The 143,699-nt window shown below is 48.0% G+C and overlaps 1 protein-coding gene and 1 long non-coding RNA gene across 16 annotated transcripts; one reads left to right on the plus strand and one right to left on the minus strand.

Moving 5' to 3' along the window:
* Nucleotides 1–42,114: 42,114 nt before the first annotated feature.
* Nucleotides 42,115–48,671, minus strand: POU3F3 (POU class 3 homeobox 3). The gene has a single exon (XM_060309543.1). The coding sequence runs from the start codon at nt 48,603–48,605 to the stop codon at nt 47,085–47,087; it is 1,521 nt and encodes a 506-aa protein (XP_060165526.1). The 5' UTR covers nt 48,606–48,671; the 3' UTR covers nt 42,115–47,084.
* Nucleotides 48,672–52,393: 3,722 nt separating this feature from the next.
* LOC132598216 (uncharacterized) lies at nt 52,394–118,737 on the plus strand. Of its 15 annotated transcripts, none has more exons than XR_009566114.1 (14): nt 52,395–52,625; nt 80,203–80,302; nt 80,636–80,846; nt 82,453–84,213; nt 85,118–85,252; nt 93,072–93,251; nt 95,776–95,977; nt 96,351–96,461; nt 97,555–97,695; nt 97,994–98,031; nt 98,185–98,356; nt 105,279–105,418; nt 106,012–106,120; nt 107,141–109,049. It is a non-coding gene; the product is annotated as an uncharacterized lncRNA (long non-coding RNA). The 15 variants fall into 15 exon arrangements; XR_009566122.1 differs by lacking the exon at nt 93,072–93,251 and adding an exon at nt 114,244–114,497 and having other exon boundaries at nt 52,396–52,625; nt 107,141–107,202; XR_009566117.1 differs by lacking the exon at nt 93,072–93,251 and having other exon boundaries at nt 52,396–52,625; nt 82,453–83,891; nt 84,019–84,213.
* The last annotated feature ends 24,962 nt before the right edge of the window (nt 118,738–143,699 follow it).

Genomic DNA, 143,699 nt, shown 5'->3' on the forward strand with positions numbered 1-143,699 from the left:
GAAAGAAACCAGATAATTGGCCAGAGGTGAACAGAGACCCGGAAGAACTGCCCTGTATGAATGACGTCCCCGCCCCTTTACTGCGCTCCTCATCGTTGGGGGGACGCCCACACCCTTGCTCTCCCGTGTGCATCTCTGCCCTGCTTCTGTCCTAACTAAACAGACTGCTTGTCTGTGTGCTCTCCCACTTGTTGTTGTGCCGTGTCTCTAATAATAAACTTTGTACTTGTTTTTACAGTTTTGCCTCTGTGAGGAATGCATTTTTCACGGGGGGCAAGAGCCAGGGGGTGTGGTGCTGGGATTCCTGGTTTTCATCCGGGCTCCCCAGGTTCAATTCCTGGACAGGGAATCAAGATCTCGCTTCACGCCACCACTCACTGCTGCCTCCGCAAGATCATCACTATTCTAATGTTTTAGACTTCCCTTTTCACAAATTATTGGTTATCAACTGGGTTCATTCCACTGTATTGCTATTTGCCTTATATGCTCATTAATTCTTTTCTTTTCTTTTCTTTTCTTTTTCGGTAAATTTTTTGTATATAAATACAAAGTCATGTTCCAGGACCTTTTGTTTTATCCATTTCAATTCTGTTTGATGTGCACCTTACATTGGGCCTGTCAGTGGCATCAGATAGGCTATACTCTAGTGAGCTCAGATAATCATTCAACCTACAGTAATTAAAATAAGCCCCAAGTAACTGGCCCTGTAACAGCCCCTCAACAGCAGCTGGTACCAGGCATTCCTGTAATGTGCCCCTTTAAGCTCCCTAAAGGTGGAGAATCCCAATTGCTGACAATCACTCTTCTTCTGATAGAAACACGAGTTTTGCACAGCTTTGTAAATGAGTTCCTGCAGTTTCCCACCCACCCTGTTTCATACTCCAGGCCCTCTGGAATCTTCCCCATCCCAGAACGCTGTGGCATTCATGATGCGTAATTTTAAGGGTCAATTTGACTGGGCTAAGGGATGCCCAGATTGCTGGTAAAACGTCATTTCTGGATGTGTCCATAAGGTGTTCTTGGATGAGATGAACATTTGAATTGGTGGCCTGAATGAAGTAGCTGGCCCTCCCTGACGTGGGTGGACCTCGTCCGATCCACTGGGGGCATGAGGAGAACCCAAAGGGGGAGGAAGGGAGAATTGACGCTGTCTCTCTGCCTGACGACTTGAGCTGGGACATCAGTCTTCTCCGGCCCTCAGACTGGGACTCATACCGCTGAAGCCCCTGGTTCTCAGGCCTTGGGGCTTGGACAGGAGCTACCCCGCTGGTTCTCCTGGGTCTCCAGTCTGCAGATGGCCGATCAGGGGACTTCTCTGCCTCCATAATTACATGACTACATAATTACAGTCCCTTCCTTATAATAAATGTGTGTGTGTGTGTGTGTGTGTGTGTGTGTGTGTGTGTGTGTCCCACTGGTTCTGTTTCTCTGGAGAACCCTGAGTAACACACCATAGACACGAGACCGAATTCTCCCTAAGATTTCCAACCATTCCACCCCCTGCAGCCTTTCTACAAATCCTTGAGGAAGAGGGACCCAGAAGTATTCTGCCACCCACTGGGCTGACTGGAGAATCAGAGTAAGATCAGAACCACCAGACCAGCTTCATGCAGCTGACACAAGGCAAAGCATGGGAAGTCCCCCTGCCCCCAGAACCTCAGAGCCCCCCACAGACAGCGGGTCTTCCAGGAGAGAGGTTACAGAAAGGAGAGACAGAATTTATTAGCCGTCTCCTTGGCCTGCCGTTCCTGACTTCCTTTGGGCTCACCAGACGTCGCTAGGCGCCAGACACATATGCACGCTGCCATTTGCGTGTCTGTGTTAAAGTTGACTTAATTAGGAGAGTTTACCTAAAATAAATGCTTAAATGAATTCTCTTAGTGGTGCAACATTTTTGTCTACTGTCTATAGCTGTGCCTTGTGGCTGGAAAAGGACAGGACACATGAAGTGTGCAGCCGCTCTGAAATCATGTTTACACGCATTGGTGTGCAGTCAGCAAAGAGAATGGGACTGGGGTCGAGTGAACTCCTGTAGGATAAATAGAGATAAATAATTCAGATTCTCATTAGAATAGAGGCACAGGGCTGCGGTGCACGGAGCGCCCTGCCTTTGTGTGAATTGGTATGCAGTCAGGATCCAAAGCATGTAATCGAGCATTAATATTAACATAAATCAGAGGCAGGAATTAGCAATATTTCTCAAGTCTTATAGGGTAACTGAGTTCGCACTATATTGTTTCGTCCTCCTGGGCATTTTAGTAATCGTGTAATAGAAATGTTGAGGTAGTTGAGATATTCTTTCTATGACTCTGTGAAAGGATTTTTAACACAATGTCTTGGGTAGACAGTTTTGATAGAATGTGTGGAACAAAAAGAAATATGCCTATTTTGGTAATGTGGGTATGTTTCATTAGATCAGCCTGCAGCGATATGACATTACATTCTAAAAGGAATACAATTAATAACAATGAGAGATTTTTAGCTCTCAGAGCGTAGCTGGAGGAACGAAGCCCGATGTCAGGGCAATTAAGCGAAGACACTGCACTACCTTTGTCTGTATACCCTGGAACATCACCCGGTCTCAATGTGTTGAATTGTCATTTCTTTAGCGTAGAATTTGTCATTTATTTTGATGTTTCCTGTAATTCAGACCACCATCAGAAAAAAAATGATTTTTCCTCTCTTTTTTACGCAGGTAAGAAAAAAACCTTTTAAAATAACTAGCTCGTAGAAATAAACATTTCTTTGGACGGGCATCGCTTCCATTTCTCTAGAAGGGAATGAATGACCGCAGGTGACATGCACCCAGTAACTGTTGGGGACGAAACCGAATGGAACCATCCCATTGGTGCAGCAGAAACGTATTTTAAAAACCTCGGAAGCATGTCTAGTCCCTGCTGTATAGAACAGCAACCCAGCAAAAGAAGTTGCACTTGGAGACCATTAAAATAATCAGCCAGGATATTATTTTATTCAGCGTTAACCTTTATGTTTTATGTTAAATGACAGTGAAGGTTCTGGAACACGATGAATCCCCAGAGTCCCGGTAGCCGAGATTTCTTTTATCTCTAAAGAGGTTTCATTTCAGTCTGCAACGTGGAAACCGCTTCTGGCTCCCTTCACTGGTCCTTTTTAATAGGCATAGCAAAAGATAAAATGGTTTGAAACATGAAAACTCTGGTTTTAAAACAGAAGGTATGAAGAGGCTGGTTGAAAGCCCCATTTGGGTGTGTCCTGTCTGCGTCCAGCTTCCTGATCCTGGATCTGTCTGGGCAAAGGGGGAGGTCACAGGGGTGGAGAAGGTGGGGAGAGAGCGAGAGGGCGTGCCAGAGACCCGCAGCCACTGGTCCCGCTGCCCCAACGATCCTGATGGACTTTTCCTGGCCACCATCCACAGCCCGTCGGCAGGCGTCTGGCTGCAGAGCCTCAGCCTGGGAGGGATTAATGCCTGACTCCATTTCCACTCATGAGTAATGTATTAAAATTTTGTAGCTAATAAATTCTTCATCTGAGAGGCTCCAGGTTACTTCTGACTTACACGGCGACCTGGTTAATGTCACACCAGCCTGCGCTGGGTTCCCAAGGCTTCTGCACACAGCCAGCCGGACTGCCAACTCCCTCTTCCTGTGACCACCGGTTAGTTCCTGCATAAATGCAGAAGCACACACCTCTTCAGACAATTAAATCACACCAAACTGCCCGGGGACTTAGACCTGCGAGGGTTATGTGAGCGGTCCCCCTCCCCGGCTAAGTATTATTGACAAACCCATCAAGGGCAGTGATGCATTGGTTTCCACCCTACCTAGAAGGACACTGGGGCAGCGGTGACATGCTGTCACCGTGGTAACTGCGGCTGAAGTGAACAGCCTGTTAGGACGGGTGACCTCTGTTGGCAGTGAGCCTAGAGATGTTGCACTTGCCTGGCTGCCATGTCACGGGGACTCCGGTGCAGCCCGGTGCCCTCCGATGGATTCATTAGGCCCTAAACGTATCGATCGCTCCAATTTGCAGGAATTTATTATATTGATATTGGACTGATTAACATTTTGTGCCAGACTGGTTCGGTATGCGCTTGTAACAGCTTTTAATGATTAATTGACTTTTATGATTCCATCTCAGGGCTGTCAGTGAGCTGTGAACTGTGGACAGGCTCGCTGCTGGGCTGTCTCTCGAGTGGCACGGGGCAGTGATTGAATACCTAGGAAATTAGTGTCCTTGCTGGCTCATTTTATGAAAGATAAATGCTATGACATTTCACGCAGACCTTAATTTAGAACAGAACTAAGCAGATCGTTTTGCAATTTGATCCTAAACAGGTAAATAGCACAACTTGTTTAGCATTTTACAAGTTAAGCACGCAGAAAACAGAGGCAGTCCATGGGAAGCCCGCAGAAGGTAAAATGAAATAATACGGGCCGGACCGCGCAGCATTTTAATAATCACGTAATATGTGAGAGCCAACATCAGAGCCCATTTTTCAGCCCACAATATACAGCTCTCATTCACTCGGTGCCGAGCCCAGGCTGCACCATTTGGCAGAAGCTGAAAAGTTAGCATTCACCTTCCCGGCTGCAGGCAGCCCTGCAATATCGCCTGGTGAGTCGAGGAAAACACATCGGCTGATTTGCCACGAAAGTAAATAGCGGAGGAAGGGACGGGCTCTCGTTTAATATGTGCCCCGACATGGAATAAAGGGAATATCACACTCAGCGCGGTTTATGTGGTGCCTAAAACAACTGTAAACATTATGAAAAGACAGCGGGAGAAGACGAGAATTTATTGTGTTCTCGAAAGACGGCGAGAGAGGGGCACGCGGGCTGGGGCTGCCAGCCCGCACCTTCCCGCATTCATATTTAAAGCATATTTCCTTTCTTTCATTTTAATTAAAAGACTTAAGTTAGGGAGAAACTGTCTAAACATCATGTCAAATTATTCATGTTTGTACATATAAGGAATAAAATGAAATGGTTCTCCCGTGCACGGCTCTTTCTTCTTTACCCGTTCCGGATTTCTCTATCACGTGACGTACAGAGTAAGGACACCTTTTTTTGATGTGCAGTTGTCAGTTGCTAAGGTGGAACCCAACGTATGCATATACATATTTTATTGCTCTAGTCTGAGATACACGCAAACCATAGCATCTTCATTTTCTCCAGCTCCCCGCTGGTGCCAAGCACGGGGGTCACGGAGTCAGGTGCCCCAAAGACACCAGAAACGCCATCTTGTTGCCTCGCTCCTTTCTGACAAAGACTTCTTCCTCGGCTTGTAGAGAAACTACCCTAATATCTTTTCCACTTGTGGATAGAACTACGGCTCTGTTTTTGTGATTCCTTTATCCGGTGGAAAGCAGAGCTCGCTCGGCATCTTGATCTCTGTGTATTTACATATGCAGATACACAGGCAGTCTCTGAATGTATGTAGGTCACCTGCGTGGTCCGCAGCGCCTTCACCTGACTCTCCCTAATTCTAAGGCTCGCTCGGCATTGGTTGCCGTCGGCAGCACCTCTGTCGCCCCTCTCAGCGCACAAAGTACAGAGGAGGTGAGAGCCCCGGAAACCCTCAACGTGCCTCTCTCCTGTTTGGAAATTGAGAAAGCGGAAACATAATTGCTTCTGTTGGATCACAATCCTGAACAGCAAAAGACGTTTGAAACATCTGCCCCTCCTTTGATTGGCTTTACATCTTCTCTCTTTTTGGCTACTGTTCATTATTCTGCATTTTACTCATTACCGAGGAATACTTTGCAAGCCAATATTTTCATATGCTGAAGGCTGACTTGGATTCAGCGTATTTAATCTGATCCAGCCCCACACAAACCCGTAATAGACTATGACACACCACACATAGATAAACTCTATAGAGACAACCGGGTTTCATGCCCAAGGACCTGATTCTCTCCATTGTGCCAGAAATACCAGATCCCCAGGCACGGAGGAGGGAAACGGGTCTCTCTCCAGTTTCTTCCTTTTATTGGAAAGGGGAAAGGCAAGAACCCGGCCCCATCCGGAAGTCTGTCCTGGGTTCATGCTGCAAGGCTGCAGCGGAGTTTCCTCTGTGTTTGGAAATACACATGCACCCAGGCACACACACCGATACCTCAGACCCATCAACTGCATGTCAATTCTCTGCCATCGGGGGTGAGGGGAGTCCATGCTTTTGGTGTCTCATCAGCACCATATGCTCTCAAATTAGAATTCAGATTTCTTAACTTGCTCAGAACCATTGGTTTCCTCTCACCTGCATTTGTTCAGCAAGGAGAATTTTCAGGAGTCACTGAATACTCTCTCGCCTCTTTCCTTCCAATCACTAATCGAATAGCTTTCTGTATCTATTTTATCTTCTGGTTCTGCTGTCAGATACCTGTCACACTATTAGCAGGAATTCCATGAAAAATTTAACAGGAAAAAAAAATGTTGATTCCCCCGAGTGGACGACTGGAATACATTCTCTCCTTATCCCATGGTTATTACCCTTCAAAATGCTTGCCTTTTAGTGAGCATTTTAACTCAGGCAGAGAAAGGTACAGAAAGTGTGGGAAATGATCTTATTCTAACACCTTAGGAAAATGTTCAAAAGTTCAAGTAGAAAAAAATCAATATTTTGGAGGACTTCCCTGGTGGTCCAGTGGTTAAGACTCTGTGTTTCCAATGCAGGGGGTGTGGGTTAGACCCCTACTTGGGGAATTAAGATCCCACATGCCGAGCGGCGTGGCCAAAAAAAAAATTTTTTTATCTGTATGTTTTATTAGTAAGATCTACCTAAAGAACCACTGTGGCATACTTTATTTTATAGTCATAAATATGACAACAATCTGTATTAGATTACTTATATATAATAGAAATGCTAGTATCAACTATTTTATTTATATATATATATTTGTGTGTGTGTGTGTGTGTGTGTGGTATGAGGGCCTCTCACTGTTGGGGCCTCTCCCGTTGTGGAGCACAGGCTCCGGATGCGCAGGCTCAGCGGCCATGGCTCACGGGCCCAGCCGCCCCGCGGCACGTGGGATCTTCTCGGACCGGGGCACGAACCCGTGTACCCTGCATCGGCAGGCGGACTCTCAACCACTGCGCCACCAGGGGAGCCCTATTTTATATTTTTGATACTAGACTTTCTACTATAGATTGAATTTTTTTTTTTTTTTTGGCTGCGTTGTGTCTTTGTTGCTGCACACGGGCTTCCTCTAGTTGTGGCGAGCGGGGGCTACCCTTCATTGCTGTGCGCAGGCTTCTCATTGCAGTGGCTTCTCTTGCTGCAGAGTGCGGGCTCTAGAGGCAAGGGCTTCAGTAGTTGTGGCACGTGGGCTCAGAAGCTGTGGCTCGTGGGCTCTAGAGCGCAGGCTCAGTAGTTGTGGCGCACAGGCTTAGTTGCTCCGCGGCATGTGGGATCTTCCCAGACCAGGGATGGAGCCCGTGTCCCCTGCGTTGTCAGGCAGATTCCTAAGCACTGTGCCACCAGGGAAGTCCCCATAGATTGAAGTTTTACTTAACAATGACTGCCTTTAAAATTGAAGGTGCAATCCATCACAATGCTATGATTTTTATTTTATAAGCATATTTGTATGTCTCTGATCTAAACAACATCTCCAGTAACAGGCACATGTATCAATGTATTTTCATTCAGTGTCTTAGTCTGGCTGCTCTAACAGAATGTCATAAACTGGGGAGGGGAGGCAATGCTAATAAATGACAGAAATTCATTTCTCACAGGAGGCTGGAGGTTGGCAATCAAGGTGACAGCATGGTTGGGGTCCGGCGAGGACCCTCTACTGGGTTGCAGCCGGCAAACCTCCTGCTGTGCTCATACTTGATGGAAAGAATGAAGGCTAACTCTCTGTCCTCTTCCTAGGAGGGCAGTAATCCCCTTTGTGAGGGCTCCACCCTCACCACCTAATCACCTCCCAAAGGCTGCACCTCCAAATACCATCACATTGGGGAATAAATTTTCAACGTATGAATAGGAGGGTTGGGATACAACCATTCCATCCATAACGTAGGAGAACACACATCTTCTCGGATATTTCAGTAGCCACATGACTCACAGTTTTAAACCTCATCACTTTTAGCTCTTCACCTATCTTCTTAAGGCCTCAGAAAGGAAGCTTTTATTGGCCTCCATGTTTGGTCTTTGAAGGGACACAAATGTCAGTTAACATTTAGTGCTTCCAAATATCTAAGCATTGGCTGAAACGCACTCAAAACATCTGGTCTGAGATGGTGCCTCACTTTTATCTCAATGTTTCGGCAGAGCACAGACGAAAGGACCGACTTCCGAGTCACTGCTGCCTGATCCTCTATTTTTTTCTAGAGCCTAAGACCACGGGGCACATGGGTTCCCTCTGTGGTTGGCAGGGCCAGGCTGGCTGGGCTCTGGGTGGCTTCTGGCCTTTCGGGGGGCGTGGAGGGTCTCTCTCCACTGCGTGGATTGTGAACTGACTGGCTCGCTGGCTCTATGGGGGTGGCTCCCCTGTCCTTCTCCCTGTTCCGGGGTAGAAATAGGTGAGCAAAGGGGGAATGGAGAAGCCCCTCTTTCTTGTCTCCCAGGGGCTTTCTACCAAAATGAATCATTCCTGGGCACCTGCCAGGTCTGGGAGCAGAGGCCCAGGTCCCCAGTGCTGGGTGGAGGGGCCCCAGCAGCTTCTGTGGGAGCAGAGGCTCAGAGTGGCAGAGGGTCTGGCCTTTCACCCTGACTTTTATCAGCAGTGGGGTCCTAGGTGGGCCCTGTTCCCTCGCTGGTATCCTTCCCTTCAGCCCTAAGTGATGTCCTTTCCACAACGCTCTGCAGCCCTGCTGTCCCACTGCTGCTCTGGTGGTTAGCTCTCACCTCTATCTCCGCCTCAGCATCACCTGAAGTTTCTGACCCACATACTCTGCGATTTTAATGGCGAGCTTGTAAGGAGGAAGGAGGAAATAGGGATGTTTAGGGCGGGGACTCAGAAGCCCACTCTAGATGTAAGGCTGGCCCTAAAGAAGGGTGACCCACGGAGGCCAAGACACCTGACACCCAGTTGCACTCTGGGCTCACACCCGCCAAGGGTCTAGCCCAGGGCTGGTCCAGGTGCTGGATTCCACGGGCAGTGCCTATAGCGTGACTCCATCATAATTCCGCCCAGGTCCACCTTAGTGGAAACAGGCCTCCTTCCAGGAGATTCCGGGCACAGAGCAGTGTACAGGCCTCACCCAGATCTAAGGAAGGGTGAGATGGAGAGCAGAGTCCCAGCGGAGGGGCCGGGCAGGAAGCTGGCACTGACTAGGTCTCCACTGTAAACCAGGCTCTGGGCCAGGAGATGCATAAACAATCTCGGCGTTTCCCAGGCTGCGCTGCTTGTGTCACTGATGGCTGAGGTTGTGAGGTGATCTCAAAGAATTAAGCACAGTAGATTCAATACAAAGTGTGGGGGGAACGATCCTCCGTTGACTGGCCTTGGAGAGACTCGACACTGTCTCATGTCATCTTCATCACAAGCTGCTGGGGTCTCAGGGTCTTTGACATAGGAGCATACAGGGCCCTTAGTCCAGCTGGAATCGGACCTGGTCTGGCCCCAAACCTTTGGACCATGCTGTGCTGCCCGGGCCGTGCCCCAGCCTGGGAGGAACGTGTGGGTGTGGAGGGTGTGCAGGTGACAGGGAGCAGCAGGCCAGCCAGAGGCAGGGCTGAGGCAGCAGGTGAATTCAGGGCCCCCCTCCCCAGCCAGGTTGGGGTCTAACCTGCGTGGGACACAGGAAGCCTGGGAGACATACAGCCTGAGGTCACTGATGTTCAGCTAACCCCCCGCAAGCACCTCATACTCATTCCCGCCTTACTCTTGGACACTGGCCTCTGCTTCCGAGTCCCCTGCTGCCCAGGCCTCTGATGATGACTGTCCATTTACCAAGCCCCTCTCCCTGAATATCCGCCCCAGCTATTACCTGCCGGAATACACTCAGCTGCCCACCTGAGGGTCAGAGCCTGAGGGTCTATTCCTAGAGAGGCATCCATACCCCCCAGGACCACCTGGTCTTCAGCCCAGTGTCCTGGACCAGAGGCTTTACTGCTCCATGATGCCCGTCTCATTCAGTAAACCTGATGTGGTTACAAAAATGCTCAAAACCCCCAGATGGACAAACTTTCTCTCCAATGTGCTTATCCACTGGAACGACCTTTACCTCTGAGGTTAAAAGCAGCACTGGGCATAGGAAGTGGCAGGTAGCATAAACAGAGGTGGGAGCAGAGCGGCAGACTTCCTCATTCGTGGTTGTTTGTCTCCTGTGGCTCTGCTGTTTCACCCTGTGTTTGGATAACCGGGCGTGGATTCTTCAAATTGCATGTTAATCACCTCACTTGTGACTCCTGTAGTCTCAGACATTTTCAGGAAACATTACAGTTATAATTTCCAGATTAATAAAACTGGAGACAAAGTTGACCCAGCAGACATAATTTACTGTACTTTTCAGAAAGCTTCTGATAAGGCCGTTCATGAAAGGAAAACAAACAACCATACGGTAGAGAGTAAAATCCTACAAATTACAGCGTCTGAAGGAGCCGAACCTGGTGAAGAGATGCACGGGGACCTGGCTGTGTCATGTTGTTTATCCAAAATACCTGGGCAAATGGAAGTGAAGAAATTTAAAAAAATGATAACCCTTGAGTTTCCATCAAGTCTGATTAGCTCTGAAACGGTCAGACTGTAGAGAAACAGACAGAACAGGGCCTCTGAGGTGCAGCTGCTGGTGAAAGAAAGAAGATGCTTTAGGGCTGGGCCAGGAGGAGTAGCCACAGTCTGGGCCGCTAGGTCTCATTGACTGGGATTCTTTGGTCAAGCTCTAGATAAAACCCCTCAGGCAATCAGCACTTTTAGGGAGAAAGGTGAGCACATACCCGGAAAAAAGAAAACCCCAAGCCCACCAATGGACCCAGAGGCCCCGGGGGAGGCCTGGGAGCCCCCGTGTCCTTCACACACCTGTTGGGGGGTAGGGCTGGGGGTGTGAGGCCGAGCCTCCAGGACCACATGGGGTGAGGCCGGCTCCCCCCAACCTGCCAAGGGGGTCCTTTTGTCTCTGTAGATGTTACAGACACTCTGTTTTTCACTGAAATGGCCAGATGCTCTCCTGAAAAGAACCCTCATTGTCTATCTGTTTGTTAATTCTGTCCCAAAGAGCACAGCCCAGTTCCCCAGCAGGCTCCTTGGGGTCCCCACGTCAGGAGGTTCTGGATTGCCCGAGGTGGACGAACGCGCTGCCCTTGCCCCGGGTGGATGCAGACCGAGCGGGGGGGTGGGGACAACGCAGGACGCAGGCAAGGAGGAGGGGACCTGCCACCCATCGTGGGCTGTGTGGCCAGGGAACTCACCGGAACTCACAGGCCTGAGTTTTCACCTGTAAGTGGGAATTCTTGGACCATGTATCTCACAAGAAAAAAATAAATGAGCCCTTCCATAGAAGTGTACAAAAAAAGTTTGAAAAGTTAAATCATTAGATGAAAGCCATGTGACAGTATGACAAATGCAGAGGAGGATGATCCCTGTAGAATGATTAATTTACTAATAACGCTGAACATTTATCGAGCGCTTGCTGTGGGCTAGGTATCGCTCACCAGCTGTACACACCCGATCTCCTGTAATCCTTCCTCGTGAAAACTTCTACAAAACCACATTGGGCTCACAGGATAATGAGGCTGAGAGAGGCTGAGAGATGGGCTCCAGGCCGTGGAGCTAATGGCCAGGAAGGGAATTTCCACTTGGACAGTCAGATGCTGGAGCCACCGCGTGACCCACCATCTTCCGCAACAAACGTTTAGCATAATCATTACGCTAATACCTATAGCCCTATCATTTCACATAATATCCTTTACGTTGTATATATAACTATGCCACAAGAGCTAACGTTATCTGAGCATTGGTAATTTAATTCCTGGTGCAAATTCCTTCCCAGGCACTACATCTTTTTTTTTTTTTTTTTTTCCCCCGGTACGCGGGTCTCTCACTGTTGTGGCCTCTCCCGTTGCGGAGCACAAACTCCGGACGCGCAGGCCCAGCGGCCATGGCTCACGGGCCCAGCCGCTCCGCGGCATGTGGGATCTTCCCGGACCGGGGCACGAACCCGCGTCCCCTGCATCGGCAGGCGGACTCTCAACCACTGCGCCACCAGGGAAGCCCGGCACTACCTCTTTTAATCTTCATTCAATCTGTGAATTGTCATCCTCACTGAAAGCTGTGCAGACCGCCTGTAGGGACAATTTTGTTCCAAGATATTTCTTTCCTTAAGCAGGAGGTCAGCCACCGCCCTCTGTGGGTTACCCAGAGACCGCTCCACCCCCTGCATGGTCTCAGCCCAGCGGCTCTGTTCTGGGCTTGCTCCATTTTCCCTACGGTCCAAAGACCAACCCAATCCAAAAAAAGGGCAGAAGACCTAAATAGACATTTCTCCAAGGAAGACATACAGATGGCCAAGAGGCACATGAAAAGATGCTCAACATCACTAATTATTAGAGAAATGCAAATCAAAACTACAGTGAGGTATCAGCTACCTCACACCAGTCAGAATGGCCATCGTCAAAAGATCCACAAACAACAAATACTGGAGAGGGTGTGGAGAAAGGGAACCTTCCTACACTGTTGGTGGGAATGTAAATTGGTACAGTCACTATGGAGAGCAGTATGCAGGTTCCTTAAAAAACTAAAAATAGAGTTACCATATGATCCAGCAATCCCACTTCTGGGCATATATCCAAAGAAGAACATGGTTCGAAAGGATACATGTACCCCAATGTTGATTGCAGCACTGTTTACAATAGACAAGACATGGAAGCAAGCTAAATGTCCATTGACAGAGGAACGGATAAAGAAGATGTGGTACATATATACAATGGAATCTTACTCAGCCATAAAAAAGAAGAAAATAATGCCATTTGCAGCAACATGGATGGACCTAGAGATTATCATACTAAGTGAGGTAAACCAGACAGAGAAAGACAAATATCATATGATATCACTCATATATGGAATCTAAAAAAAAAATGATACAAATGAACTTATTTCCAAAACAGAAACAGACTCACAGACTTCGAAAACAAACTTATGGTTACCAGAGGGGGAAGGGATGGAGAAAGGATAAATTAGGAATTTGGCATCAACATATACACACTACTATATATAAAATAGATAACCAACAAGGACCTACGGTATAGCACAGGGAACTCTGCTCAATACTCTGTAACAACCTAAATGGGAAAAGAATTTTAAAGAGAATAGATACATGTATATGTATAACTGAACCAATTTGCGGTACATCTGAAACTAACACAATGTTGTTAATCAACTATAGTCCAATATAAAATAAATATTAAACAAACATACAAACAAACAAAAAACAAAGATCTGATCTGAACAGCTCTGTCCTCAGGGTGTTGGCCTATTTTTCAGGGTAAAATGAGACCCAGAGTGAGTGCAAGGCCACCCCACCGATGACAGACCTACCCCCGGGGATCATAACCTTTTTACGGGTGTTCTAATTCCTCTTTGCCCACCTGTGTTTATTTCAGTTCCAGAAAGCAAGGGTGAGCCTGGGATCGCTGAGTGACTGCAAGGGTCCTGACATTCAGACTTCATGCTAAGCACGTATAAGTAGTGTACACATTGTCCATTGACTATAAAACCTAATTCTTTGGAGCCAACCGCTCCTTATGCGTTTGGAGTTGTCTGTGACTAAGCGAATCATTCTAATTGAATGAAATAGCATTAGTGTTGATGACCTGAATCTGATCGTGGCATGAAGGTTACACGTGCAGGTAAACCTCTCAGAGAAGCCTGTCCTCTGGGCTTCCCTGGTGGCGCAGTGGTTGAGAGTCCGCCTGCCGATGCAGGGGACGCGGGTTCGTGCCCCGGTCCGGGAGGAACCAACATGCTGCGGAGCGGCTGGGCCCGTGAGCCATGGCCGCTGAGCCTGCGCGTCCGGAGCCTGTGCTCCGCAACGGGAGAGGCCACAACGGTGAGAGGCCCGTGTACCGCAAAAAAAAAAAAAAAAAAAGAAGCCTGTCCTCTTTGACCTCCCTCACCCACCTGCCCCCATATCAGTCTAGAGCTTGACTCTCTGGGTTGGCTGAATCTTCACCACCTAGATTATTAAGTGCTCAGGTGACTTGAAATGCTCACAGGCTGCAGCTCCTCTAATTCTGCCCCCAGCCAGAGGAAGGGCCTGCGGAGGCATTTGGGGTGTCAAGTGGGTGTCCTCAGTGCCCGGGGAGGTGAGCAGATGTTTCTAATTCTTGCCTCTCTCAGGGGGGCTGTCTTCACCATCAAACTTGACAGTGACAAAAGGATGGAGTCAGAATATTGAACGTATGGCTCACTGCCCGGGTCCTGCCATCCTGTAGGTGCAGAGTCCGTGGCCCAGACCCCAGGGATCCCGGGAAAAGCTCAGGTGTCCTCCTCAGCCCCCTGGCCCAGGCTCGCGACCTCAGTGGGTTTGCTTTGAGCTCAAGTGTACACTCGAGTTGCCTGATAGGAACATTTTGCTGGTGACGTTTTTCTCTTCATTCCTCAGGAAGGCTGTGCTCTTCGTGAACCATGTGCGTGATGTGCTGCAGGCTGTCCAAATGACGTATTTCTCCAGCCCCAGAGTGAAACATTTAGGTGGTTGGTACCATCTTTTGGTATATTTAGAAACAGCTGGTTGACGGATTGAATGTTTAATTTTTCACAGGAATGTTGGATGTTGGGGAGACTGGGCCCTTTAAGTCCTCTGAGGACAGAAAAGATTTGTATCAAGTTTCTTTTTCCATAAATATTTTCTATTTCGATGAATGACTCTGAACAGAAACTCCATGATGGCTGAGACAACCTTGTCCCACACGCCAGCTGAAGGCTCGTTTCTGTCACTACGGAGAACAGTGCGGAGGTTCCTTAAAAAACTAAAAATAGAACTACCATATGACCCAGCAATCCCACTACTGGGCATATAACCTGAGAAAACCATACTTCAAAAAGATACAGGCACCCCAGTGTTCACTGCAGCACTATTTACAATAGCCAGGACATGGAAGCAACCTAAATGCCCAACAACAGACGAATGGATAAAGAAGATGTGGTACATATATACAATGGAATATTACTCAGCCATAAAAAGGAACGAAATTGGGTCATTTGTAGAGATGTGGGTGGACCTAGAGACTGTCATACAGAGTGAAGTAAGTCAGAAAGAGAAAAACAAATATCATATATTAACGCATATATGTGGAATCCGAAAAAAATGGTACGGATGAACCGGTTTGCAGGGCAGAAATGGAGACACAGACGTAGAGAACAGACACATGGACACCAAAGGGGAGGGAGGGTTGGGATGAATTGGGAGATTGGGATTGACATATATATATACTAACTAATATGTATAAAATAGATAACTAATGAGAACATGCTGTACTGCACAGGGAACTCCACCTCACTGTACAGTAGAAACTAACACAACATTGTAAAACTATACCCCAATTAAAAAAAAAAAAGCTTCATTTCCCAAAGTCATGGTGCCCACCCCTACGTTGGGAGTCTACCCCTAAGTCCTTCAGAATTCAATTGTCATCAACCCTTCTATCCCACTTTGGAACTGGTTTTCAAACTCATCTGTGATCATTCACTGCCATAATTTTTTTTAAGATTTTTTTTCAACGTGGACCATTTTTAAAGTCTTTATTGAATTTGTTACAATATTGCTTCTGTTTTCTGTTTTGGTTTTTTGGCCCCGAGGCATGTGGGATCTTAGCTCCCCGACCAGGGATAGAACCTGCAACCCTCTGCATTGGAAGGTGAAATCTTAACTACTGGACCACCAGGGAAGTCCCTGCTGCCATAATTTTAAATAAGCAAGCCTGAATATTCTGTCAAAATGCTTCAGTCCCCTGAGCTGAAAAAAGTAGGCCATTACTGATGTTCATGCCTTGCACATAACAGACATCCAATATTTATTCATTAGGTACATATTCGATCAATATAACATACTTATTAATTTTTAATATACTAAAATATTAACATATACTGTGTTATATAGTAAAATAATATTCATGTAAATTAATATATATTTAATAATATAAAATGTAATATATTAAATTGAATTGAATGTATCCCTCAGGGCTAGTAGCTACGGAGAAGTAAAATGATTCTAATATCTACAAGACCCTGGATGGGCAGGAACTAATATTTACTGAATATGGAGTAGGTACCAAATGCTTCGCAAATGATCTCAATCTGATGTTCACAAAAACCTAGAGGGTACAGCCTACTTTCTCTAGCTTCCAAGTAGGGACACAGAAGTTTCAGAGAGGTGGAGGAACTCCCTCAAGGCTGCACAGCTCATAGCTGCAGGAACCTGAACGCTCCCAGCCAGTCCGGCTCCAGAGCCCACACCTGCATCCCCTTCATGCTCCCTTGAAACTGCTCTCTTAGTCCCCCCGTGTAGTCATTTCTGCCCAGCTCTGGAAATTCCACAGGCGGCTTGGCTGGATGGGGGATCAGAGGCAGGGCCTGGCCCCCTCAGCCCATGATGGGTGGGATTCCTGGACCTGGGGCAGCTTGGGCACCTGGGCGTGGAGGGGCACATCAGATGGGCTGGCTGCCCCGCACACTTGTCGAGGCCCAGGAGGTTTGAAATGACGGGATCGGAACGTCTCAGAGTCATTGAAAAGCTCTGACCCGGGGCAGGAGACCCAGCACAGCCAGAGAGAGAAGAGAGAAGAACCCAGGCATCTTCCACTAGACGCCTGTGAGCTTAGAAATAGTCGGGGCTGGTAGCACCGCTCCCTTCCCCCGGTGCTTGGTGTCACACCCCCTCTCTCATCAGACTCAGGCCGTTCCCGACACAGAGTTGGGCTGATGAGGTCCCTCTGATATCTGACTGTGGCCACGAGAGGAAAGGGCAGAAAGGAGGGTGATCCTTGGGGTGTGAGAGCACACGAGAGTCAGCCACCAGCAAAACATGTGGAAGGGGTGCCCCTTGAAAGACAGGGGCATACCTGACCTAGGTGAGGAGGAAACGTACCAACATGAACCAGCTCCCGACCACACCTGGGCAGGCCCCCCAGTCCAGTCGGTGACCTTCCTCGTGTATTCTGATAAGTCAGTGAGTAAAAAGAGAAACGATGATTCCATAATACATTTGCTATACATTAGGAGTATCTATTGATTAGACACGTCAAGCTTCTTCCTCCCACTAAAGACTTAGGAGTTTTGCAAAAATGGAAAACGAATTCAATTTTGCAAGCATTACCCAGGCATTTGCTATATGTCCTGCATGGTGCCAGGTAGAAATACCAAGGCGAGAAGTAGAAATACCAAGGTGACAGTTACCTGCTGGGTGGTTGAACCACAATGGTGGCCCTTTCGGTGTGGGTCTCGGGCTCAGAATCCTGGCTCATCTGAGAGCCTTATGGGAGGGCAGGTGCCCACATGAGGAAAGGGTTCGGGCGTCAAAGGCACAGGCCCCAGGGACTAGCTATGAGGCCTCCACCAAGTCACCTAACTCCTCTGACCTTCACTCTTCTTATTTAGAAAATATATAAATACTCTTTTTTTGCATGCACATTTTAGGATCCAACAAGATCATGGGTGGAAAACATTCAGTAGCACAGTCTCTGGCTCTTAGCAGGTGCTATTGTTATTTTTTAAAATATTTATTTGTTTATTTCTTTTGGCTGCGCCAGGTCTCATCTGCAGCACCTGGATCTTTAGTTTCGGCCTGCGAAACCTTAGCTGCGGCATGCATGTGGGATCTAGTTCCCCGAGCAGGGATTGAACCGGGTCCCTTGCATTGGGAGAGCAGAGCCTTAGCCACTGGACCACCAGGGAAGTCGCAGGTGCTTTTGTTATGATTCCGGCCGACAACGTGTGGCCCTCTTACCTCCTAGGCTGAGCTCCACACACATCAAACAGATCGAGTCCTCAACAGCTTATTTTAAAAAAGCATTATCCAAATTTGATGAGAGATCACCAACTAGGACAACTTGAAAACAAGCGTTTTGGGTCTTTGCAGTATAGAGGCAAAAACCTTTCCCCCTCTTCTCAGCGGCGTCATATGGGAAGCGCTGACTCAAAGTGTTTAGATGGTGAGAGGGAGGGTGGAGGTGAGGAGAAACGAGGGGGGCACTTAGCCAAGATTTGCAGGTGTTACATGGAGACCCCAGATTGGTTACTGAGACTCTCCTGAGATCGGGGAAGGAAGCGGGTGGGTGGACAGGTGGGGAAAATAGTGGCAAAATCAGGCTGGAAACCATGGGCCCCATCTGATGAATCTTAGCAAATATTCCCTTCGCATTTCCTTCCTTCTCCTGGGGGTGGGATTTACATAAGCATTTTCTGGAGTCCAGATAACAAAACCATGCCTTGAGAGACCGTTCACTTTTTCTGCCGATAATCCAGGCTGAGCCCTTCCAACATGCAGAAATCCTTGATCAACAACAACAAAATATGTACTCATCCCATTCTGAAAGTTTTCCAAGTCACGGCACAAAGGAGGAGGGGGAGATGCACTGCCCGCCTGGCATCCCAGCCGCTCTTTCATCCCGGAATATTTTTCTCTCACTCGCGTCCTGTTCAAAATCCACATTAGCTCCTTGGTTTTCTGCACAACAGAAGGTACTCGTCAGACCTTCCTGATGAAACTTAACCCTTCGCAGAGTATTTGTTTGCCCCCTCAGAGCGTGTAGAGATATGCCCATTTGGCACAGGGAGCCAGGCTGCCCCCAGGAAGGTGCAGGGGTGCGTTTTTCAGAGGAAAAGGTGTCTTTTTCAAGAGCAGCAATGTTTATATACGGCAGGCACGTTACCTCTGGAATGGACGCACTTTGATAAGTAGTGAGTGCCGGCACCCCCTCGTTCAGGGTGGCTCTGCCCTCTTAGGAAAACGCTGCCGCATGCCAACCACAAACTGGCCCTTGCCATCTGCCTCTACAAGGATTAAATCATGAGCTGCTATGACCGCTGACCTTCAACACGCCCTGCAAGGAGTTCAGGAATGAGGTGCTCCGTGCTCTGGGAAAAACTGGCAGAACAGACCTTCAGACAGTTAGATATCTTCAGGAGAAGATTTTATGAGCCCGATTCTTGCATCTCCTCGTATGTAGAAAAGCACTAAAATCCTTCACGGTGACGTCTGCTCCTCGAGACTAGCAGTAACCTTCTACAAAAAACATGTGCCTTATTGCATGGACTCCCCCTTCACCAAAATCACACATACCCTGACCTTCCCCCCTACCTCTTTGGAGCAGTTCCTCAGACCTATCTGAAATGCTATCTCCCGGGCTATAGACCTCATTTTGTCCCAAATAAAACTTAACTCACAGCTCTCACGTTGTGCATTTTTCTGTCGACATGCACCACCTTCGCTGTGATACTACCAAAAAAGAAAAAAAGAACTCTTCATGATTGAAACGCCTAACTGTTCCTGATTTGTTATTCAGCAGAAAGTATTGTGCTTCTTAAGGATTACCCCCTTTTGTTTTTCAATTAATTAATTAAATTTTGGCTGCATTGGGTCTTCATTGCTGCACGTGGGATGTGAGATGTGGGATCTTCTCAGACCAGGGCTCGAACCCGTGTCCCCTGCATTGGCAGGTGGATTCTTAACCACTGCACCACCAGGGAAGCCCTAGTGTTTCCCCTTTCAACACTGTTTTGAAGGCCCCCAATTGAAAATGCTTCTGGGTGCGGATACAGAGGTGTGTGTTCACAGGCATCCGTCTGGGAGGCTGAGGGCAGAGGTTCGCATCCGCTCGGCAAAGCACGTGGGACTAGGAAAGTCCTTGGTGGGCTCTGCACTCCACCCACATTTCCACGTTTCCTGGCACCAGTATGTGCCGGCATTCAAGGCTCCACTGGGGACACAAATCTTGCATTTTTCTTCTGAAATCTGGAAATGTAGTTTCGTTGGCATGATGAGCTGGGAGCCCATACCCTGGCTGTACCGTCTGGTCCAGGCTCCAGACACGGAGCAATTCCACGTCTAAAATGGCCCCAGCACCCGCGACTCCAGCCTCTGTTTAAAGTCCTCTTGGATGAAAGCGTCCAGAGGCTCTTTCACTCCGAAGTGGTCCTTCCTGATGCCTTATTTATGTACCTGGACCCTGAGCCCCGGGAGGAAAGCTGGCGGAGTTTCTTCAGTGGTTTCCACAGCGGCTGCACAGGGAGCAGATCAATGGGCAGCCTAGAATATTCTACTAGGCAGGCCACTGGACAACAGTTTTCAGTAACACAGAGTTCAACCTAAATCCCTTATGCTTACGCTGATTCACCCCTTTTCTGCCTTAATGAAGGATGGCAAGTCCCGTTTCTGTATAAGAGCCTGGGATGTGCAGTCACCTTCTGTATATATCGCTGACCTCCTGCCCCTCAACCACGCACACTGGTCCACCACACACACCAGATACTGAATAATAAGCATTGTGTACGCCTGGAACTGAGCAGGTTCCAGACATCCCTAGCTTCCACGAACAACCCCCTTTTCTGGCTTGTTAGCCTTGTGGTACCTTAGAACTCCGTGAGGATTTTCCTATCCTTCTAGAATTGGGTTCCCAGAGGGAAGTCCCTCCACAACCAGAGAATGACGAAAACTCCCCCCTTGCAGCACTTTTGAACACATCCTAGGGTGAACACATCACTCTCAAATGAATGGGTTTGGATTTCCACCACTCTTCCAAACTAGTCTTGAGTTTTTAAATTAATTAATTAGTTAATTTTATGGTAGGTCCTTGTTGGTTATCTATTTTAAATATAGCAAGACATGTGTACATGTCATTCCCAAACTCCCCATCTATGCCTCCCCCCACCCTTCCTACCTGGTGACCATAAGTTCCTTCTCTAAGTCTGTGAGTCTGTTTCTGTTTTGGAAATAAGTTCATTTGATTCAATTCTTTTTAGATTCCACATATAAGTGATATCATATGATATTTGTCCTTCTCTGACTTACTTCACTCAGTATGACAATCTCTAGGTCCACCCGTGTTGCTGTAAATGGCGTTACTTCATTCATTTTTATGGCCGAGTAACATTCCATTGTGTGCATTGTACCACAGCTTCTTTGTCCATTCATCTGTTGATGGACACTTAGGTTGCTTCCATGACTTGCCTATTGTGAACAGTGCTGCAATGAACACTGGGGTGCATGTATCCTTTTTTTTTTTTTTTTTTTTTTGCGGTACACGGGCCTCTCACTGTTGTGGCCTCTCCCGTTGCGGAGCACAGGCTCCGGACGCGCAGGCTCAGCGGCCATGGCTCACGGGCCCAGCCGCTCCGCGGCACATGGGATCTTCCCGGACTGGGGCACGAACCCGTGTCCCCTGCATCGGCAGGCGGACTCTCAACCACTGCGCCACCAGGGAAGCCCCCCCCCCCCATGTATCCGTTTGAACCATATTTTTCTCCGGATATATGCCCAGGAGTAGGATTGCAGGATCATATTAGTCTTGAGTTTACTTGTGTGCCAGCCTTGGGACTCACATTGTTCCCCGTCGTCCCTTCCATAATCTTCTCTCCACCGATCAGACCAGTCTGGTGTCATCTCTCTAACTTAATAAGCATGGTCTCTATTCTAATCCGTCCTAACAGGTAAGGGCACTTCTACACCATCTGCAGCCACTTGAAATGAGCCACTGAGGACTCACCCAGGGAAGATGCTCTTTCCATCCACCTCCCACCCCCGCCCCTTTCCCCGTCCTTACCAGAAGCTGCTGGTGAGCCTAGCAATTCTGAGAAAGGGTCTCCTAGAGACCAGAGCTTCCTACAACCCCAAGTCTATCCTGACTTCCTATTGCTAGAGGGGCAAAAAGCCTCCACCCTGCCCTGCATATCCATCCTAACGGTCTGAACCCTAACGGCATTCTTTCCGAAATGTTTGCAACTTTACAAGACGACGTGCTGATTTCCTGACATCAGACATAAGGTTGGGATGGGAGGGGCCTGGAAATGTGTTTCCCCCTCTGGATTGGAAGTAGAGAATTGCATTTGTTAGCATCTCCCAGATGCTAAGAGAAGAGCGCTGGGCTGAGAATGGAGAGCTGGATGGGATCCAAAGCTGCTGGGTAATATTTCTGACTTTCCCCTGCCAGATCTTCTGCCAGTGAGAGCACATTACACAAAGCTCCCACCGGGGGAAGGACCCACCCGTTCCAGCCCTGCCTAATGACAGACCAACGTGAGTTCACGCACAATTCGGAGGGAAAAAAAGAAGCTGTTAGTGTACAGCTTCTATGGCCAAAGCTAATCCAGGGTCTTAAACTGCTTCACAAAGGCCCAAGGCCAAGGCTGCGCGAGGCCCAGGGGCGGGTGCTGCGTGGCTGTTGCATTGCACACCAGGGCATCCTGCCCCTCTAATGCCCTGGCCGCTGGGGGTGGGTCAGAAAAGGCAAGCTCTTTTCCTCCAGGACTTCCCCTTAATCCATTTAAGGGTAATCCTGGCAATTCTCCACAGGAGACACCTGCTTTCCACAAAGCAGCCACGCTGCCCATGCCTCTTCTCGGCGAGGGCCTTGCCTCGGACACTGATGGGGGGGTGATGTCCCTCCCAGGTCCTAGCCAGGTACAGAATTACATTTAAGTGCTGTTGTTCCTGATACTCAATATTCTTGCTTTCTGCTACCTGTCATTTTCACCTGTTGTTCTGTTTTCTATCCTCATCCTGAGTACACTTGGCAAAGCTTTCATTTCATTCTGTGATATTTCTTCTTGGTCCTTTCCTAGAGGAAGTGAGTTAAATTCAAATTTAAAAACAGGAGAAGAGAATCATGTGAAAAGGTGGACGTAACTCTCAAAGCACTTAGAGTGTGAATTTGTTTCTGAAGTCAGATTTTGAGTGTTTCAGTCACACGATGTCAGATGAAGATGCGGAAACTCATGGGATTACTCAGACCATCAACGTGCGGGATCTTAAAAGTCAGGACGAACACCATTTTAGTTCCAACATCCAGTCTGTGGGGAGACCAGGCGAGGCTGAAGGAAGAAAAGGGTAAATAAAAACATCCAGGTCGGGCTTCCTGGTGGCGCAGTGGTTGAGAATCTGCCTGCTAATGCAGGGGACACGGGTTCGAGCCCTGGTCCGGGAAGATCCCACATGCCGCGGAGCAACTGGGCCCGTGAGCCACAGCTACTGAGCCTGCGTGTCTGGAGCCTGTGCTCCGCAACAAGAGAGGCCGCGATAGTGAGAGGCCCGCGTACCGCGATGAAGAGTGGCCCCCGCTTGCCACAACTAGAGAAAGCCCCCACACAGAAACGAAGACCCGACACAGCCAAAAATAAATAAATTAATTAATAAACTCTTACCCCCAACATCTTCTAAAATCCAGGTCTTCTTTCTCCCCAGAAAGATGGTGCAGGTTCTGAAATTTTCAATTCAGATAAGACTTGAAAAACAAACCACCTTTTCCTTTGAAACCCTATATATTTCTGAAAAACCCATTCCCTAACAGTAGACTTTATCTGCTCTAATAATCTGGTGAGTCAATGCTACCAACTAGACAATAAGCAAGATATCAACTTGCTTCATTATTTTCCTTATAAATGCAGATTTTATTTCTTCTTCTTCTCTCATTTTCAAATAAGGAAGAAAAGAAGAGCAACGTGGAGATACAGGGAAGGGGAGGGGACAGTGACAGTCTAATGACAGATATTCCAGCTGTGAGACACCTCAGGGGGTGTCCACCCAGCACTGACCACACATCAGAGGAACCCCAAGAACCACATGGGACCCTCCATGTGACCTGGCCCAACAAACTACCGTCATTTAAAGCTCAAATCCAGTTTATTTTACTGAATTCAGGAAGATATTGGTTTTTATGGACACACTTCAGCCCGTGTCAGAAGAAAATCAAGGCAACCAGCTGAAAGCAAGTTTGAAAAAATATATTATAAGATATTATATTTGTCCAAATTGCACTGTGGTGTATAGGTATCATATACCTGTACATTTATATATATAAAGAGAGAAACAGAGGCAGAGAGACAAAGACAGGGCACACGGAACTTCACTGTGACCATTGTATAGGGGAAAAAACGGACTGGATACGAATAAAAGAAGATTGTAAGTGAAATAAACTAGATGTGAAACTAAAAGGTTATATTTGAAATAAACCAGATGTCCTTCATCCTCTAAGAGTTTAAAGCCTCTAAGAAATAATATTTTCACCCTGTTAATGTAGTAAAAGCTGCTTTTGATACAACGTCTCTGACTCATTGACTTTTCAGAGAATTTGTATGATACACTGAGTCTAATTCCACAATCTCTGCTCAGAGCAGAGGACAGCCTTGTGTTGGTTTATCTAGTAGAACAGCACCCAACCCACCCCTGCCCTGAACAAGGAAACCCTGTCCAAGCCCTTGGCTGCGGGAAGAGGCGGGAACATCGCCCGTGGGACTCGCTCTGGACCACAGCGCCCGTCAGAGTTTTCAGAGGACTGAGCCAACCAAACAGACCAGATCTTAAGGAGAAAAAAGGAAAGCAGAGCGCAGAGGTTGTCCTTCTTCTCTGGGCTCTGCACCCATTCCTGGGTGCAGAGTGGAGAACAAATCAGAAAGGAATGGATGGTGATGCCCAAGAAACAAGAGGAGACTCATACGAACACTTCTAAAGGGAAGGAACTGATGACACCAGCAAAATGAATACAAACTCGGCCACAGACCTTGGCGGGGAGCGTGGGCCAGCACAGAGCGTGCCCTGAAGCAGGCAGGGAACGTGAAGGCGCAGGGGGGACCCCTGGGCTGTTCCCCCAGAACATGGTGCCCCTCCAGCCAGTCCCACGGAGTTAATCGTTGTACAGACTGTGCTCCGTCCAAGCAGAACCTGGCAGTGGAGCCAAGGGAGCGTTCTCCTCCCGTCACGTTGGAGGGCATTGTTGCAGAGTACGCAGGATGCAGGCGAGAATCTGGCACAAGGCATCTTTCCATCCTCCTGGCTGTGGAGTGAACAGGTGGCCCCAAATCTGTCTATGTGGTAGGGGGTGGAGGTGGGTGGGAAGAGGATGAATCTTAAAATATAATGTCCTGAAACTTCAATCCCAACCACATAAAGGAGGGGGGAAATATGCCGAAAGGCAGTATTCTCAAAAATTTCCGCCAAAATATCACTAATGTCAGAAGAAACTCCATGTGCCTTGGACGAGAAGAAGGGCCAGATATTGGTCCAAAGCCATCATCTCCAATCACAAAATGCATCTGAAGTCTTGGTTTTTGTTTTTAAATCATAGGATGATTTTGTATGCTATTGTATAATAGATCCATGCTTGTTTCTATCTAAAGGTAGAGTTTGAAATTATCTATCAGTTAAATGACTTAACTTGTCCCCCAAAGAATCACATGGTGCCTGATGCTCCAGGAAGACAGGCTGCACTCGTCCTGGGACCGGACACATCACCTGCGCCCTCTGCAGGTGTGAAGAGAACACTGGCACCCGTGGGACGGGGCTCTGTGGTGAAGACAGAGCACAGAGGCCGTGGCGGCGGGAGGAGGCCCCGTGGACAGGAAGGGACCTGGCGCCCTCTCCCCCAGGGCCCCTCTTTCTTCGAGACCTGCTGCGCTGTCCTGCTTGCCAAAGGACTGGGCAGCCATCTTCCGGCCCAAACGTGGGAAAAACTTGCTTCTGGGGATTTCTCTTAGCCCAGCTGAGATGGGTAACGTGTGTGTGTGCTTTTTCCTCAAAAAGATTTGAAAAACAACATGAGAGAACAAATAGCAGACTATGCATCAGAAACACAAAAGGCCAGGGGACTTCCCTGGCGGTCCAGTGGATAAGACACTGAGCTTCCACTGCAGGGGGTGTGGGTTTCATCCCTGGTCTGGGGACTAAGATCCCACATGCCCATGCCACAAGGGTTGGCCAAAAAACAAACAAACCAACCCCCCCAAAACAAAAGGCCAGCTTTCCCTCCTCTACCACTTGCTCTCACCTGAGATAACCATGCTTCATCTCAGAGGCCAGGCGAGCCTGGGCAGCCATGTCACACCCACGCCAGCTCACGTCCCTTTCAATGACCTGGTCTCCCAGACTCCCAGAGGAGAAGGAATCGGGCTCAGAGCCCAAATGCGACTTAAGACACACAGGTGAGGGACTTCCCTGGTGGTGCAGTAGTTAAGAATCCACCTGCCAATGCAGGGGACACGGGTTCGAACCCTGGTCCAGGAAGATTCCCGCATGCCGCGGAGCAACTAATCCCGTGCGCCACAACCACTGAACCTGCGTTCTAGAGCCCACGAGCCAGCACTTCTGAGCCCGTGTGCCACAACTACTGAGCCTGCACGCCTAGAGCCCGTGCTCCGCAACAAGAGAAGCCACCCCAGTGAGAAGCCCGCGCACCGCAACGAAGAGTAGCCCCCACTCGCTGCAACTAGAGAAAGCCTGCTCGCAGCAATGAAGACCCAACGCAGCCAAAAAAAAAAAACTAGACACATAGGTGTGTGTGGTATGTGCTGTGTGTGTTGTGTATCCTGTTTATGTCATGTGCGCTGTGTGTGTGGTGTGATACACACACGCAAATCATGGGATGCAGTGCAGTGAACCTTGAGCTCAAACAGAGCTCAAGTCTGTCTTTGCCGCCCACCCCCGACCCCTCCCACTCAGTAATGTGACCTGAGAGGTCTCTTTGTCTTCAGGAGATGGTAAGGATGGAGTGACTGGCAGATGAGATAATCCCAAGCCTTAGACAAGATGCCGACTCCTATCTACGGCATCTGCCTCAGTCCTGTGTTCTACCAAGTGTAAAAGAAGACCAGATCCACACAATAGAGACACCCCCACAGAAGAATTCTAACTCTAACAAGAGTGAGAGCGCAGCCCCATCACAAAAGCTTAATAATGTGGAATAATATTCCGCTAAGAATATGGAAGAGGTTGAAAATAGTTTGGTTTAATTATGTCACTACAGTCTCTACTATGGTACAGGCAGGTAGACCGTATTGATCTAACAGTAGGGACGATATATCTTAGGCTTTCTCTATATCACTATAAAGAAATTGGCAGGGAGGAAAAAGAATCCACGTAGTCGGAAATCATTCATCCTTCTTTCCAGACCAAACCTTACAAGTGAATTCAGTCTCTGAAATCTGGGTAAATCGCATGATTTTGTTTTCACTCTGACCTTTGCAATCTGGCTGATGGAGGCTGGGTCTGCACGCCCAGTGGTCCGTCCTTATACTAAATGGACCTACGAGAAACCAGCCGGTTCAGCCAGGCCACCAGCTACTAATCAGCCAGTACCTGGTTAATCTTTATTGAGTTTCCAGAGTTTTCAACTGCCGGCATCCAGGTGCACGAAGGAAACTTTGTTTTTCTTTGTCCTGTCCTGCGGGAACAGGAAGAACAATCTTCTGTGGGAAAAGCAGACAAGATTCCGTGACAACAAGTGAGCCCTGAGACTGTGGCCTCCTCGCCAAGCCGCTGGCAGAGGGCACAGCCCAGGCCTGCCTTTGTTATACTAGGTACCACTTCTGTCTCCCCACTGGGACTGGAGCGGAACGTGGAAGTGTGGGTGGCATTAGTGACACAGTACCATCAGTGGAGTTCCTCGCTGTGGACCATTAAAAGAAGACACTAAAATTCACCACGAGTCCTGCCTGTGGTCTCCAGGGGTACGGGAAGGGCATTTTGCGGGGTAACTGTGTGTTAAGGGTATACTTTGGCTATTTCCCCCGGCCGGGTCATTGGAGGGGGAGCTAATCACTCAGTAAACAGAGGAGAGAGATGCTTATACTTAATAAGCCATTGCAAATGGAAGAAGCGAGCTCCTATACCCCATGTGATTCTCTCTAGAAACAAATGGCTTGGATCCAAACAGTACAAAACCCTTTCAGAATGCCGAGAGGTCTCTCAGTCCCAGCGCCCCCAGACGTAATCCTCCGGCATCTTCTCTTTCACGTGGAGGTAGCTTTAACAAGGGGAGAGGGAATGACTGTGTGTGCACGCGTGTGGCACAGTCGTGAGTTTTTCTTTTGTCTTGTTTCGGAGCCCCTGATGGGCAGTGTGCCCTTCTCTCTGGGGAGCAGCCGCTGCAATTAAAGGGGAGGGCCAGATACCACGCAGAGCCGAGGCGCTGGGAAGGCCTCCAAGACACCCTTCCCCAAGGGTGTGCCCAGCCCCCTCCCTCCATGCCCCCTGCGACACTGCGGAGCTCTGGCTGCGCGGCAAGGGGCAGGGTTGGCCTGCTGGCAGAAGGGAGGTCAAGGCCTCTGCCAAGGTTGGCTGCTCTGGTCTCTCTCATCTGTGTCCTGCGCCAGCCCTCCTGTCGGATGAAAGAAACAGTGTGGTTCAGTGGCCAAGGCGGCGCTCGGGCTGGGAGCCTCAGCTGTGACCCTGGTACCACAGTCCTGGCCACCGATTATCTTGTGCCCACTCTAGATATTTTCACTTAAAATGTGGGCAGTAAAAACCCTGACCTGTCTCCACAGGCTGTAATATTAAAAAGAAGAGGAAAGGAGGACGGGGCACTTTGTAAGTACACCACAAGGAACTTCTAAATACAGCTGGCTGGGCTCACCAGCCACCAGGGCCATGTGAGGAAGCAGAGGATGTGCTGTAGGAAGGCAGCCCCCAGCCAGGGAGTCGGGGTGGAACGGCTGCTCTCCGGCATGCGCACTTGCTATTTCTTAGCCCTTCCCTAGGAAAGAGGACTTCAGGGGTTTCCAGCAGCCCCACCACCCCCCATGGCCCATGTCAGGGACACCAGCATCGCTTCCAAGTGGAATAATTGAAAGAATCCAGGAAGAAGACAAGCACATGTTTTTTCTTTTCTCCTCCCTATTTAAGAGGGGGTGAATCTCTGGTCTCCTTCTGGAAACAAAGAAAGGAATAGGGCTCGCTAATATGATAGCCCCTCAATTTTCCAGCTCGTGATTAGAAAGAGAGGTGATTAGAAGTGATCATAGATGGTGCTAGGTCTGCACGCCCCCCTCTCTCATGGCGGTTTCTCCCCTTTTCCCCTTTGGTAAATTAGACTAAACACTGAGAGAGTCACCAGGATGTTTCCACTCTGCTAAAACCCATGGCCAATTTGCCTTATTAATATGATTTCTTTATGTTTCTATAGTTACACTTAAAAACGTTTCAAAACTACAGTTGGATGCCTCTTCCCACCCTTAGGACGGCTCTTATTTCAAAAGCCAAAACAGAAAATAACAAGTGTTGCTGAGGTCGTGGAGAAATCGGAAGCCTCGGGCACTGCTGGTGGGAATGTAAAGGGGTGCAGCCACTGTGGAGAACAGCAGGGCAGTCTCCCCCCCAAATTAAATAGAGAATCATCATATGATCCAGCATACACCCCAACAAACTGAAAGTGGGATCTCAAAGAGATATTTGTCCATGCCCTTTCAAAGCAACATGATTCACAATAGCAAAAGGTGGTGTCAACCCAGGTGTCCATCAACAGATGAATGAAGAAGCAAAACTTCATCTATGCATACAATGGACTGTTATTCAGCCTTAAAAAGGACTGAGTTCTTTTGTTTTCTTTTAACATCTTTATTGGAGTGTAATTGCCTTACAATGTATGCCGTGGACATTATGTTAAGTGAAATAAGCCAGGACACATATTCTATGAGTCCATTTATATTGGGGACCCGTAGTCCAGTTTATGGAGACAGAAGGTAGGATGGTGGGTGCCCGAGGCTGGGGGAGGGGAGGGGGAGTTAGTGCTTAATGGGGACAGAGTTTCAGTTTGGGAAGATGACAGTGGATGGTGGTGATGGTGGTACAACAGAGGGAATGTCCTTAGCGCCACTGAACTGTACACGTAAAAATGGCTAAGATGGTGAACTGTATGTGTGTTTTACCACAATAAAAACTGTTTGTCCATCTGACACCATGTTCTACCCTCCTGACATACTTGAGGGAAGAACAGGCATTCCAGTCCCCAGGAAGGCAGGGCAGAAAACTCTCAGCTCTTCACCGCCTCTGGGCCTGGACTGGGGAGATGCCCCGCGTTCCCGGGAGTCGGGGGGATCTAGACTCCAGTCCCTCTGGTCTCATCACCAGGGCCCACGCGGCGGGTCTCAGGCTGCCCACCGGCCTTCCCTGCCTCTGGCCCTTTACTTGGAGGCACGGAGACAGGTCACCTCCACTGGAAACCTCAGGGCAGACGGTAGCTACGGGGTGTGCGGAGAGGGCGGCTTGGGCCTTGTCAGGGATGCCAGTCCTTCTGCCAACTTCCCAACTCTGCGGAAGTCCCTGAGCTGACAGGAGAGCATGGCCGCCACGTGTACCGCCCAGGACGGCTGGCCCGCCACGGTGGCCTGGAACGCTCAGGGGGCCTGAGTCTCCTCAAGCTCCGGCCCATCTTCTGGGGTGCCGGCTCCTCTCTTCCGTCCCTTCCTGCGCCCGGCTCCCTGCGCCCTCCCCAGAGGCCCCTGCAGGGCTTCCCCACCTGTCGCCCCGCCAAACAGCCGCTCCCAAGTAGCAGCCACGGAAGCTCCCGTGAGGCCCCAGCAGAACCAAATCTCCCTCAGCTGGGCACTTCTGTTTTGTTTGTTACCGTTATCCTCTTTCATCGCCTTTCCCCATCCCTCTGGAAGCTTCTTTGGCTGCAGACCTCTTCGTTAAGTGGCTGTTTCTTTCGGAAAACTGGTGCTCCCGACGGGGACTTCTTAGTACCTTCCATCGCGGGCCAAAAGGAAAAAGCGCTTGAAGGACACCAGGGCCCTAATAAGGCAGGTGCAAGACGATCCTTCGTCTCCTGTGGCCTGGGGCGCGCGGAAGGGAGGAGAGGGCAGGGGCGCAGGGAATGGTCCCGGGCGGCCAGGCAGCCGCTGCACCCCCACCCCCGCCCCGGGGGAGGCGGGCTTCGGGGGCTCCAGATTCCCAAGCGCGTGTGCGGTGCGCGCGCCGGGGGTGGCGTCCGGCCGGCGCGCGAGGAGGTGGGAAGGCCCCGCCCGGGCCGCGCTGCTTGTCCCCACCTCAGCCCGGCGGCAGCTTCGGCTGCTCCCGTTAGATGGCGCTCGAGGCTTTCCGACCACTCGCGAAAGTGCGCCGGGCCGGGCACACAAAGCCCCGCGGGCCGGGGGGGGATGCAGCCTGCCGGCGAGGGCGCGCGAGGCCGACCCCACGGGGCCGCATAACCAGGCCCGGGGCGCGGGCGGGGAGCTCCCGCTGGGCCTCGGCTCGCTGGCCGCGGCCTCCGACCCTTCGCCCCTCCGCCCACTCGCGCTCGGTCCCGGGGCCCGGCCGCGCTCCGGGGATAGGAGCCGCGAGGCTGGGGCTCAGGCTGCGGGGGCCCTGGGGCCGGGGACGCGCCAGGTGGGAACCGGGGCGCAGACACAAGCCTCCAGACCGCGCCCGCCCGCTGCTCCTCGACTGGCCGCCCCGCTCTCCGCGAGCCCGGCCTCTGCTTTGCGGGGAAGCGGGCAGGTGCGGGGTCGGTTGTGTGTTTGAACCGTTCCGCAGAAATTGTGGTTCGGTACGAGGTTTAATAAACTTCGTGGGCGCTCGCGTTTCCAACAACACGGGGCAAACTTTCTTGCTGTCCCCGATGCGGGTGGAGCCCGGGTGAAGCTCAAGCAGCCTTCCTAAAAAAAAAAAAAAAAAAGCTCCTGGGACTCTGGGGCGTAAAACGCGACGGTTAATTTCTAAGTAACTGTTCGGGGATCAGGGAGCGAGCTTTCCTTCCGCCACCAAGTTCGGCTCCCCTTCCACCCTCTCCACGAAAAGTGACTTGATCACGCTCTCCCGTCCCTTAGGCTCCTCCTTATGTCGCCTGCGCGGGCCCTGCCGAGGAAAGGGGTGCGTCTCCCAGACCCGGAACACGCAGCAGCGAGACCTTCCTTTGTGCCTACACTTGGCTGTGAACTTTCCCGCGCGGTGGGTTCTCCTTTAAGAAAGTAGCGATCTCTATGAATATTTAATGACAGGCGCGGGCCGGCGGGGCGGACGCGAGCCCCGCGCCCGGGTCCCCGCAGCCGCGACGGGGACCGGGGGCCGGTGGGCCGGGGGCGAGAAACGGGCTGGGGCGCGCGGCCCGTCGCGTTCATTTCCTTAAGAAAGCGGGCGGCGCGGTCGGAAGGACGATTTTGGCCCCGGCCGCCTTCCCCCCCTCCCCGCCCCGCCCCGCACCCGGTTTTCTGCTAGAAGCGGGCTCGGGAGCTCTGAGCCCCAAGTGTACGCTCTTGTCTTTGATGGTATCGACCAAGTGCGGTTTCAAATTCAGTTGCCCCGACTGAGGCCGGTTTCCTGTCTGTGTGCGCAGTGGATGGAAGGACCGCGCCGGGTGAGTCCAGAGCGCGGGGAGCGGGCAGCCGGCCCGGCGGCGGAGGGGGAGGGCCGCCTGGCAGAGGCAGGCCTCCGGCTGGCTGGGTTCTGAACTGGGGAGCCAGGTGGAAACGGAGACCCCGACAGAGAGGAGCGTGTGTGTGAGGGTGGGTGGGTGGGTGGGGGGGGATGGGGAGGTGATAAGGGACGAGGGGTCGCGAAGCCTGGAGCCCAGGCGGCCGCTGGTGGAAAGGTCTGGCGCGCCTCGCAGCCGTGTCCCTCTGCAAAGACCCGGGGCAACTTTCCCTCGCCGCCGCTGACCCTCTTCCTGCGAAGGAATAAAGTGAACTTGCTCAGCTACTCGATTCTGCTGGCGGTTCAGTTCTTTCTGCTTTGGTATTGAGTTTCTTTTCCACCTTTCAGTGTGAACAGCCTTTGTGTCCTTAACTCTAAGGTGTGCGTTTATGTATACATATATTCTATAGTGTGTATATATATTCTACCGTGTTTGTATATATATGAAATATATATGAAATAGTGTGTATATATATTCTATAGTGTGAGTGTGTGTGTATATATATATATATATATATATATATATATACACACACACACACATATCTATGAAATCTCCTAGGTACTTTATGATCCCATCTGGATAAATTAAAACCCAGATCTGTAATGTTTATTCTTAGTTTACAAAAGGCAGGGAAAAAGATGTGTGAGACACATGTCTGCAAGTATATCAAAAGTACTTTCCCTTCTGCTGGAAAAAGTTGCCTGCAAATGGCTTCCCTTCACTGATCCTGGACCACCTCTACTTCTCCAGGAAACTAAATAGTGTCATAACTAAAGCACCCATCAGACCAAGCAATTAAGTGCCAATAATGACTATTAATGACTATTAATGACTGTATTACTAATGATTGGAGTTGAGGACTCCAAACCACGCTGTTTCAAATTTCTGCTACCCCAGATTTTTATAGCATTCCACCCCCGTAAAGGAGGTAAGAAGACGGATGAAGTTCTCAAAGAGCTCTCCAGTAGGTATCCCATGGTCAAGGTTGAATTTCTTTCTTTCAGTAAAGTTGATTTCTACTTCTGGTAAATAACGGAGTCTTCACTTCTGGCTGCGTCAAGTTATGCGAAGTGTAATTGATGGTGGTGGTTATTTGGTTTGGATACAGAATTTGGTCGTGGGGGGATTGGAAGGGAGGGTGCGTTCTCTCTCCAGTTCCTCTGGTAATACTGAGAGCCCTGGAAGATTTGAAGAAACAAGTGTTTTAAATCTTCAGCTGGACTCATGGATATCGGGAAGGCTGGGAACTGGGGAAGTGAGGGCTGGTGAACTCAGGGAGCAAAGGAGAAATAAGGAACTTGGTCTGAAAAAAGATTTTCTTTTTGCTCATGGGTTCACATGGTTTTAGCCTGTCACAGGCTGAGTGACTGTTCAAAAGAAAAGGTTAGTGAGACTCATCTGTTGGTGTAAAGGCTACTGAGGCTGAAGATGGTTCACCAGCCCCCCTTGCCTCTTTCTTGACACCGCTTCTCACCCCAAACGGAAATCCAGGCTCAGTTCTGGGATGGGAGGAGGTGGCAGGGAGGGAGGGAGGGAATACATCGCCACTGGGAGTCCACAGTGAGAAGGGAGGGCAGCTTGCAGGGGCCCTGGCCAGCCACCATGACGCAGGCAGGCTCAGCCACGGGGCAGTCGGAGGTGTCGGGTCACCTCTGCTCGTTCCCCAGCGTTCAGCCCTTCCTGCCAGCCTGTCAGGACACTGGGTGAGCTGAGGCAGTGAATGCGTTCAGGACATCTCCCCAGCACCTCGCTGGCTCCTGGTGGAAGCCAGAGCAGCGGCGCACATCTGGTTCTGATGTATTTACCAGGCTGGTATGGAAATGCCCAGGCTGCACGGCAGAAACCTGAGCTGCTTCCGACCAGTAGAGTCCTCTGCTAAAGGGGCGTGAGTGGTTGGATGGTTTCAGAGTGCTGGGTGGGCCCCCGCTCTCCAGGTGAAGCACTTGACCCTACCCCATTCTGTTTTGTTAGAGTTAATTGCCCTGCAGTGAGGGTACCTCGCACCTCAGCCCAGGAGGACAGCAGGGAAGGGGTCCTCCACAGGTAACTGGATGGTGCGGGCTCCTCTTGGACACCTGACAAGTCCCCAAACCTCACCTGAATGAAGTGGGCCTGGGGTATGCTCTTGCCAGTGGCTCCTTTTGCCTGGCTCAGGCTGTCAGCAGTCCACATAAGACCCTGGAGTCCTGAGAGTCCTGCTACAGCTCCTCGGAGAGGGCGGCCGACCCCAGAGGCTTAACACGACGGCTCCATACTCAACAACAAATTCCCTGCTGACCCTGAGAATCCCAGGGAAGAGGGGGCTAGAGGCTGGCACGCAGCTCCTGTAACGCGGGGCAGTCTGGGCCCTGCCCACCACTGAGTCTGGTGGCAGGGAGAGGGCCAGGGCTCCGAAATTCTGCTGTTCCGCTTCCTTGGGTCAGCTGCAGACAAGCCTGAGACTGCAAATACCTGTGAAGAGGGGAAGGCGTGGAGGCTGGAGCTGGCCCTGTGTCCTACCAGGGTTCTAGGGCCCTGGGAGCCCTCCGAGGTGGCTGGGGGCAGAATACCAGAGGCCATTTGGTCCCTCGCCTTACCTTACAGAAGGCCCACATCATCAGGGTCTGAGAGGACTTGCTTTCCCAGGAAACGCAGGGTGGGGCAGATCTGGTGAGAATTGGAGGCGTTTCCTCAATTTACTTACACCTGGTTTGGAAATTGACATACAGAGGACAGCAAATGCTTTACCCAGATAGGACCTCTGTGGTGTCAGCAAACTTCTCCCCACCTCCCCTGTGGATCCCACTCACCCCCATTAAGTAGCCCAAACGCACTGTTCAAGATGTCAGGTTAGCTGGGGGAAGGAGTTTGATCCGTCCCCTCCACCCAAGTAAGTACGAATGAATTTTGTTCTCAAAAAGAAAACTTAGAGCTTGACACTTTCCCCAGCCAGATGCACCTAAGTTTCACCCAGGTCTCTAGTCAGCGACCGCAACACACCCCCACCTCTTTTTCCTTTCTTTGTGCCTTAAAGTTGCACTTCAGGAGGGTTTATATCATGTTGTTCATGTCAGCAAGCCTCCTTGTCTCCACTCCCACCCATCTCCCTGGATGGAATTGTAGCTGGAAACCACACACACACAAGAAATTCTCTTTAAAAATTTCTGCTATTCTTCCCAACTAGAGGAGTTGACAAGACGCAGACACGTTGAGTTGCAGAAAATACAGTGGACTGATCAGCCGAAATGCATCTCATTTGCACTTGTATGTAGCCGGGGGTAGGAGCCAGTGTCACTCAGGCTGGGCGGACTGGGTGGAATTTCCGAGCAGGCCCCTCCGCAGGGGCCATTTGTGGGGTCGAAGCCCCGGCCCAGCCCAGGCCAGGAGGAGGGCATAATGGGAGGCGTCCGGAGGCCTGGCCCGAGGGCTGGAGCCACCTTCGGCAGACCTCCTGCTCTGGGCAGCTCGGGGGGGCTGGGAGGCCTGGAGGGGTGGGTGCTGGCAGCTGGATGCCCAGGTCGTCAGCCATTCCCAGGGCCTCCCCCTGGGTTGAATTAAAGAAAGGAAACACCTCCGAGGAGAGTCACTGACCACATATTATACCCGCTTCTACCTCTCTCCCAAGGTTTTGTCCCCGTCACCCACTTTGTCGTCATCCACCCACGGGTGGAGGGACACCTCTGCCTGATGCGTTCCTCCACCTACTTCGGGTCCTGAACTCGGACCCTGAGCTTCTCGCTTCCCGCCTGTCTCACTGAACCCCACTCCTGGGCCCCCGAGTTCCCAGGGAAACGTGGGTAGTGCCCTGGGAGCCTTGGAACCCAGCGGGGGCAGTGAGGGGGAAGGCACGGGTCTTTGAGGTGTTCCCGCTCTCCAGGCACCCACTCCCCTGCGCTGGTCGCAACTTTGCCCGATCCCGGGGCTAGGGCGCAACTCCTACCCACGTATTCCCACCCGGCAGCTGGCGGCCCAGGCTGCGCTGGGGCGCAGGGTCACCGCTAGGGCTCGGTGGCGGCGGCGTGCGGGGCGCGGGCTGCAGGGGCCGAGGAACTGGGCGCAGGGCCCAGGCCGAGGCCTTGGGAAAGGCCCACCTGCCTCCGTGAGCGCCCCAGCAGCGCGTCCTGGGGGCGTCCTCGCCACCGCGTACCGCTTGCTTTCCTTGCCAAGGCCCTGGTGACTCAGACGCCGCCAACCCCACGAGCTCCCTTCTCCAGCGCTCGGCTCTGGCCGGGTGGGGAGACAGGGAGGCGTGCGCAGAGCTCTAGGCCTCACCGCCGGGCACCCAGGCACCGCCGGGCACCCTGGCACCGCCGGCCCGGACCGCAGCCCACCACCTTCCCGGGGCCAACCGGGGGCGACGCATGTTGCCCAACGGGACCAGCGCCTCACCGGGCCGCCGGGGGACCAGCCACGCGCCCTCGCTCGCGGCGGAGCGCGGGGCCGAGGCTGCGACGCCCGGCAGGCAGCCCCGCACCATTGGCAGCCCGGGCACGTCCGCGGAGCCCGGGGGGACGATCAACGGACTCTCCGTCCCGGGAGCTGGGGACACGCCTGTAAGGTGTGTGATGATTTAAAGATCCTTGGTACTACTTTTGCGCGAAGCCTTTGTTCCAGCTTTGTCAGCTTGCGCGCCTTCGGCAGCTCCCCCTCCCGGGCCCTTCCACCCCCATCACCCCCCGGCCCCCCCCAACCCCTGCAGAGAGGGCCTGGCGCAGGGAACCTGCCCGGATCAACTGCCCCGCTCCAGATCCCCTCCTGCAAAATGCTCGTCCCTCGGTTACATCTCCCCTTCGCGCTTGGGGCAAATGAACACGGTTTGCACCGCCTTCGCCTTTGGGGCCAGGTTCTCCCAGAACAGGGTTTCTGAATGTGACCTCGGGCTGCGGCGGCGGCGCCGGCGGCCTCCTGCTGCCGGTGAAGGAGCAGCTTTCTAGCCACAGGCCGGGGCGACCGGGGTGCGCACAGCAGGGCCATGGGTAGGGGGTCACCTGCCCTCCCACGGTAAGAATTTGAGGATTCAGACGAAAAGAGCAGGTTAAGGATAACACGGCCGTGAACTAACTTGACTCCTACTGGCAACAGGGCCACCAGGGCCCGGTATTCCCGGGTAGGGTGGCCCTCTCCCAGCCCCCAAATTAGGTACAACTCCTCTTTTAGCCAAAGTACAGCTGGATGCAGGGTGTTTAAAGGCTACTCTGGCAAACAGGAGGTACAGAGAATGACTGTTCCCACACACACAGGCTTGCATGCGTCGTCGTATGTGGCTACACATCTCCCGTTTCTCCCTAGTGTTTTTAAATTAAAGCTATTTAATTTGTCTCCATTCCTTCCTTCTAGGCCTTTATGCCTGCACATAGACATTTGGAGAAAAATCAAGTGTGAGCACCTCTCCCCGCAGAAAGTTCTGTATGTTACGTAACACACTCACACGGGGATTCCTCGGGTTACCAGTTTGCTCCCAGTCAGCCAGCACTTGGCTTTTGGGCTGGGGTAGGGGTGTCAGGGTGATGCACACGGATGTGGCGGCTTCACTGGGGGGGAGGCGCTTTTCTTCCCCCTTCTTGAAGTCCCAGTTCAAGGCCCAGGAACAAAGGGAGAGGTAACTGATCTGTCCTCTGGTCTCTCTCCCTTCACTTCCACCCCCCTCACCTGCAGACCTGCAGGCCCTCCTCCTTGATAAACAGAGGAAAGCCTGTGAGTTCAGGTACACAAGTAAGTAGTGCTGACCTGCGAGGCTCCCCCACTGAAAATCAAAAACCCCATTTTAGGTGTGCCTTGAGTCCCCACCACCTCCTCTCCCCCAGATGTCACTGGACCCAAGGCTATCTGCTTAGCCTCCCTCTCTTGTGAAAAACATCCAGGACAACTATTAAATAGTTCCTGGAAGAGTTAAAGACATCTCTCAGGTTTGAAACAGTTTTTTAAAGCCCTGTTTGGAAGAAATCTTGGAGAAGTACAAAGCATAATCAGTAGGATGGCCCGAGCAAGTTTGAAAGATTTCTCCCCCAAAATGTTAACTAAAAAGAGTTTGTAGGTGTTGTTTTCTTTACTGATGGGTGTTTCCCTGTTGTAACCTACAGATTCTCAAGACCAAGCTAGTAAGACATTTAGTTTCATTTTGTTAGTTTCTGGGTGACACGATACTTTCCGATTAGACCTAATTTATTTATTTTTTAAAAACTCTGCTGGAGAGTTTTCAACCTTGGAAATATAAATGAAGCATAGACTCTCCCTCCGAGATTCTCACATGGGCAGAATGGAAGGACCCTGCCTGGCTCCCCTTCACACCTGGAAGTTGCCCTGCCTGAACCTAGGTGGACTGAGGGTGACAGGTTGGGCATCTTTTATTTCAGTGCTGGCGCAAGGCGAGCTCTTTGAAATGAGTATCTATTCTATTTCAGAGTGCAGTGTCCCAGTCGGCTAAATGGGCTTGTCTTCTGCCAGGAGGGACACAGTCCTGCAGGACAGAACAAATGTTGGATCTCCCAGGAAGCTCTTCGTCAAAACATCCCTTGCCCTTTTGTTTTTGTTTTTGAATTAAAAGATGTGTTTTCTTTCCTCTCAGTGTTCGTCCTGTTATTTTGTGGCTACAACAATGAAACGTGGAAAACAGTTATTCTTTTTTGTCCTCTGTAAATGTCTCATTTGGGGACCTCGGGAAGCTCCAAACCTACCTCAGGTGTGTCCTGTGCTTTTGATGTTGACTCCCTACTCACTGGGGTGCCCAGAGACTCACACTAGGTTCCCCCTTCCCCTGGGCATCCTTTCTCTCCCAAACAATGCCCCTCTCGCAACTCGAAACTCGCAGGGGAAAGGGACTTACTTAGAGAAAGCATCCCAAGTTAATAAAGACCAGACTCAAGTTCTCCAGGTAAGCGATGCTTATACTGGGGGCAAGAAAGCCAAGAACCAGCATCACCCCAGGGGCGACTCCTGTCAGGAAGGAGTGAGGGCAGCAGGCACATTGCCACAGAAATGGCTAAAACTATGGCAACTACGTGAGGTTTACGGTTAAATTCTGCTATATTCCCAGCCAGCTCAAGTTATTTAAATTTTAGTTTTGTTCACACACGTGCACACACACCCCAACTAGGGTTAAGTTACCAGCACAATTTCCCTGGGCAACTCTGGTGACAGGAACCACTGCCAACAAACTTATTTTCTGAAGAGTAAAAAGGAAAAAAAAACACACACACACAAAACCTCTGCATGTCTTTTAAACGGTTATTTTATACTATTTAACATCCCCACAGACAGGAATTGGCCGGGACACCACTGCTTCTTTTTCTAGGAACAGGTAAATTAACCATTCTTCTTCCCCTCCCCCAAGACGCAGCTATTTTTAAAAGCTAAAATTTCTCTTTCCAAAGGGAGGAGAAGGAACAAATTCCATTAATGAATTACGTACATGGAATGTGGCTTGTCTAGGGCAATTGTATTTGTAAATAAATGTAAATAAATTTTCCTGAGAACTCTGATGCCTCTGAGCACTTAATATAACAAATATTCAACTTCTGGTTTAATTTCCACTGGGTTTCTTTCTTTTTCTTTTCTTTTCTTTCTTTCTTTCTTTCTTTTTTTTTTTTGTATTCACTACAAAGAAATCAGGTTAAATTGAGTCAGTTGGGGGGCGGTGTTCAGGATCTTGAAGCGTCCAGGCTGACCGGGGGAAAAGTAACCTCTTAAGTTCTCACGTTTACCAAAGTGCGAGCGAAGGGGGCTGGCTCCCTGGAAATGCGGCTGTAATCAATCTGGGGAGTTTCACTTTTGCCCCCGGATCTTTCTAAAGCTGACCATGGCCTCCTGTGGCAGCTTGAGAGGCGAAGCCGGCGCGATCCTGCTGGCGGGCGGCTTGGGCACCGACCCGGCGCCTGGCAAACCCGCCTCCCCTGCGGCCGCATTCGCCCACCGCCCGCTCAGGGTCGCCGCGCAGGCCAGCGGCCCGCAGCCCCCGGACGGGGATCGCGATGCGGCCGGGCACACGCGGCCGACCCCAGCGTTCGTGGGGCGCCCGAGTCCCCCCCCCACCCCCGGGGGCGACGGCTGGGCCTGGAGCCCCGAAGTCCACCAAGCGCCGGCCTCCCGCCGTCCCGCCTCCGCTCGAATCCCGAACAAAGCAGCGCCCCGTGCCCCAGGCCGGCCCCGCTGACCCCTGCTTCCCGGCCCCCCCCCCTCTTCGGACTGCAGCCCAGGGCTGGAGCCTGCTCCGAGCCGGTGCGTCCCCTCCCTGCGCTGCACCCTTCGGGAAGGGACACGCCGTGCCCCCGATGGAAGCCCCAGGCCCGGGTCTCTGGCCCCGACCCAGGTCCTCGGAGACCCGGGGCTCCAGCTCCGTCTTTACTTTTCCTCCAGGGCCCTCGGGCGTGGGCCCCAGAGAGGGTCGGTCAGCAGGCCCTGAGCTCAGCTTTCTCAGCTCCACGGTCATCGAATTCCCGGCAGAGCAGGCCGGGCCCCAGGACGGAAAATCCGCAAACGTGGAGCAGAGGGCAACAGGCCTTTCTACCCTGGTGTTCCCAGAAGTGTCTCCAGACGCCCGGAGCCTGAGCCGCGCTGGGCTCAGCCGCCCCCCAGCCCACCCGGGAAACTTCCACAAGTTCGCAGCCCGCTCCTCAGGTTCTTAGGTTTTCTCCAGCTACCGGCCTTGTCGATTGCTCTGCCAACTGTCCTTTAGTCTCTAGGGCTCCCGAGGCCTGAGTCGGTCCAGAATTATGATAATCATTGTTATTATCAGGCTGGGGACGGAGCGCAGAAGCAGAGGATGGGGGCTGAGGGACAGAGAAGAAATGCTGATGAAGGGGGATATTTCAACCTGTTTCAAAAAGTTTCAGTTGACAATTATCAGTAACCCCGATAGACAACTCCATTAAAAAAAAATTTACTACTGCTCTTGAAAAGCCGTTATTTTTTACATCGCTTTTAGGAAGATAGATGAACAAAACCTCGCGTTTCAAGCCGTTTTGATCTGTAATTAAACGGCAGGACCGGTTTGTATTCTCCTACGGCTTTTACAGAAGTTGCAGTGATCCAAAGTCGGGTTGCTGTGTCAGAGTGGCATTTTTATTAATGAGAATACAAAAAGCTTGCATATTCTTAGCCCTGCTTGAATTTAGTTGCTAAGCAACTGGTGTATGGTAATTCATCCGCGAAATTTAAATCTTTGAGAAAGGATCTTGCGTTTTGCTGAATGGTCGCCACGAGGAAAACAGCTTGTGGGACTGTCCGCAGCTGTTACGGCCGGGCCGCCGGGCAGAGCCGGGCCGGGCAGGGTCGGGCCACCCTCCCCCGCCCCGCGAGCGCCACCGCCCCACCTGGGCGCCGGGCCCCGCGCTGCATCCCCGAGGGAGGCGGGCGTCTGAAGCCTGCGGCCTGAGGCCGGCACCACCCTCCCCCTCTCCTCCGATCTCCCACTTCCACCTGCGGCAGACCTTGCACCTGAGCCAGCCGTCTGCACCCCAGGGTGGAGGGGCCAGGCCGCGACCCCGCGCCGCCCTCCTCCCAGCGCCCGCGCCCCCAGGCCCGCAGCGCGCGCACACCCGGCCGCCGCGAGCACGCCGGTTGCCCTCTTCCCAGACCCCTCTGAGGTCACTTCCAGGAGGACTCTTCCTCAAGGAAGATCCGACTCATACAGAACGCAGCCCACAGCCCTCCAGAAGGCCAGGCGGCCGCCACAGGCCGGCAATGACATCATAGGCTCCTGCTTGCCACGCTCGCGCCCGCATTTTAGGAGACAGGAACAAACACGGATGTGAAATCAAGAATGAAAGAGACAGTAATCTAATTAATAGGCCATGAGCCAGGCTAACAGAATCAAAGAATCTGATTACACAAGTACCCCTCTTGCTATCTCCGCCGCCCCGCCCACACCCGTCTCCTCCAGCCTCCCCGCCGCTTCCTTTGCTAGGTTGGAAAGTCCAGGAGGCAAACCCAGAGCCCTCCAATTTCCTCACTGAAATCAAGATCAAGCCCACGGTGGGGCTCCATCAGCCGGGAGGTCACGTGGGTGACCTTCGGGCCCTCGGAACAGCCGCTCTGAGGAACTGAGATGACCAAGTGACCTACAGAATTTGCAAAGCTGGAGAGGTGACCCCTACACTTCCTACAAGTATCACTCTCAACCACAACCACGACCACGACCACGACCACCATCACTACACCTGCACTGATTGCTTCTGCTGTAACAGGACCAGGAGAGAGCCATTCTTCACTCAGAGCCATTTTAAGAGGGTCCACTTTTTCAAAAAACCATAGCACAACTCTTTTTCCACATCACCTTGCTTCTGGGTCACCGATAACCTCCAAGTTTTAACTCTCCTTCCACACCCTTCCCCACCACAGACATCTGAGCACAGCCAGGTACTAGGTTTTATCACTGCTACATAGCATCTGTTCTAATAGGTCCAGTCAGTCATGTGCAATTCATGAAAGAAGTGGATTCTCTCATTTCTATCCTTCTGCCTTGAAAAAAACCAGGTCCACCTCCTAAATAATTAATTTCAAGTCTGCATCCAGTGCCAATACTTGTTGCATCCATTTTAGAGTTTGATTAATTACCCTGGAACTTGGGCAAACCAAACTCAGTGTGGAGAGAATGTTTCTTCCTTCAATTTAGTTCTGAAAGCTACAAGTTAATGACGGATCTCTACTCTATTTACATACAAATTGGTGCAAATATGGCCATCTCTTAAAATGCATTTGGTATAAATATATAAAAGTGTCATTTTTGATTTAGCTTGAAGAGGTTGATCATTTATTACAAAAATAAACGAATAAATACAACAATATATTGTTGCTTCCAACAGGATAAATACTTTACAAATATATAATTTAAAAAACAAATTTAATTGTTAAAATTATTTAAAATATTACACTTATCGATAAAACTATCAATAGCATAGACTGCATTTAATATTAGAACCGATTATTCTCTGAATGTTGAAAACCATTCATACAAAACAGATTATGAGCATGGTAATGAGCGTACACTGGGGGCTACAGGGAAGCAAAGGGAATCTTTAAGATCAATAATGAATAGTTCGGTTTTGGAACAAAGAAGTAGTCCTTGGCTAAGTACTTAAAGAAAAAAAAAAAAAAAAAGGCAGAGCAACAACAACAAAGTGACTATTTTAAATACACCTTGAATGATTTATCGCCCAGACTTGCAGGGGAAGATGATTGGGTGAATGAGATGGCTGTAGCTTGGACAACTGATCAGAAGCCACGGGAGACTGCAAACTATAAATGGGCCTAGCTTGGGATTAGCCAGATTGATGGAACAGAACTTTGTCACTTTCCTCTGAGTTGGAAGGGGAGGAGGGGGTGGGCTGAAATGGAGGAAACAAACGAACACTTGACGAAGCACAAGACACTTGCGCTACAAAGGAACACAATGACCAAATTCATTAAAAAGATCTGGTGATATATAACAATATTTTCATTATTTACATGTGTAACAATATAAGCCTTAGCACAAAACCTCTCAGTTGTATCTGCCCTCACTTGTTTTGCAACCATGAATTTCATTTTGTAAATACATTCAAAGGGTTGATTTTTTAAAAAAAATATGGAGTGCAAGCATGAGCTCACTTTAAAAAAATACAAAATAATGGAATAAAATGGGCCAGCTTTCCCAGCTGCTCTAAGTTACTCTGCTACCTCTAAATCAGAGCTTCTTCCAAAGTAAACAGCAAAGGTTACTTTTTAATAGAAAACAGGGTGAAATCCAATGTTAGTTCTTTTGTTGTCAGCCAAATCATGTAAGCGAATGCCTCCTAACATTTGAAATAGACCCATTCTCTGTCTGATCAACCACTACCAGTCCTGCAGGGAACATAGGTTTTCATCTCACGCGCCAGTAGCATCCACCCTATAAAAACAACCACACCCGATCCTCAGCTTTCCAATAAGGCCTTCCGTGCTTGCCCCTGTAGACCCTCAAAAAATGATAAAGTTTGTCACCACCCCCCCACTCCAGGTTGTAAATTTGCTGGGCAAAGAGATTACAATAGCAAGACAAATAGGAAACGAGAAGGCAAAGAAAAGTAAATTGTGGTTTCTTGTTTTCATTTTTTCCCTGTTCTCTGTTTAATAAATATGGCCTTTTTCAGATTTCACAAATCAAAATGATTGTGATTTTTAGTACGATTTGGTGTTTAAAATAATGCAACCCAATACACGGCCATCTGGCTGGGCTTGATTTATGAAAGTGACACAGGGTCTGTCTGGAAGAAATAACTGCTCCTTGTTGCTCTCACAGTTTTCCGGGTTTTTTAACCCCTGCATTGATATCACAGGGAGAGGGAGTAAAGATGAGAGAAGACGCAAAAAGTGAGTGACAGCTCAATGAGATTAGGGGGAAACTAATCTACAAAATCATTGCTTTATCACCCCCAAATACTTTTTTTTTTAAAGTACAGTACGAAGGGACTCAAGGAAGCAGAGCCTTTTGCGTCTTGTTTCTTACAACCTGAGGCATTACACTTTCATTTTCCCACATTGTAAATATTGATACATTAACTTGATAAATGTGACCGCTCTGCAGGGTGTATCTAAAGAGTGATCAAAAAGTGAAAACCCCCAGCACCGGTGAAGAAAATACAGAATCATACTGGGGAAAGAGGGAAACACAGAAAAAATGTAGAAGCTTAAGTCTGAGCTGGTGATCACACTGAGGGTAATGCAGTGTGGTCCACAATGAGGGGTTTAGAACTACATTCTCCCATATGATAGAGGAAACAAACAAAACACCCCCCCCCCCCAACGGCTTAATAATTTAAACTTAATTACGTATACTTATTAATGGGAAGTAATTGATATAAAAATATTTCATCGACTTGTAAGCTATTCTTTACCACTATTAGTCTTCAGAAAAAAAGAGGAAAGAGATGTAGCAATATGATGGGGGAGGGGAGATGAGAGGGAAAAGAGAGGCTAAACTTTGGTGGTGGTGGTGAGCAACTCTGTGTTCACCATTAATAACCAGTTGGCACGTTTTTACTGGGGATGTAGTCCAACATTCTGATAAAGGTGATAAAGGACACAGGTATCTCTGAGAAAAGGACTAGCATTTAGACAATCTCACCTAAAAACACTAAAAACACCCACTAAAATTAAGGGAGGGACAAATTTTCTGAAATTAACAGACTAACAAGGAGTGACTACGTGGTCAGTTACTAGCGGTTTCTGTCATTGCCTTTTATTCTAGATTTGCAAATGTACCTTAGGTGGAGCAGATGGCTTCCTCAGCTCTATTCCTTCAGGATTTGCATTGTAAAAAAATATTTTCTAAAGGACTCTTTTCTTCCCACACAGTGTTTATGCATCAGACACAGACTATTTCATTCTAACAAATTTATTTTCTCGATCAGCTCTTATGGAATCACTACTCAAATTAAATTACAATCAAATGATCACATCAAAAGATACCCTTATTACCTAGCAACTGTCCATATTTTCATTTCATTTTGATTTGTGCTCGTCTGAAAAAAACACGTAATACAAGATCTGGGGAAAAATAAATTACCGTTTTGCAGCAGTTCATAAGTATTCTGAATAAAATATTAAAAGAAGTCATTTAATGAAAATATAAAGCAAATATTTTTAGATCAACAACGGATCTAACAATTCTATATTGCCGTCTTTTGAAAAGTCTGTTTATTAAAACCTACCAAAAACACTGCTTGGAAAGGGCAGTATTATATAATCACATCCACAGCACCCATTCAATCAAAGTTGGCAACGGATTGAGGAGAAGAGTCCGGAGAAGTGCTGTCTTTCTAAATCCCTTGATCTGAGTCAGTCCAGAAATAAAAAATAAAAAATATTAATAAAAAAAATATTAGCGGTGGCATCTTTAGGCGTCGTCCACCCATCGGAGCGGCAGCCGATAAGCCGGGGTTGGATGCCGGGCCTCGCTCCGCGCCCAGTCCGCCCGCCCGCTCCCGGATTCGCCGGGGCCTCTCCCACTGGCCGCTGGACATCCCCTGCTCCCTCGCCCATCCCTCTGCTCTTTCGAGATGCTTTTATTTCCAAGGTTACTTTGAGGATACGTATTCTTTTTCTTTTGGCTTTGCTATCAGTCTGTTAATTTCAGAAGCTGTGAATACATATATGTATATATATATATTTCTTGTTTTCCAGAGATTGTTCTTTTTTTTCTCCTTCCCGTTTCATAGTCAATTTGTTTGTCCCCAAATGACTTTGATATGGACAAGAATAACAGGGTCCGGGAGCACAGAGTCACCCCTGATTAAACCCGGTGCCTCTGCCTGCTTTCTGGTCGCTCCCAGGAAACAAAGTTTCGGTGGATCTCTCGAGGCGAGGGTGGGGGGGCGGCCCTTTGGAGGGAGGAGGTGGGAGGGAGGGGGGATGCTTTTTTTTAAACAAATGTTTGTTTGTTTGTTTTTAAGAGGATAGGACGAGGCAGGTGCTAAGTGCTCTCCACCGTCGCCCCGTAGGACTTCTCAGGGTGGGAAAAGCCTCGCGAGCGCAGTTTTGGGGCGCTAGGCATCTTCACCCTTCTTTAAAAAGAAGCCCCCAAACGAACCCCCACCAGAGTAGAAACGAGATCTCACGATCGCCCCCTTTTTTCTTCCGGTTTTGCCACGGTCGTGTATATAAAACAGTCTGGGCATTTCTAGACTTTGTTTGTTTGTTTCGCCCCTCCTTCCTTGGACTTCAAACAACGTCTCCTCGGTGCGTCCCTCTCCTTTCCCCCCGAGGGCGGGCAGGCCTGTCTTTGGGAGGAGGGGAGGGCGGCCCGGCCCGCCCGACCGCGGCGGCGGCGGCGGCGGCGACGGCGGCGTGACAGCGGCGGCGACGGCGGCGGCGGCCCGCTCCGCGCTGCGCCCGGGCCTTCACTGCACGCTTGTCTGCAGCCCGTGGTGCGGCGGCGGCGTGTCGGCGCTCACGGTGCCCACCTGCGAGTAGACGTCGTCAGGTGTCTGCTGCTGGATCCCGGGCGGCGTCATGCGCTTCTCCTTCTGGCGCCGGTTGCAGAACCAGACCCGCACCACCTCCTTCTCGAGCTGCAGGCTGTCGGCCAGGTTGGTGATCTCCTGTGCAGAGGGCTTGGGGCACTTGAGGAAGTGGCTCTCGAGCGCGCCCTTGACGCTCACCTCGATGGAGGTCCGCTTCTTGCGCTTGCGGCCCTGCGCCGCGATCTTGTCGATGCTCGTGGGGCTGCCGGTGCTCGAGTCCGCCTCCTCCAGCCACTTGTTCAGCAGCGGCTTGAGCTTGCACATGTTCTTGAAGCTCAGCTGCAGGGCTTCGAAGCGGCAGATGGTGGTCTGCGAGAACACGTTGCCGTACAGGGTGCCCAGCGCCAGCCCCACGTCGGCCTGCGTGAAGCCCAGCTTGATGCGCCGCTGCTTGAACTGCTTGGCGAACTGCTCCAGGTCGTCGGACGTCGGCGTGTCCTCGTCCGAGTGCGGGTCGTGGCTGTTGAGTCCGGGCCCCGCGCCGCCGCCGCCGCCGCCGCCGTGGTGCGGGGGTCCCTGCGCGTGGTGCGGGTGCGGCGGGTGCGCGTGCGCGTGGTGGTGGTGGTGATGGTGATGCTCGGCCAGGTCGGGAGTGTCCCCGCGCACCAGCCCCGGGTGCACCAGGCTCTGGGCGCCGCCGCCCGCGCCGCCGCCGCCGCCACCTCCCGGCCCCGGGGGCGCGCTCAGCATGCCGTTCACCGTGAAGCCCCCGGGCTGCGAGTAGAGCAGGCTCTGCGGCGGCGGCTGCTGGCCCCCGGCCATGGACGGGAGGTGCGCGGCGGCGGCGGCGGCGGCGGCAGCGGCGGCGGCGGCGGCGGCGGCCCCCCAGCCCCCGGGGTGGCCCTGGTGCGGCGGCGGCGGAGGCGGCGGCGGCCCGAGGTGCGGCGGCCCGCGGTGGTGCAGCGCGGTGCCCGCGTGCAGGTCGTCGCGCCCCGCGCCGCCCTTCACGTCGGGGCCCTGGGGCGGCGGTGGCGGCGGCGGCGGCGGCGGCTGCTGGGGGCTGCCGGCCATTCCCACGGCGCTGCCGGACCACGGCGAGCTCGCCTCCACGGCGGCGGCGGCGGCGGCCGCGGCGGCGGCGGCGGCGTGGGGCAGGGCCGTCACCCACTGGTGCGCGTGGCTCAGCATATGGCCGCCGTTGCTGGCGGCCATGGCCCCCTGCATGAAGTCGCTCTGCACCATCTTGACAGAGGCCGGGTCCCCCCGGTAGGCACCCGAGGTCACGGCGGCGCTGCCGGGCGGCATGCCACCGCCGCCGCCGCCCGCCCCGCCGCCGCCGCCGCCGCCCCCGCCGCCGCCGCCGCCGCCGCCGGCCCCCGCCGCGTCCGAGTGGACGATGGAGCCGGCCGCTAGCAGGCTGTTCCCCGGCAGGTAGGGGTTAGAGGCCGCCGTGGCCATCCCGCTCCGCTCCCGCCACCCTACCGCCGCCACCACCGCCGCCGCCGCCGCAGCAGCAGCCGCGGCCGCCGCCGCCGCCGCCGCCGCGCCCCCCCGCCTCCCCCCGCTCCGCCCCCGCCCCGGGCCCCCGCCGGCCCCGCCGCCGCCGCCGCCTCCGCCCCCGCCGCCGCAGCCGCGGCCGCCGGCTGCAGCTGCAAGGCCGCTGGGCAGGGCGCGGGGGTCGCCGGCCGGCCTTGGTCAGCAGCCGCCGCCGCCGCAGCCGCCGCCGCAGGAGCCGCGCTCCGGGGAGGGGGGCTCGCTTCTCGGCGGGGCGCGCTCCGTGGCCGCCCCCCTCAGGGGGGGTCGTGGCCGCCCCCCAGCCCCGGCGCGATCGGCTTGCTCCAGCGGGGCTCGCCGGGCGGGGCGCGGGCCTGCGCCGGGGCTCCTGGCCGGGCGCGCCGGCTCGCGCTCCTCCTCCTGTCCTCGGGCGAGCGCGGACTCTGCCGGGGCGCGGGGCTCGGTCCACCTGCTAAGTGGAGGTTTCGCTGGAGGCAACAAAGAAAGCAGCCGTTCCTTTCTTCTGGACCAAACCGTGGACGACCGGCGACCGGCCGCTCCTCGCCGCCTCCTCAGGAACGCAGCTCACTCGTCTCCCCTTGGAGTAGTAAAACTTTTTTTTGTCCTTGAAGGCGTGGTGATGCTGGCTGCTCGCGTGCGGAGAGGAGAGGCTGGCTCCTGCTCTCCCCCTCCGGTCCTCTCGTTTCAAGTTTTGTTCTGTCCTAGGAAAACTTCTGGCGCTGGTGCATTTCTCTGAAGTTGCTATTGCCGGAGCTCGTGGTTGCCTCTGAAACAACAGTCCTTTTTCATTCTCCTCGCAACAGTCACAGTCTGATGCGACATCTTTCCTTTTGGGTAGAAATTAGGAGACAAATATAACAAGGAAAAAAATTGAACAGGAGAAAAAGGAGGTCGAGTTTCTCGGTTACCTTGCTGCTGATGGTTGGGGTTGGTGTTTTGTTTTTTTCCCAGCAGAGGTCTGCAGGAGGAGGAAGAAGAGTGCACTGGTGGAGGTGGAGATGTGTGTGTGCATATAGGGGATCCTTGATACACAACCAACTCCAGTGGCACGACGCACGGCTCGGAGGCTGCCCCGACGGCGCTGGCGCTGGCCGTGCCGGAGCGGAGTTGCCGCGGGAGCTCGCTCTGCGCCCTGGTTCGCGCGCTCTCCCTCTCTCTTCCCCTCTCCCTCCCTCCCTCGCTCTCGCTCTCGCTCTCGCTCTCTCGCCCTCTCGCCCGCCCGCTCGGATCTGACAGTTCGCTCTCTGTCCCTCCCTCTCCGAGCGGGGACTGTCGAATGTTTACCCTCCGCCGCGAGCGCGCACCCACCACTGCACTTTCCCAAATACAAGGAAGTCGAGCACCAGGGCCCCCGCTGATTGGCTACCCGCTGGGTGATTGGCAGGTCCGGAATGACTGGCTCAGGACGCGCGGCCCCCCTTCCGGCCGTTCCGATTGGTTGCTTTTTAATTTAGGCAGAGCGTCGTAGAAGCTGGAAATCTGTCGTCCCCCCCTCCCCCCGCCTCCTCCCTCCGGTTCGCCACTTTCTCCTCCCCGCCCCTCCTCCGCCACCCCCTCCGCCACATCTTAACTCTTAGTGTCCGGCCGAGACGTAGGCTTTCCCTCCGTGGCTCTGGGCATCTCAATAGGTCGGGGAGGGGGAGGGGGAGGGGGAGGGGGAGGGGGAGGGAAGAAAGGGAAAGGAGGCGGGGGGCGTGCGGGGGTCCGAAGGAGAACGTAGAGGGGAAAATCGTGAAAAATAGCAACCTACCCACTCCACCTGGTACCGCGTTGTGCTGCCGTCCTCCCCGCCCCCCACCCCATCCCAGAGATCGGTAACGCGCCCGGCACGGATGTGCCATTCACGCCAATACCTATAGGCAGATGTGTCCCCAGTGGTTTCAAAGTTTCCTTGCTCCTCCACCAGCCGGCCCCCGTCCCCGCCTCGGCGGGGGTGGGAAGGGGGAGCTGGCGGCGCCGAGAGCCCGGGTAGCGGCCGCGCTCCTTGGAAATCCGCCACCGCAACTTTCCGCAGCCGCTTCGCGCCGGCAGCCGCCCCCTTTGTTTAAGTTCTCGGATGCCATAGTCTGGGAAACCTGCAGCCCGGGACCAGCGCCGGGCCCGCGCGTGCGAGAAGGACCGCAGGCTGCAGCGCGCTCCCCACCCCCGCCTCTCCCTTCCCCCGCCCCCTCCGCCGGGATTCCGGCGAGGATCGCGCGTGCCCTTGCGAGTCCCGGGGTGCCAGGCGGCGGAGCGCTCGGCCGACCTTCCCCCTAGACACACCGTTAGTGTGTCTCCCCCCGACCCCCCCCGATCCCCCCCCCCGACCCCCAAAGGCGTCGGGAAGCCTGCAGCAGCGGGAGCGGCCTAAGGAAGCGGATCCGCCCGCCGCGCCCTCCACCGCTCACACTGTGTGCGGGTGCGTGTGTGTATTTCTTTATTTCGGTGCGGTCGTTATTAGCGGTGTTTCGCCTGCTCGGTATTCTTGGGCACGCTGGGGCTTTCTCTTTCTCTCCGGCCTCGGAGGGTCTGCGGCGGGCGGCGCTGAGCGCGTTCTCAGCCCAACCCGGCGGAAAGAGTTAAGGGGGCCGGGAGGGGGAGCGCGCGGGGTGGGCGGGAGAAGAGGGGGTGGGGGGAAGCGGCCGAGCGGAAACGCTGCACGGAGGAGCCTCAGCGAACCAAGAAAAAAGAGAAAGTGGCCACGAAAACAAGGGCAAATTGAACCCTCCTCGGGGATTTCCAATGAACTAACCCGACTCGGACATTCAGTAAATACATCGTCCCTAATGAGTGTGCGTGTGCTTGCACCCCGCACCCGGCCGCGCTGCGCCGGCCCTGCCCGCCGCCCCGGACGCAGACGGGGAGCCGCCGGGGTGCTCGGGGCTGCCCTTCTCCCGCGAATAATTCCTCTCCTGAGCGCAGTTAGGGGTACTCAGAGCCGGAGCTCTCCAGCCCAGTCGCAGACACGCAGCCCTTGCGAGATCTCGAGATGAACAGTGGGCGCGTAGCATTTGTGTAGGATCTGGTCCAGCTCCTGCGTGCCGGGCCGGGGGGAGAGATGCCCTCGTAGGTAGGTTTTAGTGATTCCATTATTGCGAAGGTATAGACCTGAACGGCGGCGGTAACCAAACCCCAGACAGAACGGATTTTTCCCTGTGCGTCCCCCTAAGGTTCCTTTTTATATTTATGTATGCGTACATGTCTATATGAAAGATGGAACACAGATTTCATTGAATAAATCTGAGATCTCCAGGTGCAGACGTTTGAATAGCCGGTGCCAGCACCCCATGTTTTCCTTTCCTGCCGATTTTGCTTGGATTCGGCTCAAAAACCGAGAGAGTCTCGTGGTTTTGTTTACACTGAATGGGGAGGTTAGGAACAGAGCCATGGGGCCCCTTTCATTAATATACAGTGAGGATTTTGTCTAAATTACTGCTATGAATTTCACAGTACACGCTTTCAAAAGCAGTCTCAGGTGGCCTGATGAAACGTGATAACGCTTCTGCTATCCACTTTACACACATCCACTTTCTTTCTTTTCAAGGAGGGTGTGTGTGCGCGTACGGGAAGCCCCCCAAAACGCCTTGCTCCTCGAAATCAGAAATACGCTTCTGTTCCGAGCTCTGTCCCCTTCGTCCTCCCCCTTCGCGTACTTAGTTCTCCAGTCGCTCCCCAGCCCCACCCATCCGTCCCCTCCCTTTGCCGAGTGTGATTGTTTTGTCTGGAAAAAAAAAATCCAAAGTATATAACAAGGGGAGAACAGTTAGTGCTGATTTTCATTTGCATACATTTTCATATATTTTGGTGAAAATAATAGACTAGTGGAGAGCTGGGCTTAGAGGAGTCGCTGGAAAGGCAAGACTAAGGAAGCACCGCTTCTGGGGAGTTGAGAATATGCCTCCCCCCACCCCAGTCATCTTATTATTATTTTTTTAAATGAAACATCTTCATTTATTTTAAAATCTAACCTTGGAAGTTTCCTCGGTAAGTGTTTTTCATTTTCTTTCCTTGCTTTCTCTTCTCTGCCCCTCCTTTCCGGTTTATTTATGCTCTTGTAGGTTTGGGAGCTTGTTTCCAGTGCTTGGGACAAGAGAGGGCAACTGTTTTGAAGGAAGGAAGGGAAAGAGTGTTGGGGGGAGAGTTAAAAAAACCCAACCCTGCTAAAATATTACATAAAACGATGGCCTCATTCCAAAGCTCCCCACGGCAAGACACTTCACTTTTTTTTTTTTTTTTTCTGGGGAGGAGGAGAGTGCTATTAATTTTAATTGTTGATTGTCAGGGAAATATAAAGGCCCTAGAAAAAGAAGTGATGATGAAGCACGCAGTATTATAAATATTTCTTGCTTTGGGGTTTCTTTTTTCTAGAGAATCAGGACTAGAGGGAAAGAAACCCCTTTTCTGTAGCCAATGCTGATGTGTTGAACTACGTGTGCCTGCCTGGGATTGGGGTGAGGGATTCCTGCTGGGAGCAGGGGGATGGAGTGAGGGAGGGGGGCTTGGCAAAGGGAGGGCAGAGAGCTGGAGAAGAAGGAGGCAGGGGATGAAGAAGTGGCAGGAAGTCGGGGCCCCCCTGGTTAAGGCCGCGTCTGGGGAGCTGGCCGCAAGCCGCAGTCCCCCAGCTCGGTAGTGAAAGGCCATCAGAAAGAGGGTGATCAATCAAAACTAACCCGGACACCTTACACTTCATTCCCAAAGGAGGCTGGAGCTTTAGCGTGGCATAGTGTTTTACTTTGTTTTCTATTTTTGACGGCCGGCCTTGCCCCCCTCACCCCCGCCCCCCCCCGACTCTCGCCACTGTCCCTGGGTTTTGTAAAAATTAAGAGTGCCTTGCTTGCTAGGTGCAGTTAATTCGAGAAATACGGCTGGAGGAAATAGCTAGGCCAAGTCCAAGCCCATGTGAGAACCTTACTTACTGTAGTGAAATGGGCTGGAGAGGATCCTAAAAGGTTCTTGGTTTTGTTCTTTTTAGAGGAAGTCATGTCTGGGGTGGTGAGGGGGTGAGAATCAAATAGCTGGAATATTATTGCACTTTTGTCTCTGGAACACCTTGCAATTTGAAATTTGTAATTTCTTTGGAAACAGTTGATGCCAAATCAATGAAATGGTTTCTCAGGAAGGAGGAACAGGTTTCACTTGGGGAGGGGGGAAGAATCGCCAGTTTTCCGCTCCTTGTTTTGCGTGCCCGGCAGCGTCGCTTTTGACTGAGGTTAACTCTCTGTGCTCCATTGGACCAGATGCCATATAGAGCTGCTCCCTGAAGATCATTTGTTTCCTTGATGGGGAACATTTCTGAGCAGAGCATATTGGTTGCCATAGAGAGAAAAAGAAAAGGAAGAACACTGGTCACATTAAGCTATATGTTTGTGCACTGGGCTTTAGATAAAAGGACCTTGGCTCAGCCAGAGAAGAAGCCGAGATGGAGATTTCTAGCGCCACCAAAACTAGCTTTATTTTGTTTTGGACTTTTACAGTTGAAACATATAAGCTAATTTTATTTGTTGTTGTTAATTTTATATGACACGGTTTACTGAACAAAATAAACTTTGCAAGTGCTCGGGAGTCGCACTCTTGACTCGTCAGCAGGGGGCGCACTGACTCGTCTTAGCAGGTACCGTGTAAAATGCAGCTGTTTCAAAAGCAAATCTGCTCTTCCAAACTTGCCAAAGGAACAAATGCCCCTACCTTTCTATGCATATTCACAACGAGGAGTGAATTCACTGCGGAGCACAGCGCTTTAAAATAGAAGGACAGGAGCGCCCCCCCATCTCCCACCCAGCCCCTTCTGTGAAATGGCCCCGAAAGAAAAACAGTTCAAAAAACGATTCCTCCATTTCTTTCCGCAGAGTGGATGTAAGTCTGGAAAACAGAGTTGGGCTGTGAAAGCAAAAACACTTTACAGAATTATTAGGGGTATGTAGTAAGCTACCTCAGAAGCTGGCTTTCGGGTTGTATATTTTGGGAAACAGTCAAGAAGAGAAAAATACATTCTAAAGATATTATCTACTAAATAGTGAACATTCTTCAACTTGATGCAGGCTTTGACTTCTAAATAAAAATCCAGCTCCTGGAGACCTAGTCAAGGCATCCTGGATCTCTTTTACTCCATTTGATATTTAATGGCTCCTTTAATTCTCCATACCTCCTCCGGCTGTAGAAAGATTTTGGATTTATCCTTGAAAGGCTTGTTAGGGAAAAGGGAAAATACAAAATAGCCATCCCTGAGAGGTCACTGTGCGCTTGAAACTTTTTGGCACAGTATGACTTAACACAGTTGCAGAAAAGTTTTAAGAGAGCACAGGCTTTCCGCCTCAGAGATTTTTAGATACAGACAAGGAAGACTGAACTTTACTGTGGGGAATGATGAAAAGATACGTGGAAAACTTCCTAAAATAGTGAAGGGCAAATCCTGCCCGGTTCTGAGGAATTAGTCAGTTTGTCACTGACAATTTTCCCAAGGAGATTTGGAGAGCCTAAGAAAGGGAAGCCATGAGTGGCTTGTGAGAAGCTGGCTTCCGTTGTTCAGCGGCTCCCCACACCTGTGAGTATGCCACCGAGCCTGCAGGAAGGGCCCCGGGCTGGAGGCTCTACCGTCCCTCTGGAGGAGCGGGAAAGACATCTTATCCTTTCAAACTCTACTCCAAGCCAGCCAGGTTCCAGCCAGAAGTTTTGCTTTGAAACTAACTTGAAAAAGTCAAGGTTTGGGTTTAAGTGGTATTGCATCTAGGAGGGCTGAAAGATTATGGGAATAACGTATGCAAAGGAGACACTTTAAAAAAACATTTTAATTCCATGATTTTTATCCAGGAGCTCTCACATTTAGAGTCAGGAAATGTACTATCAGGTCTGTGCGAATAACACAAAGTGGGAAATGGAAGAAACCCAAACATGGCTTTTTCTTCAGCTCTCCGGACATTTCAGACAAAAGACTTCTGGGGGAGATGCACACGCACTAGACCAATGCCTCAAAGCTCTAGGTTACTTTGCAGGCCCTGGGCTGCTAAATGCATTTTAAAATTATTCAGGAGAAAGGGCACTTTTCTGTTTAGCCAGGCATTTTGTAAAGCAATAGTTAAGCAATAACTGTACATATTGGGAACGTACTTTTTGGTATCACTTTTCACTAACCATCACTGGGATGGTTACTATCTTGGCTGCTTTGTATGTTCCTTTTCTATAAAGTTACTTAAAAAAAAAAACCTGGAAGAAAAAAAAAGCTTGCTACTCATGATATCTACAACCTTAGGTTACCTCGAGTAAAGGAAATAGAAAATAATAATTCTGGGTAAAGCAACAAGTTAATTCGAGAACTGGCATATTATAGAGACCGCGTTAGCATTCTGTAATGATTTGGAGGTGGGAACAATCAAGCTGGGTATGAATTAAGATCCAAAGAGCTGGACAAAGCTACACACTTTAAATTGTTGGGGATGGTGAAATTGCTTTTGCCAAAAGAGAGAATGAAGAACATTACCTGGGTCAGATGTACAGAATACAAACTGGGTATTTGCTTCCATTTGAGAATGATAAGGTGCTCCGTCCGGTGCCGTGGCAATGCAGAAGCACATTTGCCGTTTGCAGTTACAAGTTAAAACGTGTAGCATACTCACCATCCACACTGTGTGCTAGGTCCAAAGAAAGGGCTCTTCAGTGGTAGCTTTTGGGTGGAAATGAGGATTTGCCCTCTGGCTGGGCGGTGGGTGGGTGGTTTCTTGGTCTTGCTAAGTTTTGGGAAGTGTCCCGATGGTTCCTCCCGTGTGGTTCTTTGTATCACTTTGATAACTGATTTATCTGATCTGCAGGAAAGGAGCAAGCACTTAGTTCTCTTAGATGGGCTGAAAGGAGCAATGATAAATTCAGACACTTGTGATTTCTCACCCTCAAGTAAGAAGCTTTACTGCTGATGCTTATAAGACAGCTTTAAACTACAGACCACCTCAGATTGTGGAATCTAAATTAAGAAGGCACGATAAGTTGGTCATCGAGTGTATGCTTTTAAAACAACCCATTTCCAACAGTTTGCTCACTGTAGCTGCATTCGTGCACCTGACAAGTCTGGTAATGAAAGCTACCAATCGCTAGGGAAGCCGTGGCTGACACAATGTGATGGGCTATTCTTGCCTGTCCCCCCCTCACCTCCCCTCACCAACAGTGGTCTTCTTGGAATTTAAATTCACAGGGCTAGGTAACAGGGAACCCAGCTGATTGACCAGAGTGATGATGATGATTTATTAACAAAAACATGTGGGTATGTCTGGCTAGAAAAATATTCCAAGGTCAACTTGGTGTTTTTGTGTCTGTGTTTTTAAAAACAAAATATTAACTCAGCTTTGCCAGAGGGGTGGTTGGATTTTTTTGAGCTTGTGGCCCTAACAGAATGAACTCTCCTCTCTTCCTTGAGGACACGCCCTGCCCAGAACCCCCCAGCTTCCCTGTATAGCTTCTCCTTTCTGGGTTGGAACCAGGGAGTCTACTGATGGATGTCTGTAGCACACCAGAAAAAGCAATTCTTGTACTTTAGTGCCTCTGTTTTTTTTTTTTTTTTAGATTTTTTTTTTTAACACTTGAACTTAGCTATTGTCTGAGGAGCCGGGTGCAGACTGCAGCTCATCAGGCCGAACGCTGCTCTTTTGGGCATTTCCCCCAAATGATGCTTCTGTGGTGTCTTTTCTCCTGTGGACGCTGAAGCTCCCACTTCCCTGCCCTGCTCCCTCCCTAGGCTCACCCTGGACTGTTAGCCCTAGGGGGTCTTCAAGGCTGGCTATGCTGCTCACTTTTAAAATACAGTACCAATATTCACTGAGAACTGATACTTCGGATACTCTGTGGTTTGCAGCAATAAAATTCCAGCACTAAAATATCTGGCAAAGAGACTTTGGCGGTAGAACTAAATGACCTTGCTCATTGTAGCTTCATGCAACTGGGGCTTGTTAGTCCCCAGTTAAAAGTTCTGTGTCTGATTATAGCTTTGAAGGCCCACCTCCTCCCCCCAGATTTCAGGTAGGGAGGCTGGTTTCTCAACAAAGCCCAAGGGGAGGGTCCCAAGCTTACAGTGGTGTTGGACAGCCCTCAGCTCTTAATTTAATATTATATCAGGGTGCAAAAAACCTCCCGAAGTCAAGGCGTGTGTTGTCCAAATGGCTTAGGCTCTGTTCCCTTTATTTGAAATTCACATCGCAGAAACAAAACAAGTAAAACTTCACTTGGAAAAACATTGACTATTCAAGTCTCCAAAATTCGAAAACACTGGGGTGTCAGTGCCAGGGTCCAGCAAGCGATTCCTTTCCAGGGTTAGGAAGTCAGATTGGGACGTTCCCTAGAAAGGTTTGCTTTGGGCGCGGGGGGTGGTGGTGGTGGTAGTGTCTCTCTTCCGCAGCCGCAGGGTCCCCCTGCCCGCCCCCTGCTGTGATTTGCGGCCCTCCGAAGCGGCTTCTCTCGAATAGGCGGCGGCTTCTGGGGGTCCCAGGGCCGAGCTCTGCTTCCTTAGACTGCATTTTGTTTTACTGAGAGCACAATTTGCATAATAAAATGAAGAGGACCCATTCCTCCCCTTTTCTCCGTACACACTGCCCGGCAAGGACTTTGAGACTGTTATCTGAACACCCTGAGCGGCCTTCAGAAGTCGAATTAGCATTGCTTTTCTAGGGGAAAAAGAAAAACGGAAAGCGATTAAAAGCGAGAAGGCCAGGGGAGAGGGAGTAAAGGAGGAGGAGTGAGGTGGCGGAGAAAGCGGGGAGGGAGCGAGGAGCGCGGGGCCAGAGGCACAAAGGGGAGAGAGACCAGACGGGGTGCGGGCCAGCGACGAGGGAAACGCTGAGTCACCCTAACCGGTCACCGGGGACAAGGCGGCGAGATGCCGCAGCCCAGGAACAGCCGGTGCGCATCGCACCCCACCTTCTAGGCCTCCTTCCCGCCCGCCGCCGGCGGAGCGCGGCCGTGGAGCTCGGCGCCGCCCGCCCGCCTTTGTCACCGGCTCGGTGCGCGGCCGCGGCCTCCCGCGGCGGGCTTTGTTCTGGCGGAGCAGGGCAGGACCCCTCGCCCCGCCGCCCCCGCCCCCCCCGCCCCCCCGAGCTGGGGAAGCTGGGGGTGGGGACGGGGCGAAGGGGACGGGGACCAGAGGAGCGTCGGCGGGCGCCTTGGAGCCTGGGATTTCCTGCCTTCGCTCTTTTCGTAATTGAGCTGTTCTCCTTCGGGGCGGGGGCCGGGCGGCGCGGGAGGTGCAGGACGAGCGGGAAAGGGGCGCCCGCTCTCCGCCTGCCGCGGGGGCGAGCGCGGCTAGCGGCGGATCCGCATTGTGTCCGAGTGTGCACGGCTGGAGGGGCGCAGGCATCGGTGCGGGAGGAGAGCCGCTGAATCTGGCCCCGCGTTCCAGGTTTCTGGCCAAGGTTTTGGCGGCTGCGGGGCGCCTCGGGTCAGTGCCCGGTTCTCCCCCAAGATCTGCTCTCGAGATGCTTTGGGACCGCGCGTGGGCGCTGTGGACGCGCCCTGGGTCCGGGGGCTGCCCACGGGGAGCGCGCAGATCCCCGTCGCCGAGGCCTGTGGCTGGGGACAAAGAGGCAGACGGCCGGAGCGACCAGCGGGCGGGCGCGCACAGGCACCCAGGCGCGCACCCCACCGGGGCCCTCCCCTGGAGCCCCCGCGCCTCGGGGCCCGCGGCTCTGCGTCTGGAAAGTTCGTCCCTCGCACAGCCCGCTCCCTCCTCTCACCCTTGCCTTTAGCAAACGGCGTGGGATCGTGTGTCACCCTCTCCCTAGCCACCCCCAAAGGTGTGGGCAGATTGCAAGAGTTGCTGCTCTGTTATTGTTTGTCAAACAGGCCCTTTCTCTTGGGAGAGGGGCGAGGGGCATGTGGCGGATCCCGGGCCAGGATTACATTAATCAAAGCATTATTTCCCCAGAGAAGCCGAGCACAAATGAGAGTAAATCCTAATAAAATTGGATCGCAGAGAAATGGTACGCTTTAAGTAATCTGTGCTGCCTGGTAAAAAATCTCACGTTTATAAGATGTGGGTCTTAAAAAAAAAGTCTGCACACCTTTGGCCTTGGTTGCTGGGTCCGTATCGATCGGGACGGGGGACAGTCACCACCCCAAGCTCAGGTGAACTTCTGAAGTGAGAAAGGGACGTGGACACCCCGGAGTCCGAGGTTCTATTCCAAGGGTACTCTTGGCCCGGGCGCCCCTCTGGAGTATTTGCAGAGGCCCTGGGCCTGATCGAGACCCCTCGGTGCCCTGCGAGGACACGGACTCTTCCTCTGGGATCGTGGCTCCACCGTCCTCCTCTAGCGAAGCTGCAGGGCGGGCAGTCCCCGTGGGTGGCGGCGCGAAGCCCACCGGGCGGGCGGCGGGACTGCCAGGTCTCCCCGGCCCCCGGCCCAGGGCCCGCCCGAACAGGAAAGGGGGTGACTGCTGGGGAAGCCGGGGGCGCGGCTGGCCGGCGGCACTTCTGGTACTTTCAGGTCGTCCCAGCCTGGAAGCAGGCTCGCACTTCGTCCGCCTCCGTCCCCCAGCTGGTAGGAAACTTTCCGATGCCCGGCGCGGCCGTGCGCTAGAGAAGAGCTCTGCTCCCCACCCAGAGCTCCGAGCAGGCAGGCAAAGCCCACCGGCCAGGAGGAGACCTCCCCGGCCAGCTCCCGTCCCCCTCCGGCCGCGGGACACGAGAGCGGACTAGCTGGTGACAAGCGGGAAAGCGCCGTCCCCGTCCTGCGGGCGAGCACCAGCCTCCGGACTCCGCGCGACCTTCCAGAGACGCGCGGCCGAGACCGCTTCCGCGCCGGCCTCGCGGCCCCTCCTCCGCGCCAGAGGCCGCGGCCCCGCGAGGGCGGCGCCCCCTGCAGGCCGGCGCCGGAGGAGCCACCGCGCCGCCCGCGGGTGGCCGGGCCGCGTGGGTTTCCCGCGCTGCCCACGGCCGCGCCCGGCCCGCGCGCACGCGCACAGCCAGCGCCCCCTCCGCACGCGAGCTGCCGGCGGAGGGGCGGGGGGAGAGCCGGCTGGAGGAGGGCGCAGGAGGGCGGCAGGAGAGCCAGGGGTGGGGTGGGGATCGCGCCGGGTCACCCCTCCCTGGCCTTTCCTGCCCGCTCCCGACCCCTCTCGGGTCGGCGCCAGGCAACCCCGGCCGGAGTCAGCGGCCGCGCGCCTCGTTCCCGGCCCGCGGGCTCCGGAGTCCCGGGAGCCTCGCTGTCCGCTCGCCGGGCAGGGCCGGGCGCCCGGAGGGGCTCCCCTGCGGAGCGGCAAGGAGAGCGGCTTGGAGCAGTGTACCTGTGCGTGTGTGCAGGTGCGATGTGCGTGGTGCTGTGTGTGTGTGTGTGTGTGTATGTGTGTGTGTGCGCGCGTGCGCGGGTGCGAGGGCTGCGTGCGTGGGCGGCGTGCGTGGGAGTGCGGTGCGCGCGCAGGGCAGGGCAGGAGGCGGTGAGGGATGCTCTGGTGCAGCTGTGAGATCTAAATCTGCCACCTAGAGCTCCTCCGCCCCCCCACGCGGGCGTCTCCTTTCTCCACCTTCCATCCCCTCTGAGCCCCAGAGAGATCCCTCTTGGGGTCCCGGCATGTTCATGGATCCCCCGGACTCACGTGAGCGAGGGTGAGCCGAAAGGGACCGTGTCCGCTGAGAAATGCGACCAAGAGCCTTTCCAGGCTCCTGCCTGCCCTTGAGACGGGATTTCACCCACTGGGAAGCCACGTTTCAGGGGCTTGTGTATCTGCTTCCTCTCGGTCTTGGCCTTCAAAGGGGCTTGCGTGGAGGTTGTTTTTATTATTTTGGGAGGCATAGGGTGGAGGTAGGAACCAGTTGAAAATCACTTTTGTGGGTCTCTTTAGCTGACCTGCCAGCCAGTTTGCGGGCTCCTTTCCAGTGATGGGAATTTTTTTTGGGGGGGGGCGGGGAGTGCAGACACCCACACCTTTTCAGTTCTGAAATAATGACTCTCCTTTCCTCCAATCTCTGATTTTCATAATTTCATACAGAACAGGGCTGTCAGTTATCTCTTATTAGACAAGAGGAAAGCAGCCTAATAGAAAACTTGGGCCCAGTGAAATCCCTCCTTCTTACAACATCAACTAGCCTATCCAAGTTGTTCAACTCTCAGGGGAAACACGGGGCAGAGGGAATTCAGAAAAGGCTAAATATTTCTCTCCATCACTGAAAATAGGAACCCAGTTGCCCACCTGTAGTTTTGATAACGTGACTTTCAGAGGATCCTAAAAATAAACTTTATAGATACTTTGTGTCCTCTTTTGTTCTAATGTTTGCATCTGGGGATTTTCACTAATTTGGAAACACCATTGGTATATATGTTTTTGCTTCTTGGATTTAAATGGACATTATGTGGTTTAACTCTTAGCCACAATTCACTATAAGACCTCCTGTTCTGGAGAAAGGCTCTGAGTGAAATTTACTCACACTCACCTCAAGAGACCCTCACCAGCTAGTATCTTGATACTATTTCCATCACTCCTTTTCATAAGATAATGTGTAGACAGCTAAATTTTGGTAAAGAAGGTTAATGGTAAAATGTCAATGTTTAACAGGATGAGCTTTTGTCTTTGGATTCAAAGTTCAGCTTTTCTTTGAATTATTTATCAAGCTGTTTGCCCATAGGCCTTCCTAAGAGAAGGGCAAGGTGAAGGGGGGGGGAACCACTCATTTATTTGAAGCATATGTTGACATAAGATTAAAAAACTAGCCTTTTGGAAAACAGTAATAAGTAAACCATGTCTATAAACACCCACCTTTGGGACTGTGAGAAAAAGCAAACCTAATTACTTTCGTAGAAAACAGCCTCAGTTAACAGTTAACTAAAATATTGTATGACAGTCCCTTGGAAGCTCCTCCTCCTTCAGTATAGGACCCTTTGGTAATATACACATATTTATACATGATGTAAATATACATATGCACGAGGGTAGATGTTTATGTACATAACATAACAAAATATATACATACCCCAACTGAATACATTTGCATATAACATGCCCATGTGTACTATACCAAACTTCAACGAGTAACAATACATTCTATAACAGATAGTCCTAAAATAAGAGGAAGAGTGAGTAAATCTTATGCCTATTGAAAAAAATTTCAAAATTTCTTTTGAAATCTGAATTGCGCCAGCTGTAGATGACACCACAGGAGTCAGTTAAAAAAAATCCACGCACAATATTAATATTTGCAGCACGTTCCACTTAAAAATACTATAAACGACTCATTTTACATAAAATAAAAAAGGGCACCATACGTTAGAATTTAAAATATAAACATTCTATCTAAATTCAGGTACTTTTCATCTTTTTTTCCCCTGCAAATTAAATACTGTTGTCTTCGAACAAAAATTCAATTCGGCACACAATGGAAAAGAGCATTAGTTTTATTTTCCATTCTGCTGTAAGGAAAACATTTTTTAAGTAGTTTAATTCTGTGGGCCTTTATGTCATTAAAAGACATTCAGTAGTCTAGTGATAATTCCAAATGGAAAAGCAAGTTGGAGGCATATGTTTATCCTTGAAATGATTTGTGTAATATGGGATGACATCTTACTTATTTGCCTCTTTTTACATAGTATTTTGAATCTCTGCATTTTCAAAGACTTTTTTTTTGGTTGAAATAAGAATTACAGTTAAAATGAATACATTGGCAAGAATCCAAATGCCTGTTCACGCTGAGCAAATGTAAAGAAATATTATACCTGAAGGTTATGCTTGAAAAGTTATTTGTCCTCATTGATAAAAAGAATCAAAATGATAAAGTTTTGAAATTTTCTTGAGGACCGTGATAGGAGCTCTCTCATGTAATGAGAGTTATTTTTACTGATATTACAAAATATTTTGTTGGCTTTCCTATGTTTATGTCAACGTACATTTCTTTGCTGAAAAACATACACGGTGTTTATGATGGTATTTATTCCCACATGTAATTTATTGCTTGTTTATTTCAGAGTATTTCAAAGACTGATGACTCATCGGTGGTGTCTAAATATTAGTGATGAGCTTGTGAAAATAAAAATCAGTTTAGCCGAAGTGCTTTTTGAGGTTTGTTTTTTAATTTCTTAAAAAAATTAAAACGATGGAAATACCACAAATGAAAAAATTTTAAAAAAGAATAATCCTTGGAAAGAAGTAAAAACATTTTACTCTAGATGGGGTTTAAAATCAACTGTAAAAATAAGTTAGTCTTTTATTTTAGAACGTTTTCTATCTGATGGTGTGGTATGATAGGAGACATAGGCTATATAATGATCTAAAATTGCACAACGTGAATTAAAAAATTTGGATAAAGAGTCATTCACTCCAAAATGTAAAAGAATCTTTTCTGTCGATTTAATTAATGAAGTGAGTAAAGGACTGTTTTAGTAAGCTCAAGTTACGTATATAGAAAGACTTGTAAGAATAAATACTTTGGTGTTCTGTGGCCGAAAAGCAGACAGAACTATAATATAGCAGATAAAACTCCCTAGAATGTAGACATCCAAGATCCAATTTTTTAAAAATTTGTCAGTTACAGAAAAGAAGGGAAAAAGCTTATTAACTCAGGGCAACTATAAGATGTTGACAGATATCAAGTTTCATAGCCAACCAGGCTGTTAGAAAACTGCTCAGATGTCGGTGGAGAGCAAGTTACTCTGTGAAACCAGTTTCACAGTGAATTATCTTCTTAATAAATTTAAACTCCAGCTTCATAGACTAACCATTTTCTTCCTCTCTCCTCTACTTCCTCCCTCCCTCCGTCTCTGCCTTTCCTCCCCCGCCTTTTTTTTAAGTCTGTAAGCAGTTGGGTGAGACTGCTTTAGTGAGGTTCTGAACGACACCCAGGGGGATTTCAGGTACTCAGCCTCACTGTTTAGACACTGTTAGTGACACACATCGAGGTGAGATGTATCTGTGCTCTCTCAAAACATTTATTTTCTTTCCTCATCCAACTACTAGCATCTTTTAAAGAGAAAACCAGGCAATGTCTACCAAAGGCAAAATAAATCAGAGAATTTAATTAATTATTTGAAGAATTCAGGCATTGCTCCTCTTCCTTCAGCCTAGCTATTAAGAAAAAAAAAGAGAGAGAGAGTGAAATTTGAACAGTCTAGATTGGCTATCTATAGTGATTAAATTTGTAAGCTAGCAACAAGTTCTAGAAGATCTTGCTTGATTCCACATTGTACCGCTGGAACACACACCTGAATGGACCTCCAGGTGAGGCAGTTACTAGATTTAAATAAAGAGAGTGGAGGGGGCTGACTTTCCAGCTTCGTCTGAGTACATTGATTGAAGTTATTAGATAATTGTTCACCTTTCTACTTAGCCCCATGAGAGGAGACACACACATATTGTAAAATAAATTAATGTCAAATAGTCCAACTGGGATTGCTGAAGTTATTTACATTTAGCAATGGATTAAAATGTTAGCATTATACATTTAATAAATTAGAATCTTGTACGCTCTGACTCGCAAACATCTGCTGAACACGTTTTCAAGGGTCTTTTAGGGAGGACAATTTTCTCTGTATAATTTGAATTCAAAGGTGCAGTCCCTTTACCTTCTCTGTGGGACAAAAATATGAGAGGAAAATGTTATGTATTGTAGGTGGTAATTAGTCCATAGACTATTTTAAAGTAGTCTTTGGTAGAGTAGGATAAGATTTGGGTTTAGTTTAGAGAACATTAGTAAACCTTAATTACAGGAGATTTTTAAAAAGATATCTAGTTGCAAATATTATTTGAAAAATAGCACCTAGAATCTATATTAATGAGCTTTGCTTACTTTCTCAAAAATTTCTGGAAAATGATGTCACTACATTTTGCATTCATCTAATTAAACAACTGAAATATTGTTCTAACACATAAGCTACTCCAAGAACAAATAAAATGTATGCCAGACAAAAAATATTGCTGATTTCATATTTGCTGTAATAACAAGAGGGAGTGGCCAGGTGAAAACTATAGGTGAGTAATGCTTTATATTTATTTATAAAGTTGTTTTCTTACACTAACAGAAATTATGAAAACGTGTGATAATCTTTTGACATTTTTCATGATTCCTACTTCTAGATGCGCCTAAAAATAGGGAAATACTTAGAGCTTTAATGTTTGCTTGCACAGAAGGTAAACATCTAGAAAAATGTAATGAATAAGTGAATGAAGGATATTTAACAACTGGGCAGTTAAACCTAAGATTGTACTTTTGCTATTTACAATTACTAGTCTAGTCATACTACCCTATTTTTTCCTTGAGCCTCCAAAAACTTACACAACGCGGAATTATTACAGAATCACTCATTATTTCTCACCCCAGACCCTTTTCAATGAAATAATGCCATCCACTGAAGATTTATGGCAAAACAAGATAATAGACTCATTATTGGGAAGTTCTCCTGTCATAAGAATTTACAAGATTTTTTGGAAATAATACCTCTAGGGATATCTATTTTGCTTCCTTTTTTTCTCATTTTAGAGTTAAGGCCTAATTTTCCATGTTGGCCATTGATCATGGTGGAGGCTGTTCAGAGGTAGCCATGTAATTTCTTTATCTTTCACCTGCAAATTACACACATTATTTTGCAGCTCAAAATAAGCATTCCCAATGAGTTGCATTCAGTAAATGTCTTTCACAGCATTAGTACAGAACTGAGGTACAAAAGAATATTAATCTAATACATTCCAAAATTCAAATACTTGTGATTAATAAGCATTATTATCTATAAATAAGGCCCTAATGATACTTTGGCAGTGTTGTAAACACAAGAATCAGAGGCAATTACTGTCATTATTGTTCAGCAAGTACTTCCCATGAATACCAAATGGGTATTGCTGTCCAGCTACTTGGCAAGTAAGGTTCCCATAAAGAAACAGCTGTTGTCCAATCAGGACTGGCTACTGTTTACTGCCCTTAACCCCAAATGCAGGGTCCTTAAAGAAAGGAAAAAAAAAAAAAAAAAAAAAAAACCCAAACCCAAGCCATCAAAAGAGTTTTGATGCAATTAAAAAAATATATCGTTTCTAATAAATATAAAAGCATCTTGAAAATAGTGCTGTTGTGAAGTACTGACGTCGGTAAATTGGATACATTAGCAACCATTGTGTTCGCGAGAAGGAAAGGTCTCATTTGTGAGGCTCTAGGCCCAGTGTGATGAGCTGCCCTGGAAGTAAAATCAGTGGACAACGAAAAATCAACGGCAACAACATGAATTACCCTTCAAAGAGCATGGGCTTGAGCACGTCCTTACTTTTTTACCTTCCTCAGTCTACACAGAGCTCACCCCTCTCTATTAAACAGGACCAGCCCACCAGACCCAACTCTAAGTGGGGTGTGTGTGTGTGTGTGTGTGTGTGTGTGTGTGTGTGTGACCTGCTGCAGTACCAGTAAAGTAAGTTGCTCATGTTCATAGGAAACCGGACACAGTCACGCATGCGCTCTGCCCTCCGGCTCTTAGAAGTCAATGCCGGACCGGCTTTGGCTGTGTCCATGAGCTGATTTTAGCCTGCAGTCAATTCGGTGGCGCTGGTTAAAAGCTAAGTTGGTTTTTGTGGAGAGGGGAAAAGTTTCATATACATTTTCCTAAGGGATACATGCATTTAGCATCAAATGTAGAGCTGTCTATTTTTAAATTTTCTTGTGCCAAGCCTTATGCTTTAAAGATGTTATAGGTATACAGTGGGGGTAGGGTAGCATTGAATTGGTTTCCCAAGGCGTCGGAGAAACTTAGGAGGGCTTGGGTGGCAGCGGAGTAGGTGATGCGGAGGAAACCACCGTTGGCAGTCAATTTGCGCGAGGGTGTGGTCTTTATGGAGCATGCGCCGTGCACCCGCTGGAGGTACAGACTCTCCACGCCCAACCTCCGACAGACACCTGGGTACCAGCGCTTCAGGTTTGATAGGGCTTCCCCTCTTGCCCTCAGAAAACTGAAACAGCCGGGATTCCATTGTCCTCCCAGTAAACTGGGAGGGCGACCAGGTAGAGTGTCAACCCATGAGGTCCTTCTGTCCTTCTGAAAATGTTCTTGCCACCGTCGCCTGGGCTTTGTCATGGGAGCGAGGTAGCCACGCTTGGGGATGCAGGTGGCTGGACTCCAAAGCTGTTGCTGATGGGAAACAGTGGATTCTAACCCGGGACCTGGCCACCCTCTTCTCTCTCCCCTCTTCTCTCTCTTCCGTTTTGAACTCCTCTGCATGGGCTGGAGGGTGAATGGTCCACCAGGACTCATCAGCTTGTGTTCATCTCTGATTTGGGGAAGATGAGAAAAGGTGAGCTCTTCCAAGCAAATCTTTTCTCGTTTTCAAGCGTATAAAGACTCAAAAGAGAATTTCTATGACAACAACAGTAATAATAAGAACCACATGTTACTAAGGACTTACCATGTACCAGGCATTGAAACATGGACCTTGTGTGCATTGTCCTAGTTAAGCCTCTAAACACCCCTTGAAATGCAGCCTGTATCCCAGTTGGACAAATGAGCCAACCGAGGCTTCCAGGGGCTAAGTTACCTGCCCAAGGTCCCGGAGTGGTGGTACCCAGTTCTGAACTTTGGTCACGTCTCTTGGAGACAAGGTGCTTTTACTAGTGATGCTTTACTGCTTTGCAAATTCTGGGACCCTGCTGCTTTCTCCCCTTCTTGGAGATCCCCAGATGTCCCCTCTTTGGGGCCACCTCTGTGCTGGCTTGCAAAGCTGTCCTGTGACATTTGTGAGTGCAGCGTCCCCAGCAGTCTCACGTCAAAACCAGGATGGTGGGCTTCCCTGGTGGCGCAGTGGTTGAGAGTCCGCCTGCCGATGCAGGGGACGTGGGTTCGTGCCCTGGTCCGGGAAGATCCCACATGCCGCGGAGGGGCTGGGCCCGTGAGCCATGGCCGCTGAGCCTGCGCGTCCAGAGCCTGTGCTCCACAACGGGAGACCACAACAGTGAGAGGCCCGCGTACCGCAAAAAAAAAAAAAAAAAAAAAAAAAAAAAAACAACAAAAAAACCAAAACAGGATGGTAAAGGCTCTTGGGACCTCTGTGTACAGTAGTACCATACTGAGCCCCGTCTCCCAGCCCTCCGTGATCATGAGGGCAGAATAAGGCTCCGTAAGACTTCACGGATTCACCAGAAATGAGTATTACAATTCGGTTTGGATGCCCCATTAACACTGAGGCATGGCAGGTTAAGGGGCATGCGTGTGTATCTATAAACCTTGCACTAAATAGACAACAGTAGTGTGTCTGTTCCTCTGTATCCGAGCACCCTGGGGAGGAGGGTAACCTACTGATGGGAAGGGCCATCCCTAAACGTGATGTTGGCTCTGAGTCCGGAGATGTCTCTTCTTCCAGGCTGACGGAGGAGCTCGCGGGGCCGCTTCGCTGCTTCTGCTCCTCTCTCGGCTCAGCCCGTAAACACCTTCGCAGGGACCATGCGGATGCCTTGCAGCCACAGGCAGAGCCACTGTCTTTAACCTTCTCACCGATCCGGCATCATTCGGAGACAAAGGAGCTGTTTCAGGCGAGCCCGGGATCAATCAGCAAGGCTGGACTCTGTGCCTCCCCGGGGAGCGCCTTGCATCTGGGCCACGGAGCAGAGTGTGCAAGCCTGGTTCCCGGCGAGAGGGAAAAGATGGGGTTTTGTTTGGGGTCCAAGAGGAGATAGAGTCGGCTGTGGAACCCTGAGAAACACAGGTGCTCCACTTGTGACCGTGACATCAAGGTTGAAAAAAGCTCTGCAATGATTTCATTCCAAAGGAAATCTTCCTTGCTGCCACGGGTCCCCAAAGGGCAAGATGTCATTTGTAAAGGTCAAAGTGAAAAGGTTACTTGGCTTTTAGAAAATGACTTTCACCAAGTTATTAATTAGTTATTAGTTAATTAATATGCTGCCTCATTCCAAGAAAGAATTTGCGACAGTTTATAAAAATATGTGACGGGGAAACTAATTTGGGGAAAATGAGGCAGGTGAGGTCAGCATATACTGATACCTACCCTCAAATGCTTACTCTGTTTAGTGATGTTAGGAAGTCATGACGTGAGCTAGGGTTTGCTTTCTCCACAGCAAAAAAAAGAGGAAAAGAACAAAAAAAGAGTTTTACAATAAGCTATCAATCTATGTTAACTTTTATTTTAAAAAGGCACTCTTTTCAAGATGAACTATCAACTACATCTGACTTGAATGTATTTCCTAAACATCTTTGATATAATATCTAACCTCCAAGAAAATGTTCTGAAAAGAATTCACTACACTATCTTTTGTTTTAAAAATGAAAAAGCTAATCTTGAGTCCGTTAGGATTTTACATTGGTGAAAAAGTGTTATGATATTCTTTGACAATTTTTAATGCTAGCAATTGGCATTTTACTTCCTATGTTTACTTCCCATAAGATAATTTGACACTTTGCAAAATATAGATCACGTCTGCTTCTTCTCAGTAAGTCGCAGGAAATCAATAGGTGATATATGTTTTGCTGTTCCTTCTATTTTTGGTTTAGGTAGTCAAGAGGCAGGTAGTGTAGAGAACTCAGGAAGGTTCCGTATCTTCAGGGGTGTATAAATTCATGCACAAAGCCACAAGTAGCTTAGTGGCGTGGCTCCCTCGTGCCACCTTTCTGGTCTCAGTTTCTCGTCTATTAAATCAGGGCATGGGATTTACTTGATCTCTGAGTTGCCTTCTAGTCATAAAATTCTGTGTTTTGAATTTTCTGTCATCCTGAGGATCCATTAATGTAAGCATGATTTTTAAATGTCTAGTTATATTTCAATTGATACAGAACTTGCATGGAAAGGAGATACAGGGCATGCTATTATGCAGTGTAAATCAATAAAATGAAAATGTATCCATTGACAACATTTGTATTTTCACCTGTTACAGAGCTGTGCCATCTCTTTGAATACAATACACTTTTATGCCCCATTAAAGCATGCTTGACATAGCTTTCAACTACTTGCAAATGCTGAGAAGTTGAAAAACATAACATTTACAAAAGATACATCTGGTGCATATTTACATGACTTGGAATAAGGAATCATTTAAATACTGCTGAGCCATCTCCATATTAGGAGAAACGATATTCCACGTCCATATGTGAAATCGGTAGTAAAATACATGTAGGTTTAAATTTCTCTTAGGCGTTTTTTTTTAACTTTACACATGTTAGAAATATGGAACTATTGATTAGGGCTCAATTCATCTATCTGAGTTGTTGGGATTGCTTTCTCCCTGAATTTTATAGATTACATCATGAACTCTAGTTTCTATTCTAGAGGAGATAAGTTTTGAAAGGGGTTGAAAGTAGGACTTTCTACTAAGAAAATTTGCTTCTTCAGGTATAGGAGTTCGTAACCTGGGGACCGTGGGCCCGGTAACATCCAGAGGCAGGCGTCAGAGGCTCTGTGACCCTCCTGAGTTTCTATGCAAACACTGGTGTGTGTAGATATGCAGATCATCTTTTTTTTTCCCCCTTTGGAAAAGACCTAACTTATATTTGTATCTCAAAGAGATATGGCCCTGGTGTAGTAGAAAACTTAGAATCATAAGAAATACTTGGGGTTACCCCTTACTAGCTGTTGGACCCACCTTCTGCAGGCCTTACCTGTGAAGTAAAAGGATTGTACCAGATAATCTTAGATGCCCTTTCCAACACCAGCATTCTCCAGGCAGAAACTTACCTCCATCTACCTAAATGCTTCAGCCACCAGTGCCCTCAGCATCTGTCCTATCCTCTACGTTCCTTTTTAGGTTGTAATTGTGGAGTTTCTGCATGAAGTCTAGGTGAGTCTATGCTGAATAGTGTGCAGGGCTGCATACATAGCAAAGCTGGGGAAAAAAGCACACCTACAAATTGTACAGCTCTTCTAGAATGCCATGTGGTACAGCATATGAAATATAACTTGTACCCTGCAGCTCACACACACACTTTAATTAATGTTATGGGCTGTGCTTTAAACTGAGAGAAGTGAGAAAATCAAGGTTAAGGATGCTCTATTCTTTACTATGTAGAAGGAAAAAAGAGACAGCTATGTAAATGAAGGGTTTCTCATCTCCTTGTCAGTTTCTTATCTGTTGTCAGTTTGAATGATTTCTAAATCAGAAGAATGCTGAAGATCTGTTTTCCCATCAGTTTTGAGCCTAAGGAATTTGGAGCTGGAGTTCTGAGCCAGGAAACAGTCCTGTTTTGAATTCAGAGGCTCTACTGCTGAGCACGGATGCCAGGCTGATGATAAATTCCAAGAGGTTCAGCTTGATATTTCAACCCCAAGGTCAGAGAGAATTCCTTGGAGTTGGGCAAATGAAGAAAGTGAGTGTGGCCGGGGCGTCTCCAGCGGTCGCCCTGGGAGAGGAGCGCCTCACCAGGTTGTGGCGATGTGGTCAGCTAGGAGAGACGCAGTAGAATATTGTGGTAATGGGCACCGCTGGCCTCAGGCAATATGGTAACTCTCAATTTCTATATATTTCACATGGCGTAGCTCCAACATCAAGAAGGCTTCCTAAAATTTTCACTTTGTAGTTAGTGATTATGGTACCATGTAGACCCAACCTCCGAAGCTGATATGATCTATTGTGCAAAAATTCTTCATTTGAGAGGTATTTGTTGGACAGATTCTCTCAGGTGTATTTATTTATTTTTGAGCCCTTAAGATGGATTATGACAGTGTGGGCTAACTCCACACGCGTGCTGTACACCAGATTCCAACCTCAGAGGCTGGCACTCACCCCACCTTTCTTTCCTCTCGTTCCCCAGATATTTTTCTGTATTGCAGATTTATTAACAAATCATTCAATACAACAAGAGGTGATGACTTTTTCTGAGTTCAAACCCCCAAAAGAGACAATTTTTCCGGGGGGTGGTTTGAAAGGGTCCTCTAGCGAGATGTCTGTGGTCATTAACTTCATATGAAGTCTGAAATATCACATACGTTGTGATGTATCCTAACGACACTAGGAAATCTGGGCACCTTGGGATTTATTTACTATTAATTCGTCTTTCTAATGGTTGACGGAACTTTTCATGACCAATTGAAATGATAAAAAAAGGAGACATGATTAAGGATTGAAATATCACAGACCAAATTTCGATGAGGAAATAGACAAAAATGTATTTTTTCCTAAAGGATCATAACTGTAATGTTCCAAAGCATCGTCAAAAGCAGAACTACACCCTGCACTGAATGTCTTCTGAAGCAATTGAGTTATGGCTCTGCCCCTTACCGTCGTTCACCTTGATGGAAAGATGCTTTGATTCAGCCTGCGTCCCAGGCAACCCTAGGAGGTGGGAGGTCCGAGTCAGTTTGGGCAGTGATGTCATGTTTTCATCTCCGGAAGGAAGGAAAATAAAAGACTGCCAACGTTCGACGGCATTTTGTCTACCTTGGAAGAGATCTGAGTGACCAAGTTTTGTCCCCTGGAGTTCCGTGTTCTGCCACAGGGAAGAGCAGGCACGCCGGGCTTTGCTAAATGACATTTGAGCTTTCTACCTTGGCATATTCTCATGGGAAAACCTCTGAGCGCACGGATAAAGCAACCACAGTAAAACTGAAGGGCGTGCTGTCGATGACATTAGCTGGTTTAGGTTCAGTATAACCCCGTCCATCAACAGTGTATCTGTTTATTCGTAGGCGTTAACACTATTTGAATTCCAAGAAGAAGTGAAGTAAAGTGTGTCTACAGCTCCTTAGAAGAAACTGCCTTACAGGTTGAAAGGATCGTTACCTCCTTTCAACGGGAGATCCTGAAATGGAAGGTGACAGAGAATAAACAAACGAAAAAAGATCTCTGACACTCCCTGTGATGCTCCTTATTCAGACTTTCCCAAGTCCCTTCCCTAAGTCCTGGGCGATCCTGCTGTACTTAAGTACCTACCTTATTTTGATTTGGAAACCTCATTTGTTTACAATGGTAATTTGGGAGTTGGATAGCGTGATTCAGACTGGGGATAGAATTCCACCTTGGGGAGGTTATGCATTTGCACAGGTGAGAACTGAGATCCTCTGCTGGGGTTTCTAGTCTGGGGTCTGCCTAGACAATGTTTTCTTCTGTCTCTTGAACCTTATTTATGTCTGTCTGTGAATTCCAGAGCAGTATTGCTAAGTAAATATGAAACAGGCACCTGGATGGGGAAAAATATCGTTGTTCAGCCACCTCACTTCTCTCCAGTGAAGGCACTGAGGCCAGAAATCTCTATGATTCTTCTCTAGGAGTTATTTACAAAACACCACCGTGAGATTACAAAAATGACCAGGACAGTTTCCTAAACTATATTTTGCATTCTAGGATGGAAAGCATTATCATTTTAAATATAAAAATATTTCCTTTACTTACTAGTTGTTCTAAGAATACTATACATGGTCTTAAGTTTCCGCTTTTCCTCATGTTATCAACCAGGAAGGTTTTTTCTGATGGAAAAGATGATTAAAAGAGATCAGGAAGTGTGCCTTTTCAAGGTATGATTCTTCATAAGAAAAGGCATGGGCTACTAAATTATCAAGATAAAGTGGCCTGGGCTATTAAGTTATCCCTTCAAATTTGGGAATTCATGGATGAACATTCACTATGCAATACTGAAGATTCGTGTTATAGGTCCAGAATTTAAGAAAAACCATTTTGCCACTGATCTGCAGTGAGGGAGCACTGCAAATTAATTACTATTGAGGAAAGCGCATCGTGTGTCTATATCCTTAAACAGCTGGCCTGTGTGGACTGAAATGAGTGATAATTCAGCTATAAATTCCAGTTAAGTTGGTGAACCAGTTCACTCAGTAAACAAATTCATTAGAGCTAAGTTAAAAAAATAAATTGGATGGTTCAAGTAGATCAAAATCAAAGAATGCTATAAAAGAGTAGGGATGTGCCTCCCCAAATGATGACTATCTTGTGATGCCATTTGCAAAGAAGTGACAAAAGAGATTGCAAACATTTTTGTCAATTATTTGAGATGAACGTGTCCATTTTTGGGTGCATAAAGTAGGAAAGTAAGTGGAGAAAAAGACTAGCTAGAAACCTGGAGGTTTACACCAAAAATCTGTTTTAGAAACCTGCATGTGTTTTGAATATTAAAAGGCTTTCCTTTCTCTTCTTTCGGTTATGCTTTTTTAAGTAGCTAATGGTTTTATCGGCATTCTTAACCTGAGTCAGATGATTTGGCCCTTGATGATGTTTCTAGTGCCTCTGACGTCTGTTTCAACTTGTTTTCTAAGGAGGCAGTGTGTATATACTTTTATGCAGAAATAGTTTTGGCCATTTCAAACCCCTCAGTTTTAGGTTTATTTACTTTTTTCCAGTTTGCTCCTTGGATTTTCTTCCCTTTTGTCCTTACCCTCTTTTTAATATTTAAAATCAATCTCCCATGCCCACATTCGCTGTTCTTTGCTTTGCTCCGTGGTTCCCTTCTTTCCCAGTGATATTGCTGAATTTCTTCTCTGCCCCAGCATCAAGTTTCCCTCTCAATGTCCCATAGGCATCTGTTGACTGCCCTTTATCCCTGCATCCTTATCTTTTCCTGTTCTCTTTGCTTTTATGGATATGGTATGTTGTCTTCTTCACATAGATATTTCCCAAGCTATTAGAAATATCAAACCAATCTGTGTTGACAGACAACTAGTTTTTGTAGTTTTCATTTAGTTTGTAGGTGGACTTGCTCCCTAATTTCTTTTCCACAGTTGCTCAGTCCTTTCCTCTTTCTTATGTGCACAGATCCTGTCTTTCTTCCTCACTTGCCTTGGTGAGTCCTTGGTTGTCTGGTGGGCTTTGGTTCCATCGTGGAGATTTCCGCCAAGCCCACTTCACATGGGCAGTTTAGGACAGCCTCTCATCGGCTAAATAGATGATGCCTCCACACCCATCCTTTTGGAACAGACTTGGCTGGTCCCAGGAAGACACCCTAGGTGGGACATCGCACCGTGTACACGCTGAGTCAACAGACAGACAGTCAGGGTTCTGTCCGTGGCTCTCCCCTTGCCACTGTTGGTGTCGCCTTGGGTAAACACTGAATTCTCTGTGCCTCTCTGCATTTTTGAAGATAATAACACCCAACTCATAGGGTTTTTGTGTACTCGCAGCATTTCCAGTGTATGCTAATCCCCTCTGTACTTAGAGGTTGCAGAAAACTTAAAGCCTGTAAGTTCGACACAGCAGACACGCTAGATGTGATGGGAGAAATAATGCTGTGAATGTAGCACTTCTAGTGTTTCGAAGTATATTCATATCGTCCATTTCACTTCATCTTTACAATGACCCCGAGGGCTGCTGAGGACTCCAGTGCTCTCAACAGTGGCCCTCGTGGGGCCACTGTTGCCATATGATTCACTTGGGAGGAAAGAAATGCCCACTGAAAAGCCACGTGGATATTATGAAGGTAATGGGGACAAAAAGGTCGTCCTGAGTGTAGAAAATTGGAGCCATTCAGCCTCATAGAAAAGAGGAGTTTTATGTTTCATTCCCAAGTTCAGAGAAAAGAAAACCTTTCCTTTTCTTTCCTCTTTGCTGTTGTTGGCAAGACTCTGTAAGACGGCAACTCACATAGAAGGCACACACTGGGCCAGATTTTCAAAGAGCCTCTATGCTTTGCATGTGTTAGATTTTTTCATGCAGAGCTGCAGCTCTGGGTGGTGGGGAAGTTTGTGGGGTGGAGGGGAGGGTGGGCACAGATGGCTTTTCACATGTGCCACCTCACTTTGAATGAGGAAATGTACTAATTTTGTGAGACTTAGTTTTCTTAAAAGTAGAGTTCCTTAAGAAGGCTTATATCCTGAGCAGTGCAGTCTTTAAATGAACAGTTCTGCAGATGAGACACAATCTGGGTCTGTCTGGTGGACAGTGGTGCAAAGGTGCTTTATTGTCGGAAACAGAGCTCAGCTAAAGAGACTCCAAATTACCTTGCGGTCCGTGTGGATTACGGTGACTTCCAATTGCTTGCAGGTCATGTTATACCTTTTTCCTGGGCACTTTTTGCTAGGATAGACCTTTTCTAGGGAACGATTAAATGCCTCAGAGTTAGTGATTTGATAGCAGAGCCTTGAGGATTTGGTTTAGTCTCAGAAACATGTAGGTTCCTTCTTTCCCACATGACCACCAGTGACTTTGAACTCTCTTCCTTTGGCTCTTTGCTAGTTGTATCTGTTCAGATAGAGAAGGTTATGCTGTGGTAGAAAAAAACCATCAAAATCTCAGTAGCTTTACAGCAAAAAGTCTGTTTCTTTTTTTAATTAAAATTTTTTTTATTGAAATATAGTACAATATTGTGTTAGTTTTAGGTGTATAGCAAAGCGATTCAGTTATTTAAATATATATATATATATATATATGTATGTATGTATGTGTGTGTGTGTATTGCAGGTCTGTTTCTTGATTCCATTTCTTGTCCATTGTGGGCTGGAAGAGGTATCCACCAGCTGTAGATATTTAGGGACTCAGGGTGCTGGGGCCCTTCTCTGTACCTGGTCCCCCACGTGCCACAGCAGTGGGAAGGGGACCTGGTGAAGCTTGCCCTGGCTTCTACAGCTTCTGCCCAGAAGAGCCACCTGGCACTCCTCACATCTCATTGGTCAAAAAAGTCATGTGACCATGCCTGACTTCAAAGTAGTTGGGGCCATTCAATCCTACTCTGAGCACAGAAGGAGGGGAAGAGAAATGTAAATAAACCGCCTCTGACGACCTCCTCCTCGATTACACAAATCTACACAGGGGAGGGATTGCTCTATATTTACTGTAATCAGCACTGTCAGTGTGCATTTCTCTGCCCCAGACATTTTCGAGCCTTGCTAAAAAAGTGTCACGTGTCTCCACAACAGTCTCTATGCATTGACTGTTCTGCATCCTTGGACTCTTACGATACTTTGGAATGCTTTCAGTAACAATGATTAGAATGAAAATAATAGTGAAGAATAGAAAGTCACCCACAGAGAGAAATACACCTCTTAATCAGTTGCTTAAACTCCACTTCTTTTCTTTCTTTTGAAAGTGCCTTTCAAGTCTTTATCAAAGAACATCTTTGTGATCAGATTAATCAACAATTGATGGGTGAGGAAGCTAAGACTCAGAGAAGATAGGTAGAGACCTTTCAAATCTCTGATATGTGAGTTCAAGTGTTTAATTCATTTTCTGGGATTTGACTAATCACCACTCTCCCCTCACCACCACCACCCTCACCACCATCTCCATCACCACCACCACCCTCACCACCATCTCCATCACCACCATCACCATCACCACCATCTCCGTCACCACCATCTCCATCACCGCCATCACCATCACCACCATCACCCTCACTGCCATCTCCATCACCACCACCACCCTCACTACCATCACCCTCACCACCATCACCCACCACCACCACCCTCACCACCATCACTAGTACCACCATCTATCATTATAAACACAAATTTGTGTGACCCATATAATGTTTCTCTTCACACCATTATGGGAGCCATAACATTGGTAAGATTTTTAGTAATTTTGTTTTCTTTTTCTACATATTGCCTAATCTAGGAATTAAAAGGTCATGGAAGAAAGTGACAACTCAGAACTGTCTTCAGGACTGAGTTTGGATTAAGCCTATCTGTTACCCTCTTCAATTTACATTTTTTTTATTTTCATTTTCTTCCTGTGGTACTTTCCTCCTTGAAACTTGAAAGAGAACCAGAGCTAAAAAATGACATGCTCCATGGCCTCCAGGTCCCAGGAAAGGGCTGTATTACTGCAGCACTGACTTTAAGTCCTTTACCACAGACATCACTCAGAGATTAACAGAGTGCACAGGTGTGGGGAATTCCCTGGAGGTCCAGTGGTTAGGACTCTGCCCTTCGATTGCCAGAGGACCTGGGTTTGATCCCTGGTCAAGGAACTAAGATCCCACAAGCCACGTGGGGTGCCGCCAAAAATAAATAAATAAGTAAAGTGCACAGGTGTGGCTCGGGTTTCCAGAGATGAGGCTATTTTTCCCGCCATACTCTGCTCAGCAGCCAGCAGGGGAAGCTAGAAGGACCAGTCCAAAGGAAAGTGGCACAGTTACCCAGTGAATCAGAATGATTTAGCAGAATCATTGCAGTTGGAAGGTTTTACTTCATGAGTTTGCCTGTCTGCTCTGATTTGGGTGTGATGCTCTGGGCCTCTGGGAATAGTGTTCAGAGTGGGCTTTCTTTGGAGGTGATTCCATTGCCCACCGAGCCGAGGAGATGAACGTTCTGTCGTAGCCTCTGGCTTATGTGGGAAAGATGGCATCTTTGACCCTTGCCCGTGGCCTATGATTTGTGTCTTTAAACACCGTTGCTGGCTGAGGTAATGGTGGAGAGTAGAAGGAATCTGGCCCAAAGCTAAAGCCCTAGAGCTTTACCCGCCCCCGCCTCCCACCCCCCAAATATTAACAAAACAAGGATGTTATTAAATTACCAATCCTGGCTCCAATTGAACATATGCCAAGAATTCCATGCTTCCACCTCACATAATACATTTTATTTTTCTTTTGGGGATTTGTTTTCTGAATCGGTTTACTTCTTTGTGGCCCAATAATCACCACATGGAATTCTCTCCATCTTTCATCCTTCATCATTAGGAAAAAAACACAGTATCATTTTCTGGCAAGAAATAAATATCTCAAAATGAAAGACAATATTTAGTGACCAAAAAAAAAAAAGAATCCCTCAAGAGTACTATTTTTTCTGATGAATCAGAACTGGAAGTGATTAAGGGCTCAGTACATTAAAACAATGAACACTCGTGTTCATTCCTCCATTTTCATAAGAAAATCAAACATCCTCTTTTATGTAAGTGGGGGGCTACTTAACAAATCTTTTAAGTGAGCCATAGACAAGTGCATTGGCATGGTTTGAGGAAATGCATAGAGGAAATTAAAAATGTTTATTTTATTGAACTAATATTCCCTGCTGGAGATTAAAGTAGCAAATCGAGCCCACAACTGTAAGACAGATACTATTCAGCAACTGAGTGTCTATTTATTTGGTCCCTAACTGTCAACTTGAACTTGAGTAGAAGTTTTAAATTGTAACTTACTAAATGCTTACGAGAGTGTTCCTTGAATATAAAATTGGGTTGTTTCAGATTTTATTTTCATAAAAATATACCTCGTCTGATTTTATTTGGATTGGTGGATTTTTAAAAAACGTGTTCAGAATTGAAATTCCTGAGAATCTTTAGGGTGACTAAAATTTTGGTATGGTATAGAGAATTATGACTTTAAGATCATGTATGTTGATCATGCCAGTTTGGAAAGTTCCTTATGCCATTTTATAACGTATTTCATAAGGAAATATTTTTAAAGGCATTATTTAGAAATCAGGACTAGCTGTTTTCATTTCAGGCTGCTACCTCTTAGCTGTTTGAATCAGAGCATACTAGTTAAACTCGGCTGTGGCCAGTTGGATCATCAGTATCTTTTGCATGGATGTACAACTCTAGTTGTAGTACAACCTAATTTTTATTTTAGATTTATAAAGGAAAGGATATCTGGAATGAAGATGTAAGCACTGAGGCAGTCAGGAGGCAGATAGTAGCTACCATATTTAAGTTCCGATGAGCAGTTACTATGTCCCAATCGACTAAAGAATTTTGTGTCCATTTTCACGTGGAGACACTTACTATTTTGAAGTAACTATAATTATCATCATTTTACAGGTGAGGAAACTGACAACTCAAAGAAGATACTAACTTTCCCACCCACCGCCACTCCTCCCAGCTGGCAGGTGGCGGAGCTGGGCTGCTCTCGAGAGGCCAGGTTGGTTTTCTCCCCTGGAGGCTGGGATGCTGTGGGGTTTCCCTTGCAGTGGGCAGAGACCTGGGTAAAGATGGTCTTCAAGCTCCTGGGGCAAAAGGTGATAAGTGCAAAATGCAAGGCGGGCTTCCCATCCTCCCTCCCTTCATAGAAATTCTCCTGTACGACGTCCATGCATCTTCAAGCAGGCTTTTCCATGGAAGAGCTCACGTGGGCACGCGTTCAATTCAAGTCCCAGTGTGCTTTCCCCCAGGGGCTCTTTCACAAGGTTACAAAGACTGGGAAACTTGCCCATGATTATTAATATTTAAAAAAAGTTATTCTGGCTTCTTTCAGGGCCATATCAGTTTCAAAGATCGCTGTCAGGGTGCGAGCAACTGAAGTTGAAATGGCCGGAAAGCGGAAACTTTTCTTCAGAGTTGTACAGTTGGTGGAATATTCATAGAAGTGTAATGTGACACAGGATGCCGAGTCGGTGTCGAAACTTTGTTCCAAACCATATTTGCTATTTGTAAAACTGGTCCCTCAGGGACCAGCTACGGATAAGGTAAGGGGTGGGGGTGGGGGCTGGCTGCCGAGTGACTGAGACAGGGCTGCAGGAGGGGCTTCTGGCCACAGGAATTAGGATTCTCGGGAGCCAGGAGAGATCTGGGGTCCAGCCTTTCCCACCCTGGGAGGACCACCTCTGCCTCAGGTAGGGACACCTTTCCTTCATGTTGCCACGTAAGTTTTGTGCCTGAGTTTGAAACGTGAACTTTGGAGGAATTGATACAGTATCATTGTGCAGTTTTGCTCGTGGGGAAGTGACACCATTCGCTTTTTCCTTGAAAGTCTCCTGGTCAGGATGTTGATTAAAAAAATCTGGCGCCATGGACCCTGACCAGTGTCATCTCCCGATGCTGAAAGTATATTTTAAAACGAACCAAAGGTATCATCTACTGATGACCCAAATTTCCTTTCAAGAATTAACAAATCTCTCTCGTTTTTTTTTTCCCCCCCTAGGAACTCTATGCATCTGTAGTTAATCTAAGAATTAACATTTAGCAAATTACTGCCTCAGTGCCTTAAATGAAGTATGTGTCTGGTGGCTCTGTTGATTAGAGCCCCGTGCTAATGAGGTCACGAGTTCAGTCCCCAGGAGGGCTGGTTCACTTCTCCGTGGTCCCCCTCCGGACCCTGGCCACACCTCCAGAGGAACACTGGTCACAAGTGGCCTTCTGGGGAAGAATCAACACAAATTCTTCACGATTTGTGGGAAAAGACAACTCAAAGCAGATGCCTTGAGTTAACCTGGAATATGGCAGTGATCCCATGGGGTGACTAAATGGTACCCTAGGAGGCTGCAAAGACGTCCTACAGACTGTGCCAGTGCTATGCTTCCTGGGGTGGCTTCCGTGCTGGGAAAGCTGGCTTTGATGTGTGTGTGGCACTCTGTCCTGCAAGGAAAGGGGAGTGTTTTCTAGAAACAGTGAGAGGTGGGATGCCTCTTCAAGAGGCAGTCAGGGGGATGCTTTAGGGGAATTTGGTTGCATTTTCATTGATCACTTATTCAAAAGAGGGACCATTTGGGGCCTGCCAATTAGCGTCTGTCCTCATGCACCCCCGGGACCACTTTTCCTGTGGTCAGGACACGCCATCGACTTGTCTCAAGCTGGCAGTAGACCCAGGAGTGAAGAGCTTCCAAGGCATGGGGGATTCTCACACTCATGCATTCTCTCCATTTTTCACTCCCAGAAACCACTTTTTCAGGTCCAGGTTCAGTTCTGAAGCTAAATCTCGGCCAGGCGTGACTGGATGCACTGGTATCCTCTGAGGTCGTTTCTTGGGTTTAGGGAAGGATAATGCCTAGCGACCTCCAGCTCTGCCTGGTGACATTCCTGGTTGAAACCAGCACCCTCGCTGGCTTCCTCCTATTTACCAAGAATACATTCTCCACCTCTCTTTTAAAACAATTTTTAAAAATAATTTTGATTACTAGCAGGATGCTTTGTATATAGTAGGAGTTCAATAAATATTTGTCAGATGAATGAGTGAGTGGATGAAAGAATCAAATGTAGAATTGATTCCATTTAGAAAAAGGCAGTGTTTTTAACTTTATCATTTTCTTGCTTTTCTCTTTACAAAATTCTATGTGTTTATTAAAAATAATTCAGAAACTAGAGATGAGCAGAACTTAAGAAAATAAGATTCATCACCCGTAATGCCATCACTTGGAGATAGCCTTTCTTGACATTTTGGGGTGTGTTATATTTCTATCTATATGCATATCTATTATATGTATGGGATTCAGACAATGTGTATTATTGTGTAATTTTTTAAAACTTATATCCAGAATCTTTGCAAGATATTAAATATTCTTCTGTGTTATTATTTTAATTTTTTCAGACCATTTTATTCTATGACTTGACTTCAACTTAGCCGCCTGTTAAAACATCCCTGGAGCTTAAACTTTCTATGTAGCTTTATTTCCTTGGGATAAATTCCTACAAGAGGAATTGCATGGTTCCATGGTTTTCTAATTCACTATATGTTGGCAAGTTATCGGTTAGAGCAGTGCCACCAATACGTACTCCTACCTGCGATCGGTTAGTGTCCGGCCACACTCCTCCTTGGTTGAACGGTGTGTTGTCATTCTTCTATTTGCTAATCCGTAGGTAAAAAGTATATCCAAGTTCTTCCACTTTGCATTTCTTTCTTTAAAATTTATGTTTTTTTTACTCTATTGCACTCTTTTATATTTTAAAAATTAATTAACAATTAAAAAAATTTTTTTGGCTGCATCGGTCTTCATTGCTACACGTCGGCTTTCTCTAGTTGCGGCGAGCGGGGGCTACTCTTTGTTGCGGTGCACGGGCTTCTCATTGTGGTGGCTTCTCTTGCTGTGGAGCACAGGCTTTAGGTGCGTGGGCTTCAGTAGTTGCAGCACACGGGCCCTAGAGCATGCGGGCTTCAGTAGTTGTGGTGCACTGGCTCAGTAGTTGTGGCTCGTGGGCTCTAGAGCGCAGGCTCAGTAGTTGTGGTGCACAGGCTTAGTTACTCCGTGGCATGTGGGATCTTCCAGGACCAGGGATCAAACCTGTGTCCCCTGCATTGGAAGGCGGATTCTTAACCACTGTGCCACCAGGGAAGTCTCGAATTTTTCCAGTAGGTCATTGTTGGTTATGTATTTTAAATAGAGCAGTGTGTACATGTCAATCCCAACTCCCATAGTGAAACTGAATACTTTTTCATGTGGCCATTTTAACATCTTCTTTGCAAATTGCCTGTTAATGTTTTTGAAAACCCACATATTTGGGGGGCCAATATACGTACCCCTCTCTACTTCATGGACTATTGTAAGAATTAGTTGAAATAACCTATTTGAATATGTTTGAAACCGACACAGCAATACACAAATGTGTTGACCACGTTTATGACCTGTAGGGTGAGGGTCAGAAGGAATGGCCATCTGGAGACAAACAGGCTGAGTCAGTGGTACCCATGGAAGGCTTGGGCAGCTCTGCCTGCTGACGTATGGGGAGAGGCACCTGTGAGAAAGGGAAAGGGGCCTTGACCCTTTGTTACTGAGAGAAGGCCACCGGAAATAGACAAGGTCAGTGGCAATACAGGGGCTGGCAGCTCAAAATGTTGTTTCAGTTGTTACAACTAGTATAGGGTACTTCTCTAATTTGAAAATGATCAGATAAAGAAAAAAACAATTAAGACACTCCACCCTGCAGCAGGGTCGGCAATTCATGAGGCGACAGGAGCTGAGTTCTGGGCTGTCATGGGTGTCCGTGCTGACTTGGACAGAGCAGCCCCAGGGAGCCCTTGAGAGTCATACCTGGACCCTGCAGGACGCCGAGCTCACGGCCATCTCGCACTCAGATGACGGGGAAGCCGTGCCTCCTTGGCGAGCAGGACCCTGTGAACAGGTAAGACATTTCCCTGGCTGGAAGTAAACACAGGCCGTCCTTCCAGATCCAGTGTGCGTCACGGGCTGGCAGGGAGAAGGCAGGGCTTAAGGGCAGTGGGACGAACTCAAGTTTGTGCAGGAGGAGAAATGAGAGCTTTTCTTCTTCAGTCCAGCGTTGCCACTGCAGCTGATGATACAAAGTATCTGACTGAGGTTTTATGTTATTTTACACCAGGTAAAGCTTCTCTGAGGCAACACTGTTTCCTAGGACAGGGACCGTGCTAGGGCCTGGGGACAAAGCGGGGGACAGACTGTGATAGTCTCTGGCTTTCCGGAGTCTCAGCTGGGTTGGGGACGTGGACGGTACACGAGGGACCAAGCAAACAGGGAGAGTGTGGTCCATGGCAATGATGCCCCAAAGGAAATGGAAACGGGCAAGGATCAGGGCTGGGCCATTTTGGATTTGGAGGCAGTGCAAGGTCTTTCTGGGGAGAGCACATTTAAACCAAATTAAGAATGAGGAGACAGGCCAGCAGGTGAAGAAAGGCAGACCCAGGAGGGAGGAGGCGTCTCAGCCGTTCCATAGAGTGACAGCAGAGCAGTGAGCTGGTCAGGATGAGGTCTGAGAGGCCAGCAGGCATCAGATCACACCTGGCTTCATTCGTGCTTCATGTTTAGAAGTTTGATTTTACCCTAAGTGCAAAGGCAAGGTAAAGAGTGCTTAGAAATCCAACATCATAACGCCTTGCTGAAGCCTCAACTCAGCGTGTGTAAAGATTTGTTGAGTGAGCTCAAAATAAATAAACAAATTGATGTTCTGTGCTTGGAAAACATCCTGTTTTATTTTATTCTATTTTTAAGCTTTGGTTTTGGCTTCTAGTACATGAAAAATCACTCCCATTTCGATTTATTTTTGTTAAAAGGCCAAGCTTACAGGGATGAGAATAAAACGTCTGATGCTGAGAAACGTGCCTGAAATGAGAGGAAAGGTTGATGAGGCAGGTCTCCACAGCCTGGATCGTGTGGAGTGCTTTCAGAAACCGTCACCCATTGTACAGGTGAGAAGGCAGCTCAGAGACGTGAAGAGAGGTTTGGCAAGGCCACATCCTTGTGTGAGGTCCCGGGAACGCGTGTCTCTGCTCTGGTGAACTTTCCGTGAGCCCAGGGCAAATGGTGGCCACCACGGCCTCATGGAGTTGCTTGGGCTCCTTTCTGTGGCCTCTGGGACTCTTGCTGTAGGAGTTTGTGGAAACAGGAAGGATAAAGGATGGTCATGGGGGTTCTCGTTACTCCGTGGGGCACTGGGGGCCCGTGTCTGCTCATCAGGTAGACTAGAGACTCGGCCCCCTAACCTCCCTTTCTGACCACCGAGTGTCCACCTCTGAGGCCTGATCAGGGCTCCCACATCTTGAGGTTGGCGAGGCGCCCAAGGAGATCAGTGGAATTCCACCTTTCTCCTCCCATCCCAACACTTAAAAATATGGGCTGTGATGATTTTGGACGTGCCCCCTCTACACGTTGGCATCTGAGTCCCCTGTCCTCCTGGAGCCCTTGCCGGTCCTCCTCGTCTTCCTTGAACTTGTCTCCAAGGGAGTCTGCTGTGATCACTAACATCACCCCTATTATCTGAGGTCCACTGAGGTGTGTCAGGGCTTTGGGACAAACACGTGGTACTCAGCCCAGCTACTGTAGATCTGCAGCCACCTTGGGTTTCGCCTTTCCTGGCAGGATCCCACCGGGAACTCTTTGGGGCAAAACATTTCTTTTGCAATTTAATTGTCAGCGGGTGGGATACAGTATTCCCTGCCTGAGCTTGAATTGAAGGAACCCCTCATCTTCGAGTTCCAGCTCTTGAGAAGAATGGCAGCTGCTGGAAGATGTGAACTTGACATTTGAAATTGGCCGACACCTGGGAGTTAGTGTGAGGTAGAAAAACAAACAAGGGCTGTGGTGTTGGGTAGATGTAGGTTCCAGACCAGCTCTGCGCTTCCTGTCGTGCGGCTCTGGAGTAACAACTTGTACGATCTCTGTGAGGCCCATTTTTCCATCTTTAGAATGGGGGTAGTATAGTCTACCGCATAATATTTCGGTGAGGATGAAAAGAAGAGAATGAAAATATCTGTCACACAAGACATGCTTAAGAGACATTAGCTCTTATGTTCCTTTGCCCTCAATAATGTCATGAGTCCTTCCAAAAACAGAACATCCTTCAGGATAGAATCCTACCCATTTTTTGGCTGGCGGGACATCCGAAAGGACATAGGTGTCTTTGTTTGGTTTGTGGTAAGTTGACTTTGCACTTTAAAAGGGAAAAAAGGGAAACGTGTAGTCCCTCAAACAATGACCCCTTTTAAAGCCTACATTGGACTCCGATTTCAAAGAATATTCTTATTAACATAGTTCCTTACAAATGGAGTGCCACTCATCAAATATTTATAAAGAGTAGCCTGAGAAGCCAGTGTAGCGCTTGGCAAGCCTGGGGACATTTCCCACATGCTCTGTGGGACGGCGTAGGTAGGGGACACCCTTTAATTTTGTGACATGATTTGGGGGCTCCAGCGCAAGCTGGTCTTGGCATGGTTTCGCCCAGTTCAGGGCCCGTTCAGGCCTCGCAGGCAACTCCCTTTGAAGTCCATGGGAGCTCTTTGAATGGAAAACATACACAACGGGGTGCTGATGCAAATAGGAATCAGGCCTGATGTACATGGGGAATAAAGGGGCTTCTCCACCCAAATATTAGCTCTTTAGCTAGGAAACTATGGTTTGATCATTAAATAAAAGAGCCCCTCCCTGCCTCCAAAACCTCACAGTCTACCACCAGAGCTCCGCCATCCATTTGCTCAGGAAATGATAAACCTGCTGGTTACCTGAGAGTTTTAATTAAGCAACAGATACAGACAGTGCAGGGCTCGTTTTGCTTTAAACATATCAATAAAATAAGCATTCTCAATTCCAGGACAACTTGCTCAATGATAAAAAAAACTAAGCATCACTATCTTTTGAAATATCACTCATCAAGTGTGATCATTTAGAAAAATATCTCTATTAGAGACAGTTAGAGTTGTTTTTTAGTTGAAAATGCAGTCGCCGATGGAGTGCAAAGCTGCAATTTGTAGACAGGTTAAGTAAATTAAATCACTCACTGTCTTTTTTTTTTTTTCTTTTCTTTTTCCTTTTCCAATGGCTTTAAAAGTTAAAGGTAATTTGCAAAGAAAATGCTCGGTTGAATTGGTTTGTAATATCTGTTAATGATCTTTAAAAAAATCCACTTATTCACAATCCTGTCCCTGAGGGAATAGCAGTGTGCTATCAGAAAAATTTCTAAAGTCTGAAATGTCATTAGCTAGTGATTTCTTTGAAGTAAAAAGCCCTGAAAAAATAAATTATATAAGGTATACAAGTGCGCAGGACAATCACTTTGATGAATAATATCTGTGTTTTTCATGCGGCAAAATACAACAATTGAGATCCAAGCTGCTAATTTACAGAGCCGTCTTTTGAGTTACGTCCACGTAGGCGTATCTGCTCTGTTTATTTCACACGTATACAGAGTTCTTCCATATATTTATAGATTGTCGATGTAAAAACAGTAGTGTTAGGAACAATTTTGCTTATATTCCTTGTGTTTACCTTTTGGAAGTACAAGGTGTTGCCTAAATATAGGCCTACAGGTGTTCCATCCGGGAGGAAAAACAATGGCCTGTTTCAGTGCAGCAGCCTGGATCCCAGAGCCAGGTGCCGGGAATGGAGGTGCAAACACCAGGCAGCGCCTGGTTGGTTCACTATTAGATAACAGAGCTGTGAAATACTACACCAAAGGGAAAATTTCCTTCCTGACCCCAGCTGGCTATCGGTTTTTGCCTGGAAGCAGGGGAGTCTTTGTAATATAATATTAGTCGGTGTAACTGCTGATGCTGTTTCAGCTGCTATAAATAGCTCATCTTTTTTTTTTTTTTTTCAGGGAGGAGCTGGATTTTACTAAACCATGGGCTAGAGGTTAATTATACATTTCACAAGAAAGTATTTCCTTGCAGCCAGCCTAAATTTGTTACCTTTTAATCCTGCTTTACATAAGAAGGCTGGAAATATAGGAGTCTCCCCAAGGTCCTTCATTATTGCCATTATTTTATACATTGGGTCTTTAATTTTTCTTCCTCATACATTCCTTACCTCTTCGCTAAACTGCAGAGGGTCCCAGTTTTATTCATTTTTCCTCAAGAAAAGACATTCTCTTCTTCCCAGCCCAGCTGACCTCTAATCAGATGTGTGGTTCTTCCCATTTTCTGCTCAGTAGCTGACGTCAAGAGAGCAAACTGAACCCAGGCAAGAGCAAACCACTGATTGATTTTAATAAAGAGATTCTATACTATTTTCTGTGTTAGTCCCTCCATTTGCTTCACCTAAGAAATAAACATTTGAAACTTTTATTTATTTATTTATTTTGCGGTACGCGGGCCTCTCACTGCCGTGGCCTCTCCCGTTGCGGAGCACAGGCTCCGGACGCGCAGGCTCAGCGGCCATGGCTCACGGGCCCAGCCGCTCCGCGGCATGTGGGATCCTCCCGGACTGGGGCACGAACCTGTGTCCTCTGCATCGGTGGGCGGACTCCCAACCACTGCGCCACCAGGGAAGCCCTGGAACTTTTTTGAAGCTTTTTTAGGGTTCCACATATGGAAGCTTGCAAAGAGCAGAAGCACGGGACTCAATGTGTTATCCTGGAGGGAACGAACCCCTGTAACCACCCTCGGGATAAGAAAGACAACACAGCTATCCCTGATTGCTCCTGTGATGGGACCCCTCCTTGCTCCTCATAGATTTTTTTCTTCTGTAGAGGGGACATCATATAAATGGAATCATATGGTAGCTGTTCTTTTGTGTCTGGCTTCATTCCTTCAACACTATGTTTGTGAGCTGTGTCTATGTTGTTGGGTGTAATTATCGTATTTCTTCCCTGTTGTATTTCCTTCCGTTGGATCAGTTACCCATTCTACTCCTGATGAATGTTTGAGTTGTTTCAGTTTTAGGCTATTTCAGAGAGGGTGGCTGTAAGCTTTCTTGTGCACGTCTTTGGTGTGTGTGTGTGAGTGTGTGTGTGTGTGTGTGTGTGAGTGTATTTCTGTTGGGTGTGTAGACCAAAGGGGGACTTACTATGTTGTAGGGCACAGCTGTGATTGGCTTTAATGATGTCAGTTTTCCAGAGAGGTTGTGTCAGTTTCCACTCCCACCAGCAGCGGGAGAGACTTAGGCTGCTCTACCTTCTCCTTAACGTCCGGTTCTCTTAGTCGTTTTGATTTTCGTCGTTCTGGTGGTGTGTAATTGAATCTCATTGTGGTTTTAATTTGGTTTCCTGGATTATTGATGAGTTGAGCATCTTTTCATGTACATCGGCTGTTTGGGTATTTTGTGAACGGGTTGTCAAGCATCCTGCTAGTTTTCCTATTGTATTGTTCACCTCTTTTACTGATTTGTAGGAGATATATATTCTGGATATGATCCTTTCTTGGTTATATATATTGCGAATATCACACACCACCACGAGCTTGACTCTTCACTTCATGGTGTCTTTGGATGAGAGGAAGATTTTAATTTTAGTGTAGTCTAATTTACCAATACTTTCCTTTATAGTTAGTGCTTCCTATGTCCTACTTAGAGCTTTGCTTACTCCGATGCCATGAAAGTATTCTTTTATATTATCTTCTGGAAGCTTTATTGTTTCCCCTTTCACATTTACATCTGTAATCCACATGGTGTTGACTTTTGTATATGGTGTGAGGCTGGGATCAAGTTTGTTTTTCCTCCATCATATCTACTTACCTTTCACCATTAATAAAAAAGATTTCCTTTCCCCAGTGCTCTGAAGTAACACTTTTGTCATAAATTAAGTACTCATTTATAGACTGATCATATGACTTTTTCCCCTTTATTTTGTTAAGGTGGTGAATTATCCAGTAGGTTTGTGAATGTCAAACCAACCTTGCATTTCTGGACTAAACTGAATTTGTTTACGATGTATTATTTATTTCATGTATTATTGCATGTTTTGATAATTTTTACAATATGTATGGATGAAATTTACCTGTAATTTTCCTTTAGTGTAATGTCCTTGCCAGGTGTGTTATCAAGGTTTAGCTGGCCCATAAAAGGAGTTGAGAAGTGTCTTCTTTACATTCTTAAAAAAAATAAAACATAATGAGTCTGATCTAATATAGTGATTAAAAATATGCATAGTTTGTCCTAAGTATATTAGTCAGGGTTCTCCAGAGAAACAGAACCAACAGGATATACATAGACATATATATGATCTACTCTGTGAACTGGCTAGCACAATTATAGAGACCAGGAAGTCGCTTGATCTGCTGTCTGCAAACTGGGGACCAGGAAGGCTGGTGGTGTAACCCAGTCCAAGTCTGAAGACCTGAGAATTGTGGGGTTGGGGGCTGAAGGGTGAGCAATGGTGTAAGTCCTGGTTGGATTCTTTTCTAATTGAAGCAGAGTTGATTGATGATATTATATTAGTTTCAGGTGTATAGTATAGTGATTCAGTACTTTTACAGATTATATTCCATTAAAAGTTATTACAAGATAATGGAATACACCTGTGCTATACACCTGGCTGAATTCTGAAGGCCTGAGAACTGGGACCTCCTATGTCTAAGGCAGGAGAAGATGGGCATCCCAGCTCAAGCAGAGAGAAAATTCACCCTTCCTCTGCCTTTCTGTTCTATCCAGGCCTTCAGTGGATTGGATGGTGCCCACCGCAGTGGTGAGGGTGATCTTCTTTACTTCATCCACCCATCTAAATGCTGATATCCTCCAGAAATAATGTTTCACCAGCCACCTGGGCATTCCTTAGCCCAGTCGAGCTGACATGTAAAATCAACCATCACGGTTAAGTGTTTATTCATCATAATTATCTTTCATTCCAGGCTTCTGTATATTTTAAATTAGACTTTCGTCAGGAAACTGGTTTTGTGTGAGTTTTGCCTGGGAAGGTAAATAGAAGTTAGATGATCTAGGAGTTTTCATGTGTCTCTCAGCAGTAAGCTTGTGTGCCCAAGGCTGAACTGTGTCACTGTGTCTCAATCCCAAGACCCACGATCAAGGTCCATCCTGGGTTTAAAGGAGAACCTATAAGATGAGAACTTTCTGGACATATGATAAGCATTCAGATAAAACACCTGATCCCAGTGACAATATTCAAAGCCAATTTCATCTCCTCCTTTTGACCCTTCAGTCACTGTTCCACTGAGTTTTTTTTTTTTTTTATTAAATCTCCTTCAATACTGTATATCTCATAGCTCACCCATCTTTCCATACCTTCTTGCTGTGGTCCTCCAGACTGTGGCATTTCCAGAACACCTAGTCTTCATTTCATCCTCTTCTCAGCCATCCAAGTGCTCGCTCCAAAATGGACAGCTGGCCACCTTAGCCCTTGCTGACAACTCCTTGATGGCTTTACCAGGTGAAGTGCAGGCTCATGAACACATACACAGTGCCCCCACTGGCTGGGCTCTTCCTTCCTCCTCAACCTGCCTCCCCCTCCAGCATCTCCAGGTGCCTGCGGGTCCTGGTGTGCACAGTGGGGTTTTGTGCACCAACTTTTGTGTGTGCTGCTCTTCCTCCCAGGCATAGGCTGTCCAGGGCTTTCTCCTGGATAATCCATTCTTTGATAATCAGCTCAGGCCAGAACCCTTGACTCCTCGCAGCTGAGGCTGCACGGTCAGCTTCTAATTTCTGTGGTTAGATGGTGAACTCTTTGCAGGCAGGGTCCAGGTCTCAGCCTGGTAGCCAACAGGTGCTCAGTAAACATTTGTAGATTCAAACAGAAGAGACAACACTGACTGGTTGACTAGCTTACATTTCATTTCATCTCTTTTTGGAAGCCGGAGATGGACTAAAATGGCCCAAATACCAGGAGGTAGGGAGGTAGGAAGGCCAAGGCTATGGAAAGTCCACAGATACCATCTCCTCCTGTATGACTGAGTTCAGTTCAAATGGTTAAAACTCTCTTGCGTGGCATTCGCTTTCTGTAGAATGGATTAGCAGCAAGGATTTTCCATAAAGATAGATTTTTCCGGAGTGACAAATATGAACCATTTACTCTAAGAATTTAACTGAAAAAAAAATCCTACTTAAAAGGCAACTGACTGAGATCCTTCCCCTTTTCTCTTATTAATAAAAGAGTTTACACAGAAACTCTATAAGAAATTGTGTGAGAGAGTCACAAGGATCATTAAAGTCCCTATTAGACATTTACTTTCACTTTGTAAAATTGGCTGTACTCTCCAAACGGTATCACATAAAAATGGACTTTCTGGGGCTCTTCTATATGAATGGGTTTTAGCTGCACAGTGGTACCATTCATTTTATTTGGCCCATTTATTGCAAGTACATTCTAAATTTGGCCTTAATTATTTTTCCTTTCACAAAAATATTTGTGGGATCTTTTTGAACCCTGACTACTTCCTTCTTGTCCCTTAAAACAGAATCCAGGAGTGTTATTTTTGTTCTCTTCTAATTAAAATAATTGCTTGGTTCCTTTTAACTAGATTCATGCAGTTATTAGCCTAATACATGGATGGGTGCCATGGGGTGCTTGAGAGACAGAATGAAAAGTGATCGTGTAGCTTCACATGAAAAAGCTTCTGTGGTGACAAGGAGCATTTTTCCCTTTCAGCCGGCATTTTATAAGGGCCTTTAGTAAACCTGGCCCCCCATCCCCTTACTAAAAGACGATTAAGCGAAAGAATAGTTCTATTTTCTTTATTAGGTATACAGCCAACCCGGTACAATTTGAAGAGCGGTACTTGATATTGCTGGGTACGGCACAAAGACCTGGGGTCTGGTTTTAATTTCTGCCCCTGCTTTGTCTTCCAGAATAACTGCATTGGAAGGGTAGAAGCCCCATGTCTCCTCGGCCAGCGGGTGTTTATCATAGGACAGTGGAAAAGAGGGACAAAAATGCCTGGATATGACATTAAGCGTTGGCAGGACCCGGCCTCTAAAAGGAAGTGTTAAAACAATGTTTTTGACATCAAGGCTTTTCTCAAAGTTGATGTAAGTCCTGGGGTTTGTCAAAGGCCCACGGGCTACATCTGACCTGTTGCCTCTCTTTGTAAGTTAAGATTTACGGGGCGATAGCCACACCCATTTCTGTACGCGCTGTCTACGGCTGCTTTTGGACCGAGATGTGGAGCAGTGGTGACAAAGTCCATATGGTCTACAAAACCTAAAAAGTTTACTGTATGGTTCTTTGCAGAAAAAGTTTGCTGACTCTTGATATAGTCTATCCAATTCACTGAGTATCTGCTAGATATCTACTCCGTGCTGAGAAATGTGTTTATAGGAATTTTAATCGTGGCCCTCTTTTGATGAGATGCTGAGGGCCTTTGGTGATGTGCTTTTGTCATGGGTGATCAGTATAGGTGTATAGGTAGCAGGAAGTGAGAAGGATTTGGCCCAAGAAGTCATGGTTTGAGAAAAGGTTCTGCCATGATTGTCTCGGTGGTAGGTCATGGATCACGGCTGGGCTCTTCCTTTGTCTGCTTCCTGGAGGAGAAGGTGTTGATGGCTTGGAGTGCACCTTTATTAATGACTTAAAGACCTACGGTCACCTTTAACAAGAAAAGCATCTATGGTCAATATGTGGACTCCTGCTGCCAGGCCAAAAGATGGGACCCCTCTGCACCAGTTGGTCGGGAGGGTCAAGTAGAGAGAGTCCAAGTGTTTTCTAAGCCATGAGGTGCTGTATTTGTGGCATAGATATTATCCATAAAACATTGGATAAGTGTTACTTCTCTTTGGCATGTGAGAAAATGAGACTTAGCCTGTCAAAGATTTAATAAGCCAGTAGAAGCACTGGAGGCTGGGTCTCCTGGCTCTAATCACTGTGCTTTTCAGTGCACCATACGCTTCTGTACATCATGTTTGTTTCCACGGTTTCAGAAATACTCAGTTCTTTAGTTCCTTCTCCTCCCTCCCTTCCTCCCTCCCTTCCTTCCTTCCTTCCTTCACTGTTCAACAATATTTATGAGTCTGCTATGAACTGGAAAACGAGCTGAATTTTTCAGGGAGAGTGATGACTACTTAAAGAACAGTTGGAAGACTCTTAGAATAATTTTGTTCTTGGACCCCTATGGCTGGAGTCCAGAAGTATATAGATTTCCTCATGGTTTCTCCTGAGCTGTCCAAGGAGCTGGCCCTTATTTTTGATACGAAGAAAGAGGGTAGATGGGATGGGAAAGGGAGAGTAATCCTGTCGCTCAACAAAATGTTGCCAGAGACATTGTTTTGGATAGTGTGTGTGTGTGTGTGTGTGTGTGTATTTGTGTGTGTATGTGTGTATATATGAGTGTATGTGTGTGTTTATGTGTGTGTATATGTGTGTATATCTGTGTGTGTATGTGTGTATATGTGTGTGTGAATGTGTGTATGTATGTGTGCGTATGTGTGTATGTATATATGTGTGTGTTTGTATATGTGTGTGTGTATGTGTATTTATGTGTGTGTATATATGTGTATATGTGTGTGTATGTGTGTATATATGAGTGTATGTGTGTGTTTATGTGTGTGTATATGTGTGTATATCTGTGTGTGTATATGTGTGTGTGAATGTGTGTATGTATGTTTGTGTATGTGTGTATGTATATATGTGTGTGTGTTTGTATATGTGCGTGTGTATGTGTATTTATGTGTGTGTATATATGTGTGTATGTGTGTGTGTGTGTAACAAGATAGGAAAGAGAAAGAGAGATGGTGAAATGATGATAGCAGATTATACCAGCAACCAAAAGATGGAGAGAGTCTAGGTTTAGAAGATTTGAAAGTTAGAATTTTTTTGTGTGCGTGTGGTACGCGGGCCTCTCACTGTTGTGGCCTCTCCCGTTGCGGAGCACAGGCTCCGGACGCGCAGGCTCAGCGGCCATGGCTCACGGGCCCAGCCACTCCGTGGCATGTGGGATCCTCCTGGACCGGGGCACAAACCCGCGTCCCCTGCATCGGCAGGCGGACTCTCAACCACTGCGCCACCAGGGAAACCCTGAAAGTTAGAATTTTTTTACCTAAAGTCCAAGAGAATCCCTATCAGAGACATTTTCAACTATGAATTGTCCAATTAGGCAACATATATGAAACATGCCAGTATGTTGACCATACTGTCCAATACAGCCTTCAATCAGATTGTATTCCTTCAGTGATGTGTCTTGTAATTTTTGAAATGATGATTATCAAATGTGCCTGGAGGAAGCAGCTTTAACCAAAATATTGAATTTGTTGTGTCCTGGTAGGTGAAGTGAAGTTCTTGAAAGTTCTGTTTTTGATACTTGTCCTTTTAACAGGGACGTTTGCCGGTACTTCCCTTATAGTCAAATAGTCAATGTCGTTGGCTACTTAACGCTCTTCAGGTAACCTTGAACCTAAGAGTCATATGATTCTCTGAAACAAAGGTACCAATGAAGTTGCCTCATCAAAACAAAACAAAATAAAACCTTCCAGAATCTTCCATGGTACGGTTGTCACTGCAAAGACCTCTGGGAAGTACAGTAGAAAATTATGCCTTTTTCTCCTTTTTCTCCCACATCAGTGAGTCACAACCCAGCTGACTGAATTTGGAGGTGGGTGTATCTGACCCTGCAAGTCATCCTTGAAGGTGTGCTACTTCTCTGATATTCCCTGGACTCAGGACGCCCTTGTTTTCAGAACCGCAATTTGTTTCAGCACAGAAGGCATATGCATTGCAAGACCTAACCCTGATACAGATAACACTTTTCCTCTCTAAGAAATTTGTAAGCATTAACCAATTTATTTAACTTTCCTGCCGTGAAGTGCATTTTCTTCTGTTTGCTGTGGGAAAACCCTTCTTTTTCTAATTCTAATCTTTTAGCAGGTATTCTACTGAGAAATTGTCCCCACGCTGGAAATGTTTTGTAGAAACATTGAGAGAAATAAATCTCTCAACACAGTGTAAAATTCTACTGAAATAGATGACCTCAATTTCCTCAGTGTCTAAGCCTCTTTTTAAGCGATTTAACAATGCTCCAGAAAAGAAAGTAAAATCTCATTGAAAACTGTGGGAACTATTATTGTATTACTACTGTTACTACCATTACTGTGTGCCAAGTTCTTAATGATTTATGTGTATCATTTTGTGTTCCCCAGAAAGGAGAGCTTGTGGAAAAGCTCATGTGCTGTCTCTTCAGTGGAGAGTTCAGTCCAGGAACAGGATGTGATTAAGGATCTTGAGATGGAGAGTTACCTTGGATTGTCTGGGTAGGTCATACGTCCAGTTGTAACTGTCTTTATGATAAGGAGGCAGAGACAGAGGCAGATTTGACACACAGAGGAGGAGAAGGCAGTGTGACCATGAGGCAGAGGCTGGCGTGATGCGGCCACAAGCCAAGGAATGTGGGCATCACCAGGAGCTGCAGGAGGTGAGAAAGGGACCCTCCCCTCCAGCCTCTGGAGGGGAAACAGCCCCTGCTGACAGCTCCGTGTGGGCAGGCGACACTGATGGCTGAGTGCTGGCCTCCAGAACTGTGAGAGAATACATTCCTGTTGTTTAAGCCCCCAAATTTGTGGTAATTTGTTACAGCAGCTGCAGGGCGATAATGCCCGGACCATCCTTCCAAAGTATGAACTGTTAGGTCTCAGGAGAATCTGACCCAGTGGATGAAGGGGAGGAAGAAACGGGAGAGAACGTATCTGCCAGTTCCAACCTCTGATTGTTCAACGGCTCTGATTGTTCAACCTCTGATTGTTCAACGGCTCTGATTGTTCAACCTCTGATTGTTCAATGTCCTCAGGGGACATTAATACCTCTTTATTTCACCCCTTACCTCCGGGTCAAGCATGGCTGGAGACTGAGTTTTGCTGGAGGGTCTCAGGCTTCAGGGTCACAGGGGAGCCCCAGGGTGGGAGGGCAGAGGCCAGTAATGGGGAGACAAGAAGAGCCTTCATTGGTTGCAGCCTCTGAAGTCTGTTGCTTAGAAGGTGAACTTTCAGGTAGGGGCAGCCCAGAGCAGGGTGTCCAAGTCACCAAGGCATAGCAGGGGTCTGAAGCTGTGATCTCTTGGCCCTCATCACAGCCCCGTAAGCCAGGTGAGATGGGCCTCCTCCAACGAAGCCCGTTCCCCAAGCTCGAACGCCTTCGGCTTATGGAGCTCACTGTCACTCAGGGCTGTGCATCTCGCCTTCCAATGCAGTAGCTGAAATCTCCTTCAGTTGAGTCAAAACCTGCCTTCATGTAGATGCCACGACTGGTTCTAGTTTTTCTTCCTGATGCACATGAAGTAGGGCGCACTCTTATACACAAAAGTTCTCACCAAATATCTGAAGACAGTTTTTCTCCGTTTTCTTTTACCAGGCAAAGCACTCCCCGTTTCTTCAACTCTGGAGCTGTGGAGGAGTATTTTCTGGGGGACTGGAGGCCACACCCATCCCTCCTGTGGGCGTGTCATCTCCCTCTGTCTCATGGGGAAACTCACACCGTGCACTGGAGCTTCAGGTACAGTCTACTCAAGCACACGGGTGTCTTGTCTCCTTGGTTCTCACATCACTGAGAAGCTAGAGATTGTTTCTACTTTAGGTTTTGACAAACACATCATTTTTAGTTGTACTAAACACAGCATTGATGAAAATGCCCTTTTGGTAGCCTTGAGTACAGGTGACTACATGGAAGCATATGTTAGTACCAAAGGAGCCGTAAGAGCCCCAAGGCATTAATCAATATGCTAGCGGTGCTACTGTGTGAGATCTGTAGAGGTCAAATGCCACCCCATGTCACGACATGTAAATACCCACAGTTTTATGCAGAATTGAGGCCCGTCGGTGACGCCGAAAGGTCAGTGCCAGTCAGCCACGCCAGCCTGGGGAACATTCTCAGCCAACCCGTCCTCCCACCAACCTTCCTCCTCAAAACAACCAACCAGCCAAACCCACTTCCGGAGCATCTTCTGGCCTGCAGGTGAGCATGTTCCCTCTTCTTGTCTCTCAGCGGGAAGCCCTGATTTGGCTTCTGTTCCCGGTCCAATCCAAGTCCCAGCATCATCGGCAAGAGGAAGAGCCATTGCCATGGACTAAAAGGCCAGTGTGCACGGGCATCCCCCCACCACCTCTCACAGATGGAGCGGCCCCGCAAGGCAGACATCACAGCCTTCAGTTTACAGGTAACGACATTAAGCTCCATTCAAGGTAACACTCCCAAGGTCAGAGAGGAGCACAGCCAAGGTTCAGACTCTGCTCGCCCATGCGGTGGCCCAAATGATCTGAAGTGTAGAAGAGACGGGGCGCCTGGACCATGGCAGGCGGACGCAGCCTGGAGCTGACCCTTCCGAGCCCCCGCAGGAGCTAGGGAGCCCGCCCTTGGCACTAGATGGCTCGGCCTCTGTAGGTCTCCCCTCGGTGACTGCGTCTTCTCACGTCACATATGTGAGAACACAAGGCCCAGCTGGCCCAGCTTCCGAGGTTCGCAGACATGGGTGTTTCTGTGGCCCGACGACTATTTACTAAGTGCCTTCTGGGTCTCCTGGGCCAAACCGGGGCAGGATGGGAGAACAGAGGCCCTAGTACAGGTCCCATGTAGCTGGAATGAACCTTCCAAAGCGCATCATTTATAATTACACCCCATTTCTTCTGCTCAGTTCTAACAGTTAACCTGTTGATCATGGTGAGTATCACCTTCTCCCTCACGGTTGTCACACCAGCAGATCCCCTCACAACCTCCCCAGGAAAGGGTTCTCACGACAGTTGCTTTCACTCTGCTGCTCAGAAGGCACGCGTTTCCGCGAGCTCCCCCCGCCCCCAGGCATTATGCCAAAATCATATTTCCAGGGGGCAGAGGTGAGTGCTGTGCGTCTATCTGATTAAACTGCCTGTTGTTTTAAATCTATTTTCACAGAGACTTACGTCCTCCAGGACACAGGCAGTGACACAGCACATTAAAAATTATATCTGTATCAGCGGTTGCCTCTGTTTATGCAGCACGTGCACGTGTGCGGGCACGAGCTAACCCAGGGGTCTCTCGTTATGAAGGATATGCATTCAATGATTGTGAAACAATCGCAGCTTAAAAGGAAGGCTGCATACATACTTGATTGACCACTGAAAAAATGAGGGAATTCTGTGAAGCACTAAATATGTAGATAACATTAAAAGGAAACAAGGACGTGCTCTTCACCCAGACTTTTCTGCATGAATGGTGGACCCGCCTCTGTCAGGGGCAGGGCAGCAGCAGACCTCTCTTCCAGGCCGTTTTCCTAATATTTCTGCTTTTCATCAGGGCCTGGGGACCAGGACGGTGGGGATCTCAGCCCTTGCCCACTGCCCACGTTAGAACCTTCATTAATCTGTGAGTTCCTTGCCCCCTCACCTTTACCCAAAGAATAATGCCTCCCCCAGAATTACACAAAAATCAATGGCAAAGTTAATTGAAATCTGGACCTCTTAATGTTTTTCTCTTTCTTAAGTGATTGCTTGGTTTCCAAAGAGTGAGGTTGAACTCAAAGGATGGCTTTAATCGAGGAAGAGTGAATTGGTAAGGGAGAGAAAGCAGAGGTAGATAATTTTCCAAGTGACTGAAAGGGTTTTTTTCTTTTTTTTGAAAAAGAATGTATTTTGAACTTAAGGAAAATAATATTGTTTCAGTGCTCTAAAAGATGTATTAATGGAAGTTTAAGTCGGAGTTTAATAAAAGCTAAAATTTGCAGTAATTCCCTTCTGAACAAATTTTCCTACTGTACTTTTCTCCCCAGGGCATCCACATTTTGCCCTTCCTTATACAATTGGCATATTTATCTATACGAACTGTAAGATCATCTTATACTTGACCTTTGAGTTTTTGGCTTTTTTTAAAGTTAATTTTTATTGGAGTACAGTTGCTTTACAATGTTGTGTCAGTTTCTACTGTACAGCAAAGTGAATCAGCCATACATATACAAATATCCCCTCCCTTCTGGATTCCCTTTCCATTCAGGTCACCACAGAGCACTGAGCAGAGTTCCCTGTGCTCTACAGTAGGTTCTCATTAGTTATCTATTTTATATATAGTGTTTCCCTTTAAGATTTCATTTCCTTTCAAGTTTTATGTTGGGGCTTCAGGAATGTTACTGGATGGGAAGAGTGACCAGGGTGTTTTCCACGGCCTGGCTCACAGCTCTGCTGGCTCCTTAAAGGGCTGGAGACGCTTTGAAGGAGGTTGACGCCTCTTCTCTTTCCTCCCAGGGGACCAGGGAGGGGAAGAGGGAAGCGGGAAAGTGATGGAGGTCACTAACCACTAGAAAGAAGGTGTCCAGCTTCTTTATTTTAAGGATTCTTACCTTCCTGATAATTGTAGTGTTTGTATCATAGGTACTTGGCCTGTAATTTGGCTTCATCCTGCAATACTGTTTATATTTATAGCAGTCTATAACACACAGAGTAAGTGCTATTTCACTGGATTCTCACATCAATTTGCTGAGGCAAAAGGGACCAATATTTTGATCTCTGCTTTGTAGAAGAAGAAACGAAGTCTCCAGTGGATTGGAATTTGTCTAAGATGACCCAGCCAGTGATGGGGGTTGGGAGGTACAGGTCTTCAGGCTTTTAGGGGAAGAGAAAGGGGGTGGAGGGCCGAGCACTTACCCTGATGGAGCTCTGGATAACGGGGGGTGGGCAAGGCTCGTCTTCAGTCAGTCGGGACCCACACAGCATCCCTGTGGTGCCCTTGCTTGGTGCCAATCCAACCACTGGGAGATGCAGTTCAGAACGCTGGTTTCCACTCTCGTTGGTGTCTGTAGCTTCCAAAATATTCAGACAAAGGGCTCCGAAAGGCATCTGGTCAAGCTTTGCAAAGGGAGAAAACTTATCCTCTGATTCCCGAAGCCCTGAAGTCAGGGATTTGATTATGCTTATCACGATCTCAGCTTCCACCGCTCCAAATGTGGTTAGTTTTGTAATTAGTTAATGTCATTACCTGTCATCAAATCCAGACAACGCTGGTCTCCAAAACTTCCCATGGCAGAGAAACCCACAACCTGACATCTTTCCACCGTTTTACACAGAGTTTCTTTAATAATCCTGGCAACTGTCCCCTCCTTCCTAGACCACAGGTCTGAAAGTTAGGAGAAAGATTATTTCTCGTATTTTTTTTAAAGGCCATTTAAAATTCTTCAGTACCTTTTCCCCAAACCTTTCTTCACTCCAAGCAAAGCATAAATATAATCTTCTCAGCAACTCTTCTACTCTTCTCTCTTTTCCTTCTTATATATGTCGGTTGTTTTTTGCTTTGGGCAGAATGGCCAAAATAAGAACGTGTTTACCATAGGGAAACACCCTGGTAAGGACTATTTTTACCTTTCATAAAATGCTGCTTGTCTTGTTCCCTCCTTGCTGGTAACTCCTGGGTGAGCGGTTTTCTTCTGTGCTCCTATGCAGCCATTCGACAAATATTCCCTGAGTGCCGGCTGTGTGTGGCTACTTGTGGGTACTTGGGACACAGCAGGGAACACACTGTTTGCATCCTGGTCCTGCGGGAGCTTACGGTCTGATGGGAAAGGAAGATGATAGGAAAGTCAACAGTCTGTGGGCTGGACATCTTCCGTGTGCCCCTCCAGAACCCCCTCTTTACCTCGCTGTGTTGTGGGGAGCCCTGGGGAGGGAGGTCGGCAAAGGTGCATCATCAGTGGCCTCTTTGCCCTCTGTCTGGGTCAGGACCCTAAATGGGGGAGCAGGACGGTGGGCTCCGGGTGCTTATGGCCCCATCCCCTATGCCGACCCAGGGGTGACACAATTGCTTTTCTGTTGTTTAGGAATCAGTCCTTCCCACGGCTGCTTCAAGCCCGGGATGGGAACTGCTCTTCCTGGGTTTGGTTTTCCTAATCTTAAGAACCCTTCCATAAACAGACCACCCGTTAGCTTCTTCCCAGTCACCCACTTGAAGGCGCCTCCTTCCACCACCAGACCCTGACTGCCACCGTGGTCAGAAGGCAGTGCCGTGGGACCTGCCATCTTTTCCACGCTTAGAGCATCAGCAGTGGTGCCTTGTCACCTGCGCACTTTTGGACTAAATGTCCTGGGGTTTCAGGCTGCGTCGCTCCCTGTGACTCAGTTACTCATTGATAAGGCACGTGATGTATGCACCCTCACCATACGTGCATCGCTATACGTGATAAAACAAGTGCACCTCCGCTGCATGCCCTCTGACCCTGCCATCCTGCTTGGCCAGCCCTCAGTGCCTCCCGGATTCCAGGGGCCACAAGGACCTGCCCATCCACAGGCCAGTTCAGCAAGCTCCCCACAGCCTGCCCGGAAGGGTCCAGCATCTTACTGCGGCCGCGGAGACGCTTCTCCCTGTCGATGCCTTCTGCTCTGCCAGCGCTACCCTTGCTCCGTGCTCAGGGGCCCACTGGTCCGTTCCCGGCCCCCCACTCAGTTTTATTCCTCTGTGGTGAAGGCCCAGTTCAACAGCTCTTGGGAGCCTTTGCTGGTTTCATCATTTTGAGGAAGGGGTAGGGTTTTATCTTTTTTTTAAAGGTTGTAATTTTAATTTTTTCTTGTCCTGATTATGAAAACAGTGCATCTCCATGAAAAAACCATAGAGAACATAAAATATAGAAGTTAAAAAATATGTCTCGCTGTCATGTATAAGTTCCAGGGACAACTGGGACGTACTGGGGGGCTTTGTCTTCAGCTTGGGAGGCAGAGCACATTTATATGTTGCCTGGCCACCTCTGCTGACCAGAGTCTGTCTTTTCTAAAGAACTTTTATAGATTCTCGGGCTCTTCTGCTTGCCCGGCTCACACTGGCCTGAACTGTGTCCCCTGAAGCCAAACCGAGTATTTTCCTTGTCTGCATTTAAGCTTATTATTGCTTGTATTTTGGGGAGTGAATCTGGGCTCCAAGCTCTGAAGTTCATGGCTTCGCCTCTTCTTGGAAACAAGGTCCAAGGATTCAGATGGCCTGGAGCGCGCTCATCTCGGTGGGTGGTTTATATACTCATTGCTCTCCTTCTGGAAGCCCCTGATGGATGCCATCCGGGTGAGCTTTGCTGCTCTGCCCAAGGTTTTCAGGGTTACTCTGTACTTCCCCCCAAGAGACGTCAGTGTGTGTTAAAGCCACACCAGGATTTCCTGTGCAAAAAGCCCTTGAAATATGAAGTTCCCCTATCTCCCGATGATAAAAGCGATGCAGAAAGAAAAAAACCCAACATAACAGCTTTGTTACCTGATGGTACTTATTAGTAAGCTTCCCTCAGAAAGAGCGCTGAGAGATTTCATGCGGATTTGGGTTATACTCTGGGGAATTTGTCTGCAAAAAGCTACCGAGTGGCCACCGTTCCTGTGTATGTGTTTTTCGTCTGTGATAGATGAAATAAGGATAACAGTCTTCATTGGGTGATGCACTCATTCAGTATAAGTTTAAGTTTAAAACTCTTAGTTTCCAGCAGCTTATTAAAAAACACACACCAGTCTGGCTAAAATATATCCTCAGGAACCCAGGCTGGAAGAAGAGGCGGTGAGACAGGAATGAGCTATTTAGCTTTTCTTGGAAAATGGCATAATTCTCAGAGGAATGAAAGGCCAAGCATTCCCCGGATTTTTCTGTCACACGTGCCAGTCCACAAAGTGCTGAAACCCCAGACACAGAATCTGGATTGATTTCAACTTCAGTCATTCAGGTGTTTGTGGCACAGAATAAACACCACCCAGAAGGTAGCATCCTGAGTTCCCAGAAGTCCCAAGGTCCAATATAATTTTAGGCAACACTTTCGGCTTCTACACAGGGATAGTAAGGTAGTCATTCAGTCCACATAAGCAGAATATTTTACTCTTTAAAAAGAGAAATCCTAAATCAACTGACGTTTGGCATGAACCTGCTGAAAGAATTTATTTTTCTAGGTCATGCAGACCTCACATTAATCTGTTCACATTTCCGTAACTCAATGGCATGTTTGTTGAGTGAATATTGTACAGTCCCACTGTGTCAGATGTTACGAGCTACCGAAATCAACACGGTATCTGCTGCTTTCAGGGAGCTTGCCGTCTATCCAGTGATGCTGGACGCAAACGTAGGAAACAATCAATCAGTGGATAGCACAAGGTATTCCATAAATAAGGCTGGGGCAGGAGTTGGGAAGAGAGAGAAAGACAATGCTACTGGACTCTTCCAGAGAAGACTTGAGGCTATAGGGTGCCATCTGGGGGAACTTGAACAGGTTGAGGAAGAGAAATGGTTTATTAGGCTGGGATTTAGCAAGAGAAAAGCCACCAACTAGAAGAAAATGAATTGAGTATCTATACGCCAGGTGTTTTTTAAAAAACGAAAATCTTTACCTGCATGAGCTCAATGAATTCTAATAAGAACCATGTGACAAGGTATTTTAGCTCCCATTTTAGAGGTGAGCAAAGTGAGTGTTAAGGGTATAAGTAATTTGCTCAAGATCCCATGGAAGGAAGCTGCTAAACTGGGATTGTCTTGGGGACATGGAAGCAGTCTGTCTGTCCATTTCCCTTCCTTCAAGTTAGAGCAGTGGGATCCCTGGTCACCTGCTGCTTGCATGTTCTTGCGTGGTGAGCAAAGAGCTGAATGGGAAAATTTAGGTGTGAAAACAAAAATGCATCTGGACGTTTTCTGAGCTGCAGGGCCGACGAGGAAGGGGAGGGTTGGGCATGTTGACGTCCCATGCAGTGACTGCCACCCCTGAGGTCCCGCTGCCGCTCGAGCTCCCCAGACCTCCGCCGCGTGGCCGGGGATCCTGGGTAGGGGGTCTTCTTCCTCTAATCAAAGACAGGCACACAGGCTCTGCTCCCCCTGGACAGGCCCCAGGATGTTTTCTATTCAGAGAGGAGTCTAGGAACCCGCGGCAGATGGCCAGTGTTCTCCAAAGCTGTCTTCTTTTCTCCCTGGATGTAAAGTCACTCATCTAGAGTCTTTACTTCCCAGCTTCCCTGTCTGGACATAAGATTACAATTTTGCCCATAAATTGTGAGCAGAACTGATGTGAGCAGCTCCTGTTTCCTGTCTTCACTGGGCATCACTCTTCCTGGTCTCTCTCTCTTTCTCCCCGTGGGCTGGAACCTGGATGTGCTGGCGACCCTCATTAAACCGAGCAGATGCGCGGTACCCTGCAGGACAGCGGGACGATGATGGGGAGATAATCTGGATCTCTTCATCACCGTGTGAAATGGAGCATCCTGCCAGCCTGGACCGGCCACTCCAGAGAGTTATGTGAAAGAGAAAGCAATTCGATCTTGTGAGCCACTGTATTTTGGGGTCTGTTTAATCTAAGAGCTGAGGTTTTTACCCTGAGTAATACAAGACATTTCTGGGTGGGGAAGTAGAGCATTGATTTCAAGTCAATATCTTGTCTTCCTTCAGTTTTTTTCCTTCTTTCCTTCCTTCTATAAGTATTTATTGAACACCAACTGTGTACCAGCAATGGGTACATTACCGGTGATGGTAAACAGGAGGACCGTGTCTCTATCTTCCTGGAACTGTGTCCCTACCTCCTAGTAGGGGAGATGGACCAAAACAAGTAGACGGACATTAAATTAAGACATTCCACCTACAGACTGGACTCTGTTGTTGTGAAGCATGTAGCTTTGGGGCTGGGGAGAGAGAAGTGGGCGAGACAAAGCTACTTTACCCAGCGTGCTCAGGGAAGCCTACATGCTGAGCCCTAAAGGAGACATGAAGGCAGGCAGGCAAGCTGAGAGGAGCATGTGCTAAGACCCTAGGACGAGGAAGAATCTGAGGGACTGAAGATGGGGTGGAGGAGGGGAGAATGCACTGGAAGGTGGGCGGTACCAGTGGGACTGGATCTGGGTTTTACTCTCTGTGCCCTAGAAGCTGTTGAGTTCACAAGGAGTGTCTGTGTGTGGAGCGGGGAAGACAAGTCACCTGATTACTGTATAAGGTCACCTCTACTGCTTTATGGAGAAAGGACCCTGAGAAGGTAAGGCTTCCCACAGCTGCCGCAGGCTATCTTGGTCCTGACAGTGGTGATTGCGAAAATTTATTTTAAAAAATCATTGAAGAATTTCTCTAATCACACAGTATTTGAATTCATTAAAAAAATAAGTCCAGGAAGGGAGGGAGACACAAGAGGGAAGAGATATGGGAACATATGTATAACTGATCCACTTTGTTATAAAGCAGAAACTAACACACCATTGTAAAGCAAAAACACCCCAATAAAGATGTAAAAAAAATAAAAAATAAAAAAACAAAAAGAAGAACTATTTCCTCCAGTTTAAAAAAAAAAAAAAAAGTCCAAGCCAGTAGTTTGAAGAATTAAGTTGCCAGAAGGTTTCTTAGACCATATGCCGTCTAAGTTGCAAGCAGGCTGGGAAAGGCTGGTGAGGGTTCGGTGATGCCACACCCTCTAGTCCACATTCGTGGTTTGCGGTTGTGGACGAGACTGGGGAAAGGGGTTGGAGTAGTTGCAGTGGGGCTTTCAAAAGCTTCGAAGGGGCCTGGACTTTGGAATTTCTACCTCTGGTGCAGAGGCAGCAAAGGAGGAAATGGAAATGGTAATTTGTAAAACCTACCCAGCCCTTTGAGCCGCCTGCCTATTATTCTCAAGCAAGTGAAGTCCGTGTTTAAGGACCATCTTTTCCCGCGAATATCAATTTTTTAAGTGTGATTTTTACCTTCTGGAGACCAGTATCCTGGCTCCTTCTGCAGTAACTTTGAACAAGTGAGTTACTTCAGGAAGGAAACAGCATAGGTCCCAGACTTTCTGATGTCCGTGCAGTTATTATTGGGATTTTCTTTCGAAGGTTTTCTTTTCTCCCCCGATTCATGGAGATAAAAAGGACGTCACATTGTATAAGTTTAGGTTTACAATGTGTGGATTTGATTCACATATATTGCAAATTTCTAAGGTTTTTTAACACTGTCCTCAGAAAGAGGAAATTGTTTGATTTCTCTCTTTATTTTATTTATTTATTTTTGATTTCTTTTTTTTCTTTAGAGGAGTGATATCAGGATCTGAAACAGTCCAAGTGAAGTATATTGCGAGACTCCTTTTGTTGGGTTCGTGTTTGCATATCTGAACAATCTAATGAGAAAGGAAGTCCAGGTTTTAGCTTCTGCACATCAGGAAATGGTTACGTGCCCCAGCCTGGCCTTGCAGACGGGCTGAGGGGGGAACCCTCCTTTCTCCCCTCCCCCTTTCCATCTCTCACCCTGAAGTCATCTCCGAGGACTTGGGGTACGCTTGACCACCCTGGAGAATGGCCAGCGGTCACCACAGCTGCTCCCGGGCATCGGCCTTGGAGCCAGGCTCTCCTGGGGACAGGAGAGGGAAGAGGGAAGCAGGGGTCAAACACGGCTGGATTTCCTGGGGCAAGGTTTCCCTGTGTGAGCTCTGGGAGAGGCCTGGAGAGCCATGTCACATGTGCCGGCTCAGAGCCCAAGCTGGGCTGAGCTGAGTCCCAGGCTGGGAATTCTCAGTTTACAAGTCTTCCTTTCTGTCCTGTGGAAACAGATAGGGAAGGTTAATGAGATGAACATGGCCAAATACTGCTGGCTTCTGAGAAGGAAAAGAGCCTGTTACGCGCTCCTGCAAACACAAGCCCTCTAGATGGGGACAGCTTCTTACTGAGCTCTCCTCCAGGAAGACTTGATTGTTTTCATCAGACAGTTCAAAAGTAGCATGTATGCAGGGCTAGTCACTCAGCCGTACATGCCTGCTGAGTCAGGAATCAAGAAAACATCCTATTTTGCTTCTGACCTTTGCAGCAGCTTTGCCCAACACCTGCCACCTTTCCAAATACGCAGGGATTAATATCTGGAAAGGATAGGTCTTTTTATTCAAAAAAGAAGTTGGGTCTGTGATGAACTGTGAGAAAATGAAGAACTAGTTAAGCACTAAAGCCAAACAGTATATGGAACAGAAAGATGAGATACCTCTTTGGTTGGAGATTTTCTGAAGAAAATATTCCAGAGAAAAGGGCAGATGGAAATGTATGTGTGTGTGTGTGTGTGTGTGTAATGAATAGTTAAAAAAAATGAACTCTAAGTGGGAAGAAGAGAAGAAAGAAGAAATTTGGGCGCATCTATAAAATCGCCACAATTTATGAGAGTTTAAAAAGGCAATTCCTTTTTAAGGAGCCAATTCCTAATTTCCCACATAAAAGTATGGGAATTGAATGGTAAATCCTTCTCGGCCGACAAGACCCCTGAAAAGGGTTGGGAGAAAGAGTTACTGTTCCGTTTCCATTCATGTGTCTTGAAAGCCCGTGGCTGCGAAACTGCCCGGGACCGCAGAGGCCTGGGTTTCAAAGCTGCCCGATGACTTTTCAGAGCTGATCTATTGTGGGGCTTTGTTTCGTCTGGGTCGCCCTCGTTTTGTTCTGCTCGGGCTGTATCACTCTTCTGCCGCTGCTATTAATCCACCCTGTCTACTCCTCTCCATTCAGAGGCACATTTTAACCCTGCCCCGCACAGGGCGCAGCATGAAAGGCTGAAAGGCTGAGCATCACTGCGGGGAGACTGAGAGGGAGGGGAGGGGAGGGGAGTGTGGGGTCCTGGGTGCACAGGCTCACCTGGGTGGCTGGGTGTCCAGGAAGCAAAGAGCAAGGGAGCAAGTGGTGTGAACCGGCTCTGTCCATCTGCTGGGAGTCGGGCAAGCCGGAACGAACCCTTTTTCTCACACGGTCACCGCCTGGCTAAGCTGCCTGCTCAGGCACCGCGAACTCAGGCTCCTGGAGCCGCACATGAGCCGGCCCTTGTTTTTCAGTTTTGATTCGACTTCCTTGCTTGTGCCTAATAGGCTCCTTATAGCTCAAGTGTTGTCAGACTGGGCTAAAGTGGCAAAAGATACAGTGATTTGTGTAAAAAAAGAAAATTAAATCAGAAAACTGTTGTTTGGTTAGTAACTCAAATTCAGTTCCTGTCCTTATGCCTTCCCAGAAATCCTATTATATTCAATTATATTCCAAATAGAGAAGATGCTTCTCTGTCCTCCGCATCACTCACTTTTAATGGTGCAAGGGGACCATCCGGAAGGCCCAAAGGGCCCCGAGAGATGTTGGGTTATAAAGTGGTAACAAACGTTCCCCAAGTGCCTGTGGCTTCACATCATCTGTGGTTCTCACGACACAGCCAGTGGGGGTCCCTCATGGTGGTTCAGGGACCCCTAATGATGGAGGGCTGTTGTCCACGTGGGTACCCACGAGCCCCGTGGACGAAAGAAGGGACCTCTCAGGGCTCTCACCTTGGCGATGAGATCTCCAGCTTGACAACACTTCCACAACAGCTAGCCCAGTGGTCACACCCGGCTGCCGGGCTGGGGGTCTCTATCTCCGGGTCCAGGAGGAGGAACAGGTGAAATAGGCATCCCTCCAGGACACCGTGCACACGCTCTCAGGGACAAGCAGAGGGCTGCGTGGAAAGACAGGGCAGCAAAGTATTTTCAAAACTTTAACTGAACAGTGAAAGTCAAGGATTACATGGTTTGAACGTAACATGCTTAGTCGCACATTTGCCCTCCACGGCCATTTGGGCTGCGTGGCCTCAGGCAAATCATGAACCCACAGGACATCCACATCATCGCAGATACGGAGGCTCAGTGGGTCTGGATCAGTGGTTCCCAAACCTGAGTGGGCTTTAGATCGGGGAGGACTTATTAAAACTTTAGTTGTAGGACCTCAGCCCTAGTATCTCTGATTCAGCAGGTCTCGGGGGAGGCAGGGGGCAAGGCTCTGCGTTTGTAAAATGTTTCCAGGTGATGCTGATCCTGGTGGTCCAGAGGACACACGTTGAGATGGTCTCCAGAACTGGAGAGTCCGATGTAGCTAGAACATCCAGTCTTTCCTAAATGTGACGGGGTAGCATCAGCTGAGGAGTTGACTACTGGCTGCAGTAGAGTTTTCATGTGGAAATTTGACTGGAAAATGATTCACCAGAGCATCACTAACCCCTAACCTTGTTTGAGAGCACATTTGCATGTTGGGTTGACACAGAGAGTTTAAAGACACATCTCAATTACAAGATGTGATCCAGACAGCTGCCCTTGTGGGGACAGAGGTGGCCACTAAACTCTGAGCAATTACTTAAAATTAGACTTGTCAGGTTTGTTTAGGGTGACCAGGCAAGTACATACATTGACCCAATGTCACTCTTTCTGGAAAGAAGTTGTAATGATTTTGTATATCAGTCAAACTGTTCAAATACTAATGCCGCCTTCATGCTTTAATCACCATTCTAGTCAGATGTCATTTTTAGAAGCCCTTGGGGATTTGCATCCCTTAATGATTCTTCAATACCCAAACCAAGCATTCTTTAATTGGTGTAAATTGAGCAGTGTTCCAGCGCAAACAAGGAGAGGGCAGACTGATCAATGATGCCGTGCATGTCTGGCTATTGGAAAGCCATCGTCATTAGATCAAGTAACAAATCCTCAACTCCATCTGCCTCTGAGGAAACACCAGCTCATGGACCCGGCAAATACTATTTCTACTTGTCATCACTATCGGGAAGCACAGAGAAAGTTGTGATCCCCAAATCTCATCTTTTAGGAAAAGGGTTAAAAACATCCATCATCAAAACACCCTCTGTTCCAATGTCAGAAACTGTATGCTGGAGCCTTCAATGAGGATTCAACTAGAAACAGTATTTCTATCCTCCGGAGACTTGGTGTCTGTCTCTCTTTCTCTATTTGTAGATTACAAACAGTATACAATTTTTGTTAACTTGACAAGACACTTTTTCCCACGATTTTTTTTTGGTTCCTGATGGTGCGTTATCCATCTTACCATCTGAGCGTGCTTGGGAAACATGAAACAGGTGTTCATTCCCTCCTACTTTTCGTACGATTGAAAAAACTCCAGGCACTATACTTAAGAAGCCCAGGACAAATCCTTCTCATAAATGTGTCAAGCCCACTTTTCACTCCTGTCTCTTTCCATCAGCTCTCTCAAATTGAGTACTTATGACTGGGGCGGTGGGGGGAAGAAAAGGCAGCAGCAGGCCCATCACAGGCCCCCGGCTCAGGCCTGCCAACCTCCTGCTCCTGGTCAGCAAACCGTGCTCAGATACTACGGGTCCGGCGGCGGCCTGTGTTCACTGTTACTTTCTCTGGTTTTGGACAAAAGGTGCTGTCTCTTGCGGGGAATCCCTCAAGTTGATTTCAGTTTGAGTTTTACAGTGGTCCAGTGCTTCAAATGAGTGGAAAGGAGGAGTAAAAGGCTATCAGCATCCTTGACAGTCTTTGCTTGGAGCCTGGATTTAGAGAGGAGCTTTGGGTGGGTAATCACACTGGGACAGCCTGTCTGCATGCAGTGTGCTATAATCCACACACATCCTCACAGAGGGTGTATTGCTTCCTTTAAGATGCTCTCGCCAAAAGTTTTGAGGACCTTGGGGTAAACCTTATGGGGGTGTCTTAGACTCCGGGATTCACTTTGGGAGCCCGGCTGGAGAAATGAGACAGAATGACACCTGAGCCATCTCCCTGTGCCGGTAGGTCTCGTGGACCAGAATATCACCCTTAGAATGAAAGCACATTCTTGCTGAGAAGCCAAAGGGGGTCAGTTGATCTCTGGATCAACTTTGACGGTGTCAAAGAGCAGACTTGAAAGGGGCTGCAGAAAGGATCTGCCCCCCGACATTTTTGAGAGACCCCTGAGTCTGCAGTGCTGTAGCCCCCTGTCCCAGCAGTCTTGTTTCTGTTACCTTTTCTCTTACAGACAGCTACCTGGCTTTCTTCAGCCCTGTGGCGGGTATAGTGAACTTGGGAGCAGAATGCTTGTTTCCAATTCTGGCTTCTTCCCTGCGCAATCACGTGACCTCTCTGGGTTTCCATGTCATCGTCCCTAAGTGAAGGAGCTGAATTAGATGAGCCCCTAAGACCCCTTTGAGATCTCACAGCTGAAGAGTTATTTTCTGCAGTGCCGGCTCTCATGAAAGTCAAGGGCAGGGAGCCCACCTTCCGTGTCTTTGGAGCCCCTGGTCTGACTCTCATTCATGGAAATGAGCATCTAAACCAGCATTTCCCAAACTTGAATGTGCCTGGCATCACGTAAAGAGAAGATTCTGGTTCAGTGGGTCTGGGGTGGAGGCTGGGATTCTGTTTCTCTGACGGCTCTCAGGTGATGGAGCCAGGCTGAGGCACAAGGCCTCAGACCAGAAGCTAAGTGAGACCCGAGGGCTGGTCCGCTCTGCTCAGCACTGGACCTCGGCGCAGCCTGTCTCAGAGCGCACAGCGACACAGGGTTGCGGAAAGGGAATCCTGTGGGGTGTTCAGAGAGAAGGCTGAGCCATGGACGACGGGTGCCTTGGCCAGGTCTCATCCCCACCACCTCCCACGTTACTTCCGATGGGATTGGAAGGCTCTGGCTGCAGACCTGGCCCCTGGCCTCACCGGGCACTGTGTGCAGAGGGGGCAGGAGACAGGCAGAACCTGGGGAAGGGGCTGGCGGGGAGAAGCAGCTGCCTCTGCCCCCTGAGTCCTGGCTCCTGGCCCATTGCCCAGGGCCACAGCTCTGAAGCATATGCTCGTAGGTGCTCTCCTTTCCCCTTTGGTTGTTTGCTCTTTGATGTCCATTTCAACCAGCGCAAATTACTTAGAGGGAGTGGAGGGTTCCACACAGTGTCACTGTGGCTCCATTGCCATTTTATGGAAGGAGCATTGGTCTGGGAGACCAAATATACAGGTGTAATTCCGGCTGGCCCACGAACCAGGGAGGGGCATGCCAGTCAAACGCCCGAGACCCTAGCCCTCTTCCCTCCCGTCCACACCCACACGCAGACCTAGGAAAGGGGCTTTCCTAGTGCACAGTGTTTTCTAATTGAGGTGAAATCATATAACATAAAACGAACCACGTTAAAGTGTGCACCTCAGCGGCGTTCAGTCCATTCACAATGATGTGCAACCACTCCTGGTCTCTAGTTTCGAAACTTTTTCATGTCCCCAGAAGAACTTACCACGCCTGTGCTTTACTCCCATTTCCCCTCCCCCCAGCCCCTGAACCACTCATCTGATTTCTATCTGTGTGGATCCCTATTCTGGGTATTTCATGCAAATAGAATCACACAGCCTGTGACATACCTTTAAAAATTTTACTTATTTATTTTTACTAGCTAGAGACATTACATTGAACATAACAATGATTAAGACTTGAAACATATAAATCCATGGTGTTTGGAACCACAGACTTCATGTGTGCATGAGGACACATGTGTGTGGCCACATATACGTGTGCATGGGTGTATGTGTGCGTGTGTGCATGCATGCATGTGTGCCTGTGAGCTTAAGGTCCCTAGAGAACCTAATACCCAGCTGAGAGTGCTACCACGCCCCAGGTCCCCTTTAAGACAGATTCAGGGAATTAATAAACCAAGTACGGACATAAACTCTGTCTCCTGGAGGATAGACCCTTTCTATTCATAGTCTGCTTTGCCTTCTGAAGGGAAGAGCGTGGCATGTGGAGGTCAAGGGAAACCATAGATAAGTCTGATCAAAGTTGTCATTTGGCAACAAACTCTACAATCACCACTCAGCCCTTTGGAAATTCTCGCCTTCCTTTCCCTGTCCTTCCAGGTCTTGTCCGCCTCTTCTCCTCCTTTGCAGTTTATTCCACCCAGTAACTCTGGCCCTGCCTACCCAGCTCTCTCTCCATCTTATTTCTCCCCTCCTGCCATCCAGTTGGTTTGCTACCGAAGGCAATGGGTATCCCCAAAGGCATGGGGTTCTTGGTCCTACTTACAAGTACAGGAGTTTATTAGAGGACGTATCGCCGGGCTTTTCTAGATTGCTCACCCTGACCACTAAAATATTTTGAGCATAAGCTCCCAATATATGCTTGCTAATCTATTATTTCTTATTTATTGTGCACCGCTACTATTGCTACTAGACGATATACATTGTAAAATACACATAAAGGTGAAAATTCAAAATAATGAGAATTTTACAGAGACGTAGAAGTTCTAATATTTTCTCCTCACCACCCATGGGGTCCCTTTGGTGACCCGTAGACCAGAGGTGGAAAAGGCTTCTCCAGTCTAACTTTAGGGGCCCCAGGGGCACTACAAATTCCTTGCCCCTCCTGAAGACAGGTCTTCCTTCCACAGATCATCTGCCGCCCCAGCGGCCCACTGGGCTCCTGGGAATCACAGAATGGAAGTCGCTGCTGCAAGTGACCTTAGCTTTTTTCCCAGTGCAACCATCCCTGCTTTGTAAAAGAAATTACAAATTAAACAATTTTTTAAATTGTATGATTCCTTTAATTAATTATTTAAAAATTGAATTATAGTTGATTTACAATGTTGTGTTAATTACTGCTGTGCAGGAAAGTGATTCAGTTATACACACACACACACACACACACACACACACATACACATTCTTTTCTTTAATATTCTCTTCCATTATGGTTTATCATAGGATACTGAATACAGTTCTTTGTGCTATACAGTAGGGCCTTGTTGTTTAAGGATTTTTTTATCGTGGTAAAAAACATAACAAAAAATTTACCATCTTAACCATTTTTAATCATACAGCATTAATCAGCAGCATTAAGTATATTCACATTGTCATGAAAAAGAGCTTCAGAACTTAGAAATCTGAAACTTTATACCCATTAAATGACAACTCCACTTTTCTCCCTCCCCCAAACGTCTGGTAGCCATCATTCTACTTTCTGTTTCTATGAGTTCGGTTATTCTAGATACCTCATATAAGTGGAATCATACAATATTTGTCTTTTTGTGACTGGCATATTTCACTTAGTGTAATGTCTTCAAGGTTCATCCATGTTGTATAGTATGTTATAGGATTTACTTCCTTTTTAGGGTTGAATAATATATCATTGTATGTACACACCATATTTTCTTTATCCATTCATTTTTTTGTTTTGTTTTTGCGGTACGTGGGCTTCTCACCGCTGTGGCCTCTCCCGCTGCGGAGCACAGGCTCCAGATGCGCAGTCCGAGCGGCCATGGCTCACGGGCCCGGCCGCTCTGCAGAATGTGGGATCCTCCTGGACCGGGGCACGAACCCGTGTCCCTTGCATCGGTAGGCGGACCCTCAACCACTGCGCCACCAGGGAAGCCCCGGATTTTGTCTTCGTAATTCCCTTTTTGGATTGTTCATTGTTAGTGTATAAAAACACAAAGCATTTCTGTATGTTGATTTTGTATCCTGCCACTTTGGGGAATTCATTTATTAGTTCTAACAGTTTTTTTTTGCGGGGGGGACGTGAATGGAGTCTTTAGGGTTTTCTACATATAAGATCATGTTATCTTTGAACAGAGATAATTTTCTTCTTCCTTTCTAATTTCTATGCTTTTAACTTCTTTTTCTTAGTACTGTGTGGAATACAAGTGGTGAAACCAGGCATCCTTCTTTTGTTCCTGATCTTAGAGAAAACACTTTCAGTCTTTAACTATTGAGTATGATGTTTGCTGTGGGCTTTTCATATATGGTCTTTATTATGTTGAGGTAGTTTCCTTATATTCCTAGTTTGTCGATTTTTTTTTTTTATCGTGAAAGGATGTTAACTCTTTTCACATGCTTCTTCTGTGTCAGCTGAGAAAATCATGTAAATTTTGTCCTTCATTTTGTTAATGTGATATATTTCTGTCCTTCTTTGTTTGGTTCCTGGGTCCTGTTAAATATTTCTTCCCAACTTTCAGCTCTCTGACAATAACCTCAGTTTTCGGTAAAACTGTGGGTTGGGATTTTTGTCCATATGTTATATGTTGTGATTTCTTAATTTTATAGCACATTTGATTCTTCAAGCATGCACCATTCTGAGCTTTGTTTAGGAGAACACGACTCCATTCTTTTATAATCACCCAGCCCTCGCTTGTAAAACTTCTCTCCAAGTTTTCTTTGGACTCTTCCCTTTTTCAATCTCTTTTCAAATCCCTAAGTAACCTCCTATGTGTCCCCCCAAAATTCATTCTTATCCTTTTCTGTGAAATTGCTCTGTCTGGTGACTCAGCAGTGAGACAATACTAAAACAATAGTAGCTGGAACTCCACATTCCCCTGGGTGCCAATACCACCCCCTGATCTCAGAAAATACAACTTGGATGTACGTCTTAAGCATATTTCTGGTTACTGGTGCAAAAACAAAACGAAACAAAAACAACAACAACAAAACCCCCCAAAAAACAACCCAATAAACAAAACAGAATGATACCTATAGTTAGCAGGCAATTGGTAGAATATGAGTTTTATTTTTAAAGTCAACCATACTTTAAAACCTAAGGCCACTTTATCAATGCTTTATTATAGATGTAATCAATTCCGTTCAGAGATAAATGCCTAAAGAATTAGATCATAAATGAAGGAAAAACAATGTGGAACAAAACTGTAAGGATGTGAAGCCTGAGCGATGTCTCGTCCTTTCTGAAATTTGTGATACTCGAGCTCTTTTTTTTTTTTTTTTGGAGAAGCCATGAACCAGCAGAGATGAAGATAAAACACAAGGGGAACAGCACAGAATCAATCACGAAATGCTGTCTTACCACAATTATTTTTCTAAATACTACCATAATTACACTTAACTCTTATTAGTTATATATCACAGTGATGTTAATGAAAATGACATATCAAAAAGGGAAAATTTACATAAAGCTTTCTGTTGGAGGCCCATGAAAGCTAGCTGAAAAAAAAATAAGTCAAAACTTCAGTTTGGGCATTTTCTAATTAGCTAATTGGCAATGGAATCTTACTTATCTTTTTATCTTGAGAGTTTTTTTTTTTCAGATCAAAAGATTTCCCCCTTATTAACGTTAAAGTAATAGACAAGTGTCTGCCTAAAACTATTATTATATGGGTAAAATGGTTCCATCTTTGTACCAGTATTATAAAATTCGGGATTTAATAATTCAAAGTTATGGGGCTGACATAGAATTTCTTATGAGAAACGCACACAGAAATCCAGGATCTTACAAAATGATTTCTCTTTCATTCATGTTTTAATTCTATTTTTAGTAAAACTTGATTGTTAGTAGATACAAGCTACCGTGAAGCCTTGGTCATTTTGTAATAAATGACTTATCATTACCTATAGCACTGGAAACTCCTCACTTCTTAAAAATGAAAAATGCATGTCAGGCCCCAATTTTTGTCTTTTCTGAAATTGCTAAGCAAATCGGAACTGCCTGAATCCTCTGTGGGGTCACATTGAACCCATTCTAATCTCCTGCGTGAACTCAGGGCTTGTGCTTTCAGACCCTGGTCGTGGCCTTCTGAGACCTCTGAGGAGCTGCGAGCGGGACATGCTCTGTCAGAAGGTTACTGTACGTATTTTATGCAGCCAAGCTATAGGAGTATCAGATTTACCTCCAACATCTTGGCTTTGTGGTTTTAAAAACCCCAAAGAGGAATTCTTCTGAAATAGCTGTTGCAGGAGTCTTAGCTTGGCTGGTCTGACTCCCAAGGGTTATTTGTGGCAGGATAATCTCGCGTAAGGGTGAGAGGTTCTGTCTTATTTCACTTTAGGTTCAAGCTCTTTTCCGGCAACAGATGGTGTGATCATAGCCACTGTGATCTCCTTAAGGGAATAGATGGGGTTTAAGACTAGTAGAAGGACAAACTAAAATATATAGGTGTGATCCAGAGGGGTAAGGACATGCCAGTATATGAAGAATAAGAGTAACATGAATTTAAAAAGTTACACCAACAGCTAGTAACACAGGTGTACGGGCTCCGTTGCTACTGATGAACATGGGGCCACGTTGCTCAGAAGGAGGGGCGCAGCAGGGCTGCATGAAGGACCCCCGAGGCCCTTGTCATGCTCTTTCCCAATATCTGTTCAATCAGCACCATCCTTTGAGGATTTCTGTCTGCATGGGGAAGTGAGGGTGGTCAGCTCCCTGCTGTTCTGGAACTCTCCATCTGCACGTTCCCTGACCATCACTGTCTGGAGCAGAGTATAAACCTAGCAGATGAAGGCTTGGTCCATCACTGATCCGCTCACCCAATTCAGGGAGTGGTTAGGTATCCTGACACGGCTGGCAGGGCTGCCGAGGGATGTCCAGGCCTCTCCCTCAGCAGGTGTGAGTGACCCGTCCTTCATCTCTTCCCTGACAGCAGGGCTGCCCAAATACAGACGCTGGGCCACCTCCCTGCTGGAAGGGAGCATCTGGGGAGGCTGCTCGTGGCAGCCTCCAGAGGCTGGGCGAGACTCTGAGGCTTAGCAAACTGGGCTGGCGAGACGGTGAAATATTTATTGTGATGCCTCCTCTTTTTTTTTTTTTTTTTTTGAAGTTCAGAAATCCTTGTCATCCTTGGGCTGAAGTCCGTGGACATGAGAGGAATTCATAATTAATCAGAGGTGGCCTGCTTCCACTTACTGATGACCTCAGCTTGCAGCAGCCAGAAGACAAGTGATGGTCTCTGCCTACTTGCTCTGTTGAGTGGTTTTTTCCTAATAAAACAGAAAAGTCCGTGAAACAAAAGAAAGCAATCCAAAACACTTGCCTGTTTGATGGTCTCTCACTAGTTCTTGGTGTGTGAAATATTTTCTCACATGGGTGAGAAAAGGGGCAAATAACTTTGCTATTTTAAAGTAGACATTTTATATGAATTATGTTTAGTCTTAGAGATACTTATTTCTTGGGACTTCCCTGGTGGTCCAGTGGCTAAGACTCTGTGCTCCCACTGCAGGGGGCCTGGGTTTGATCTCTGGTCAGGGAACTAGATCCCACAGGCCGCAACTAAGCGTTTGCATGCCACAACTAAAGATCCTGCAAAAAAAAAAAAAAAGAGAGAGAGAAAAGATACTTACTTCTTATTTCCCTTGAGTGTCTACAAAAAGCAAAGGAAGGATTGCGGGATTCTTCAGATAATTCAGACCAAAATGCTGATTTTCCTTTAAATATGTAGAGAATGGAAGAAAAATCTAGCTACATCTGACATGTGTTGTTTGAGTACTCTTTTGAGTTGGTGGATAAGGCCACGGCCTTACCCTTAAGCCAAGTCGCCTATCAGTGGAAAAATATTCAATATTTGTTATAAGAGAGAGCTTCAAGTGTCTGCCAAGAGTGGACAAATGTTTTCCTTCAGTGCACACACCAGCGAGTAATTTGGCATTTACCTGTTTCCCTCAGTCATACTCTGATTTGTGTATGGATGACGGAGAAAGATGTACTGATTACGGAGAAAGATGAAGGCTCCCCATCGGGGTATAAGGTGACTGCTGCTTTGGGTCTCCCTCCCTGTCTAGTCCCACAGCTCCTGCCATTCCCCAAGGGATCTCTTGCTCCAGGGAAGCTTCCTTGGAGTTCCCAAAGCCGTCCAGATCACCTCCTTCTCTGTGGCTCTACAACTGCTCTGCTCCTGACTCTGCTCTTTGTTTGTTTATTGATTGATTAGTTAATAGATTCATTCATTTATTTGGCTGCGTCAGGTCTTAGTTGCGGCATTCGGGCTCTCCGTTGCAGTGCGCGGGCTGCTCTCTAGTTGTGGTGCCTGGGCTCTGTAGTTTGTGGCGCACGGGCTTAGTTGCTCTGCGGCATGTGGGATCTTAGTTTCCCGACCAGGGATCTAAACCGCGTCCCCTGCGTTGAAAGGTGGATTCTTAACCACTGGCCCACCAGGGAAGTCCCTGACTCTGCTCTTCAGGCAGCCTCCTCTTTGGTACCTTTCTGACCAATCCACCTTCCATCCCATCCTCTGCTGAGAAGGGCATCTCTCCTTTGGCCTCTCATTTTCTCCTCTTCACGTCTCTAAAATACCACATTTCTCCTTTCAGCAGCCACAGATATTTACTGAGGGCACCTCTCCTGCCATTGGCTCTGCTTGGATGGTGAGTGGTGAGAAAACACAGTCCCTGCCCTTGTGGTACTCACACTCTAGTGGAGAAGAAAGATAATAAACATGCATATAAAATGACGCCAGGTAGTGTGATGACGAAAATATGGGGAGGTTTTCCTGTCTGACTTTCCCAGCACACTGTGAACCCTGAGAGCAGGTCCTGTGGGATCTAGCATGGAGTATTCACGTGGTGGTAGGTGGTGAATGAATGAACAGTTGAAAGGAGCATTCGTTGGACCTCTAACTATCTTCCCAGTCTTCCCAGCACTGGAGGATGTAAAAGAAATAAGAACTAATTTTACTTGTTACAGCTGGAAAGTTTTCTCTTCTTGAAGAACAGCTCCGTGGTATTTTCAGAGATAAAAAAGAATCTTCTCTCTGACTAGAAGATCGCTGTTGGTTCACACAGGCAGACACATCCCTATAAACATCTTCTGCCTGCCGTTAAGTCACCGTCAAGTAGATTACCCCCAGACACGTAAAAAATGATGGTTCTGTACTACAGGTTTTCATTCCTATTAAATTCTATGGCATGTGATCTTGAACAAACATTTGTAGTCAATATTTGATAAAAAGTCTGATTCCGTCAAGTAAACAAAGCATTAGAAAAAATAATTTCATTCCTTTGCTAAACTAAATCCATTAAGACTCTCACACAAGTAGAACTGGGGCCAAAGGATATTGGAAACAAAACAAAACAAGTGAGACTCATTGCACATTTGCATTTTGAAATTAGTTGCTGCCCTAATTATTTGTCAGTAGAAGCATAAATTAGGCAAATAAAACTTAGAGTAAGCTTTTAGGCACCCACAGGATTGTATCCTCAAGAGTAAATTGTCATAATGGTTCAGTGTGACGGTATACTTTTGCTGTCTTTCTGTGATGGAGGAAAGACAGGAAATTGAAATGGAGCCCATGGAAGTCAAACAGACTCCAGAGAAAGAGAGATGCAGGTGGGTACTTGTGGTTTCCCCTGTAAGGTGTGGGTAGATAACAACAAATAAACCAAGCATGTTGGGACCAGGAGCTGCTTTGGAAATATTACCTATTAAGTGTGACTTCATGACTCCAACGTGGAACCAAAAGATGAAAGATGCAGTTAGCTTGGAGCTGTTGTTCATCTTGCTGACATAAATAGGATTGAATAATTGGAGTATTTGCTCTATCTGCCTTCCCATACACCACACCATGTCCACGGAGGCTTCTACTACAAATTCTACTAGAATGTAAACATTCTACTACAGCTGGAATGTTTCTTTCTGTTGCATAATTAGGCATACATTGTTGGTGGTCTCTCTCAAAAGCTATGAAACAGCACAATGATGCTAAGTAACAAACAGCTCCAAATCTCAGTGACTTAAATCAACCCCTAGTTTTGCTTGTGCTCCAGGGCTTTGGGTCAACTGTGGCTCGGCTGATCCGGGCTGGGTTCTGTTGGGTGGCTCTCCTGCAGATACGTTCCACAGGTGTGCAGGCCAGTTGGGACAACCCTGCGTCAGGCTGCAGGTGGAGCTTGGGTCTGTTTCATCTGCCTCTCATTCTGCAAGGATCGTTGGAGGGCTTAGAGCTATCTGGCCCATGACCTTTCCAAGGTGGAGGTGGGTGCTCTCAGAGGAGTGAGTGTAAACACGCATGCCTTAGACTTGGACTCCAAATTGGCACGTGACGTGTCTGCCCACGTTTTATTGGCTGAGGGAAGTCCTGTTGTCAAGCTCAACATCTGTGGGCTATGAAAGCAAATTCGTCCCATGGAAGTCAGTGTTGTATGTGTTTGGGGCGTGGAGTGAATATTTGCTAAACAATAATTTAATCTACCATGACTACCTATATGTAAAAAGAAGACCTTCATTTTCTGACTGGGGCCTTGACACATGAATTGTTTAAAGTCTGCTCTTTTTTCTTTTCTTTTTTTCCCTCTCATGAGTTTGTTAATTATAAATGTGTTAGATTAGCTAGAAAGACCTTCTTTCAATAAGAAAGAAAATTTAGAAAGAAACATGGATTAACCTCCAGCAACAATGGCCTGGGGTGACACGGTGGAGACTTCATCCTGCTGTTGGAAGGAGGAGTCCGTGGGATGTGGGTCTGCAGGTCTTACTCGGCTTCGGGGCCGTGCATGGGGCTGCCGGGTACAGACCAGCCGGGCAGGAATCCCACCTCTGCAGATGCGTGCGTGACTCTCCTGCTCCGATGACAGCACCCCTCTTCCCTGTCACCAATCGGCAGCCCCTATGGCAGAGGATGTTTTTCTGATCATTTTGCACTCATTAAATGCAGCTGTCACAACACAGGATGCGAGGATGCATGCAAAACTTTTCTGCCACGTCAAAATAAAGCTGAAAAGCTTTTTAAAAAGGAGCTGAAACCTTTGAAGCTTATTCTCAAGGAGTATAGGAAATATCGCCTTTTGTTGTTGACAATTGAAAGTGTTCCCTGGCAGCACAAATTAAATCTTGGCCCAGGCGAAAGAAATATTGTTCATCAAAAATTTGCAGCAGAAACCATTTGGCCAACCAGTTGGGGTTTGATTGTGCTATTCCTGGGGCTGAATGACCTAGAGACTCCAAACCCATTGGCCTGGCTGATCCCTGATAATGCTTCAATGGAGCAGAGTGGCTCCTTGACTCTCAAAGAAACGTTATGAGAATGAAATCATCGCACACCTATCGTATACCTCATTAGAGAAGTAAAACAAACGAATGGATTCTGGGGCCATAACACACACCAACTGGACTGGACTTGCTGGGTAGAGGTAAGGGCCTTCCAGGATCTTGGCATGGTCATCAGAATCCCTTTCTACAATCCACGGACCTCCATGGGAACCAGCATAAAGGACTACATTTTCAGTAATGTGCTTACTGATGTAGCTAGTACCTCTTAATTCTTGCTATTTGCTAAGTGTCACTCTTAACTTTTGACCAACTCGAAAGTTGATCCTGGCTTTTGCTCCTCTGAGAAGCCTTTTCCCTTGAGAAAAGAGGAAGAAAGAGGTCTTGCAAGCTGAAACGGGCCAGACCTCTAACACCTGATGTGATGGGTCCTCTCTAGGCAGTTCTTCTCTCTCTACATCATGCTATGCACACAGAAAGGCCTGAAACGTATCCTTGAGTTACAGACTTTTATTTGTAATTTTGAAAGTCTATTTTACTATAAGCTTTCTTTGTGGTTAAAAATTAACATGGTCCATTGGGAGATTGGGATTGATATATATACACTAATATGTATAAAATAGGTAACTAATAAGAACCTGTTGTATAAAAACAAAAAAAATTAACACAGCTCTTTGTATTTTGAAGTATTCCCCAAAATATGAACATATTTACGCTGGCTTGTAACTCCATCATGGCTGGTTCATTTTGTAGAGAAATGAAAATCCACATGCTTTCAGTGCATTATACAGTGTGACACATATCTATCTTCTGTTTTTTATATGAAACTTTTATTAATAAAATATTTTGGAGCAAAAAAATAAACCAGGGCTGGGTAATGGGGCCACCGGCTGTGATCCCTCATCCACCCTGATTATGACCACAGTTGCGATGACTGTGCTCAGGTGTGTCCATCTTGTGTCCACCTGGCGTCCCCACTAGACTGGGATTTGGGGAGGAAGATAGGGTTTATCATCATATGTGTAGCCCTGATGGTGTAATGCAGGGCTGAGTCCAAAAAATGGTGAAGGGCAGAGGGGAGGAAGGAAGGAGGAAGGGGGTTCCTAGGGGTGGCCACATGTCTACATCAGGGGACACAGATACGGATGTGTAGACCCCTCCCCCCGCCTCCCCCTCCTCTACCTCCAGGCACACATCACAGGTTCCTGGGCACATGGCAGGAATCATCAAATAACTGAGGAGCAATTATCTCCTGGGGAGGGTCGCAGTCAGGGTCCAGGTAAGAAAATCCACCTCCCAACACATTTCCTACCTCTCAGGCTCCACATAAGATCCCCTTTGGACAGATTCTAAAGGGAGTGGGAGGATGGATGTGGCTGGCTGAGTCCCAGTCTCACGGCCCTACAGCAGAGAGAGAAGGGCAGGGACACTGGCTTGGTGACCATGAGAGCCAGGGGGACACAAGATGGACACACGTTTAAGTGACCCACAGCCAGATACACGAGCTGTGGGCCTGACGGCTGCGTCCGCCTCGCTCTGCACTCTCGTGCTTTGGGATGGTCCCACGGAGGACCTCGAGGAAGCAAATGCAAGAAATCGAGAGGCTGGCTTCACCGTGATGCCACACTGGTGAGAAAACCCAAAACCTGGACAGAAAGGAAGAATGTCAAGGAAGTGTGGGTGAGAACCTAGAATCCTCTAGTGTTTTGGTTGCCATGCTGGGCACCGAGCAGAGATCGGAAAGCAGACGTACAGGAGGAGAGTGGGAGCGCAGAGCCTGGGGTGTGGTCCCCTGTCACAGGTAAGCCTGGGAGGACCATTCTCCTGGAAAGCGAGGAATCCACCTACTGGATGCTTTGGTTTATACACAAGAATATTTTGGCCAGAATTTATTTGAATTTAGTAGAATCTATTAGATTTGAATTGATTAGATCTACTTTATCAACTCTTGGAGAGGCGTTGGTTGTGTCTCTTGCGTGTAGGAGACTCTGTGCCCCTTCCCCCAACCCCGGAAGGCCCCCTCCTCAGGAGCTGTCCTTGGAGAACCAGTTTGAAGTCGGTCTCTTCTTCTCCATCAATTCATACCTTAGGCTCTTGTTAGGTTCCCTGCTAACACAAATTATAGTTTGTAGTTAGCTCCCTTCCCTGTTTCGTTATTTGCCTCTTCCAGGAGGACAGGGTGACGCTCTGAAGGTAGAACAGAGTCTGTCACATAAGGGAAACGACACATGAGCGCGACCAAGTAAATATGCACAACGCACCGTGTAAAGCTGAATAAGACCCACTCCTTTTCTCCAAGACGTTGCACTATTGGGAGGAGCCCCATATGCAGTTGTGGATCAGGGCACGGCAGAACACTTCCTATGGTAGTGACACCACAGGGGCGCTAGTGGAGAGGGCTGCCGCCGCCGTGGGCAGGTGTGTGGGGAGGCACCACTCTTCCTCAGGTGAGAAGGGCGAGGAGAGAAGCAGACCGCGTTCATGGTAGAAACAGGACCCTCCTCTACCGACACCTGAAAGATGCTCTTTCCATTCATGGTGATCTGACCCACAGTCAGGGTGTGTGCGTGTGTGTGTGTGTGTGTGGCCTCAGCCTGGAGCAGCGGGTAACGTTGGTGTTGTGGGCAGGTGCCAGCCTGTTAGTGGTGAGTTGCCCTGAGTATCTTCTTGTCTGTCTCATCTTGTTTCTGTCCCATCTGCCGCTCTCTGAAGTCAAGCTGACTGTGCTGTGTCCTCTGTGATGGGGGCCCACATGCTTGTCATCCCCAGGGGCTGACAGTAGCTCACACCCATTCCAGAGGCGACACAGACAGTATTTAATTATACTATTCACACCTCTCTTAACAGGGCTGTGTATATACCTTTCATTTTAATAAAACAGTATTCACGATTCGGTATAATTGGGACCATTTTTGAGTATTCCTGAAAACTGTTGAGGATAATTCAGAGGGCCTTGGGGTTTGCTGAAACCAAGACTGGGTCTCTGAGGGTTAACAACGTTGTCCTGGAGGAGGACCCGAGCACCGCCGCTCCTGGGAAGGACCGGCCCGACCCCGAGAATTAGGGTCGGCCACCACCTAGCATGGGGAAGACCACCCCGGACTTGGGAAGCTTTCGCATTTAGTTTTTCATTAATGAATGCTTCAGAAAGTGCACTGTCCCTAATTCCCTTTTGAAAGATGGAAACTTTAATGTGCAGTTAATTAAATGTTGTGTTGATTTGCAAACGCTGAGCTCTCAGAGGCCTCAGGGAGGTGGAAGCAAGTTTAGAAATCAAACAACGGGAGGACTGGCTGTCCCCATCTGACCACAGAGCGGGCGGCACTGTTTGCTCCAGACGCCCGGGAGGCGATGCATGCGCCCGGTGGCTGGGACCCGCGGAGAGGAGCAGGCCAAGCCCTGGGGGGAAGGAGGCTGGCCCACCCCTGCCTTTCTCTCTGCTGCTTTGCTTTCAGAGGCATTCTTTCTTCCCCCCCTAGTGCTTCAGCTCTTCTTTGTACTGAGCAGAGCTGTGTCACGCTGGAATTCTTTTCACACAAACTAAAGAACCCAGCTGGGGTGCTGGATGCGGCCCGCAGAGCTGCAGGCTTCCTGTGCGCCACCGTTGTTTCTGGGGGCAGGTCAGCCGCCCAGGTGGGCTCCCTGCGTCCAGTGCGGTGCCAGGGGGCCGGGGGCTGAGGACGCTGCACGCGCGTGGGTAGCGGTGGGCTTCTGGGGAAAGGGAGTGGGGAGAGGGCTTGCTGGAAATCCGAGCCCTCAGGATAGGAGGCTGCGTGGGGCAGGTCCCCAGAGCCCATCTTCCCTCAGTCCCATCTTATGGATGGGGACATGCAGGCAAGAAATTCAGTAGCTTGATTTCACAGGAGAAAGCACAGTTTGCTCTAAAGAACGAGCACCTGTTAGCAGTGACAAACTTATCATCCTTCTGGCCCTGGCGAAAGGCACAACTTATGTAGTCACCAAGTGACAACTTGCAGGGTTATCTGCTATCAGAGCACGCTTTCTTGCACCCCACGCCTGGCAAGAACCAAGCACCGGGACCCGATGCACAGATGCTTGCCTATCATCTGGGCGTCTGAACTCCTTACCTGCCACCCTCCTGCGTGGTCATCTTGTTTGTGATGCCCTGAAGAGCTGGCCCAGCTTCCGGGACTGACTTTGGAAAGTGTTGGCAATGCGACTATATTCTTATTATGAATAAAAATTTTAAACCCAAGCTGATAAACATATTTTTTTTCACACTGAATTCATCAGGAATACATTAACATTTTCTAAAAGGTAAAGACAGGAAAAAAAAGAAAAAAAACGAAAGAATTGTAAGGAGAACATTAGGACGTATTTGGCCATTAGGATTCCCGTTGCCATCAGCTCCAGTGTACAAGCCAGACTGTCACCCTGTGGAGCTCAACGCCTGGGGAATTAGCCTGTGGAATAATTATCACCCCCGATGAAGAGAGTAAGAGCTTGTTCCCGTGTGCGCAGAGCCATTCATCCTAAGAAAGAAATCTGGAGTGAAAGCTCACAGCATATTTTGCACAGGTCCTGTAAAAGGATCCAGGCAAAACAGGCTTTGCAACATTAGTTATGATCATATATGGAAAAAGCAGTTACTTTCTGTGCTGACATATGGCTGAGTTGGTACCATGCCCAGGAATCTCAATGTCCCCCCCAGGAGGGTGAGCCCAGACTTCGTCCTTCGCCCCGTTGTTGTCAGGACCCACAGCAGAGGCAGCTTGCAGAGAGATCACCGGCGAAGTCAAATTGCCTCCACGTGTGCCAAGACCAGGCTGCTGTGGGCACTGGCAGTGCAGAGGTGCCGCTGTCCCCGACTGTGATGATGACTTTTCCCAAATCAGGGAAATTATGAATGGAGCCCAAACCCATCTGCTTAGCATTCAGGCACAGTGACAGGCCCTAATAAACAAGAACGGCAACAACAATGCAAAAGCATAAAAATGATTTTACCGTGAGGGTGCTTCCAACCTTAGAGGATGGAAATTCAATCTTGTTCTGAGAATATTCTATAACCCGTATTAACTCACTTCCAAAATGTCTAACGTGGCAAAGCAAGCACTTCGAGTTTTGCTATGGACGAGACGGAGGTGTGTGACCACTCAAGGTGGGGGTGTCGTCCATCCGCGCACGCATCTACCTGACCCCCACTTAGTTCATTGAAGCCTCCCTGCACGCCGGCTCTGTCCTCAGCCTTGGGGACGCAAAACTGACATTTGTCTTTAAGGAATCAGTCTTGTGGGGAGGACAGACACAACAAGGCCACTGGGTGACACATGCTCTAGCGGTGGGGACTCCTCAGAGGGAGCGAGGAACATTTTGCAGTTGACCCTAGGAAGCTGGGGAGGACTTAAACCTCCTAAGTGACACTGAGTGGAAATGGAGAGGGCAGTGTCTTTGGGACAGAGCCCATTGTGCCGAGCCTGCTGGCTGGGCTGCTTCCTAGCTGCCTACAAATGAGGGACCCCTTATCGTCTCGACTTCCTCGCTGCTCGTAAATCCAAGATGGCAATGCTTCCTCCCAGTGGTGTTGCAGGGTTTCAGTGGGGGATTTTGTGCAGAGCTGAGCGGGGCCCTGGGTGACGGTGGATGCAGACGGTGGGAATTGGTGTTACTAGGGGAAAGGGAGCCCCCCGGGGCTTTGGGAGCCCGGATGGTCTTCAGCGTCGGGAAGACCCTCTGAGATCTGTGTTTCGTAAGGGACACTTGGGAGGCATTTTGGGATCTGGGTTAGGAGAGGGAAGCGTGGAAGATGTAAACTGCCGGCTGCAAGAGCAGGAAGGGGTGCTGAGGCCACTGCCCTGCTCATGAAGCCGCCCTGTGCCAGGGAGGGGGCAGGGAAGAGATGGATTGGAAACGCATTGGGGAAGTAAAACAGGCAGGGATGAGAAAAGAGAGGGAGAGAGAGACAGAGAGACAGAGACGGAGTAGAGGAGATGCGGGAATTTCCAAGATGAGGTTGATGGTGATGACTCAGACGAATAAAGCGAGAAACAGACGGGGTGGGAAGGGCATGAAGAGGGGCCCCCTCCCTTTGCCCCAGGCTGGCAGCCACTGCCCTGACGGCTCCCGTTTGCTCCCCAGCCCTGCATCCCTCTCAGCTCCCACGCGTTCCTGAGTGTGGCCTCAAAGAAGAGATGAGCCTCTGGCATCTCCTGCACAGGCTGGTGCAGACCCTGTAGGAGTGGAAGCCAGGGACCTCCGGAGTCCGCAGTGTGACCTCAGCAGGTGCCCCTTCTGTCTTTGCAAGCAGCACCCACCGGGCTCTCTGGGCAGGCGTGTTGGAACCCCGATCTTCGGATTCTGAGAACACAACTCGTTATGCTATGGCCTGTTGCCTCTTCCAGGTTTCTTGATTTGCAGTGATTTTCTTTGCCACTCTTGTTGGGCACTTCGGCAAAGGAATAGGAGTTTGGGAGGAGCTCAGTGAAGACGTGCTAGGTGGAGGGCGGCTAGCGCTCAATTCACGGGCTCTTTGTAAATCAAACGAGCCCTCTTCTCACCATCAAGGAGCATCCTCTGTGCACCTGGGCCTCTTTCTTCTAAATAACGACGAGCATCACGTGGCCCTCGAGCCACAGCAAGATACTCTCCGTCTAGTCATTTCAGGAACAAAAACGTAGCTCAGGTTGTTGAACCCCAGGAACGTACACTCACTCTTTCCCTTTGGAGCAGTAGCTGGTCTTCCAGTGGTGCTGACCCCAGCAGCTCGGGGCACGGGAATCCACCACCAGCCCGGGGGGAGCTCTGGACGGGGGCCAACCCAGAGAGGTCACCACACCAAGGCCAGGTGCAGGCAGTGTGTGCCCTAGTTTGGGGTAAACAGTCAAAGAGACATAGACCTTTCTCCCTTCTATACACTTCCTCAAGGAAGATGTTCCCTTTTCACTCTTTTACAAGTAGTTGGTGAAGAAGGAAACCCCGTCTAGAGAGCATTTTGCGACCCTTCTGTCCCTGTGCTGTCACACTCCTTGGGATCTCCTAAATCCCCACCCCGATGATGGGGTCCCTCTGTCTCATCCACTTCCCCAGAAACTAGGAACCAGCCATGGATCTGTCTTTCGCGTCCCTGTTCTGGAGTTGGGCTCTGGTGCTTATTTATCTCTAATTTGTTTCTTCTTTAATATTTATTGAGTGAGAGGCCATTCCTCTCTAAAATCCTTCCATCGATCCTCCTTCTTCACTAGTTCTTAGCGCACAAAAACATATTCAAAACATGGAATTTTTCGGGCTTCCCTGGTGGCGCAGTGGTTGGGAGTCCACCTGCCGATGCAGGGACGCGGGTTCGTGTCCCGGTCCGGGAAGATCCCACATGCCGCGGAGCGGCTGGGCCCGTGAGCCATGGCCGCTGAGCCTGCACGTCCGGAGCCTGTGCTCCGCAGCGGGAGAGGCCACAACGGTGAGAGGCCCGCGTGCCGCAAAAAAAACAAAACAAAGAAAACATGGAATTTTTCAGATTCTGTTTTTCATGCTACTTCTCGCCAAATTTCCCTTCTCCTCCACAAAAGCAGCCAACACGCCCTTCGTGAACGGGGCGAGAGTAAAAGAGGGTCTGAGGCTTGAGGACATTTGTAGATTCTGAAAAATGCTGTCTGTGTACGATATATATAACTCATAAAATATGCAGACCACAGACATTTTTATTTTTCCGGAAGTGTATTTCATACAAAAGTACATTATACTTTAAGTTCTTAATGACAAGAGTAAGATGAGCTACTGGTGAAGAAAGGTCACTTCGCACGGCCTCCAGCTCTGGCCAGTTGTACTTGGATCCCAGACGCAACGGCTGGCCTGTGTCTGTGGATTAGAGGTAGTGAGAAGGCTGTCGCTCCCCCCTGCACTGGGGCTGTGTCCCATGCCTCCTCCAATGGGAGAAGCTTCTTTGCCATCTCAGGGTCCTGGACCTCACGTGGCTGGAAGGCACCAGTGATTGTGACAGTGATGGTCAACAGAGGTACTGACTTAAAAAAGATGCACAACGTGAGAGCTGTGAGTTAAGTTTTATTTGGGGCAAAATGAGGACTGTAGCCCGGGAGACAGCATTTCAGATAGGTCTGAGGAACTGCTACAAAGAGGTGGGGGGGAAGGTCAGGGTATGTGTGATTTTGGTGAAGGGGGAGTCCATGCAATCAAGCACATGTTTTTTGTAGAAGGTTTCTGCTAGTCTCAAGGAGCAGACGTCACCGTGAAGGATTTTAGTGCTTTTCTAGTTACGAGAATTGGGCTCATAAAATCTTCCCCTGAAAATATCTAACTATCTGAAGGCCTGTTCTGCCAGTTTCCCCCAGAGCACGGAGTGCCTCATTCCTGCTCTCCACCCTGAACTCCTTTCAGGGGTGTTGAAGGTCAGCGGCTGCAGCGGCTCATGATTCAATCCTTGTAGAGGCAGCTGGCGAGCACCAGTTTGTAGCTGACAGGGGACCTAGAACAGCTTCCTCCTTGGAGCCGTCCTCAAGAGGGCCACGGCTGGATTCTTCTCCCTTCCGTGTCTGCCTTCAGGGAGTTCTCCTCCCGATGCAATCTTAGCTCTGAGGTCAGGTCTTTCAGCCGGTGATCAAAGGGGCTGTCGGGAAGAAATGCAGAAAGTGCTCGAAGGGAAGTTGGTGGTGGTCTCCAGGGCTGGTTTCTGCTCCAGGCTCTGCCGGGCCTCTCTGAAGAGAGGGCCCCCAGGTACTCGACCCAGGGGGCCGGTGGGGGGACCTCACTGATGCAGTTAGAGTGAAGGGCACGCGGGGGTCTTGGCTCTCAGTGGAGTGGAGGGACACTCAGTCCACGGCTACCTGGGACCACGGCTCTAGGACACTGTGGTCACTCTTAGAACCTTGGTCATTCAAGATGGGCGTGTCCTGCTTTGGCCTTTGAATTGCCTATCTGGACCAGTTAATGCCTTTCTCATATGTGGAAAAAACCTGCATTTTAGACCCAAAGACCTGGACACTTTATTGTGAGCTGCTCTGCAGGTTTTTAATCCCCCGGGGTCAGGGGTTGTGACCTCCAATCTGGGTGTTTCACACAGCATCCGATAAGGACCAACACCTACAGGCGGCCCACACTCACGGGCCTATTTTTCCCTTCACCGTAAGCTTAGGCGGGATGTACGCTATTATCATGTTTGTTGAGAGGCTGAAAAATTGGGACAGAGGGCAATTAAGTGACTCTCCCAAGATTTCACAACTGGCAAAACTGGCAAGAGGATGAGCTGACCGTGGGCCCTCGAGGGTCCTCCCTTGGGGGCATCTTCCTCCTGGGAAGATGTGGGATGCAGGGACTGGAGGAATTGTCTCCTTGCTTTCCTCTTAAGTGGACTCCTGGGAGAGGATGGCAAGCGTCAGCCCGCCCAGAGAGACGAGGATCTGCAGGAATGGTGACACCCTCCCAGGAAGGACAATCTGCCCGCTTTGGCAACCTCCACCAATGTCCTAACAATTGTCATTGTCGGGCTGCCTTTCTTCCTATTAAACTTAAATCCTTCTCACTCAAGTTAAAGCCACCGGCTTCTCTCTCCCTGCTAGATGCTGGTGAAGAACAGCTGGCTGCAATATTCTGTGTGTAAATCCTCAGTTCTTTAAGAGATGAAAACACACACACACACACACCCCCCACAAACAATACGATTCCTCTCCATGCCTTCACTGCAACAGTTAAAAGCTCAGGGTTCTGTCTTTAGGATTTTTTTTTTTCCTTTGGAAAACATTCCAAAGAATGTAAAAAATTAACCTTCAATTTCTCAGAACTAATATTTCCTAGCTGATAGAGACAATTTCCATATGTGTATTTTACAGTGAAATAGTGGATACTTAAATTATGGAGTTTCAGAGTCTAGCCAACAAACTTCTGAGATTATGAACTAGAACATCTTCCTATAGAAATACATGCCATAGATAATACGCTTTTGGAAAGAAACATCCATGAACTTAAGAGTTATGTGATATTGTCTCCCTGAATCTAAAGGCATCAAGACCTAGGTGGTTGTTGTTGTTTTTTTAACATCTTTATTGGAGTATAATTGCTTTACAGTGGTGTGTTAGTTTCTGCTGTATAACAAAGTGAATCAGCTATACATACACATATATCCCCATATCCCCTCCCTCTTGCATCTCCCTCCCACCTTCCCTATCCCACCCCTCTAGGTGGTCACAAAGCACTGAGCTGATCTCCCTGTGCTATGCGGCTGCTTCCCACTAGCTAGCTATTTTACATTTGGTAGTGTATATATGTCCATGCCACTCTATCACTTCGTCCCAGCTTACCCTAAGACCTAGGTTTTTAAATTTGGGAAAATGTAGGCCACATTGCAGCTTCTACCACCTAAGAGAATAGGCTTCCATGTTTGTTCTATTTTTATTTCCATTGTGGATTACTTTCGTGCATTTTTATGAGAGCCTATTCAGAAAGAAACCAGGATTCAGCAATAAACAGTTGCTTTGCAGCAGGACGACACCCGAAGCAATGGGTCTGGGGTAGGTGGGGCCGAGGAGCGGTAGCAAGGCAGGGGCATCACTGGGAATGAAGCAAAACACCCCTGATCCTCCCGGCCGCCCCGGGTCCCTTCCGCTCTGGGCACTGACCTCGGCCGTCACGACTACCAGCAAAACGTAGGAGCCTGAGGGGGGCGGGAAGACCTCAGAGGGGTCTCTAAGGAGGGCACAGGTTTCTGGGGGCAGGAAATCATTTCTGATTTTGCTCCAGAAGAGAGAGGGTAAGAATGAGAAAGACAAGGAGAGAGGAGGGGTGGAGAGCAGAGGAGAGGCCGGGGAGGGGCAGAGAGAAAGGGACGGGGCAGAGGAAAGGGAGACAGAGGCCAGGCCACAGCTCTCAGTTTCTGGGAGAAGCGGCAGAGAATAACAGTGACATCTCGGGGCGGAGAAGCCCCAGGGTGGCTAAAACCCTGCTGGGTGGACTCAGTCCCTGAGCCGGCTGCCCATCCACCCTGCGCTCCTACCTTGCTGTCCCCAGGCCCCGAGGGTGGCGTTCGCAGTGTCACACAGGACACTGCACTCATCGGGGTCCTTCACGTTTCCATCTTCTCCCTCTGTTCCCACCCTGATGGACTAGATCCGGATCTCCTCAGCCCTCCCCCATCTGGCTCCATCTCAATGCGGCCCTGGGGCCCCTGGGCCCCGGAAGAACCCGACCCCCTGAAACACACAACAGGTGCCCCTGGCCGCCTCCCAGCCGCCTCTCCTGCCACGCTGACCCTGAACCCAGTGCTCTTGCCACCCAGGAGCAGCTGTGATCTCCCCGAACAAATCAAACTTTCTCACCGAGTTGCACATGCTGCTTCTTCAATCTAGAATAAGACAAACAAGGCCGCAGGTCTCACAGGAGCGCCAGGCACGGTCATGCCTTCGATCCTTGGAGGTGCGCTCCGGGACTGCTTCCACTTTCCAGAGAGGACTGAAGGGACATCTTGCCCATGTGGAAAAGTGTATTTGATAAGGAAAGAGAGAGAGAAAAAAAAAGAAGCACACACATTTGGCACCTAATGTATACCAGGCTGCACCAGGCACAGGTACGTGTTCCAGATCTAAGATGCTGTGATGTGAATGCCAAGCTGTCATATTTTCTAGAACAGACATTAAAAAAAAATTGATTTATTTTATTTTTTAATTATTTTTTAATGAACAGACATTTTTGATCAGTGTTTAGTTGGATGAGAAGCATCCTGTCTCCCACAGACTGTATTTATTATATTTGTGGTTTTGGCTGTGGCGTTTCTGGTGTGATAAGGTAAAGGGGGGGTCCCCTTACCTGTCTCCTCACCTGTGCTGTCCGTTGTTTTTGCTCCTTTGCAGGTGGCTCTTGCCTGTCTTTGAGTCACGCAGATCCACCTGCAGGAAGAGCTCCAGAAAATTTGGGAAGAAAGGAGAGAGGAGACATGAAAGGTACATTTTTTTCCCCAAGAAGGAGGAAAGCAGAAGGCAAATAAAGGTCTTCTCAGGTGTGTCCCCTGCAGCCCCGTCAGGTGAGTTATGTTTCCTTGGATGCTTCGTTCCCTCGCGCCTCGCCGGTGCCTCCTCATTTTTTAGCATCTCTTGGGGAGAAGGTCATGAACGTGAACCGCAGGTCAGAGTCAGGAATAGGGTTCTGGGTCCTTTGTCTGGTGGCCTCACTCCGCCTTTGTGTCTGAGCCTTTTCTGGGGGCAGGTGAGGCAGACTCATCATTGCAGTCACATCCTCTGCTCCTGGATGAGACAGCGTTGCCTCTTCCTCCATCCATTTACATTTCAAACTGACGCCTGCCTGCTCTGGATTTATTATTCAGGAATGCTGGTCACTTGCTCCTATCTCACGTAAAAAGTCCAATCCTTTTTTATCTGAATCTTCTCTCCCCGAGTCCTTGTGTAGTTTTCTAAGTGAAATGCTGTGAATTCCCTTTGAGCCCCTGGAAGCGCTGCATCACTTCCTCGTTTGCAGAACATGCCAGCCTGGGTGATTCATTCCCAGGAGTGGAAGCCACCTGCCTCTGACCTTGGCCGGCTCCCCTTGTGGGAACTCCACTTAGAGAATGGACTTGAGGATATGGGGAGGGGGAAGGGTAAGCTGTGACAAAGTGAGAGAGGGGCATGGACATATATACACTACCAAATGTAAAATAGACAGCTAGTGGGAAGCAGCTGCATAGCACAGGGAGATCAGCTCGGTGCTTTGTGACCACCTAGAGGGGTGGGATAGGGAGGGTGGGAGGAAGACGCAGGAGGGAAGAGATAAGGGATATATGTATGTGTATAGCTGATTCACTTTGTTATAAAGCAGAAACTAACACACCATTGTAAAGCAATTATACTCCAATAAAGATGTTAAAAAAAAAAGTAAATAAAGGGGCTTGGAAGACTGCAGGGTCTCTTCTCCCTTTATGGATGGAATCATGAGACATAGTAGAAGAACACGGGCTTTGGAATTTAAGAGAATTTGGGGCACCTCCCCTGGCTCCGGCACTTATTTGCTGATTTGTGTGAGACACTGCATGAGTTATGGACTCTGTGAGCTTGACTTTCCTCGTCTCTGCAATGGGCATGAATGTGGACGGGCGACAGGACGTTGGGGGGATGCATGAGGAAGACGTCCACTGACACGATCTGAGTGTGGACGGTGAGGTCCCAGGTGCACCAAGGATTTAGTCTGGACCCTCAGTGCAAATAAGGCAGCTGGCACCGAATCAACCCTCAAGAACAGTTAGAAGGTTTTTTATGCTGTTACCTTTACCCTGCATAAGATTCTTCCCAATACTGACATGCGCCGTAGGAGGACTAAAAAAAGCCCCAGCTCTCGGAGATGCTGACCTTGGCTTTGTCCTTCCAACTTTTAAATTCCAGATCTAACGCTTATGAGTTGTGTGATTTTAGAAAAATTATTTCATTTTTCCGGGCCTTAGTTTTCTCATCTGCAAAACGGTCCCAATTAAACCTACCTCAGGGGGAGTTCAGCAAAAAACTTAAATGCTAACTTCGTAAACTCCCGGCACATGGTGGGCATCCAACAAACAATTCTGCTTTCTTAACGTCATGATATGAATGTCTGTTCATAAATAAGCTCTGATCAATTCTCTCTAAAAAATAAAAAACAAGGAAGATTCAGATTTTTCTATTTTGTTACCCGAAGTATTATTAGATTTTAAAGAAAACAGGGCATAGCCTTCATCCCGTAAGTCTGAATTGACTGTTTTTTTGGCAAGAAAAAAGGCATAAACACAACTGACATCAATGTTCTGTGCATATTGCATCGTGTCTCCTTGTTTTACAGTTTTCGAAAACCGGAAGTCCATCTGTCTCTAAAGACCTTTCTAGTTTCTAGAAGGGAAAACACTGCCTAGATGCGGCCGTGCGGCTTAATCTGGCTCGCTTAAAGGCGCCTCGCGCGTTCTCCTCCTGCTGGCACGTGCAGCCGGGATGCCGACTTATGGATGCCTCTGCCCTGGCAGGTTAACCCCAACATGGGTCGCCTGCTCTGTTCATTTTATCACGATCTGTCCCCTGGCTCTTCAGCGCTGAAATCGCAGCAGAGGGGAGCCCGCAGCTTGGTGCACGTTGCTTGTTTATGCCCACGTGGAAAGAACAGCCAGGATGTCCTGGACACCAGGGCATTTCCCTCTGCATACAGTCCTGCATCAGTCCGAGAGCTACCCATCCATTGAGTCCGTTACCCGGACAGCACACTGTATTCCCTGATGGACAGGCTTGTGTTTGAAAACAGTAAAATCCTGACTTATTTTTCCAGTCCTGGCTTTCTTGGTCCCCCTTTTCTCTTTAGTTCTAAACAATACACTTCCTATTTCAGTGTAAATGTCCCCTTATTCTGGAAGAGGCAGACTCCCATACTTTTTGGCCATTTGTAGCATCTACCACTTGGACCGTAGAAAAAGAACAGAAGAAGAAATTGCATCTATTTTCCATCTTTAATGAACAAGCCATCAAATTACTAAAGTAAGACAGATCTAATTTGAATTTCGAGGAATTTCTGGGTCCACAGAGGGGCAGGAAGGTGATGTGTCAGCCAGGGGTCTGTCTTGGGTGGGATTAGCTCTTCCTGTGGGAGCTGGGCCTTCAGCCCTGAGCCTCCACCCTGAGGTCAGCAGGCTTGAGGCAGGAGGCAGGTAGAGTGGAGGGGGCACCCTGGGAACCCCCTGCAGGCCTCTTACCCCCGGGGGTGCATTGCAGCTCCCCAGGCCCACCCGTACGGCTGCCCCTGGGCCGGGTCTCAGGTGCAGCCCCAATCTCCGCTCACACGTCGGGTGATTCCCTTTATAGAAGTGTGGTGGCAGCTTTCCCTCAATTGAAACACCAAGAACAATATCTTCCATGTCTACTTTCTACAAGGTGTTATGAAGAGTAAAATGCAATAGTACCTGTTAAGGCTGGTAAAAGAAGAAAACGGCGTAAAGGTATAGGTGTTAAAAAGTTCCTGCCAACGAAATAATAGATGAGCTGGAATCCCTGGGCCAAACTCTGTGGGCCGGGCAGCGGTAGTCACGGGGGTAGGGGGCTGACCCCTGTCAGGTGACCTCCCATCAGTCACGGAGGATAACGGCCTCTGGACCAGCTGTGTGCTGAGTGCCACCTGGCTGGAGCTGTCCCCTGCCCTCCCCCCCCCACCCCATTCTCCTTTCCTAGCCCAGGTGGCAGCATCCTTTGTGTCAGCTGTCCTACCTCCCAGCCCCGGTGTCTGGAGCGGAGCAGCATGTGAATGTGCAGGCCGGGTCCTTCCCCCTCCCAACCCCCGGCCCGCATCTCTCTGGATGGCTACAGAGAAGTGGATCTGTACCTTCAGGTGAGAGACAGGGTGCGATGCCCCTGGAGGCTGGTGATGAGAAAGGCCTGCCTCCCACCCCCACTGTGGGCCTCGGTGTCTTGGTGAGCACAGTGTCCCCACAGCAGTGGGACACACATCTTCAGTTGTGGCTATTGCTAACAATTTTGAAGATGGTTGTAATGAAAACACCTCTCCACACTGTACACCTCTGATGTACACTTCCACTATTGGTGGAAGCTGAAGAGATGCTCAGTCAGTGCTTTCCACATCTGGTCTTCCCTCCTTCCTGAGCACAGGGCAAGACTCAAGCAGCCCTGAAAGTAGTTGGTGGCCATATGACTGGCACTGCCCAGTGGGCTCTGTGTGAAGAGACGGGACATTTTTGGTCAGAGTCAGTTAAGAGCTTTCCGTGCTCTCTCTTCCCTGGGAGCCATGTCTTGACATCGTAGCATCGAACGATGGGCAGAGCCTGGATCCCAGGGACACCAGGTGGGTGAGCACCCTGCTGATCTGCATCGGACTTTGCAGACACAAGATATAAAATTCTGTTAGGTGACAGGTACTGAATAGAATAGAAACACCAACAGACAGAATAGCCCCTGCTATGCTGGCCTTTCTTTGTTACAGTAGCAGAATATAGTATGTCCCAACAAATACAGATAATATGGAATTTATAGAGATTTTGCTCAGCTCTGCCACTGAGATGCTTCTGGGTGTCAAATAGATTCCAAGAGTTTGATAGTCAGGAATTAGAAGAAAGCAAGGCTTTTCTGTATCCTTTATGTATTTCTGTTTTGTTTTTTTTTTTCTTAAGTGGCCATCATTTCAAAGAGACTAGGTGATCAGGTGACAGTACCAAGTAGAAACACAAACAGACAGAATTGGAGAGGAGAGCTTGGAAGGATGGTTTCCAAACCCCATTCTCCCGCCAAGACTCCGCTTGCCTAATTGATACGCTGTTCTGGAACAATTCTGTCCACCTGAAACAGGTGTCCTGGAGGTTAGTGGAAAGGAGAGTGTGATGCTGAATCCACGTGCTACCACCCACCTTTCTCAGCAGCCAGGAGTCCAGGCTCTGCTTCCAGCCGTAATCACCAAACAAACCAATTAAACACATACTGCAGCAACAAGGAGACCCCCGGTCACCGCGTGTCCATTCTGGTCAGGTCTTCGATCTGCTCTGAATGTTGGCAAAGCAGGACTGCTGGTTGCAGAGGCAGGAGAGGGCAAGGCAGCCCCAAGGGTGTCAGGGTAGCAGAGAATTCACGTATTTGCTCTTGGAGGCTTAAAAAGTGCCTAATACAGCACCTGCTAAAGCGCTAAGTGAATATTTATTGATTAAACTGTGACTATGGGTTAAGAATGGACATGCCGATTGGTAGTGGGTATTACTCTTTAGAAGCTCCTGCTGGCTATGGAGGAAAAGCATGTGCATCCTTGTCAACACTGTCTTCTCAGCACACCTCACCCCCTGGCACCAAGAACACCAAGGTCTGGGACGGCTCAACCTGCATACCTTGCGTGGGACTCCCAAGGGTGACCCATATTTAATTCTCTGTCCTATATTCTCTGATGCTATTCCTGTGGACAGGGACTTTCTAGCCACAGAGGAGCAGCTGGCTGTATCTGAAGGCCTTCACTCTAGTGATGAATCTAAACTGCTGGTGAAAATGCACATGGGCATCCTACTCACGTGTACCATCTGTGCTGTTTCTAGAAAACCCCTTGGGTAGAGACTGAGGCACCAAAGGAACGGCGGGATAGAAGAGGATGTCCTTCGTTAACAAGGAAACCGCTTTCTAACTGCCGGACAAAGAGCCGGGGGTTCTAACTAAATGCCACCTTTCTAAGCTGACTTTTGGAATTTCATCTTCAAAGAAGGAGAGGACCGTCCAGAGCTGACACCTCTCAGGGAGGGAAAGGCTTGCTTTAACCCCTCGACCAGGAGCTGCAGGCTCTGTCTGTGGGTTCGGTGACCTCGTCTTTAGCAGAAGAATGCTCACGGGACCTTGGGGCTATGACACCAGTTTTCCAGGGGGCTGGGCTGGAGATAAGACATTTACTTGTCTTATTGAGAAAGGCGAGCGCAAATAAAGTCGTTCCCGTTTTTCCTTCCTGGGAAGATCCCCAGTAGCTTGACTCTGCAGAGCAGCAGCCTGTGCATGAGTCTGTGACCCCTTGAGAATTTCCTCTTCCTCTGTCATATCTTGCAACGGCCATATTTGCCGCTTGTGTGACTTCCTATCAGCTTTTGAAATGGTTGACTAGAAACTAAAGTTATTCTGGCATTGACTGTGTGGTCTCAGGAGTCCCACAGCGTGTTTTCTCCAGATGTATATTGGGAGGACATTGGCAGCAAGCTCTATGGTGAGGAAGGAGCCCTGGAGTCCAAAGATGTCATAGGCTGGGGCGAGCCCTTCACCTCTCTGAACCTCATTCTCATTAACCACAGAGAAAATGCTTCTAACTGCTGGGTCCGATAAGTCCTAAGAGACGGTGTTCTAGAAGAGAAAAACGTGTATTTGTCCACTCTTCCGCCATGATTTTGTAGACTAGTTTGAGAGGGTTCTGAATTCACCCAGTAATTGCACTATCTTCATTTCATATGAAGTTGCAGCTTCAATAACTTAACTGTAAGACCTGCACACTGGCTGGCTTTCAGCCTTCTCCTAACAAAGTAGATGAATTAATCCAGAAAATTACTGTCAAGACTCCATATCACAAAGCAAAGGAGCAAGGTTGGAAATTCTCTGCGAAATCCGGTTTTTGTACAACAGATATGGTTAATTTGAGAGATCTCAGTGGAATATTTTCATTAAGGATTTCAGTAACTATTATATTTAGATAGTGCTGGTTGGGTAGAAATCTATTAAAATTATAAAGTGTTTGTCAATTTACCCATGGGAAGGACAAGCATTAGTCTAGGCTTTTTTTTTTTTTTTTCTTTCTAGACCCATAGCAATTAGAGGAATCATATCAGGACGCTGGGCCTATAAAATCAGCCAATTTCAGCCCCAAAGCAGTTGAGAATCAAACCATTAAAACCGTCCCCAAATCAAACAGAGGCTTACTGGAACGTAATCTGTTAATACAGCACATTTATGAAATAAAATAGGCAGGATATAAAATTTCCATGTACAGAATCCCTCAGCAAGGACTTTTTTCTATGTATGTCTCCATTACCTTAATAAAACTGAGAGGTGACCAGCAGTTTGCTGAATTTAGAACTAATAGGAACAATTAGGTCCCAAGGGTACATTCTCATAACTCCTTTACTCAGTTTAGATTCACAATTTTAGATTTTTCTTTTAGATTTTCTTGTGTATGGTCCTTAGGGGAGGCTGAGTACTGCCTTTTGACAGAGGAATCTGAAGGAACTACAATTCCAGATTCTACAAAATTTTCTTGACCAGACACGTGTCTTAGTTTTACTTTTGATCAGTGTTTCACTGGTCAACCTCTTTTGATGGAATACACATTTTATTGAAAGGTTAATCCCCCAAATTTGTGTTATTGAGGTATTTTTCATATGTTCAAATTATGGATGGCTTAGTTTATATACTTTATCCCCCAATGAAAATTCTGGCATTCTCATTATCCTGCTTACAAAGCAAGCCTTTATAGCTTCTCCAGCACATGTGAAAACCAAATTTTATGGGGATCCAAGACCAGCCAGGAAACTTTAACAAAGACTAGATTTTAGAACAGCAAACTTTAGTTGTGCAAAGGACATTGGGTTGGAAGGTATCCTGATCTACCTAATTCTATTTATGAAACTGCATATGTGCTTTGAAACTCCATTTAGATCCAGCTCCTTCAGCTGGAGATGGAAACCATATGTGTGTCTAAGGCCCGTATGTTTGGGCTTGGAGAGCCTTAGATTTTGTTTGGATTTCCAGCTCAGCATCATTTGCAGATTCGGAGGCATCCTGGGTACATCCTCGACCCTCTGTGTCATGCAGCAATATTTTTATTCTCCAATATTCTTCCTCTGAGATGAATTCCATTTCCATATGTTTAGAATGGCACGGTCTTTTGTTCTCAAAAGGTTGTTCTAAGTGAAAAAAAGATTTGCGGTACATAGGTGGAAAATTCAGGCTCACAATGTTACACTTGGGCAAAATAGCATGTTTATTGTTTATTTGAATTCATGAGGTCCTCTTTCCTTGATTTCTTGTTTCTTTTGTGTAGGGCGGACTTCTGCTTCACGTTCTTATACCCAAGACTTGTGGGTGTTCCCCGGTGTGGAGGTGATTGGCCGCCCACTAAATCTATTTTCCCATTCTTTCATGGTGATAATCTAGTTGTAGGCGCTTGTGTGGTCTCTCGGCGCAGGGCTGTTTTTCAAGCCTCAGGCCTGTGTTTAAGTTCTTGCCAATGAAACGTGAGCAGAAGTGACAGGAGACATTTCTAGGTCGGTGTCCTAACACATAGCCTTTCTCTTTGGTTAATACTAAAACACAGAATAGCCTACAATCCGCTCTGAATGCGCAGGTGATGGCAATGTCCCAGGGGATGGGGAAGGAACCGAAGTCCCCTAATATCTGCAAGGAGCAGAGACGCCTGCCAGATCCCCCAGACTGCTGGATTGGGAAAAGAATATTAAAACAAAGACTGTATACGTATGTATAACCGAGTCACTTTGCTGTACAGCAGAGATTGGCCCAACATTGTAAATCAACTATACTTCAGGTAAAACAAATATATCTGGGACTTCCCCGGTGGTCCAGTGGTAAAGAACCCATCTTCCAATGCAAAGGGAAATGGGTTTGATTCCTGGCTGGGGGAATAAGATCCCACATGCCATGGGGCAACTAAGCCCACGTGCCACAATTACTGAGCCCGTGCGCCTCAACTAGAGAGAGAGAAAACCCACATGCCACAACTAGAGAGAAGCCTGCGCACCGTATCTAGACAGAGAACGAAAAATCCCACATGCCGCAACGAAGATCCCACATGCTGGGACGAAGTGAGAGAGTAGCATTGACATATAGACAGTATCAAATGTAAAATGGATGGCTAATGGGAAGCTGCTGCACAGCACAGGGAGATCAGCTCGGTGCTTTGTGACCACCTAGAGGGGTGGGATAGGGAGGGTGGGAGGGAGACGCAAGAGGGAGCTGATATGGGGACATATATGTGCATATAGCTGATTCACTTTGTTGTACAGCAGAAAATAAAATAACATGGTAAAGCAATTATACTCCAATAAAGTTGTAAAAAAAAAAAAAAAGCATCCTAAAGAGATATGAGAAATGCAAGAAAGAAAAAAGAAAAGTCCCGCATGCCACAACAAAGATCCGACATGCTGCAACTAAGACCCAATGCAGCCAAAAAAACCCCAAAACACACACACACACACACACACACACACACATATATATGAGAAAAAAAGCTTCTTTGTCCTTAAAATTAAGTTTTTACCCTAAAATAATGTGTAGGTGTCAGGGCTTGTTCATCCTAATGAAAGGAAAAGAAATCCCTCCCTGCATAGAACCAAGAGAGACTCGTGGGCTGTGCTGACACAGATGCAACAGGAAATCAAATCTATTGATTCATTCAGGAAAAAATGTCCACTCTGGTTATTTGGCTTCACTGTATTAGAGTCAGAAGGAATGTTTATTCAAAACAGGAAGTCTTTTTTCTTCTCCGTGTTGGTGGTCGTTTAAAACTTTACTCAAGGAAAGTAAAAAATGTGAGATGGAGGTCATAGTTGTTTAAAAGCACCTTTTTAGTGAAAGTGTGAATAGGTACTAAGGAAAAGCGAAGCGCGTCAGATTTTCCTGCGAGAAGACGGTCAGGAGCTGCTCTCTCTGGACGCCTCTCTGGGGGGACAGGCACTGGGGGGCAGCCCCTGGGCTCTGGCAGGGGAAATCTCAGGGGGCCTGG

Source organism: Globicephala melas, chromosome 12 (assembly GCF_963455315.2).
Source record: "Globicephala melas chromosome 12, mGloMel1.2, whole genome shotgun sequence".
In the NCBI taxonomy this organism is placed as follows: Eukaryota; Metazoa; Chordata; class Mammalia; order Artiodactyla; family Delphinidae; genus Globicephala; species Globicephala melas.

Excerpts from the sequence above, each read along its gene's own strand:
- POU3F3 (XM_060309543.1), bottom strand. The coding sequence starts at position 48,605 with ATGGCCACGGCGGCCTCTAACCCCTACCTGCCGGGGAACAGCCTGCTA.